The 134,934-nt window shown below is 44.1% G+C and overlaps 1 protein-coding gene and 1 pseudogene across 1 annotated transcript; both read right to left on the minus strand.

The window, feature by feature from the left end:
• Positions 1 to 1,123: 1,123 nt before the first annotated feature.
• Positions 1,124 to 3,920, minus strand: LOC143797405 (uncharacterized; annotated as a pseudogene).
• A 13,411-nt stretch (positions 3,921 to 17,331) lies between these two features.
• LOC143797421 (uncharacterized) lies at positions 17,332 to 99,071 on the minus strand. The gene is made up of 6 exons (XM_077281069.1): positions 98,854 to 99,071; positions 95,719 to 95,811; positions 88,417 to 88,540; positions 84,304 to 84,396; positions 26,866 to 27,810; positions 17,332 to 20,578 (listed from the first exon to the last, which is right to left on the minus strand). Exons 2-6 carry the CDS (start codon positions 95,785 to 95,787, stop codon positions 19,629 to 19,631), a joined length of 2,181 nt encoding a protein of 726 aa, XP_077137184.1. The 5' UTR covers positions 95,788 to 95,811; positions 98,854 to 99,071; the 3' UTR covers positions 17,332 to 19,628.
• Between the last annotated feature and the right edge of the window lie 35,863 nt (positions 99,072 to 134,934).

Here is a 134,934-nt window from a genome sequence, read left to right on the forward strand (position 1 = left end):
TATTGTGCTTTTGCCACTACCACCAGATGCACCACCACCACCACCATCAGTACCAGCTTGCAACCACCGCCCACGGGCTCTTCCACCAGACTTCCTCATTTTTGGGAAAATCTAACCAAAATAACAACCGTTATATGGTACTGTAAAACAAGGTAGAAGGTGTATATAAAATTGTTGAGAATTTAAATCTCCCTTTTTTTGTGGGAGACTGAACCAAAACTCAGGCCCAGTGTATAAAACAACGCAATGTAAATGGCAGAAAGTGGCTGGCTGATATACGACAAACTAACAGGACTGAAGTAGATCCACTTTGTGAAAATTTGAATCTCCTTTTTTTTTTTAAACTGAACCAAAACTCAGGCCCAGGGTATAAAACAACACAATGTAAGTGGCAGAAACTGGCTGGAAGATATATGAAAAAATACAAGGACTGTAGTACAATTTCAATCTCCCTACAATGATCTCAGGACAAGTATGGCAGCAATAAAAAGGACTGCTGCACACAAAAGTGTGGACAAATAAACAAGATAACTGTGCAGAAAGGAGCAACAGGATTTTTGCTTTTAAAAAAGCAGTTGGTTTGCACAGCAGCGTGCAAACAGCAATGCAGCTATCAGGGAGCCTTATAAGGCAGCCTAATAAGCTACAGAGTTGATGAACAAAAATATAGTCTCCACTGTCCCTGCAAAAAAAAGGTGGTGTTGGAGAGTGGAAATCGCTACAGCACAAGCAGTTTGGGGGTTAATCTTCCCACCCTAACTATATCCCTTCTTCTGATGAAGCTGCAGCAACCTCTCCCTATGCTAAGATCGGCAGAAGTAAGATGGCGTTCGGCGTGCACGCCCATTTATAGCCCCTGTGACGCCGCAGAAAGCAAGCCAATCACTGTCATGCCCTTCTCTAAGATGGTGGGGACCGAGACCTATGTCATCATGCTGCCCACACTCTGCATCCTCCTTCATTGGCTGAAAAATGGCGCTGAAAGTGTCATATGAAACACGACTTTGGCACGCAGATTGCCGACCTCATGGCCGGTCCCACATTAGGATCGGGTCGGGTTTCATGAAACCTGACTGCCGAAAGTCGGCGATTTTTTAATTTGGCCGATCCGTTTCGCTCAACCCTAATCACAAACATAAGGTTTCTCCCCAGTGTGTGTTCTCTGGTGAAAAATTAGGTAATTACTAATACTAATGGTTTTATCACATTCAGGACATTTATATGGTTTGTATCCAGTATGGAGTCTGTGATGCTTCTGCAGAGTTGAAGAATCGGTGAAGCACTTTTCGCAGTTAGGACAGGCAAATGGTTTATTCAGAGCATGGATTTTTTCATGTTTCCTCAAAAGACACTGTTGAGTGAAACACTTATCACATTTTAAATAGATGTAGCATGACATGTCTGTATGCAATTTCTGATGTTTGATCTGGTTACTTTCAGCTTATACTTTTTGCCACATTCACTACAAGGGTAAAGTCTGAAAATCCTTGGATCAGTCTCATCCCTGCTGAACTTGACTCGTACACTGTTCTTTCTCTTAAGTTCTCTTATTTCATCAGTGAAAAATTCTGAGTATTCTACTTTATCTCGATCTTGAAAGTTGTAGCGGCGATTGGTGGTTACATTGTCCTCTTTTAATGAAATGTGAAGATTCCCTACGTTATCCAGCAAATATATACATTCTACTGTCAATCCATCAGAGTTAAACAACGATATATTCAGCTCATCTGTTCGATTGTTAGAGGCATCTACAAAAGGTGCACACTGTGAGAACCCGATCAACCAAAAAATAAAAAGCTAAGACATACATTTGATGAAAATGGAGATTCCAAAAATCACAGTATATTTCAGCCAACAGTTAGGGAAGGCTGTTGCTGCCATCTGATATCAGCCCCCACAGCACTGTATTGTTTGCTAATATGCTAATTACATGTTGACCTAGCTTGTTGAAACAATGAGCCCGAGACCTTCCCCCTCCTGACCTGTGAATGAGGAGGGAAACTTAAATATCAGGGAGGTGAGACATAGATCAGTCCTGTGTGGAATGATAATGTGTTCACAGCATCTCCCAGAGAAAGAAGAGTATATGGACTATGCTTTCCTCTGTCTGCTGGATTGTTGGACATTTTATCCTGTTACTGAACTACATTCGTGTTCTTGTCTATTTTATCCTTTGTGTGGTGGATCGTATATGGACCTTTCGTATTTTTGCCTAAATAAAGGTCTTGGAATTGTTTACTACTCTAGCTCTGTTGATTATGTGATACTGGAGAAGGACCCCGTGACAACTGGTGGCAAGCAGTAGGATCAACAGAGTAACCTTAACCTAATGGAGAACCACACACAGATTGAGTACAGAAAGTGGACTGTATCCAGTTTACAGGAGAGAGCCAGAGACGTGAGCTTGAACTACCAGGAACTGACCAAAGAGGCCTTAATTGACCTACTGGTGGGTGCCAGCCCGGCCACCTCCTCCCATATGTCTGAAGGACGAGCACTGGAGACGAGGACAACCACCCCAAAAAGCCAGTGGGTGGTGTGGTACGAAGAAGAGATGGCGGTTCTGGGCCCAGGCATCTCTCAGGAGTTCAAGGAGGAGGCTGCCCACCGGGCACAGCGGAGACAAGAAACAATGGAGCTTAAAAGAGGGAGTAACACAATGTGGAATGTAAACCCAATGATCCGGGAGCCTGTACGGATCACCCGGACAGAGTTTAAGCCATTTGATGAGGTTTCCGGAGATGTGGAGGGGTTCTTCAAGGAGTTTGAGCAGCAGTGTGTTGTGATGGAGGCTGGATGCATTTGTTAGTGGGACTCCTGAACGGTAGCCTGGTGGAGGCTTACCGAACCATTGACTCACAGTGGAATCGGGATTATAACATTGTAAAGCAGACTATCTTGGATTACCATGCTCTCAACCCAGACTCATATAGGGCCAAGTTCTGATACCTCTCATGCACTACGAGTGGATCGTTTAGGATGTATGCACATAAGATGTCCCAGGCATGTCGGAGATGGCTGGAAGCAGAAAACGCCTTTACTGTGGAAGATGTTATACAGGCATTCCTTATAGAACAATTTCTTGCCAAGTGCCCTGCAGAGGTACGGGAATGGGTCTGGGAGTGCACACCATGGATAGAGCTGCAGCCCTGGCCAATGAAGCCCTTACTATCCAACTGCAATAGAGGAGGCTTCTGAACAATGAACCATGGCCTTCTCCTGCACCCTGTTCCCCTCCGATTATATCTGCCCTTCCACCTAGTTGCAAGCCAATGACAATCACGCCTCACAATCCTGGCCCCCAACAGTTCCGACCACGAACTGGGGGTATCAAAGAGAGATGTTATGGGTGTGGGCAACCTGGACATTTGCAGTCTGGCTGTCCCTCAAGGACTCGGAGGGAGCCCCACCTCCTCCAGTACATCTTGCGCACTCCATCCCGCCTGAGGAAGAGCTACCACCACCCCCACCAGAATGGACCACCGACCACGGCACCATAGATACCCCTCCTGGAGTGTACGGACTCCGGCCTTTGTCCATCAGAAATACAGAGCAACGGCATTGCCACCTGCAGGATGTCTAAATTAATGGATAAAAAAGTGTCTGGATTTAGAGACACGGGGGCATTCCTGACTATCGCTGACCCCCGTGTTGTTCGACTCGAGGCAATTCACCAGGGCCCGGGAATTCCCATTGTCCTGGTGGGGGGTGTCCGAAAATATATACAGCGAGCGTTGGTGCGTTTGGATTATGGTTTTGGAGAAAAACTATGTTGGATTGGAGGACTTCCTGCAGATATCCTCCTTGGAAATGACATTGGGGAGTTACACAGTCATTTAGTGGGAGCAGAAGTTCCGTGGGCCTCTCACTCTTCTGAAAGAACAATTGGAGGGAGATATCGCAGATACCGGAATGCCCATCATTCTGTGTTCTGGAATTCAGAGACTGTCTTGCCCAGCTAGCTACATTGGCTAATGAACATCAGAGAATGGCCTAGTCCAGTCAAAAATACTGGTATGACCATAAAGCCAGTACCCGGGAATTTATGGACAAGTGCTCATGATTATTGCAACCCCTGCCACTGTACAAGGAACTATAAACAGTGGAGCAAAGTGGTCTAAAGTGAGCAAGCCAGAGGTCTGTGTAGACCTCATAGCGTGCTCACTTATGAGGGGGGAGAGGTTATGATGGTGTGATATGCTATGTGGGTATCATTTTTGTGTATATTTCTATTTTACCTATTTTCATGGTGTTCTCTTGTAGGAGTTATTTGCTAATTGAGGAATGGCTGTTGCTGCCATCTGATATCAGCCCCCACAGCACTGTATTGTTTGCTAATATGCTAATGACATGTTGACCTAGCTTGTTGAAACAATGAGCCCGAGACCTTCCCCCTCCTGACCTGTGAATGAGGAGGGAGATTTAAATATCAGGAAGGTGAGACACAGATCAGTCCTGTGTGGAATGATGATGTGTTCACAGCATCTCCTACAGAAAGAAGAGTATATGGACTATGTTATCCTCTGCTGGATTGTTGGACATTTTATCCTGTTACTGAACTGCATTCGTGTTCTTAACTATTTTATCCTTTGTGTGGTGGATCGTATATGGACCTTTCGTATTTTTGCCTAAATAAAGGTTTTGGAATTGTTTACAAAACTCTAGTTCTGTTGATCTGTTGATTGTGTGATACCGGAGAAGGACCCCGTGACAGATGTGTTTAGAGAAAACTGGAACATTTACTTATATCCTGTGAAAATGGTGAAAATTGCAGGCAATTTAGAAAGCAATTAGTAGTTACAAGCAAATGTACTCAGCTACACAGTACTCATTACTCATCTCATTACTGAGAAGACAAGCAGAGCTGCTGCACATACACTACCGTTCCAAAGTTAAAGTCACTTAGGCCTCTTTCACACTTCCGTTTTTACAATCTGCACAGGATCCGTCAAAATGTTGAAATTATGGATCCTGTGCAGATTGTAAAAAACAGGGGCACTGGGCCCGTTTTTCTGACAGACTCGTCGAGGCTATGTGCACCTGTTGTGTATGCGTCTTTGCAGCGGTTTTCTGCTGCGAAAATGCATACACAACACAACCAATGTTAAAAATAAAAAACAAAATAAAAATCGCAATATTCTCACCTTTTGTCATCCCGCGCAGCGTTACCGATGCTCGCGATGCTCCCGGCAGCAATTTTTTTTTTTAAACATCTTTTCCCCCCGACACAAACGCCTCTCAGCCATCACTCAGGGCCTCCGTGCGCCACCTCTATTTCTCTATTTCCTTCCTGAACGTCCCCGGCGCCTGCGCTGTAAGTTCCCATCATGTGATGGGAGTCGAAGGGCATCGCAAACTGCACATGCCTGAAAAAAAACAAACTTAAGGGCTGGCGCCGGGGATGTTCAGGAAGGAAATGGAGGTGGTGCCCGGAGGCCCTCAGTGACGGCTGGGAGGCGTTTGTGTCAGGGGGAAAAGACATGCCCCCCTGAAAAACTGAATGTATGAGGGGCAGATTCTAAAAACGATTATTTCAGCGTTGGCAGTGACCCGAACTAAAAGAGCCACCTTGACAGAATGCAGCATTAGTGCTGCAAAAGGTGGCTCTTTTAGTTAAAAACGCCTGGGGGGGGGGTGACAGGCTCCCTTTAATGTGGTAAATGACTATTCTAGCTGCAAATATCTTGTTTGTAATGCAATATCTTCATAGGTGTATAGAGGCCTATTTCCAACAAAATCACTCCAGTGTTCTTATGGTACTTTGTGTTTGCTAACTGTGTAAGAAGGCTAATGGATGATTAGAATACCCTTGTGCAAGTATGTTAGCACAGCTGAAAACAGTTTGGCTAATTAGAGAACCTATCAACCTGATCTTCCTTTGAGCTAGTTGAAAATCTGAAGCATGACATTTGTTGGCTCCATTAAACTCTCAAAATGGAAAGTGTTATGATCCTTAGTGGTTGAGGATCACAAATTACTCCAGCTAAGTAACAAACATAGGACAAGCTCTAGGGAGGTGGCAAACTGTCCACCACATGGTTCCAAATCTGCTGCAACCTATCCACCACAGAATCCACCCCAGGACAGTCAGAAGACTCAACCTGACTCGAGGAAAAACGAGGATGGAAACCAGAATTGGAGAAAAAAGGTGAAACCAAAGTAGCAGAACTAGCCCGATTATTAAGGGCAAACTCGGCCAAAGGCAAAAAAGTCACCCAGTCATCCTGATCAGCAGAAACAAAACATCTCAAATAAGTTTCCAACGTCTGATTAGTTCGTTCGGTTTGGCCATTAGTCTGAGGATGGAAGGCCGACGAAAAAGACAAATCAATGCCCATCTTAGCACAAAAAGTCCGCCAAAACCTGGACACAAACTGGGATCCTCTATCAGACACAATATTTTCAGGAATGCCGTGCAAGCGAACCACATTCTGAAAAAATAGAGGAACCAAATCGGAGGAAGAAGGCAACTTAGGCAAGGGCACCAAATGGACCATCTTGGAAAAACGATCACACACCACCCAGAAGACAGACATTTTCTGAGATACTGGAAGATCCGAAATAAAATCCATGGAAATGTGTGTCCAAGGCCTTTTCGGAACAGGCAAAGGCAAAAGCAAACCGCTGGCACGAGAACAGCAAGACTTAGCCCGAGCACAAATCCCACAAGACTGCACAAAGGAACGCACATCCCGCGACAAGGAAGGCCACCATCCCAGGATGACCCGCCAACACCGAAGAATGAACCTCGGAAATAACTCTGCTGGTCCATCTATCCGGGACAAACAGTCTCTCTGGTGGACAACGGTCAGGTCTATCCGCCTGAAATTTCTGCAGCACTCGTCGCAAATCTGAGGAAATGGCAGACAAAATCACTCCCTCTCTGAGAATACCAGCCGGCTCAGAAACTCCCGGAGAGTCAGGCACAAAACTCCTAGAAAGTGCATCAGCTTTCACGTTCTTCGGACCAGGCAGGTATGAGACCACGAAGTTGAAACGGGAGAAAAACAATGACCAACGAGCCTGTCTAGGATTCAGGCGCTTGGCAGATTCAAGGTAAATCAGATTTTTGTGATCAGTCAAGACCACCACACGATGTTTAGCTCCTTCGAGCCAATGTCGCCACTCCTCAAATGCCCACTTCATAGCCAACAACTCCCGATTACCAACATCATAATTCCGCTCAGCAGGCGAAAACTTTCTTGAAAAGAAAGCACATGGCTTCATCACAGAGCCATCAGAGCTTCTCTGCGACAAAACAGCCCCTGCTCCAATCTCAGAAGCATCAACCTCGACCTGGAAGGGGAGAGAGACATCTGGCTGACATAAGACTGGAGCTGAAGAAAACCGGTGCTTCAGCTCCCGAAAGGCCTCCACGGCCGCAAGAGACCAATTAGTCACATCAGAACCCTTCTTGGTCAAATCCGTCAAAGGTTTAACCACGCTAGAAAAATTAGCGATGAAACGACGGTAAAAATTAGCAAACCCCAAGAACTTCTGAAGACTCTTAACAGACGTGGGCTGAGTCCAGTCATGAATAGCCTGGACCTTGACTGGGTCCATCTCCACAGTAGAAGGAGAAAAAATAAAACCCAAAAAGGAGACCTTCTGTACTCCGAAGAGGCATTTTGAGCCCTTCACAGATAAAGCATTAGCACGCAGGACATGAAACACCATCCTGACCAGCTTCACATGGGACTCCCAATCATCAGAAAAGACCAAAATGTCATCCAAATAAACAATCATAAATTTATCCAGATATTCTCGGAAGATGTCATGCATGAAGGACTGAAACACAGAAGGAGCATTAGAAAGTCCAAAAGGCATCACCAAGTACTCAAAATGGCCTTCGGGCGTTAAATGCTGTTTTCCATTCATCTCCCTGCTTAATGCGCACAAGGTTATACGCACCACGGAGATCTATCTTGGTAAACCAACTGGCACCCTTAATCCGAGCAAACAAATCAGACAATAGTGGCAAAGGATACTGAAATTTGACTGTAATTTTATTCAGAAGACGATAATCTATACAAGGTCTCAAAGAACCATCCTTCTTGGCCACAAAAAAAAATCCTGCACCAAGAGGGGAAGAGGATGGGCGAATATGTCCCTTCTCCAAAGACTCCTTTATATAACTCCGCATCGCGGCATGCTCAGGTATAGACAAATTAAAAAGTCGTCCCTTAGGGAATTTACTACCAGCAATTACATTTATAGCACAGTCACAATCCCTATGAGGGGGCAGGGCACTGGACCTGGGCTCATCAAATACATCCTGGTAGTCAGACAAAAACTCAGGGACCTGTCATGATTCTCAATGGCGAGAGAACATAGCCCAGCATATATGAGAACTAGCTCTTGGAAGATGGAAACTATACTGACCATGAACTAAACCTGCCGCACAACTAGAAGTGGCCGGGTAGCATGCCTACGTTTTTTTATCCCTAGATGCCCAGCGCCAGCCGGAGAACTACCTAATCCTAGCAGAGGAAAAGACAGTCCTGGCTCACCTCTAGAGAAATTTTCCCAAAAGGCAGACAGAGGCCCCCACATATATTGGCGGTGATTTTAGATGAAATGACAAACGTAGTATGAAAATAGGTTTAGCAAAATCGAGGTCCGCTTACTAGATAGCAGGAAGACAGAAAGGGCACTTTCATGGTCAGCAGAAAACCCTATCAAAACACCATCCAGAAATTACTTTAAGACTCTAGCATTAACTCATAACACCAGAGTGGCAATTTCTGCTCACAAGAGCTTTCCAGACACAGTAACGAAACAGCAGCTGTGAACAGGAACAAAATGCATAAACACACAAGGACAAAAGTCCAACTTAGCTGGGAGTTGTCTAGTAGCAGGAACATGCACAGAAAGGCTTCTGATTACATTGTTGACCGGCATGAAACTGACAGAGGAGCAAGGTTATATAGCGACTCCCACATCCTGATAGGAGCAGGTGAACAGAGAGGATGATGCACACAAGTTCAATTCCACAAGTGGCCACCGGGGGAGCCCAGAATCCAATTTCACAACAGTACCCCCCCCTCAAGGAGGGGGCACCGAACCCTCACCAGAACCACCAGGGCGATCAGGATGAGCCCTATGAAAGGCACGGACAAGATCGGAGGCATGAACATCAGAGGCAGTGACCCAAGAATTATCCTCCTGACCGTATCCCTTCCATTTGACCAGATACTGGAGTTTCCGTCTGGAAACACGAGAGTCTAAGATCTTTTCCACAACGTACTCCAACTCACCCTCAACCAACACCGGAGCAGGAGGCTCAACGGAAGGCACAGCCGGTACCTCATACCTGCGCAACAATGACCGATGAAAAACATTATGAATCGAAAAGGATGCAGGGAGGTCCAAACGGAAGGACACAGGGCTAAGAATCTCCAATATCTTGTACGGGCCGATGAACCGAGGCTTAAACTTAGGAGAAGAAACCCTCATAGGGACAAAACGAGAAGACAACCACACCAAGTCCCCAACACAAAGCCGAGGACCAACACGACGACGGCGGTTGGCAAAAAGCTGAGTCTTCTCCTGGGACAACTTCAAATTGTCCACCACCTGCCCCCAAATCCGATGCAACCTCTCCACCACAGCATCCACTCCAGGACAATCCGAAGATTCCACTTGACCGGAGGAAAATCGAGGATGAAACCCCGAATTACAGAAAAACAGGGACACCAAGGTGGCAGAGCTGGCCCGATTATTGAGGGCGAACTCCGCCAAAGGCAAAAAAGCAACCCAATCATCCTGATCCGCAGACACAAAACACCTCAAATATGTCTCCAAGGTCTGATTAGTCCGCTCGGTCTGGCCATTAGTCTGAGGATGGAAAGCAGACGAAAAAGACAAATCTATGCCCATCCTAGCACAGAATGCCCGCCAAAATCTAGACACGAATTGGGTCCCTCTGTCAGAAACGATATTCTCCGGAATACCATGCAAACGAACAACATTTTGAAAAAACAGAGGAACCAACTCGGAAGAAGAAGGCAACTTAGGCAAGGGAACCAGATGGACCATCTTAGAGAAACGGTCACACACCACCCAGATGACAGACATCTTCTGAGAAACAGGCAGATCCGAAATAAAATCCATCGAGATGTGCGTCCAAGGCCTCTTCGGGATAGGCAAGGGTAACAACAATCCACTAGCCCGAGAACAACAAGGCTTGGCCCGAGCACAAACGTCACAAGACTGCACAAAGCCTCGCACATCTCGTGACAGGGAAGGCCACCAGAAGGACCTTGCCACCAAATCCCTGGTACCAAAGATTCCAGGATGACCTGCCAACGCAGAAGAATGAACCTCAGAGATGACTCTACTGGTCCAATCATCAGGCACAAACAGTCTACCAGGTGGGCAACGATCAGGTCTATCCGCCTGAAACTCCTGCAAGGCCCGCCGCAGGTCTGGAGAAACGGCAGACAATATCACTCCATCTTTAAGGATACCTGTGGGCTCAGAATTACCAGGGGAGTCAGGCTCAAAACTCCTAGAAAGGGCATCCGCCTTAACATTCTTAGAACCCGGTAGGTAAGACACCACAAAATTAAACCGAGAGAAAAACAACGACCAGCGCGCCTGTCTAGGATTCAGGCGCCTGGCAGACTCAAGGTAAATTAAATTTTTGTGGTCAGTCAATACCACCACCTGATGTCTGGCCCCCTCAAGCCAGTGACGCCACTCCTCAAAAGCCCACTTCATGGCCAAAAGCTCCCGATTCCCAATATCATAATTCCGCTCGGCGGGCGAAAATTTACGGGAAAAAAAGGCACAAGGTCTCATCACGGAGCAGTCGGAACTTCTCTGCAACAACACCGCCCCAGCTCCGATTTCAGAAGCGTCGACCTCAACCTGAAAAGGAAGAGCAACATCAGGCTGACGCAACACTGGGGCGGAAGAAAAGCGGCGCTTGAGCTCCCGAAAGGCCTCCACAGCATCAGGGGACCAATCAGCAACATCAGCACCCTTCTTAGTCAAATCAGTCAATGGTTTTACAACATCAGAAAAACCAGCAATAAATCGACGATAAAAGTTAGCAAAGCCCAAAAATTTCTGAAGACTCTTAAGAGAAGAGGGTTGCGTCCAATCACCAATAGCCTGAACCTTGACAGGATCCATCTCGATGGAAGAGGGGGAAAAAATGTATCCCAAGAAGGAAATCTTTTGAACCCCCAAAACACACTTAGAACCCTTCACACACAAGGAATTAGACCGCAAAACCTGAAAAACCCTCCTGACCTGCTGGACATGAGAGTCCCAGTCATCCGAAAAAATCAGAATATCATCCAGATACACAATCATAAATTTATCCAAATAATCGCGGAAAATGTCATGCATAAAGGACTGGAAGACTGAAGGGGCATTTGAAAGACCAAAAGGCATCACCAAATACTCAAAATGGCCCTCGGGCGTATTAAATGCGGTTTTCCACTCATCCCCCTGCTTGATTCGCACCAAATTATACGCCCCACGGAGATCAATCTTAGAGAACCACTTGGCCCCCTTTATACGAGCAAACAAATCAGTAAGCAGTGGTAACGGATATTGATATTTAACCGTGATTTTATTCAAAAGTCGATAATCAATACACGGCCTCAAAGAGCGGTCCTTCTTAGACACAAAGAAAAAACCGGCTCCTAAGGGAGATGACGAAGGACGAATATGTCCCTTTTCCAAGGACTCCTTTATATATTCTCGCATAGCAGCGTGTTCAGGCACAGACAGATTAAATAAACGACCCTTAGGGTATTTACTACCCGGGATCAAGTCTATGGCACAATCGCACTCCCGGTGCGGAGGTAGTGAACCAACCTTGGGTTCTTCAAAAACGTCACGAAAGTCAGACAAGAATTCAGGAATCTCAGAGGGAATAGATGATGAAATGGAAACCAAAGGTACGTCCCCATGAGTTCCTTTACATCCCCAGCTTAACACAGACATAGCTCTCCAGTCGAGGACTGGGTTATGAGATTGCAGCCATGGCAATCCCAGCACCAAAACATCATGTAGATTATACAGCACCAGAAAGCGAATAACCTCCTGGTGATCCGGATTAACACGCATAGTCACTTGTGTCCAGTATTGTGGTTTATTACTAGCCAATGGGGTGGAGTCAATCCCTTTCAGAGGTATCGGAGCCTCCAATGGCTCCAAATCATACCCACAGCGTTTGGCAAAGGACCAATCCATAAGACTCAAAGCAGCGCCAGAGTCGACATAGGCGTCCGCGGTAATAGATGACAAAGAACAAATCAGGGTCACAGATAGAATAAACTTAGACTGTACATAGGCGTCCGCGGTAATAGATGACAAAGAACAAATCAGGGTCACAGATAGAATAAACTTAGACTGTAAAGTGCTAATTGAAACAGACTTGTCAGGCTTCTTAGTACGCTTAAAGCATGCTGATATAACATGAGTTGAATCACCACAATAGAAGCACAACCCATTTTTTCGTCTAAAATTCTGCCGCTCGCTTCTGGACAGAATTCTATCACATTGCATATTTTCTGGCGTTTTCTCAGTAGACACCGCCAAATGGTGCACAGGTTTGCGCTCCCGCAGACGCCTATCGATCTGAATAGCCATCGTCATAGACTCATTCAGACTCGCAGGCACAGGGAACCCCACCATAACATCCTTAATGGCATCAGAGAGACCTTCTCTGAAAATCGCCGCCAGGGCGCACTCATTCCACTGAGTAAGCACAGACCATTTGCGGAATTTTTGGCAGTATATTTCAGCTTCATCTTGCCCCTGAGACAAGGACATCAAGGCCTTTTCCGCCTGAAGCTCTAAATGAGGTTCCTCATAAAGCAACCCCAAGGCCAGAAAAAACACATCCACATTGAGCAACGCAGGATCCCCTGGTGCCAATGCAAAAGCCCAGTCTTGAGGGTCGCCCCGGAGCAAGGAAATTACAATCCTGACCTGCTGTGCAGGGTCTCCGGCAGAGCGAGACTTCAGGGACAAAAACAATTTGCAATTATTTTTAAAATTTTGAAATTGAGATCTATTCCCTGAGAAGAATTCAGGCAAAGGAATTCTAGGCTCAGACATAGGTGCATGAACAACAAAATCTTGCAAATTTTGTACCTTTGTGGCGAGATTATTCAAACCTGTAGCTACACTCTGAAGATCCATTTGAAACAGGTGAACACAGAGCCATTCAAGGATTAGAAGGAGAGAAAGAGAGGAAGGCTGCAGTATAGGCAGACTAGCAAGTGATTCAATTAAGAGCACACTCAGAACTAGAGGAAAAAAAAAAAAAAAAAAAAAAAAAATTGTAGCAGACTTCTTTTTTCTCTCCTTTCTCAGCCAGTAATTTAACCCTTTTTTTTGGCCGGTCAAACTGTCATGATTCTCAATGGCGAGAGAACATAGCCCAGCATATATGAGAACTAGCTCTTGGAAGATGGAAACTATACTGACCATGAACTAAACCTGCCGCACAACTAGAAGTGGCCGGGTAGCATGCCTACGTTTTTTTATCCCTAGATGCCCAGCGCCAGCCGGAGAACTACCTAATCCTAGCAGAGGAAAAGACAGTCCTGGCTCACCTCTAGAGAAATTTTCCCAAAAGGCAGACAGAGGCCCCCACATATATTGGCGGTGATTTTAGATGAAATGACAAACGTAGTATGAAAATAGGTTTAGCAAAATCGAGGTCCGCTTACTAGATAGCAGGAAGACAGAAAGGGCACTTTCATGGTCAGCAGAAAACCCTATCAAAACACCATCCAGAAATTACTTTAAGACTCTAGCATTAACTCATAACACCAGAGTGGCAATTTCTGCTCACAAGAGCTTTCCAGACACAGTAACGAAACAGCAGCTGTGAACAGGAACAAAATGCATAAACACACAAGGACAAAAGTCCAACTTAGCTGGGAGTTGTCTAGTAGCAGGAACATGCACAGAAAGGCTTCTGATTACATTGTTGACCGGCATGAAACTGACAGAGGAGCAAGGTTATATAGCGACTCCCACATCCTGATAGGAGCAGGTGAACAGAGAGGATGATGCACACAAGTTCAATTCCACAAGTGGCCACCGGGGGAGCCCAGAATCCAATTTCACAACAGGGACCTCAGAAGGAGTGGAAGAAGCAATAGACACCAACGGAGTATCGCCATGAATTCCCTGACAACCCCAACTTGACACAGACATAGCTTTCCAATCTAAAACTGGATTATGAGCTTGCAGCCATGGCAGACCCAAAACGACATCATGCAAATTATGCAGAACGAGAAAGCGAATCACCTCCTGATGTACGGGAGTCATGCACATGGTCATTTCCGTCCAATACTGAGGCTTATTCTCAGCCAATGGCGTAGCATCAATTCCCCTCAGAGGAATAGGAAATTCCAAAGGCTCCAGGACAAAACCACAGCGCCTGGCAAACGACAAATCCATCAGATTCAGGGCAGCACCCGAATCCACAAAAGCCATAACCGGGTAGGACGACAAAGAACAAATCAAAGTAACAGACAAAATAAATTTAGGCTGTATAGTACCAATGGTGACAGGTTTAGCGATTTTTTTTAAGCGTTTAGAGCATGCTGAGATAACATGAGTAGAATCACCACAGTAGAAGCACAACCCATTTTGACGTCTATGACTTTGACGCTCAATTTTGGTCAGAGTTCGGTCACATTGCATAGACTCAGGTATCTGTCCAGAAAACACCGCCAAAGGATGAGCAGATTTGCGCTCCCGCAAACGCCGATCGACCTGAATGGCTAAAGCCATAGAATCACTCAGACTTGTAGGGGTGGGAAACCCCACCATAACATTCTTAACGGCCTCAGAAAGACCTTCTCTGAAATTTGCAGCCAGGGCACACTCATTCCACTGAGTAAGCACCGACCATTTCCGAAATTTTTGACAATACACCTCTGCTTCATCCTGACCTTGAGAGATAGCCAGCAACGCTTTTTCTGCCTGATTCTCAAGATTAGGCTCCTCATAAAGCAGTCCAAGAGCCAGAAAAAATGCATCTACATTAAGCAAAGCAGGATCTCCTGGCACCAGAGAGAAAGCCCAATCTTGAGGTTCGCCACGCAACAAGGAGATAACAATTTTAACTTGCTGAGCGGAATCACCAGAGGAACGAGGTCTCAGAGATAGAAATAACTTACAATTATTCTTAAAATTTTGAAACCTAGATCTATCTCCAGAAAACAACTCAGGAATGGGTATCTTTGGTTCTGACATAGGGCTACGAATAACAAAATCCTGAATACTTTGCACCCGTGCAGTAAGATGATCCACACTAGAAGTCAGAGTCTGAACATTCATGTCTGCAGCTGAGCTCAAAACCACCCAGAGTTCAAGGGGATGAAAGAAGCTAAACAGACTGCAGCAAAGGAAAAGCGGGAGAAAAAAAAAAATGTACTCAGGTCTTCTTTTTATCCCACTTCTGCGATGCATTAAACACCTTTTGGGCCTGCTATACTGTTATGATCCTTAGTGGTTGAGGATCACAAATTACTCCAGCTAAGTAACAAACATAGGACAAGCTCTAGGGAGGTGGCAAACTGGACTGACCGCAAATCTGAACCTATCCAAACACACTAGAAGTAGCCGATGAACGTGCCTAAAAATCCTAGACGTCTCGAGCCAGCCTGAGGAACTAACTACCCCTAGAGAGAAAGAAAGACCTCTCTTGCCTCCAGAGAAATAATCCCCAAAGATATAGAAGCCCCCAACAGATAATAACGGTGAGGTAAGAGGAAGGCACATACACAGGGGTGAAAGCAGATTCAGCAAATGAGGCCCACTAATACTAGATAGCAGAAAATAGAAAAGGGAATCTATGCGGTCAGTAAAAAACCCTTACAAAATATCCACTCTGAGATTTCAAGAACCCCCACACCAACTAACGGTGTGGGGGGAGAAACTCAGTCCCCTAGAGCAACCAGCAAGCGAGGAAATCACATTTTAGCGAGCTGGACTAAAAACATAATGAACACTGATAATCAAAAAATGAACAAACAAAAACTTAGCTTGTCTTGGAGAGACTGGGAGCAAGGTAGCCACAAGGAAACTGAAGAGCACTGAATACATTGATAGCAGGCAAGGAACTGAGTCTCCAGGTGAGCTAAAAGGAAACCAACCAAGGATAACGAACCAGCTGATGCAGCCAACCTGCAGAAAGACAACACTACACAGTACCGCTTGTGACCACTAGAGGGAGCCCAAAAATAGAATTCACAACAGGAAAGACAAAAAGAACATTTATGTGAAACTCGCCAGTCTATTCTTGTTCTTAGAAATGAAGGCTATTCCATAAGAGAAATTGCCAAGAAACTTAAGATTTCCTGCAACGGTGTGTACTACTCCCTTCACAGAGCACAAACAGGCTTTAACCAGAGTAAAAAGAGAAGTGGAAGGCCCCGCTGCACAACTGAGCAACAAGACAAGTACATTAGAGTCTGTAGTTTGAGAAATCAACGCCTCACAGGTCCTCAACTGGTAGATTCATTAAATAGTACATGCAAAACACCAGTGTCAACGTCTACAGTGAAGAGGCAACTACGGGATGCTGGCTTTCAGGGAAGAGTGGCAAAGAAAAAGCCATATCTGAGACTGGTTAATAAAAGGAAAAGATTAATATGGGCAAAAGAACACAGACATTGGACAGAGGAAGATTGGAAAAAAGTGTTATGGACTGATGAATCCAAGTTTGAGGTGTTTGGATCACACAGAAGAACAATTTGTGAGACGCAGAACAACTGAAAAGATGATGGAAGCATGCTTGACACCATCTGTCAAGCATGGTGGAGGTAATGTGATGGTTTGGGGTTGCTTTGGTGCTGGTAAAGTGGGAGATTTGTACAAGGTAAAAGGGATTTTGAATAAGAAATTCTATCACTCCATTTTGCAGTGCCATACCCTATAGACAGCGCTTGATTGAAGACAATTTCATCCTACAACAGGACAATGACCCAAAGCACACCTCCAAATTATGTAAGAACTATTTAGGGAAGAAGCAGGCAGCTGGTATTCTATCTGTAATGGAGTGGCCAGTGCAGTCACCAGATCTCAGCACCATTGAGCTGTTGTGGGAGCAGCTTGACCGTATGGTACGCAAAAAGTGCCCATCAAGCCAAACCAACTTGTGGGAGGGGCTACTGGATGCATGGGGTGAAATTTCTCCAGATTACCTCAGTAAATTAACTGCTAGAATGACAAAGGTCTGCAATGCTGTAATTTCTGCAAAGGGAGCATTCTTTGACGAAAGCAAATTTCGAAGGAGAAATTTATTTCATATAAAATATTTTTTTCAAACTTTGTCAATGTCTGTACTAGATTTTCAATTCATTTGGCAACTCATTGGATTAATAAAAAGTATGAGTTTTCATAGAAAACAAAAATTGTCTGGGTGACCCTAAACTTTGGAACCGTAGTGTAAAACAGTGATTTTATCGAAGAACACAAGCCCAGTAATGAATGCCTAAGTGGAATCAAGGACCCTGTTTCCTTAAGATCACGCAGCATAAACCTGGCGAAAGAATCCCTTTAAGCCCCTCAAAAACGACTTTAAAATGCAAGCCCTTAAATTGTTATTTTGTGTGAAGTCTTCAATTTGAAATAGGATTACATACAGTAATTACATTAGCAATCAAAATTATTTTCACCCCATTGCAAATTCAGTTTTTCAAAATGTACACATTTTCCTCTGTTTGCAATACACTAATCAATAAGAACAAATTAACAATTGCTTCAATGTAGGCATTACCGAGCCACCAACCCCCTTGATTCACTGTAGACAGTGTTCTTTTCAGTGTATGCTTTATTACTTCCACCTCATACATAATCCTGATCCAATGGCCCAAATGTCCCAGTTTTCTTACATTTCTACACAGACCAGAATCCTAAAACTTATGTGGTTTACTTAAATGGTATTACATTGACTTCTTTCTTACACTTTTGGGTTAGTAGTAGTTTATGTCTTTGAATACCAGGAGTGGAGAACTTCAGAGCTTAGTATGAGACTACTGGGCAAACTGAAACCTCAGTGTCTGCTACCACCAAATCTTGCAGCAAGCCTACTGCAGTCACTGAAGCGTTTTTTGACAATTTCCACTGGGTGCCAATGTGGTGGCACCCAGTGAATGCTTCCTCTTTCTGCCACTTGTAGGAATAAACTATGAACTTGTGAACAATGTTTCCAAATGTATCTGTAGTAACATCATTAATGCCTTTGTTATCTTTTTGTATCATTTTCCAAGATAGTGCAAACCATTAGTCTATTCTAAACTTGAATTTTAGCAAACTGGAGGTCAGTACTCATGAAGATTGGGCTAATATTAATTATGTAAGACTGACAAATATTGATGTCTGGCTATAAATCATATTTGCAGCAGGTCATAACAGCTAGAGGTGTTCTACTATGTAGCAAATAAACTTCTTATGAAGGGGGTGATTATTTTCAAAACAGCAATAATCAGTCAAAGTGCCAATTTTTATTGAATTTGGAGAATTCACTCGCTACATTAGTTGTGTTGAGATATTTTTAAGGTTCTTGTTGGGTGATTTATTGCAACACGCAAAGTTTGCAAGTTTTGCTAGTAAACCTAATTTGCAGTGTGTAGTGGGGTGAAGGGGAATAACTGATTGCAACTGTACATGACAAATGTTCAACAAGCTCTACAGCAGACATAGTAGCTTCACTACAGCCCTTTCACAAAGCAATGTAACAGTGATTTAACTTTATTAATAAAGAGAGTAGCAAAGTTATATTTGTGACAGACTGAATAGCTCCTCTATCAAGATCTTCAATATTAACACCCACTCTACAAAGATATGGCAGGCAAGGATAAAAAGCAGAGGACAATGGCAGTAACATCAACAAACCTCTTGTTATTAGTAGCTTGCAGCAGTTAGTGTAATTACTGGTTATCTTGGCTCAGGCAGTGCGGTAAGTGTCATGCTGTTATACAAGAAATAACAATACCAGCTTCACTGTAAGCTGTTGAATGGGATGCATATACCAGTAAGGAGATCTTTCGAACCTCTAGTTTTAACATCTATTGGCCAATAATAAAGGTTTTGTATTTAAAAAAATGGCATGATAATGTAGAAACGTGCAAGGAAATGGAAGGACATGCCCATCCACATCATAGGAAGAATGGTAAGGTGAGCACTGAGTGTAAAACCCTTATTGACGATCATCTGTTGGGGCCTTTGCACAAATTAGACTTCTCTGAGATCAGTGGGTTCAGCCAACGTAAATGTAATGTGTATAGAGCGGCATTCACAACCGTGATAAACATGCCTCAAAATCAGTGTCTCATATGAAGATTTTGATGCAAATTTAACACAAAAGAATCTTGCTTTGAGTCATTCCTCAGTAAATCTGTATTCAAAAACCTAATGACAAACTTTGATTTTACTGTGGAATATCATAACCAATTAAAATTAAAAGGGTCCAATCCTACCTAACAGGCACCCAACTGTACTGTAGTAGGATTTATAAAGAAATAAATGGAATATTAAAAACTTGGTATATAAAACATTTTTGGAGATAAATACATTTTGGCTAAAAAGCAAATGGGCCAAAAAATTACAGGTGTAACAGATACTCAGACCTGACATGGACATCAATCATCTACATGACATTTCTTCTGATGATTATGAAAATGTGTTTTCTGGGAAAATTTCTTTGTGCATTTATCACAGCTGAATGGCTTTTCCCCGGTGTGTCTCCGTATATGTAAGACAAGATGGGTGCTGTGCTTAAAGGCAAACCCACATTCTTCACATTTGTAGGGTCTTTCCCCAGTATGGTTCCTTTGATGAGTGATAAGATGGGAACTTGTTGAAAAACCCTTTCCACATTCAATACAGGCATAAGGTTTTATGCCTGTGTGGGTTCTTTTATGTGTAGTGAGGTGGGAACTTTGTGTAAAACTTTTACCACATTTATTACAAACATATGGTTTCTCTCCAGTGTGTGTTCTCTGGTGGAGAATTAGGTAATTACTAATACTAAAGGTTTTATCACATTCAGGACATTTATATGGCTTGTATCCGGTATGCAGTCTCTGATGCTTCTGCAAAACTGAAGAATTGCTGAAGCATTTTTCACAGTCGGGACAGGAAAATGGTTTCTTTACAGCATGGATTTTTTCATGTTTCCTCAGAAGACACCGGAGTGTGAAACATTTGTCACATTTTAAACAGATGTAGCATGATACGTCCGTATGCAATTTCTGATGTTTGATCAGATTTGATTTCTGCTTATATTTTTTACCACATTCAGCACAACTGTAAAATCCACTAATCTTTGACTCAATCTCATCCCTACTGAACTTGACTCGTACACCTTTCCTCCTCTTAAGTTCTCTTATTTCATCGTCAAAAAATGCTGAGTATTCTACTCTATCTCTCTTTCGAAAGTTGTACTGGCGCTTGGTGGTCACACTGTTCTCTTTTAATGAAATGTGAAGATCTTCTTCCAAGTCATTCAGCAAATGTATACCTTCTACCGTCAATCCATTGGGGGTAAACAACGATGTATTCAGCTCATCTGTTCGATTGTTGGAGGCATCTATAAAAGGTATACACTGTGAGAACCCGATCAACCAAAAAGTAAACGAGTCAAATACATTTGATGAATATGTATAGTCCAAAATCTATAGTATATTTCAGACACAAATTAGGGATGTAAAGTCACCTTGTAAATCAAAGAATGTGAGCAGAGATAACTGGAACATTTAATTGCATCAGGGAAAAATGGTGAAAATTCCTTAGTACAGTTACAAGCAAATACATGCAGGCTAAAAAGCACTGGCTCATCACTGAGAAGATATGCAGAGCTGTGGCACATAAAACAGAGATTTTATCAAAATTACAGAAAGCAGAGTAAGGGTATTTTTCCACGTGGCGTATTCCAAGCGCTTTGGATGCAGCGGACACCCGCCCTGTACAAAGTACTGCCGGCTTTTGCATGTGCCGTGATTCCGCAAGTGTTCGTTCATTCAACACATGCAGAATCACTGCATGCTTTACATAGAACAGTGCTATTTATCTTGCGGAGACAGAGCATCTCCAGAAGATAAATAGATATGCTGCAGTTTATAAAGACGCGCCACATGTGCGTATATGCAGGCTTGCCACCGCCGTTTTTGTACGCATAGTGGATATAGGATTTCACAAAATCCCATCCACTATGCTGTAACATCTGGATGCTGCGGATTGGACGCTGCGGCTGTACACACCGTTCAATCCGCAGCAAACACGCCATTTGGAAACATATCCTAAGTGATCAAAAGGTAGAATCAAGGTCCTTTGCCCTTAGATCTTGATGCAAAAACCTAGTTAAAAACTTAAGACCCTAAATTGTATTTTTGTGAGAAGTCTTCAATTTCAAACAGCATTACATAATTACATTAGCAATCAACTATATTCACACCTCTTGGCAAATTCAGTTTATCAAAACATAATTTTTTTCTGTTCTTTACAATATACCAAATCAAATAAGGACAATGTTGGATAGTGTAACAAAACCTATGAAACAAGTGGTTTCTCCAAGTTCAACACAATATTTCACTTTCACTAATGCAATCTCAGAATTATTTTTCCATTTCAATAGAAGATTCTTTAGTAATTTGTAACGGTGCACCACGGGCCAGGCTTACCTCGGAGGTATTAATCGACTACCTGAAGAGCTTAGGCTTCACCAATGGTAGACGCCAGGTATCACTCTACACTGTGTTCTAAATTATTATGCACAAAGAGTTTAGGAGTGATAAGGTTAGAATTTTTTTGTTTGTCATTTAAACTCATTGGTGGGGATGTGTGTCAGGGCTCTTTATATCACTGAAAGCAATTGCAGATACCTGTGCAAATTAGTTTGGCAGGTGTGTCCAAATAAAGGCAAGACTACTTAAGAAGGCTGTTCCACATTATTAAGCAGCCTACATTTTTTGCCAAAATGGGAAAGAAAAAGGATGTGTCGGCTGCTGAGAAGCAACAAATTGTGGAGTATTTAGGTCAAGGCATGACTACAATCAACATTGCCAAGACACTTCATCGTGATCATCGCACAATCAAGAAGTATGTAGCTGATTCCCAGCACACACGTGTGCGTGCTGATAAGGAAAAATTGAGGACTCTTTCCAACAGGCAATTGCGTAAGGTTAAAAGAGCAGCTGCAAAAATGCCTTGTCATAGCAGCAGACAAGTTTTTGAAGCTGCTGGTGCCTCCAATGTCCCCAGAACAACAAGATGCAGGGTCCTTCAGAGACTTGCAGCTGTGCGTAAGCCATCCAGTCGACCACCTCTATCCACTGCACACAAGCAGAAACGGCTCCAGTGGGCCAAACGATACATTAAGACTGACTTCCAAACTGTTTTGTTAAAAGATGAGTGCTGTGCAACGCTCGATGGTCCAGATGGATGGAGTGGAGGATGGCTGGTTGATGGACACCCCATGAAAACACGGCTAAGGTGCCAACAAGGAGGAGGTGGAGTAATGTTTTGGGCTGGAATCATGGGGAGAGAGATTGTCGGCCCCTTTATGATCCCTGAAGGGTTAAAGATGAACTCCATAATCTATGTGGAGTTTCTAAAACAACACTTCCTGCCATGGTTCAAGAGGAAGAACCGTGCTTTCTGCAGCAAGATCATTTTCATGCATGATAATGCACCGTCTCATGCTACAAAAAACATATCTGCATCTCTGGCTGCTATGGGCATAAAAGAGGACAAACTTATGGTGTAGCCACCATCTTCCCCTGACCTCAACCCCATTGAGAACCTCTGGAGCATCATCAAAAGGAGTGTCTATGATGGCGGGAGGCAGTTCACATCTAAGCAACAGCTCTGGGAGGGTATTCTGTCCACATGCAAAACAATTGAAGCAGAAACCATCCAAAAACTGACAAATTCAATGGACGAGAGAGTTCAGAAGCTTTTTTCGAACAAGGGGTCCTATGTGCAAATGTAACATCATCTAGAATAAAGTTTTCACTTGAAAACTGTTTGATTTCATTTTGTAATAAGCTGATAATGCTTATAACTTTACAATTGACCATTTTTTGTTCAAAATAAAAAAAGGTTGAAAACTCTGCTGTGCATAATAATTTGGAACATGCATTTTGAGTGTTTATTTTGTTAAAAAAGATACTGTTTTCATAGGCAGTTTGTTCCAAAACATTGCAATTATACTAGAATAGTAGATGACAGGAAAATAACAATGACTGCAATTCAGATAGGTAATTTAGAGAAAATATGAGGAAATATTATTTGCATAATAATTTGGAACACAGTGTAGTACAGTCTAAGGGACTGCAGCAGCGGACTAGAAGGACAGAGGAACAGGTGTGTGGTAGAGGAACGAGACAAAGGGGAAGTCAGGCGGTTCAAGGTCGGGGCAGGGAGCACTGAATAAGAAAATGTAGCCGAGGTCAGGAGCGAAGATGTGGGACAGGATGAGTAAAAGGTTGGGTCGTTAACATATGGATCTACAGGGAAGGAAACACGTTCTAGCAAGGAGTGGTGGGTGGAACTGACAAAAATAGGACTTGCTGGCAAGAGATAAGCTGGGAAACCAAATCTTTGCCAGGCAGGGCACATCAAGGTTTAATTCCTGCAGAGACTGGCCATGCCTCCCAAAGGCTAGATGGATTCCATATTCAGCAGTAGCAGCAACACAAAGAGTACAGGAACAAAAAAATATCAGCGGCACAGCCTGCCACAAGAAGAAACCGCATGATGAGTGGGGCTGTGCTGAGGATACATGCTAGTTGCCACAGTGACAATCAGAGGGCAACTTATAATAATCTGCTAGAGGTCTATTGCAGTCTCTCAAGTGTTTTTGAGCAACTGACATCTCAGGAATCTGGTGGCAACCAATAACAGCTTCCTCTTTAAGTCATATCTAGGTATAAACTTTGAACTTGTTAACTATACTTCCAACTATATCTCTAGGAACATCAATGCTGTCTTTGCAATCCTTTTCCTAGTTAGTGCAAGACACTAAACTCCTCTCAACATTTTGACTACTCTGATAGCCCAAAAATATTAGCAAAATAAAAGCCAGTACTTGTGAGAATTGGGCGAATATTCCTAAGAATCACTGACAGGCTGTCTGGCTATGAATCTTGTTTGCAGCAGGTCATAACAGCCAGATGTTTTCTTCTAAGATACTTCTCATGAAGGGGGTGTATATTTCTTAAACTATACTGAAATAGTCAATAAAAGTGCCAATTTGCACTGAAGTTGGAAACTGTACTGTAATTATTTGTGTGGAGCTATTTTAATTGTTCTTGCCTCTGATTTATTTTTCAAATAAGCCTGACTTGCAGCATGTGTGTGTCTGGGGGAGGGAGGGGGTTAACGGAGAGGAATAGAGGAATAATGTTGACTGCAACTGTGCATGGCTGATAATGTTGAATAAAGTCAGATGTTCACTAAATTCAACAGCAGCTTCACTACAGCACTTTCCAGGCTTTTCACATAGTGATTTAACAGTGAGATAACTTTATTAATAAAGAGGGATTGAATAGCTCTGCCACTAAGATCATCAATATTAATACCCGCTTCACATAGCTACTACATGTGATGAGCAAGAAGCTGATCCACCAAGATCCTAAATATTACCAACTCCTTCACACAACTATCAAGAAGCTCATCCATCAAGATTGTCATTATTACCAACGCCTTTACTTAGATATTGGCACTCGAGAATCAAGAAGCAGAGGACATTGGCACTAACATCAACAACTCTATTGTAAGTCTAACATTTTCATTTTCTATGGTCAGTGTAAATACTGTTCATCTTGGCTCAGGCAATACAGTAAGTATGATGCTGTCAAACAAGTTATACCAAAAAGGAAATGACACTCAGTTTCACTGTAGCTTGTTGACTTGGATATTTTTACCAGTCAGATCTTTAGAACCTCTACTTTTATCATCTATTAACCAATGATGAAGCCAAAATGGCAAGGTCAAGTTGAAACTTGTAAGCAAGCTGAAAGTCTTGCCCATCCATATCATAGGGCGAATGATCAGATGATTATTGGCTCAATAGCCCTTAATACTTATAAGCATGCATAAATACAAGATCAGAAATAAAAAGCCAATCAAAGCCAACATTTTCTCAAATTATTAAAACGTGTTGGGAGATCAACTAGAACAGGGGTCTCAAACTGCATTCCTCGAGGGCCTCAAACCATGTGTGTTTTCAAGATTTCCCTAGCATTGCACAAGGTGCTGGAATTATTCTGTGCAGATGATTAAATTATCACCTGTGCAATACAAGGAAATCCTGAAAACAGCCCTCAAGGAATGCAGTTTGAACTAGAACTATAGCATGTCACATCCTCTGTAGCACTAAATATGGAGAAGTTACACCAGTTAAATCAGATACAAAAGGCCCAAATCATTACTTAATTTGTGCCTTTTAAAGCCTATTTTATGTATTTGCCTGTCTTCATTGTTTTTGTATTCGCTACTCCTGTAAAGGTACCTTCACACATAACGATTTCGTTAACGATATCGTTGCAACGTCACGCTTTTTTGTGACGTAGCAACGATCCCGCTAATGATCTCGTTATGTGTGACCGAGACTAACGATCAGGCCCCTGCTGGGAGATCGTTGGTCGTAGGGAATGATCAGGACCTTTATTTGGTCGCTGATCACCCGCTGTCATCGCTGGATCGGCGTGTGTGACGCCGATCCAGCGATGTGTTCACTTGTAACCAGGGTAAATATCGGGTTATTAAGCGCAGGGCCGCGCTTAGTAACCCGATATTTACCCTGGTTACCATTGTAAAAGTAAAAAAAAAAAAAACCACTACATACTCACATTCCGATGTCTGTCACGTCCCCCACCGTCAGCTTCCCGCACTGACTGTGTCAGAGCCGGCCGTAAAGCAGAGCACAGCGGTGACGTCACCGCTGTGCTCTTCTTTACGGCCGGCTCTGACACAGTCAGTGCGGGAAGCTGACGGTGGGGGACGTGACAGACATCGGAATGTGAGTATGTAGTGGTTTTTTTTTTTTAACTTTTACAATGGTAACCAGGGTAAATATCGGGTTACTAAGCGCGGTCCTGCACTTAGTAACCCGATGTTTACCCTGGTTACCCGGGTGCTGCAGGGGGACTTCGGCATCGTTGAAGACAGTTTCAACGATGCCGAAGTCGTTCCCCTGATCGTTGGTCACTGGAGAGAGTTGTCTGTGTGACAGCTCCCCAGCGACGACTTACCAACGATCACGGCCAGGTCGTATCGCTGGTCGTGATCGTTGGTAAGTCGTTTAGTGTAACGGTACCTTAAGAGCGGCTTATTCTGATAAGAATGCAAAAATTGGCAGTTCAAAAACGGACATATCAGCTGCTTATCTCCCCCTGACAATCATTTGTCAGGGGTCCCTAAACACTTTAAATTGTTGCCCGAGACCCCTAATATAATTTGGTGGGGCCAACAAAAGTCTAATGTGTATGGAATGGCACTTATACCCCTGACAAATTTACCTTAAAATTCAAGTCTTATGTGAAGATTTTGAAGCAAATTTGCCACAAAAAAGTTTTTCCCTTAGCTATTCCTCAGCAATTCTGTATCAGTATTTTGAGTCAAATTTGTTACCAGTGGAACTATAATGTATAATGTATAGCCCATTGAAATATTTTTTTTTTAAAGGGTCTAATCCTACTGTGCAATAGTGTTTATAAAATTGAATGGAAGAAAACATTAAATATTTGATATCTAAAGACATTTATTTTCAGAGATTTATACATTTTGACTAAAAATCAAACGGGCAAGAAATTACGGATGCAATTACAATAGAAATAAGAGATGTAACAGGTATTCAGACCTGACAATGACATCATTCGTCTACATGACATTTCTTCTGATGTTTAAGAAAATTTGGTCTCTGGGAATATTTCTTTTCGCATTTATCACAGCTGAATGGCTTTTCCCCAGTGTGTTTCCGTATATGTAAGACAAGGTGGGTGCTGTGCTTAAAGGCCACCCCACATTCTTCACATTTGTAGGGTCTTTCCCCAGTATGGGTCCTATGGTGAGTGATAAGATGGGAACTAGTTGAAAAGCCCTTTCCACATTCAATACAACCATAAGGTTTTATGCCTGTGTGGGTTCTTTTATGAGTAATGAGGGAAGAACTTTGTGCAAAACCTTTCCCACATTGATCACAAACATAAGGTTTCTCCCCAGTGTGAGTTCTCTGGTGGAGAATTAGGTAATTACTAATACTAAAGGTTTTATCACATTCAGGACATTTATATGGTTTGTATCCAGTATGGAGTCTCTGATGCTTCTGCAGAGTTGAAGAATCGGTGAAGCGCTTTTCGCAGTCAGGACAGGCAAATGGTTTATTCAGAACATGGATTTTTTCATGTTTCCTCAAAAGAGAACGTTGAGTGAAACACTTATCACATTTTAAACAGATGTAGCACGACACGTCTGTATGCAATTTCTGATGCTTGATCAGGTTTACTTTCAGCTTATACTTTTTGCCACATTCACTACAAGGGTAAAGTCCGCAAATCCTTGGCTCAGTCTCATCCCGGCTGAACTTGACTCTTACACTGTTCTTTCTCTTAAGTTCTCTTACTTCATCATCGAAAAATTCTGAATATTCTATTTTATCTCGGTCTCGAAAGTTGTATCGGCGATTGGTGGTCACACTGTCCTCTTTTAATGAAATGTGAAGATCTTCTAAGTTATCCAGCAAATGTACACCTTCTACTGTCAATCCATCAGAGGTAAACAACGATGTATTCAGCTCATCTGTTCGATTGTTGGAGGCATCTACAAAAGGTGCACACCGTGAGAACCCGATCAACCAAAAAATAAAGTCAAGACATACATTTGATGAAAATGGAGATTCCAAAAATAATAGCATATTTCAGCCAACAATTAGGGAAGTAGAGACATCAAATGAATCAATGGATGTGTTTAGAGAAAACTGGAGCATTTACTTACATCATGTGAAAATGATGAAAACTGCAGGCAACTTAGAAAGACATTAGTAGATAGAAGCAAATGTACTCAGCTACACAATACTATCTCATCATTGAGAAGACTAGCAGAGCTGCTGCACATAAAATAGTGATTTAACAAAGAACATAAGCCTAGTAACGGATGTATAGGTGGAATCAAGGTCCCTGTTGCCCACAGATCATGCAGCATAAACCTGGCGATATAATCCCTTTAAGCCCCTTAAAAAATACTTTAAAATGCAAGTTCCTAAATTGTTATTTTGTGTGAAGTTTTCAATTTGAAATAGGATTACATACAGTAATTACATTAGCAATCAAAATTTTTCTCACCCATTGCAAATTCAGTTTTTCAAAATGTACACATTTTCCACTGTTTGCAATACACTAATCAATAAGAACAAATTAACAAAACCTACATAATAACTGGTTTCTCCAAAATCAACACAAAAATTCACTTTTACTGATTTATGCAGACTTAGAATTATTCTTTCCTTTCAAAAGAAGCTTCTTTAGTATTTAGTAGAGCTCCTTTGGCTGTTATGACCTGCTGCATACATCATGGCAGCATCCCAGAGGAATCTTTGCACATTCTTCAAAAGTTTCAAGTTCACTAATATTCTTGGGTTTACATGCTGCAGTTGACATCTTCAAATACCATCATAAGTTTTTATGGAGTTCAAGTAACGCAACTCTGCTAGTCACTTCAGAAACTTCTAGGACTTTATCGGAAACAAAGCCATTGTGAATTTTGAGGTATGCTTGGCATCACTGGTCTTTTGAAATGTCCAATGACATAGAAGCTTCAGGTCCAACATAGAAGACATTTTATCTTCTGTAATTTCCTAATTTCCTTATTCTTGATTTAATCCATATTGTGCGCCACATGCTTTAGATTTCCAAATTCAGAAGTAAATCAGTCTTAGAGCAATTCCTGCTACCGCCATGCTTCACAGAAGGCATCACTGAGCCACCACTATGCTTCAATGCTGGCATGACTGAGCCACAATCATGCCTCAGTGTAGGCATTACTGAGCCAATTCAATGGTTCAATGTAGGCATTACCGACCCACCAGCACCATGCTTCACTGTAGGCAGTGTTCTTTTCAGTGTATGCTTAATTACTTCCACCCCATACATAATCCTGATCCAATGGCCCAAATGTCCCAGTTTTCTTACATTTCTACACCAGAATCCTAAAACTTATGTGGTTTCCTTACATGGTATTACGTTGACATCTTTCTTATACTTTTGGGTCAGTAGACGTTTATGTCTTTGAATACCAGGAGTGGAGAATTTCAGAGCTCAGTATGAGACTACGGAGCAAACTAAAACCTGAAAGTGTCTGCTACCAACAAATCTTGCTGCAAGTCTACTGCAGTCACTGAAGCGTTTTTGACTATATGCCATTTCAGGAATGTGCTGGCACTCAATGAATGCATCCTCTTTCTGCCACTTGTAGGTATAAACTATGAACTTGTGAACAGTTTCCAAATGTATCTGTAGTAACATCAATACTGTCTTTGTTATGTTTTTGTATCATTTTCCAAGATAGTGCAAACCACTAATTTCTTCTAAACTTGAAAGCCCAAGAATTTTAGCAAACTGGAGGTCAGTACTCATGAAGATTGGGCTAATATTCTTAAGTACTACTGACAGATGTTGATGTCTGGCTATAAATCATATTTGCAGCAGGTCATAACCGCTAGAGGTATTCTACTATGTAGCAAAGATTTCTTATGAAGGGGTGAATATTTCCAGAATGGCAATAATCAGTAAAAGTACCAATTTTTATTGAATTTGGAGAATTCACGTGCTACATTAGTTGTGTTGAGCAATTTTTAAGATCTTGTTGGGTGATTTAATGTAACAAAGTTTGCAAATTTTGCTAATAAACCCAATTCGCAATGTGTATTGGGGTGAAGGGGATAACTGATTGCAACTGTACAAGATAAATGTTCAACAAGCTCTACAGCAGACATAGTAGCTTCACTACGGCCCTTTCACAAAGCAATGTAACAGTGATTTAGCTTTATTAATAAAGATAGTAGCAAAGTCGTGTTTGTGACAGACTGAACAGCTCCTCTATCAAGATCTTCAATATTAACAATCACTCTACAAAGATATGGCTGGCAAGGATAAACAGCAGAGGAAAATAGCAGTAACATCAACAAACTTCTTGTTAGTAGCTTGCAGCAGTTAGTGTAATTACTGGTTATCTTGGCTCAGTTAGTGCGGTAAGTGTCATGCTGTTATACAAGAAATAACAATAACAGTTTCACTGTAGGCTGTTGAATGGGATGCATATACCAGTAAGGATATCTTTCGAACCTCTAGTTTCAACATCTATTGGCCAATAATAAAGATTTTGTATTTCAAAAAATAGCATGATAATGTAGAAACTTGCAAGGAAACTGAAAGACATGCCCATCCACATCATAGGAAGAATGGTAAGGTGAGCACTGAATGTAAACCCCTTATTGACGATCATCTGTTGGGGCCTTTGCACAAATTTGACTTCTCTGAGATTGGTGGGTTCAGCCAACATAACTCTAATGTGTATGGAGCGGCATTTACAACCTTGATAAACATGCCTCAAAATCAGTCTTATATGAAGATTTTGATGCAAATTTAACTCAAAAGAATTTTGCTTTGAGTTATTCCTCAACAAATCTATATTCAAAATCCTAATGACAAACTTTGATTTTACTGTGGAACATCATAACCAATTAAAATGGTCCATTTCTACCTGACAGGCACCCAACTGTACTGTAGTAGGGTTTATAAAGAAATACATGAAATATTAAAAACTTGGTATATAAAACATTTATTTTCAGAGATGAATATACTTTGGCTAAAAAGCAAATGGGCCAAAAAATTACAGGCGTAACAGGTTCTGAGACCTGACATGGACATTAATCATCTACATGACATTTCTTCTGATGATTATTAAAATGTGATTTCTGGGAAAATTTCTTTGTACATTTATCACAGCTGAAGGGCTTTTCCCCGGTGTGTCTCCGTATATGTAAGACAAGATGGGTGCTGTGCTTAAAGGCCAACCCACATTCTTCACATTTGTAGGGTCTTTCCCCAGTATGGGTCCTATGATGAGTGATAAGGTGGGAACTAGTTGAAAAGCCCTTTCCGCATTCAATACAACCATAAGGTTTTATGCCTGTGTGGATTCTTTTATGAGTAATGAGGGAAGAACTTTGTGCAAAACCTTTCCCACATTGATCACAAATATACGGTTTCTCCCCAGTGTGGGTTCTCTGGTGAAGAATTAGGTAATTACTAATACTAAAGGTTTTATCACATTCAGAACATTTATATGGTTTGTATCCAGTATGGAGTCTCTGATGCTTCTGCAAAGTTGAAGAGTCGGTGAAGCGTTTTTCACAGTCAGGACAGGCAAATGGTTTATTCAGGGCATGGATTTTTTCATGTTTCCTCAGAAGACACCGGTGTGTGAAACACTTATCACATTTTAAACAGATGTAGCATGACGCATCTGTATGCAATTTCTGATGTTTGATGAGGTTTAATTTCAGCTTATACTTTTTGCCACATTCACTACAATGGTAAAGTCTGCAAATACTTGGCTCGATCTCATCACTACTGAACTTGACTCGTACACCTTTCCTCCTCTTAAGTTCTCTTATTTCATCATCGAAAAATTCTGAGTATTCTACTCTAATTCTGTTTCGAAAGTTGTACTCGCGCTTGGTGGTCACACTGTTCCCCTTTAATGAAATGTGAAGATCTTCTTCTAAGTCATCCAGCAAATGTACACCTTCTACCGTCAATCCATCAGGGGTAAACAACGATGTATTCAGCTCATCTGTTTGATTGTTGGAGGTATCTATAAAAGGTGCACACTGTGAGAACCCGATCAACCAAAAAGTTAAAAAGTCAAGACATACATTTGATGAAAATGGAGATTCCCTAAATAATAATAACTTTCAGACAACAATTAGGGATGTAGAGACACCAAATGAATCAATAAATGTGTTTACAGAAAACTGGAACATTTACTTACATCATGTGAAAATGGGGTAAACTGCAGTCAACTTAGAAAGTTATTAGTACAGCTACAAGCAAATGTACTCAACTACACAGTACTCTCTCCTCACTGAGAAGACTAGCAGAGCTGTAGCACATAAAACAGTGATTTTTATCAAACTCCATATGACCAGTATCTGATGCATAGGTGGGGAATCAAGGTCTCTGTTGCCCTCAGATCACGCTGCATCAACATGACTATATAATCCCTCTTAGTCCCTCAAAAACTACTTTGAAATGCAAGTCACAAAATTTATATTTTGTGTGAAATCTTCAATTTGAAACATGATTGCATAATGACATGAGGAATCAAAATTATTCACACCCCATTGCAAATTCAGTTTTTGGATATTTGGAATACACTAATAAAATAAGAACAAATTAACTAGTTTAACAAAACCTATATAATAAGTGGTTTCTCCAAATCCAAGAAAAAAATTCACTTTACTGATTAATGTAGTCTCAGAATTATTGTTTCCTATCAAGAGAAGCTTCTTTAGTACTTCGGAAAGCACCTTTGGCTGTTACGACCAGCTGCATACATGATGGCAGCATTCCTGAGGAAACTTCACAAATATTCTTGGGTTTGTGTGCTGCAAATGACTTCAAATACCATCAAAGTTTTTTACTGAGTTCAAGTGAAGCAACTGACAGCCACTTCAGAAACTTCTAGGACTTTATCTGAAACCAAGCTATGGTGAATTTTGAGGTATGCTTGGGATCACTGATCTTTTGAAATGTCCAATGCCACAAAAGCATCAGCTTCAACGTAGAATACATTTTTTTCCTGTGCTTTCCTGATACTTGATTGAATCCATATTGTGCACCACATGCTTTAGATGTCCAGATGCAGAGGAAGTAAATCAGCCTTAGAGCATCTTCTTCTACCATCATGCTTCACTGCAGGCACTGAGCATCAACTATGCTTTAATGCTGGCATGATTAAGCCACCACCACGCCTCAGTATAGGCACTATTGAGCCAACTCAATGCTTCAATGTAGGCATTACCGAGCCACTGGCTCCATGATTCACTGTAGGCAGTGTTCTTTTTCAGTGTACGCTTTATGCCTTCCACCACATATACTTCTCATCCAAAGGCCCAAATGTTCCAGTTTTGTTTCACTGCTACACAGACCAGGATATTAAAACTTATGTGGTTTACTTACATGGATTTAAGTATATTAAGTCTTCTTTCTTATACTTTTGGGTCAGTAGATGTTTAGATCTTGAAGATCAGTAGTGGAGAACTTCAGAACTTAGTATGAGACTACTAGGCAAACAAACCTCAGTGCTTGCTACCACCAAATCTCGCTGGAATTCTATTGCACCTCGGAATATGGTGGCAACCAACGACTGCTTCCGCTTCCTGCTACTTGTAGGTATAAACTTTGAACTTGTGAACAATGCTTCCAAAAGTATCTCTAGTAACATCAATACTGCCTTTGTTATCTTTTGTATCCTTTTCCTAGTTAATGCAAAGCATTAATCTCTATTAAACTTGTTGGTCCACTCTCTTGATAGCCCAAGAATATTAGCAAAGTAGAGGTCAGTAGTCATAAGGATTATGCTAACATTCCTAAGGCTAGGTTCACATTGCGTTAATGTAGCCCGTTTAACACATGCGTTAAACGGGCTGCGTTAACGCAAGTGCCGACTTGCCATCGCGCTAACGCAGATAGAGCTAGCAGATGCTCTATCTGAACTAGCGGTGACGGACCCGGAAATACTGCAGCCCGCGTCCCAGGATCCGTCACTCAATGACGGCACATCGCTAGCACATGCCAATTATGGGCGTGCACTAGAGATGCGCCAGAAATAGAGCTCAATGGCAGCATTAACGGACTGCCAGAACGCAATGTGAGGGACCAATGGCAAAAGTTGGTGTCTGGCTATAAATCATATTTGCAGCAGGTCATAATAGCAAGAGATGTTCTACTAAGTATCAAAGATACTTCTTATGAAGGAGGTGAATATTTCCAAAACTACAATCATCAGTAAAAAGTACCAATTTGTATTTAATTTGGAGAATTCACTTGCTACATTAGTTGTGTTGAGCTATTTTCATGGTTCTTGTTTGGGTGATTTATTGTAAAATGCAGAAAGTTTGCAAATTTTGCTAATAAACCCAATTTGCAACTTGTGGTGGGGTGAGGGGGAATAACTTTGATTGCAACTGTACGTGACAGATGTTAATAAAGTTCTACGGCAGACATAGTAGCTTCACTACCCTACAGCCCTTTCAGAGTGCTGTAACAGTGATTTAAGTTTATTAATAAAAATGGTAGCAAAGTCCCATTTTTTGACAGAATGAAGATCAAGATCATCAATACTAACAACTCCTTTACGAGGGTATGGCAGGTAAGGATAAAAAAGCAGAGGACAATGACACTAACATCAACAAACCGCTTGTCAGTAGTACATTTTCTGCTTGCAGCAGTTAGTGTAATTACTACTTATCTTGGCTCAGGCAGTGCGGTAAAATTGCCATGTGGTTATACAAGAAATAACAAGAACAGTTTCACTGTAGGCTGTTCAATGGGATGCATTAAGGAGATCTTTCAAATCTCCAGTCTTAACATCTATTAGCCAACAATAAATCTTTTGTATTTCCTAAAATGGCATGATCATGTAGAAACCCATCCACATCAAATGATGAATGGTCAGGTGAGCACCAAGTTTAAAACCCTTCCTGTCGATTATCTTTTGGGGGCTTTTTCACACATTAGACTTCTCTGAGATCCAAAGTAACCCTAATATGTATGGAGCTGTATTTACAACCTTGATAAACATGCCTCAAAATCCATGTCTTATATGAAGATTTTGATTCAAACTTGCCACAAAAGAATATTGCTTTGAGTTTTTGCTCAGCAAATCCGTATGAAAATCATAACGACAAACTTTGATTTTACAATGGAACATCATAACCAATTAAAACTAAAAGGGTCCAATTCTACCTAGCAGGCACCCAACTGTGCTGTAGTAACGTTTATAACGAATAAATGGAAGATTAAAAACTTGGTATATAAAACATTTATTTTCAGAGATATATACATTTTGACTAAAAAGCAAATGGGGCAAGAAATTGCAGGAGTCACAGGTACTCAGACCTGACATCATTCATCTACATGACATTTTTTCTGATGTTTAGTAAAATGTGTTCTCCGGGAAAATTTATTTGTGCATTTATTACAGCTGAATGGCTTTTCCCCGGTGTGTTTCCGTCTATGTAAAACAAGATGAGTGCTGTGCATAAAGGCCACCCCACATTCTTCACATTTATAGGGTCTTTCCCCAGTATGGGTCCTTTGATGAGTGATAAGATGGGAACTAGTTGAAAAACCCTTTCCACATTCAATACAGGCATAAGGTTTTATGCCTGTGTGGGTTCTTTTATGTGTAGTGAGGTGGGAACTTTGTGTAAAACTTTTACCACATTTATAACAAACATACGGTTTCTCCCCAGTGTGGGTTCTCTGGTGAACAATTAGATAGTTACTAATACTAAAAGTTTTATCACATTCAGAACATTTATATGGTTTGTATCCAGTATGAAGTCTCTGATGCTTCAGTAAAGTTGAAGAATCGGTGAAGCGTTTTTCACAGTCAGGACAGGCAAATGGTTTCTTCACCATGTGAATTCTTTCATGTCTCCTCAGAATACACCGGTGTGTGAAACACTTATCACATTTCATACAGATGAAGTACGACATGCTGGTATGCAATTTTTGATGTTTAGCCAGGCTCGATTTCTGCTTATATGCTTTTCCGCAATCATTACAAGTGTAAAGTCCACCAATCCTTGGCTCTAGTTCATCACAGCTCAACTTGACTTGTAAACCTTTCTTCCTCTTCCTCTTAAGCTCTCTTATTTCATTGTCGAAAAATGCTGAGTATTCTATTCTAACTATATTTCGAAAGTTGTACCGGCGTTTGGTGGTCACACTGTTCTCTTCTACGTCATCCTGTAAATGTATACCTTCCACTGTCAATCCATCAGGGGTAAACAACGATGTATTCAGCTCACCCGTACGATTATTGGAGGAATCTACAAAAGGTATACACTGTAAGAGCCTGGTCAACCAAAAAGTAAACCAGTCAAAATATACAAGTAGGAACGAAGATCAGCCCTGTCTTTGCACATGGGCTGGTAGATTACTTTCATAAGCATTTATTCAAACCATTGAAATAAATTAAAAAAAAAAAAAAGTTAAAAAACAGTGTCCGCACAACGCGTTTCCTTCCTCAGGTGTATAATGCGCAGCCTTACATCCTTTACCATCTGAAAGGAGGAGGAACATAAGGTAGAGGGTGTGCATATTTAATTTAATTTAGAAGCTTATTCCTACTATGGCGATCTGACCATAATACTTTATTAACGTAACAGATTATTGCACTAGCATGATCACTCTATTTTGAGTCTCTATTCCTAAATCTTGTCCTGAATCAAAAATAATAAAAAAAGAATATAAATGTGTCTTATAATACTTAACTACCTAACATGTACAGATGCACGCATAATTATCAAACATATAAAACAGAAGTTTCTTAAAATATTGCATGCATTAAAAAAATTCTCTCTCTCTCTATATATACTAGATGGTGGCCCGATTCTAACGTATCGGGTATTCTAGAATATGCATGTCCATGTAGTATATTGCACAGCTCACATACTATATTGCCCAGCCCACGTAGTATATTGCCCAGCCCACGTAGTATATTGCCCAGCCACGTAGTATATTGCCCAGTTACGTAGTATATTGCCCAGTTACGTAGTAATTGCCCAGCCACGTAGTATATTGCCCAGTTACGTAGATGATTAAATACATAACAAACCACGGTATAGAACAAACCATTACATAAGGATAAGTCGCTGTAACATTGAAACGAAAAAGCTGTGAGTCAAAAGACCCAAAGAAAACGACCAAAAGAAATCCAAATAATGATAAAGTAAAAAAATATAAACTTTATTATGCACAAATATTATAATAGAACCATCACAATTAAGAAACAGGTGAGGCAAAGTGCCACAGGGTGTGCACAGACACCACTAGAGAAACATACACAGGACGCACGGAGCCGGGATCCCAACTACCACCCATAAGTGTGCATAGTGGACCAGAAAAAGGTCCATACTATAATGCTCCAAGATGGATTATGCATGCAGGCATATATATAAAGAAGGGAGACCAAAACACCAATATCAAAAATCAAAATATGCACATTACCTAAATGGAGACGAATTAGTGGGGTGGATCCAGGGTCCGTGCGCCCTCCCCGACGCACGTTTCGGTAGTAAAACCTTCCTCAGGGGGATATCTCTTGATCCCCCTGAGGAAGGTTTTACTACCGAAACGTGCGTCGGGGAGGGCGCACGGACCCTGGATCCACCCCACTAATTCGTCTCCATTTAGGTAATGTGCATATTTTGATTTTTGATATTGGTGTTTTGGTCTCCCTTCTTTATATATATGCCTGCATGCGTAATCCATCTTGGAGCATTATAGTATGGACCTTTTTCTGGTCCACTATGCACACTTATGGGTGGTAGTTGGGATCCCGGCTCCGTGCGTCCTGTGTATGTTTCTCTAGTGGTGTCTGTGCACACCCTGTGGCACTTTGCCTCACCTGTTTCTTAATTGTGATGGTTCTATTATAATATTTGTGCATAATAAAGTTTATATTTTTTTACTTTATCATTATTTGGATTTCTTTTGGTCGTTTGTTTTCTTTGGGTCTTTTGACTCACAGCTTTTTTGCCCAGTTACGTAGTATACAGCACAGAGCCACGTAGTATATTGCACAGCAACGTAGTATACAGCACAGAGCCACATAGTATATTGCCCAGCCACATAGCATATTGGCCAGTCACATAGTATATTGCCCAGCTACATAGTATATTGCCCAGCCACGTATGTCACAGGCTAAAAAATAAACATATACTCACCTTCTGAGGGCCCCTTGTAGTTCTGTCGCCTCTTTCTCGAGCAGGACCTTTGATGACGTCGCGGTCACATGACTGTGTCGTGGTCACATGACCGTGACGTCACGGCAGGTCCTTCTCGCGCAGGACTTGTGATGACGTGGTGGTCACATGACCGTGACGTCATGGCAGGTCCTTCTCGCAGACCATCCTTGCCACCGGAACCTGCCGCTTGTATGGACCAGTCACCGGAGCATCGCGAGGAGCGGGAAAGGCGAGTATATAATGATTTTTTTATGCTGCATAGGCAGCATCAATAGTAAAAACTTGGTCACACAGGGTTAATAGCGGCGGTAACGGAGTGATTTACCCGCGGCATAACGCAGTCCGTTACCGCTGGCATTAACCCTGTGTGAGCGGTGACTGCGGGGAGTATGGATCGGGCGCCGGGCACTGACTACAGGGGAGTAGGGTGGGACTAATCGGACTGTGGCCATCGCTGATTGGTTGCGGCAGCCATGACAGGCAGCTGGCAAGACCAATCAGCGACTTAAATTCCATGACAGAGGCCGCGACCAATGAATGTCCGTGACAGAAAGAAAGACAGAAGGACAGACAGAAAGACGGAAGTGACCCTTAGACAATTATATAGTATATATATATACACTGTGTTCCAAATTATTATGCACATAGAGTTTAGGAGTGATAAGGTTAGAATTTTTTTGTTTGTCATTTAAACTCATTGATGGTGATGTGTGTCAGGGCTCTTTATATCACTGAAAGCAATTGCAGATACCTGTGCAAATTAGTTTGGCAGGTGTGTCCAAATAAAGGCAAGACTACTTAAGAAGGCTGTTCCACATTATTAAGCAGCCTACATTTTTTGCCAAAATGGGAAAGAAAAAGGATGTGTCGGCTGCTGAGAAGCTACAAATTGTGGAGTATTTAGGTCAAGGCATGACTACAATCAACATTGCCAAGACACTTCATCGTGATCATCGCACAATCAAGAAGTATGTAGCTGATTCCCAGCACACACGTGTGCGTGCTGATAAGGAAAAATTGAGGACTCTTTCCAACAGGCAATTGCGTAAGGTTAAAAGAGCAGCTGCAAAAATGCCTTGTCATAGCAGCAGACAAGTTTTTGAAGCTGCTGGTGCCTCCAACGTCCCCAGAACAACAAGATGCAGGGTCCTTCAGAGGTTTGCAGCTGTGCGTAAGCCATCCTGTCGACCACCTCTATCCACTGCAACAAGCAGAACGGCTCCAGTGGGCCAAACGATATATGAAGACTGACTTCCAAACTGTTTTGTTCACCGATGAGTGCCGTGCAACGCTCGATAGTCCAGATGGATGGAGTGGAGGGTGGACACCCCATGAAAACACGGCTACGGCACCAACAAGGAGGAGGTGGAGTAATGTTTTGGGCTGGAATCATGGGGAGAGAGATTGTCGGCCCCTTTATGATCCCTGAAGGGGTAAAGATGAACTCCATAATCTATGTGGTTTCTAAAACAACACTTCCTGCCAAGGTTCAAGAGGAAGAACCGTGCTTTCCGCAGCAAGATCATTTTCATGCATGATAATGCACCGTCTCATGCTGCAAAAAACACATCTGCATCTCTGGCTGCTATGGGCATAAAAGAGGACAAACTTATGGTGTGGCCACCATCTTCCCCTGACCTCAACCCCATTGAGAACCTCTGGAGCATCATCAAAAGGAGTGTCTATGATGGCGGGAGGCAGTTCACATCTAAGCAACAGCTCTGGGAGGGTACTCTGTCCACATGCAAAACAATTGAAGCAGAAACCATCCGAAAACTGACAAATTCAATGGACGAGAGAGTTCAGAAGCTTCTTTCGAACAAGGGGTCCTATGTGCAAATGTAACATCACCTAGAATAAAGTTTTCAATTGAAAACTGTTTGATTTCATTTTGTAATTAGCTGATAATGCTTATAACTTCACAATTGACCATTTTTTTGTTCAAAATAAAAAAAAAGGTTGAAAACTCTGCTGTGCATAATAATTTGGAACATGCATTTTGAGTGTTTATTTTTTTTTTTAAATACTGTTTTCATAGGCTGTTTTTTCGAAAACATTGCAATTATACTAGAATAGTAGATGACTGGAAAATAACAATGACTGCAATTCAGATAGGTAATTTAGAGAAAATATGAGGAAATATTATTTGCATAATAATTTGGAACACAGTGTGTATATATATATATATATATATATATATATATATATACATACATACATACACATACATACACCATCAGACTATAAGAGAAAATTGGGGGGTGCGTCAGAGCAGCATTTCAAAGGAGGCTGTTCCTGGTATTATTGGACCCATCCTTTTTCTTTTATCATTGGCCCCATCCAGTTCCTGGTATCCATGGCCCCATCAGGAAAGATTTAAAAAAAAAATACACTCACCTACACGGCGCTCCCTCACAGTGCCCTGCTCCGGTGCCAGCAGCTGCTTAATGCTTGTAAGCAGCGCATGGCAGAGACATCATACGCTGCTTAGAAGCAGAGTACAGCTTCCGGAATACTCACCGGGACTGTTAATTGCAGAGAGCGGTGAGTATCCATTCTTCAGTAGCGCACACTGTCAGCCGGAGACTTCCTCCTTGGGCCGGTGGTCACGTGTGCCGATACTTAGGAAATTAATATTCTGAATATTCATTTCTCTTAAATATCAGCACATGTGACAGCCGGTCGCAGCAGGAAGTCTCCGACTGACAGTGCGAGCTACTGAAGAGGAATGGATACTCACTGCTCTCTGCGATGAACGGTCCCTGGTGAGTACCGTATTACGGCAGATGTGCTCTGCTTGTGGGAAGCGCATGATGTCCCAGTTATGTGCTGCTTACAAGCATTAAGCAGCTGCTGGCACCAGAGCAGGACGCTGCGAGGGAGCGCCATATAGATGAGTGTAATGTTTTTTCTAATCTTTCCTGATGGGGCCATGAATACCAGGAACAAGATGGGGCCAATTATAAAAGAAAAAGGATGGGACCAATCATACCAGGAACAGGATGGGACCAGTCATACCAGGATAAGGATGGGGCCATGCATACCAGGATAGGGATGATGGGGCCATGCATAGCAGGATAGGGATGAGGGGCCATGTGTATCAGAATGGGGATGAGGGGACCATATACGAGGATAGGGGATATTACAATACCGAATGGACCATTTTTTTGCTTCAATTCTTTTTCCTAATTCCCTCCTCTAAAACCTAGGTGCGTCTTATAGTCCAAAAAATAAGGGATAATATATATATATATATATATATATATATATATATATATATATATATATATATATATATATATATATATATTTATATTATATAGCCACTTATATGGATACACCAGGGTGGGCCATTTGTAAAGATGCAATTTAAAATGGCCGACTTCAAAATGGCTACCATGGTCAACACCCATCTTCAAAAGTTTTCCCCCCTCCCATATACTAATGTGTAACAAACACGAAGTTGATATCACCAACCATTCCCATTTTATTCAGGTTTATCCATATACATGGGCCCACCCAGGTGTATCCATATAAATGGCCCACCTTGTATATATCTTTCATATTATATATATATAGGATAGATAGATCTCTGCATGAAAGGGACTTTTGCATCAATATCAAAGTGTGTTTATTTAGTGGGATATTTCATTTTTCAGCTAACAATACTTAATTGGCGAAATAATCAAGAGTTTCCCTCAAGGGTTTCTACGAGCCCTGAAAATAGGTTACTGACATGCTTAGCAAAGGGTGTATTTTGTGGAAGGTCCATGTCCCGTGAAATTGCTGTACTTTCCATTCCAAGTTGTTACTCGATGCCGCATCGGAGCCAGCATTGCGAGATCCAAAGGGTATAATGACTAGCCTGGGAGAGGATTGTAGTGGATTGTGTTGGGTTACCGCATGTAAATATAAGTACTACTTTCAAGAAGATACGAGGGGCGTTCATTAAAGAGTTCCCCTGACCCAATGAAACTTGGTACAGTTATTAGTCTACATAGGTGTAACCTAGGGACACACACTTCTCCCATCTCTTTAAGCAACTGTAAAGACCTCACTTGTAGCGGTTGACAGGTTGCTCCAAAAGCCACGCTGTGACTTCAGAAATCAGAGTCTCATCATCTGAAAAATGCTTGCCTTTCAAAAATAACTTCATTGTTAGAAAGAGGTGGAAGTCCGATGGTGCGAATTCGGGTGATTAAGGGGGGATGCTGTAGGATTTCAAGGCCAGAGAAGCATACTTCCATTTGGCCAATATGTGAGTTATGAACTGGTGCACTGTTTTGATGCAGACACCTTTGGTGTGCATGCCACGTCTCTTGGTTTTGATGGCCTCCCTCAAATTCCGCAGCAGTGAAGCATAGTATGCCCCAGTGATCAAGGTACCCTTTGCTAGGAAATCCATCAATACTACTCAGTGCTGGTCCAAAAATACTGTGAGCATGACCTTGCCTGCCAAGGGATGGGCACGTGCCTTCTTTGGAGGTGGTGAGTTATGATGCTTCCATTGCATGGACTGGACTTTAGTCTCAGGTTCATAATGAAGGACCCACCTTTCATCCTGTGTGATCAGTCTCTGGAAAAAGTCCTCCTGGTTTACATGCCACATTGTCAATAGAGCCTGAGAGCATTCAACTCATTACCGCTTCTGGAAAGGTGTGAGCAGCGGGGGAACCCAGCAAGCGGATACTTTATGCATGTGAAGATGGTCTTGGATGATTTTTTTTCCACGGACCCCACACTAATCTTGACATTTTGGGCTAGGTGGCAAATGGTTACACGGCGATTATCCCAAATGGCGACCTCCACTTGCTGGATGGTGTGCTCATCAATAGCAGAGTGGGGTCGCCCTGGAATTGGAACTGTTTGCACCAAAGTCCAAACACATTTGAATTGACGATGTTAGCTCTTGACTAAATCATATGATGGGGAATCATCACCATAAACCTCTTTCATTTCATCGAACATCTTTGGTGTGTGGCCATTCAAATAAAAGAACTTGATGACTGCTCTGAATTCCACTGGTTCCGTTATCAAACCTCACACCACTTCAGTACCTGTAAAATCAAGACCGTTATCAGTTCTGAGTTGCACATTGGCAAGTAACCTATAGAGACTTATACCATTACACGTGCAGTTTCAGCGTCCTGTGGTAAATTGAAGTGGGTCAAGGGAAATCTTTAATGAAAGGGTCTTGAATTAGCAGTAATTTAGGATCATGCTTGGACAGGGAAAGGGAAAAAAAGGATAGAGGAAAGGAGAGGGGAGGGGAGAAAACAAAAGATAAAATGTCCAACTTTTACCCATTGCCTCATAGGGGGCATTATCTTGATACATTTCTTTCATATGTAGCAGAGGAATTTAAGGCAATTGAGACTTTACAGGGGGAAGGGGAAACAATTTAAACAAGTTGAGAAGGAAGCAGTGAAATCTCTACAAAATAATGAAAGGATGATGATCAGGCAAGCTGACAAAAGGTGTGGGAGTGGTCATACAGAATGTTGGGAATTACATCATGGAGACACATAATATTCTATCAGATGAGATATTACTCAGTAGTGGACATAGATCATCAACCAAATTTGAATCACAATACCAACAATTGATAGAGGAGACATATAAAATAAAGGTAATAAACATAAAAGGAAGATTTGTAATCAACCCTACACCAAGAGCTATATTTTACCACCTGACAAAAATTCATAAATACCCAGAGATACCCCGGGGACGTCCAATTATAACGGGTATTGAATTTCTTACATGTTCCCTGTCACACAACATAGATTTATATTTATAGGATTATGTAAAAAAAACTTCCCTCTTATTTGAGGGACTCTACACAACTGATATTATTAGGTGGGAGGATAACCATTTATTCCTAACACTGGACGTTACAGCCCTTTACTCCAATATCGATAAACTAGGGCTGGAATCAGTTGAATTTTATCTTGACACAGATCCGACAATGAAACTAGAGCGGAACCATTTTTAACGTGCAGGTCTGAGGTTCATATTATAAACATAATATTTTTTAATTTGAGGGTAAACTGCACCCTCAACAGCTCAGGACTGCAATGGGAACATGAGTCACTAAGTTTTCCAGATCTGCTATGGGGCGTTTTGAGTACCAGTCCTTGACAAATATAAGATGCACTATCAGAGATATATTGACGACCTAATGATAGTATGGAGTGGTACAGAACAAGAAATGCTTCACTTTGAGAACAGATTAAATCAAAATGACTGGGGACTTGTCTTGACGGCACATATATTGAAGGACTTTATTGTTTTTCTAGATTTCAAATTATTTCACACAAATCACATAGTTATGAGTAGGACACACTTCAAACTGTCTGGCATAAATGGTTATCTAGGCTTTGGAAGAAAAATATTCCAGCGAGTCAGTTAGAATAACATTGCACCTTGACCACTGATCGTATCAACCAATCACAAACCCTAGAAAAAAAGATTTAGTGAAAAGGGATAACCCAAAAATTTGGTCACATCGGCTTTTCAAATAAATCTGAAATGAACGCAATCAGACTTATTAAACAAAGGGAGGATGGCAGGTTAATAAAAAGGAAGGGAAATCCAACTTCATCACAGCGTACAATCGAGGGAACCAGTACATTCGGAATACTTTAAAAAGGACACTGGTATTTACTGATGTAAGATCTCATACTTAAAATGACATTACCCAAGAAATCACAGATCACGTTTAGAAGGGGCAAAACGTTCAAGAATATGATAGCCAAGAGTAAACTAAAAAAAGAAAAAAGGGGGGTGTTTAGGAGGTTACAATGGTATTAGCACACAAGTCATATGCAAGGGGGTTAGATCAATGTTAAGAAATGTTTTAGCTGCAAAATCATTACTCGGAATAAACTAAATTAAATCATTTAGTACAGGAGAGAAATTCAGTATTGCACAAAATTTGACATGTAATTTTGATATTTTGGTCTATGAAGTCACTTGTGGCCTTCAACATGTAGGTCAAATGACACAAACTCTAAGATCACTTATGAATGGCCAAAGGTACAACATTAAGAATGGGTTCCTTAAACAAAGTTTATCCTGTCACTTAGTTTTGGAACATAAAAAAACCTTTGAATTTAGTTGAAGTAACACTATTGGAGCAGATTAATAAAGACTCCATGAATAGAAAAAAAAACCTAAATTCCAATCTTTCTGGAGCTTTACACTACAAACCCTGTATTAAGTTGGTTTAAATTACAAATTAGAACAAGTATGACCAATGGAGCAGTAACTAAGAACATTGTATATATAAGTTGTTAAGCAATAAAAATGTTTTCTCCTTTTCCAAACTTCCCTGCTTTCCTCCCTCGTTCTCCCTACCCTGCTTAAGCATGATCCTAAATTACAGCACGTATCTTCTTGAAAGTGGTACTGATATTTATATGCAGTAACCTGACACAATCCACTGCAGTCCTCTCCCCAGCTAGTCATTATACCTTTGGACCTCACAATGCTGCCTGCAATGCGGCATCCAGTAGCATCTTGAAGAGTCACGAAAAGTACAGCAATCCCACAGCACAGGAACCTTCCACAAAATACACCCTTTTGCGGAGAATGTTGGTAATTTATTTTCAGCGTTCGGGGAACCTTAGGCCATGTTCACACGCTGCGGTTTTTACCGCGGAACCGCCGCGATTTTGATGCTGCGGGTCCGCAGCAGTTTCCATAGCGTTTACATTAACATGTAAACCCTATGAAAACCGCAAACCGCAGTGCACATGCTGCGGGAAAAACCGCGCAGAAACGCAGCGGTTTACAACCCGCAGCATGTCACTTCTTTGTGCAGAATCGCTGCGATTCTGCACCCATAGGAATGCATTGAACCGCTTACTTCCCGCATGGGGCTGTGCCCACGTTGCGGGAAGTAAGCGGATAATGTGCGGGTGGTACCCGGGGTGGAGGAGAGGAGACTCCTCCAGGCCCTGGGAACCATAAAATAGTGTAAAAAAAAGAATTAAAATAAAAAATGAAGCTATACTCACCTCTCAGCGCTGCCCGCGGCCGTCCGGTCTCAGTTGCTGTGCCGAACAGGACCTGTGGTGACGTCGCGGTCACATGACCGTGATGACGCCGCGGTCACATGACCGTGACGTCACGAAGGTCCTTGTCGGCACAGCCGCTTGCAGCGCCGGGGAGATCGCGACGTCAGAGGGTGAGTATAGCCAATTTTTATTATTTTTTACATTACTATTGATGCTGCATATTGCTGCATATGCAGCATCAATAGTACAGCAGTAATCCCGCAGCGGAAACCGCGGAACAAACCGCGATAAATCTGCAGGGATAACCACAGCGGTTTTGCCCTGCAGATTTTCAATTCCGCTGCGGGATTAACCCGCAGAGGAACCCGCAGCGTGTGAACATGGCCTTAGTTTATAGCTCCAAATTCAATTGAGGCACAATTACAATATTTCAATAAATAAATACACTTCAATGATAAATATTTTAAAATATTCTAACAACTAAAACTGATTCGTTTTTTTCATCTTTCTCATATGGTCAATGGTGGATTCAAATATTTTATTTTTATTCTCATTTATTTTATTAAAGACCATTTTTGTTCTAACCAGTGGCAATATAGACTGTCTAGGTATTTTTGAAAATGGAGTTATAAACACCCCATAAAAATACAAGGGGAGATTATACCGTCTTCCCACAGTGGGAATTGAACATATAAAAGGAAATACAGTTATATGAAAAAGTTTGGGCACCCCTATTAATCTTAAGCTTAATGTTTTATAAAAATTGTTTTTTTTGCAACAGCTATTTCAGTTTCATATATCTAATAACTGTTGGACACAGTAATGTTTCTGCCTTGAAATGAGGTTTATTGTACAGAAAATGTGCAATCTGCATTCAAACAAAATTTGACAGGTGCATAAGTATGGGCACCCTTATTTTCTTGTTTTAAATATTCCTACCTACTTTTTTTACTGACTTACTAAAGCACTTTTTTTTGTTTTGTAACCTCATTGAGCTTTGAACTTCATAGCCAGGTGTATGCAATCATGATAAAAGCTACTTAAAGTGTCCACTTGCAAGTTGTTCTGTTTGAATCTCCTCTGAAGAGTGGCATCATGGGCTCCTCAAAACAACTGTCAAATGATCTGAAAACAAAGATTATTCAACATAGTTGTTCAGGGGAAGGATACAAAAAGCTGTCTAAGAGATTTAACCTGTCAATTTCCACTGTGAGGAACATAGTAAGGAAATGGAAGAACACAGGTACAGTTCTTGTTAAGGCCAGAAGTGGCAGGCCAAGAAAAACATCAGAAAGGCAGAGAAGATGAACGGTGAGATCAGTCAAGGACAATCCTCAGACCACCTCCAGAGAGCTGCAGCATCAACTTGCTGCAGATGGTGTCACTGTGCATCGGTCAACTATACAACGCACTTTGCACAAGGAGAAGCTGTATGGGAGAGTGATGCAAAAGAAGCCATTTCTGCAAGCACGCCACAAACAGAGTCGGCTGAGGTATGCAAAAGCACATTTGGAGAAGCCAATTTCTTTTCTTGGAAGAAGGTCCTGTGGACTGATGGAACCGAGATTGAGTTGTTTGGTCATACAAAAAGGCGTTATGCATGGCGGCCAAAAAAACACAGCATTCCAAGAAAAACACTTGCTACCCACAGTAAAATTTGGTGGAGGTTTCATCATGCTTTGGGGCTGTGTGGCCAATACCGGCACTGGGAATTTTGTTAAAGTTGAGGGACGCATGGATTCCTCTCAGTATCAGCAGATTCTTGACAATAATGTTCATGAATCAGTGTCAAAGTTGAAGTTACGCAGGGGATGGATCCAAAACACCGCTCCAAATCTACTCAGGCATTCATGCAGAGGAACAATTACACTGTTCTGGAATGGCCATCCCAGTCCCCAGACCTGAATATCATTGAACATCTGTGGGATCATTTGAAGAGGGCTATCTATGCTCGGCGACCATCAAACTTAACTGAACTGGAATTGTTTTGTAAAGAGGAATGGTCAAAAATACCTTCATCCAGGATCCAGGAACTCATTAAAAGCTACAGGAAGCGACTAGAGGCTGTTATTTTTGCAAACGGAGGATCTACTAAATATTAATGTCACTTTTCTGGTGAGGTGCCCATACGTATGCACCTGTCAAAATTTGTTTGAATCCAGATTGCACATTTTCTGCTAGTACAATAAACCTCATTTCAAGGCAGAAACATTACTGTGTCCAACAGTTATTAGATATATGAAACTGAAATAGCTGTTGCAAAAAAAAAACAAATTTTTATAAAACATTAAGCTTAAGATTAATAGGGGTGCTCAAACTTTTTCATATAACTGTATATGACTAAAAAAAATTATTAAAAAAAAACCTCCATGAAAACGAAAGATAGAAAATAAGGATTTTTTACCAGATAAAGAAAATATAAAACATACAAAACAAATAAAAAGATTAAAAGGACAGGATCACTATGAAAATACAAAAAATACAAGCACAAAAGATTGTATTAATGCATAAGACCCACTTACACAGGGATCTATTCTTATATATATATATATGTAGCATGTGGAGAGGGGATCGCAGGAGGCAGGAATATGTCTCCCCAGCAGGATTCTGGTGCTGGGGACATCACTTGGTCCCGATACATAAAGTGAAGAGAAAATTCATTAGCCGCTTCCCCGCCCTCCTGTCAGCGCTGAGCAGTGAGCAGCAAAGGAATATTCCTTCACTTAAACAGCGGACCCCAGCGCTGGATTCCTGCAGCAGCTAGGGAGATCTGTGTGTCCGGTGGAGGAGGAGGCAGGGGGCCAGAGGAGATATCGCAGCATACCTGAAAGTGCTGATGCATTGCTGAATGCTCTGTAGAGGACCTGTGCTGAGGTCACGAAGAGGGCGGGCTGGAGCATCACATGACAGCACTAAGCCCTGCCTCTTCATTATGTCGCCACAGGTCCTGCAGTCCGCTCACTACAAACAGTGCAGCTTCCTCTTACATGATCTGTGGTGAGGTCATGGCTGGCTGCAGGACCTGCACTGAGCACAACCTGTACAAGAATTTATTAAAAGGTTAGTGATTACAGCACATAAAAAAGCACTCTGCCACTCCTGTGGTGAACTATAACTCCCAGCATGCCATAAGATCTGCAGAACATGCTGGGAGTTACAGTTCTCCCATGGGATTTTAAAGCAGCACTCCAGTGTTATTTTTCGGTGCTGGAGTGGTGCTTTAAATATAAGCCCTGTGCCCCCATTCTTATACTTACCCTTCAGCGTCTTCATATAGTACTTTACCGACACCACACTGGTCCCGCAGCACCAGCTTCTACCCGTAACTTCCAACATAATAACGTACTATTATACACTGCTCAAAAAAATAAAGGGAAAACTTAAACAACAGAATATGACTCCAAGTAAATCAAACTTCTGTGAAATCAAACTGTCCACTTAGGAAGCATCACTGTTTGACAATCAATTTCACATGCTGTTGTGCAACTGGAATAGACAACAGATGGAAATTATTGGAAATCATCAAGACACCCTCAATAACGGAGTGGTCCAGTAGGTGGGGACCACAGACTCATCTCAGTACCAATGCTTTCTGGCTGATGTTTTGGTCACTTTTGAATGTTGGTTGTGCTTTCACACTCGTGGTAGCATGAGGCAGACTACAACCCACACAAGTGGCTCAGGTAGTGCAGCTAATCCAGGATGGCACATCAATGCGAGCTGTGGCAAGAAGTTTGCTGTGTCTGTCAGTGTAGTGTCCAGAGGCTAGAGGCGCTACCAGGAGACAGGCCAGTACACCAGGAGATGTGGAGGTTGCCGTAGGAGGGCAACAACCCAGCAGCAGGACCGCTACCTCAGCCTTTATGCAAGGAGGAACAGGAGGAGCACTGCCAGAGCCCTGCAAAATGACCTCCAGCAGGCCAAAAATGTGCATGTGTCTGCACAAACGGTTAGAAACCGACTCCATGAGGATGGTCTGAGTGCCCGACGTCCACAGATGGGGGTTGTGCACACAGCCCAACACCATGCAGGACGCTTGGCATTTGCCACAGAACACCAGGATTGGCAAATTTGCAACTGGCGCCCAGTGCTCTTCACAGCGATCTGCTGCCTGCAACATCCTTTAGCATGACCGGTTTGGCAGTAGGTCAGTAATGGTGTGGGGTGGCATTTCTTTTGAGGGCCGCACAGCCCTCCATGTGCTTGCCAGAGGTAGACTGACAGCCATTAGGTCCCGAGATTAGATCCTCAGACTCCTTGTGAGACCATATGCTGGTGCGGTTCGCCCTGGGTTTTTCCTAACGCAGGACAATGCCAGACCTCATGTGGCTAGAGTGTCAGCAGTTACTGCAAGATGAAGGAATTGAAGCTATGGACTGGCCCTCCCGTTATCCAGACCTGAATCCGATTGAAAACATCTGGGACATCATGTCTCGCTCCATCCATCAACGTCACGCTGCATCACAGACTGTCCAGGAGTTGGCGGATGCTTTAGCCCAGGTCTGGGAGATCCCTCAGGAGACCATCTGCCGCCTCATCAGGAGCATGCCCAGGCATTGTATGGAGGTCATACAGGCACGTGGAGGCCACACACACTACTGAGCATCATTTCCTTGTCTTGAGTCATTTCTACTGAAGTTGAAACAGCCTGTAACTTCATTTTCCACTTTGATTTTGAGAATCATTACAACTCCAGACCTCTGTGGAATATTAGTTGTGATTTACGTTGATCATTTTTAGGATTTATTGTTCTCAAGATATTTCACTATGTTATGAATAAAAATTTGCAACTGGAATATTTCATTCAGTGATCTCTAGGATGAGCGATTTTAGTGTTCCCCTTATTTTTTTTGAGCAGTGTTTATTAATAACACCACATACAATAGTATATTATTTATGTTATTAAATATTTTACCACATATTTTGCTGCAAATAATTTTTAAAACCCAGGTGCGTCTTACAGTCCGGAAAATACGAGATTATAATAATGAATGAATAAATATATATATATATATATATATGTATATATGTGTGTGTATATATATATACAGTTATATGAAAAAGTTTGGCCACCCCTATTAATCTTAAGCTTAATGTTTTATAAAAATTGTTTTTTTTGCAACAGCTATTTCAGTTTCATATATCTAATAACTGTTGGACACAGTAATGTTTCTGCCTTGAAATGAGGTTTATTGTACTAACAGAAAATGTGCAATCTGCATTCAAACAAAATTTGACAGGTGCGTAAGTATGGGCACCCTTATCATTTTCTTGTTTTAAATACTCCTACCTACTTTTTACTGACTTACTAAAGCACTTTTTTGGGTTTTGTAACCTCATTGAGCTTTGAACTTCATAGCCAGGTGTATGCAATCATGAGAAAAGCTACTTAAAGTGGCCACTTGCAAGTTGTTCTCCTGTTAGAATCTCCTCTGAAGAGAGGCATCATGGGCTCCTCAAAACAACTGTCAAATGATCTGAAAACAAAGATTATTCAACATAGTTGTTCAGGGGAAGGATACAAAAAGCTGTCTCAGAGATTTAACCTCTCAATTTCCACTGTGAGGAACATAGTAAGGAAATGGAAGAACACAGGTACAGTTCTTGTTAAGGCCAGAAGTGGCAGGCCAAGAAAAACCATCAGAAAGGCAGAGAAGAAGAATGGTGAGATCAGTCAAGGACAATCCTCAGACCACCTCCAGAGAGCTGCAGCATCAACTTGCTGCAGATGGTGTCACTGTGCATCGGTCAACTATACAACGCACTTTGAACAAGGATAAGCTGTATGGGAGAGTGATGCGAAAGAAGCCGTTTCTGCAAGCACGCCACAAACAGAGTCGGCTGAGGTATGCAAAAGCACATTTGGAGAAGCCAATTTCTTTTTGGAAGAAGGTCCTGTGGACTGATGAAACCAAGATTGAGTTGTTTGGTCATACAAAAAGGCGTTATGCATGGTGGCAAAAAAACACAGTGCGTTGTATAGTTGACCGATGCACAGTGACACCATCTGCAGCAAGTTGATGCTGCAGCTCTCGGGAGGTGGTCTGAGGATTGTCCTTGACTGAATACTAAAATAGCACTGAATACATAGACAGCAGGCAAACACTGAAAGTCCAGGTGAGCTAAATAGGAAACCAGCTAACAGATAACGAGACAGCTGATCCTGCCTCAGACCTGCAGAATGACACAAAGAGCCACCAGAGGGAGCCCAAAGACAGCACTCACACAGTACCACTTGTGACCACAAGAGGGAGCCCAAAAACAGAGTTCACAACAGTACCCCCAACTTGAGGAGGGGTCACCGAACCCTCATCAAAACCCCCAGGGCGATCAGGATGAGCCACATGGAAGGCATGAACCAAATCGGCCGCATGAACATCAGAGGCGACAACCCAGGAATTATCCTCCTGACCATAGCCCTTCCACTTAACCAAATACTGAAGCCTCCGTCTAGAAATACGAGAATCCAAGATCTTCTCCACCACGTACTCCAATTCGCCCTCAACCAGCACCGGGGCAGGGGGCTCAACAGAAGGAACCACAGGCACCACATACCTCCGCAACAAAGACCTATGGAACACGAATGGCAAACGACGCTGGGAGGTCCAAACGAAATGACACCGGGTTAAGGATTTCCAAAATCTTATAAGGACCGATGAAGCGAGGCTTGAATTTAGGAGAGGAGACCTTCATAGGAACATACCGAGAAGACAGCCATACCAAATCCCCAACACGAAGTCGGGGACCCACACCGCGACGGCGGTTGGCAAAGCGCTGAGCCTTCTCCTGTGACAACTTCAAATTTTCCACCACATGGTTCCAAATGTGCTGCAACCTATCCACCACAGAATCCACCCCAGGACAGTCAGAAGGCTCAACCTGACCCGAGGAAAAACGAGGATGAAAACCAGAATTGCAGAAAAAAGGCGAAACCAAAGTAGCAGAACTAGCCCGATTATTAAGGGCAAACTCGGCCAATGGCAAAAAAGTCACCCAATCATCCTGATCAGCAGAAACAAAACATCTCAAATAAGTTTCCAAGGTCTGATTAGTTCGCTCGGTTTGGCCATTCGTCTGAGGATGGAAGGCCGACAAAAAAGACAAATCAATGCCCATCTTAGCACAAAAGATCCGCCAAAATCTGGACACAAACTGGGATTCTCTGTCAGACACAATATTTTCAGGGATGCCGTGCAAGCGAACCACATTCTGAAAAAATAGAGGAACCAAATCGGAGGAGGAAGGCAACTTAGGCAAGGGCACCAAATGGACCATTTTGGAAAAACGATCACACACCACCCAGATGACAGACATTCTCTGAGAGACCGAAATAAAATCCATGGAAATGTGCGTCCAAGGCCTCTTCGGGACAGGCAAAGGCAAAAGCAAACCGCTGGCACGAGAACAGCAAGGCTTGGCCCGAGCACAAATCCCACAGGACTGCACAAAGGAACGCACATCCCGCGACAAGGAAGGCCACCAGAAGGACCTAGCCACCAAATCTCTGGTACAAAAAATCCCAGGATGGCCTGCCAACACCGAAGAATGAACCTCGGAAATAACTCTGCTGGTCCATCTATCTGGGACAAACAGTCTCTCTGGTGGGCAACGGTCAGGTCTATCTGCCTGAAACTTCTGCAGCACTCGTCGCAAATCTGGGGAAATGGCAGACAAAATCACTCCCTCTCTGAGAATACCAGCCGGCTCTGAAACTCCCGGAGAGTCAGGCACAAAACTCCTAGAAAGAGCATCAGCCTTCACTGTTGTGAATTTGGATTCTGGGCTCCCCCGGTGGCTACTGGTGGAATTGAACTGGTGTCTTCATCTTCTCTGTTCACCTGTTCCCATCAAGATGTGGGAGTCGCTATATAACCTTGCTGCTCTGTTAGTTGCTTGCCGGTCAACAATGTTATCAGAAGCCTCTCTGTGCTTGTTCCTGCTCCTAGACAACTACTAGATAAGTTGGACTCTTGTCCATGTTTGTTTTTGCATTTTTGTTCCAGTTCACAGCTGTAGTTTCGTTACTGTGTCTGGAAAGCTCTTGTGAACAGGAATTGCCACTCTGGTGTTATGAGTTAATGCCAGAGTTTTAAAGTAATTTCTGGATGGTGTTTTGATAGGGTTTTTAGCTGACCATGAAAGTGTCCTTCCTGTCTTCTGCTATGTAGTAAGTGGACCTCAAATTTGCTAAACCTATTTTCATACTACGTTTGTTATTTCATCTTGATTCACCGCCAATACATGTGGGGGGCCTCTGTCTCCTTTCGGGGTATTTCTCTAGAGGTGAGCTAGGACTAATATTTTCCTCTGCTAGTTTTATTTAGTCCTCCGGCTGGTGCTGGGCATCTAGAATCAACGTAGGCATGCTACCCGGCCACTGCTAGTTGTGCGTTAGGTTTAGTTCATGGTCAGCTCAGTTTCCATCTTCCAAGAGCTAGTTCCTATATATGCTGATGCTATGATCTCTTGCCATTGAGATCATGACACTTCACGTTCTTCGAACCAGGCAGGTACGAGACCACGAAATCGAAATGGGAGAAAAACAACGACCAACGAGCCTGTCTAGGATACAGCCGCTTGGCAGAGTCGAGATAAATCAGATTTTTGTGATCAGTCAAGACCACCACACGATGCTTAGCTCCCTCGAGCCAATGTCGCCACTCCTCAAATGCCCACTTCATAGCCAACAACTCCCGATTACCAACATCATAATTCCGCTTGGCAGGCGAAAACTTTCTTGAAAAGAAAGCACAAGGTTTCATCAGAGCAATCAGAGCTTCTCTGCGACAAAACAGCCCATGCTCCAATCTCAGAAGCATCAACCTCGACCTGAAAAGGAAGAGAGACATCAGGGTGACACAAAACTGGAGCCGAAGAAAACCGGCGCTTCAGCTCCCGAAAGGCTTCCACGGCCGCAGGAGACCAATTAGTCACATCAGAACCCTTCTTGGTCAAATCCGTCAAGGGTTTAACCACGCCAGAAAAATTAGCAATGAAGCGACGGTAAAAATTAGCAAAACCCAAGAACTTCTGAAGACTCTTAACAGATGTAGGCTGAGTCCAGTCATGAATAGCCTGGACCTTGACTGGGTCCATCTCAATAGTAGAAGGAGAAAAAATAAAACCCAAAAAGGAAACCTTCTGTACTCCGAAGAGACATTTTGAGCCCTTCACAAATAAGGCATTAGCACGCAGGACCTGAAATACCATCCTGACCTGCTTCACATGGGACTCCCAGTCCTCAGAAAAGACCAAAATGTCATCCAGATACACAATCATAAATTTATCCAGATATTCTCGGAAGATGTCATGCATGAAGGACTGGAACACAGAAGGAGCATTAGAGAGTCCAAAAGGCATCACCAAGTACTCAAAATGGCCTTCGGGCGTATTAAATGCTGTTTTCCATTCATCCCCCTGCTTAATGCGCACAAGGTTATACGCACCACGGAGATCTATCTTGGTAAACCAACTGGACCCCTTAATCCGAGCAAACAGATCAGACAACAATGGCAAAGGATACTGAAATTTGACCGTGATTTTATTTAGAAGACGATAATCTATACAAGGTCTCAGAGAACCATCCTTCTTGGCCACAAAAAAGAATCCTGCACCAAGAGGGGAGGAGGACGGGCGAATATGTCCCTTCTCTAAAGACGCCTTTATATAACTCCGCATCGCGGCATGTTCTGGTACAGACAAATTAAAAAGTCGTCCCTTAGGGAACTTACTACCAGGAATCAAATTTATAGCACAATCACAATCCCTGTGAGGAGGCAGGGCACCGGATCTGGGCTCATCAAATACATCCTGGTAGTCCGACAAAAACTCAGGGACCTCAGAAGGAGTGGAAGAAGCAATTGACACCAAAGGAGCATCGCCATGAATCCCCTGGCAACCCCAACTTGAAACAGACATAGCTTTCCAATCCAGAACTGGATTATGGGCCTGCAGCCATTGCAGACCCAAAACGACAACATCATGCAAATTATGCAGCACAAGAAAGCGAATCACCTCCTGATGTACAGGAGTCATGCACATGGTCACTTGAGTCCAATACTGAGGCTTATTCTCAGCCAATGGTGTAGCATCAATTCCCCTCAGTGGAATAGGGAATTCTAAAGGCTCAAGAACAAAACCACAGCGCCTGGCAAACGACAAATCCATCAGGTTCAGGGCAGCACCTGAATCCACAAAAGCCATAACCGAGTAGGATGACAAAGAACAAATTAAAGTAACAGACAAAATGAATTTAGGCTGTATAGTACCAACGGTGACAGATTTAGCATTTTTTTTTACACGCTTAGAGCGTGCTGAGATAACATGAGTTGAATCACCACAGTAAAAGCACAACCCATTTTGACGTCTATGATTTTGCCGCTCAATTCTGGTCAGAATTCGGTCACATTGCATAGACTCAGGTCTCTGTTCAGAAAACACCGCCAGATGGTGCGCAGATTTGCGCTCCCGCAAACGCCGATCAATCTGAATGGCCAAAGCCATTGAGTCATTCAGACTTGCAGGCGTGGGGAACCCCACCATAACATTCTTAATGGCTTCCGAAAGACCTTCTCTGAAATTTGCAGCCAGGGCACACTCATTCCATTGAGTAAGCACCGACCATTTCCGAAATTTTTGACAATACACCTCAGCTTCATCCTGGCCCTGAGAGAGAGCCAGCAAGGCCTTTTCTGCCTGGTTCTCAAGATTAGGTTCCTCATAAAGCAAACCAAGCGCCAGAAAAAACGCATCCACATTCAGCAATGCAGGATCTCCTGGCGCCAGGGAGAAAGCCCAATCTTGAGGGTCGCCACTTAACAGGGAGATAACAATTCTAACTTGCTGAGCGGAATCACCAGAGGAATGAGGTCTCAAAGAAAGAAATAATTTACAATTATTCTTAAAATTCAGAAACCTAGATCTATCTCCAGAAAACAACTCAGGAATAGGTACTTTTGGCTCAGACATAGGACTGTGAACAACAAAATCCCGAATGCCCAGCCATGTAGTATATTGCCCAGCCACGTAGTATGTTGCCCAGCCACGTAGTATATTGCCCAGCCCATGTAGTATATTGCCCTGCATAGGCAGCATGAATAGTAAAAAGTAGGTCACACAGGGTTAATAGCTGCGGTAACGGAGTGCATTACACCGCGGCATAACGCGGTTTGTTACAGCTGCGATTAACCCTGTGTGAGGGCAGACTGGAGGGGAGTACGGAGCGAGCACTGACTGCGGGGAGGAAGGAGCAGCCAGTTTTCCGCCGGACTGTGCCCGTCGCTGATTGGTCGTGGCTGTTTTGCCACGACCAATCAGCGACTTGGATTCCATGACAGACAGAGGCCGCGACCAATGAATATCCGTGACAGAAAGAAAGACAGAAAGAAGGACAGACGGAAGTGACCCTTAGACAATTATATAGTAGATATATATATATATATATATATATACATATATACATACACACACACACATATATATATATATATATATATACATACATATATATATATGTATATATATATATATATATATATATACACTGTGTTCCAAATTATTATGCACAAAGAGTTTAGGAGTGATAAGGTTAGAATTTTTTTGTTTGTCATTTAAACTCATTGATGGTGATGTGTGTCAGAGCTCTTTATATCACTGAAAGCAATTGCAGATACCTGTGCAAATTAGTTTGGCAGGTGTGTCCAAATAAAGGCAAGACTACTTAAGAAGGCTGTTCCACATTATTAAGCAGCCTACATTTTTTGCCAAAACGGGAAAGAAAAAGGATGTGTCGGCTGCTGAGAAGCAACAAATTGTGGAGTATTTAGGTCAAGGCATGACTACAATCAACATTGCCAAGACACTTCATTGTGATCATCGCACAATCAAGAAGTATGTAGCTGATTCCCAGCACACACGTGTGCGTGCTGATAAGGAAAAATTGAGGACTCTTTCCAACAGGCAATTGCGTAAGGTTAAAAGAGCAGCTGCAAAAATGCCTTGTCATAGCAGCAGACAAGTTTTTGAAGCTGCTGGTGCCTCCAACGTCCCCAGAACAAGATGCGGGGTCCTTCAGAGGTTTGCAGCTGTGCATAAGCCATCCTGTCGACCACCTCTATCCACTGCACACAAGCAGAAACGGCTCCAGTGGGCCAAACGATACATGAAGACTGACTTCCAAACTGTTTTGTTCACAGATGAGTGCTGTGCAACGCTCAATGGTCCAGATGGATGGAGTGGAGGATGGCTGGTTGATGGACACCCCATGAAAACACAGCTAAGGCGCCAACAAGGAGGAGGTGGAGTAATGTTTTGGGCTGGAATCATGGGGAGAGATTGTCGGCCCCTTTATGATCCCTGAAGGGGTAAAGATGAACTCCATAATCTATGTGGAGATTCTAAAACATCACTTCCTGCCATGGTTCAAGAGGAAGAACCGTGCTTTCCGCAGCAACATCATTTTCATGCATGATAATGCACCGTCTCATGCTGCAAAAAACACATCTGCATCTGTGGCTGCTATGGGCATAAAAGAGGACAAACTTATGGTGTGGCCACCATCTTCCCCTGACCTCAACCCCATTGAGAACCTCTGGAGCATCATCAAAAGGAGTGTGTACAGCGTCGGCCTCCCAGTGGGCCCTCCCCCTCACCAGCAACAGACTCCTGCCTCCCTAGTGCCTGCTCTGCCCTGTATTAGGATTGCGGCGCCTGCACCCAGCGGTGAGTTCGTTATTCCACACCCTGTGTCGGCCATCTGCACTGCTCAGCAACAAGTGATGTGATGTGAGCGCTTTCTCATCATTTGCTGCTGTGGCTTTTACTGATCTTGTGGCACTCACCGCTCTATCAGCTGTTGCGTGCTGGATGAGATCAATAGAAGCCGCAGCAGCAGGTGATGAGAAAGCGCTCACCTCACATCACTTGTTGCTGAGCAGTGCAGACGGCCGGCACTGGGTGTGGAATAACATACCACGCACAAAACAGAGCCACAGGCTGTGAGACTGCACTGCACACAGCCTCTAGAGCGGAGTTGATTTTTTGAGGGCAATGGCATGATGTCACCGGAAGGGGCGGGGCCTCCATCAGACCAGTGATCTGAAAGCAGGAAGCAGCGTTGTTCTGAGGCTGCTGCCTGGAGAGGAATGAAATGAGAGGCTGCACCATGGAGCCCCGTGAGGAGAGGACCGAGAAGCTGCACAATGGACCCTTGCACCAATAGGAATGAAGACCCAGGATTCAGTGAGGAGAAGGAGGGATGATGAGGCTGTGTGGAGAAGGAGGGATGATGAGGCTGTGTGGAGAAGGAGGGATGATGAGGCTGTGTGGAGAAGGAGGGATGATGAGGAGCTGTGTGGAGAAGGGGGGATGATGAGGAGCTGTGTGGAGAAGGGGGGATGATGAGGAGCTGTGTGGAGAAGGGGGGATGATGAGGAGCTGTGTGGAGAAGGAGGGATGATGAGGCTGTGTGGAGGAGGGATGATGAGGCTGTGTGGAGGAGGGATGATGAGGCTGTGTGGAGGAGGGATGATGAGGAGCTGTATGGAGAAGGGGGGATGATGAGCTGTGTGGAGAAGGAGGGATGATGAGGCTGTGTGGAGAAGGAGGGATGATGAGGCTGTGTGGAGAAGGAGGGATGATGAGGGGCTGTGTGGAGAAGGGGGGATGATGAGGAGCTGTGTGGAGAAGGGGGATGATGAGGCTGTGTGGAGAAGGAGGGATGATGAGGGGCTGTGTGGAGAAGGGGGGATGATGAGGGGCTGTGTGGAGAAGGGGGGATGATGAGGAGCTGTGTGGAGAAGGGGGAATGATGAGGAGCTGTGTGGAGAAGGGGGGATGATGAGCTGTGTGGAAAAGGGGGGATGATGAGGCTGTGGAGAAGGGGGGATGATGAGGCTGTGTGGAAAAGGAGGGATGATGAGGCTGTGTGGAGAAGGGGGGATGATGAGGCTGTGTGGAAAAGGAGGGATGATGAGCCTGTGTGTAGAAGGAGGGATGATGATGAGCTGTGTGGAGGAGGGATGATGAGGAGCTGTGTGGAGAAGGGGGGATGATGAGGAGCTGTGTGGAGAAGGAGGGATGATGAGGCTGTGTGGAGAAGGGGGGATGATGAGGAGCTTTGTGGAGAAGGGGGGATGATGAGCTGTGTGGAGAAGGAGGGATGATGAGGCTGTGGAGAAGGGGGGGTTACATAGTTACATAGTTACATAGTTAGTAAGGCCGAAAAAAGACATTTGTCCATCCAGTTCAGCCTATATTCCATCATAATAAATCCCCAGATCTACGTCCTTCTACAGAACCTAATAATTGTATGATACAATATTGTTCTGCTCCAGGAAGACATCCAGGCCTCTCTTGAACCCCTCAACTGAGTTCGCCATCACCACCTCCTCAGGCAAGCAATTCCAGATTCTCACTGCCCTAACAGTAAAGAATCCTCTTCTATTTTGGTGGAAAAACCTTCTCTCCTCCAGACGCAAAGAATGCCCCCTTGTGCCCGTCACCTTCCTTGGTATAAACAGATCCTCAGCGAGATATCTGTATTGTCCCCTTATATACTTATACATGGTTATTAGATCGCCCCTCAGTCGTCACAGTACTCCATGTGCGGTCTAACTAGGGATTTGTACAGAGGCAGTATAATGCTCTCATCATGTGTATCCAGACCTCTTTTAATGCACCCCATGATCCTGTTTGCCTTGGCAGCTGCTGCGTGGCACTGGCTGCTCCAGGTAAGTTTATCATTAACTAGGATCCCCAAGTCCTTCTCCATGTCAGATTTACCCAGTGGTTTCCCATTCAGTGTGTAATGGTGACATTGATTCCTTCTTCCCATGTGTATAACCTTACATTTATCATTGTTAAACCTCATCTGCCACCTTTCAGCCCAAGTTTCCAACTTATCCAGATCCATCTGTAGCAGAATACTATCTTCTCTTGTATTAACTGCTTTACATAGTTTTGTATCATCTGCAAATATCAATATTTTACTGTGTAAACCTTCTACCAGATCATTAATGAATATGTTGAAGAGAACAGGTCCCAATACCGACCCCTGCGGTACCCCACTGGTCACAGCGACCCAGTTAGAGACTATACCATTTATAACCACCCTCTGCTTTCTATCACTAAGCCAGTTACTAACCCATTTACACACATTTTCCCCCAGACCAAGCATTCTCATTTTGTGTACCAACCTCTTGTGCGGCACGGTATCAAATGCTTTGGAAAAATCGAGATATACCACGTCCAATGACTCACCGTGGTCCAGCCTATAGCTTACCTCTTCATAAAAACTGATTAGATTGGTTTGACAGGAGCGATTTCTCATAAACCCATGCTGATATGGAGTTAAACAGTTATTCTCATTGAGATAATCCAGAATAACATCCTTCAGAAACCCTTCAAATATTTTACCAAAAGTAGAGGTTAGACTTACTGGCCTATAATTTCCAGGTTCACTTTTAGAGCCCTTTTTGAATATTGGCACCACATTTGCAGTGCGCCAGTCCTGCGGAACAGACCCCGTCGCTATAGAGTCCCTAAAAATAATAAATAATGGTTTATCTATTACATTACTTAGTTCTCTTAGTACTCGTGGGTGTATGCCATCCGGACCCAGAGATTTATCTATTTTAATCTTATTTAGCCGGTTTCGCACCTCTTCTTGGGTTAGATTGGTGACCCTTAATATAGGGTTTTCATTGTTTCTTGGGATTTCACCTAGCATTTCATTTTCCACCGTGAATACCGTGGAGAAGAAGGTGTTTAATATGTTAGCTTTTTCCTCGTCATCTACAACCATTCTTTCCTCACTATTTTTTAAGGGGCCTACATTTTCAGTTTTTATTCTTTTACTATTGATATAGTTGAAGAACAGTTTGGGATTAGTTTTACTCTCCTTAGCAATGTGCTTCTCTGTTTCCTGGGGTGATGAGGCTGTGTGGAAAAGGAGGGATGATGAGGCTGTGTGGAGAAGGGGGGATGATGAGGCTGTGTGGAGAAGGGGGGATGATGAGGCTGTGTGGAGAAGGGGGGATGATGAGGCTGTGTGGAAAAGGAGGGATGATGAGGCTGTATGTAGAAGGAGGGATGATGATCAGCTGTGTGGAGAAGGAGGGATGATGAGGCTGTGTGGAGAAGGAGGGATGATGAGGCTGTGTGGAGAAGGAGGGATGATGAGGCTGTGTGGAGGAGGGATGATGAGGCTGTGTGTCACGTGTATGTATCCTGTGTCTAGCGTGTGACTGGTGTGTGTCCCGTGTATGTATCCTGTGTCTAGTGTGTGACTGGTGTGTGTCACATGTATGTATCCTGTGTCTAGTGTGTGTCTGGTGTGTGTCACGTGTATGTATCCTGTGTCTAGTGTGTGACTGGTGTGTGTCACGTGTATGTATCCTGTGTCTAGCGTGTGACTGGTGTGTGTCATGTGTATGTATCCTGTGTCTAGTGTGTGACTGGTGTGTGTCACGTGTATGTATCCTTTGTCTAGCGTGTGACTGGTGTGTGTCACGTGTATGTATCCTGTGTCTAGCGTGTGACTGGTGTGTGTCACGTGTATGTATCCTGTGTCTAGCGTGTGACTGGTGTGTGTCACGTGTATGTATCCTGTGTCTAGCGTGTGACTGGTGTGTGTCACGTGTATGTATCCTGTGTCTAGCGTGTGACTGGTGTGTGTCACGTATTTGTATCCTGTGTCTAGCGTGTGACTGGTGTGTGTCACGTGTATGTATCCTGTGTCTAGCGTGTGACTGGTGTGTGTCACGTGTATGTATCCTGTGTCTAGCGTGTGACTGGTGTGTGTCACGTGTATGTATCCTGTGTCTAGCGTGTGACTGGTGTGTGTCACGTGTATGTATCCTGTGTCTAGCGTGTGACTGGTGTGTGTCACGTGTATGTATCATGTGTCTAGCGTGTGACTGGTGTGTGTCACGTGTATGTATCCTGTGTCTAGCGTGTGACTGGTGTGTGTCACGTGTATGTATCCTGTGTCTAGCGTGTGACTGGTGTGTGTCACGTGTATGTATCCTGTGTCTAGCGTGTGACTGGTGTGTGTCACGTATTTGTATCCTGTGTCTAGCGTGTGACTGGTGTGTGTCACGTGTATGTATCCTGTGTCTAGCGTGTGACTGGTGTGTGTCACGTGTATGTATCCAGTGTCTAGCGTGTGACTGGTGTGTGTCACGTGTATGTATCCTGTGTCTAGCGTGTGACTGGTGTGTGTCACGTGTATGTATCATGTGTCTAGCGTGTGACTGGTGTGTGTCACGTGTATGTATCCTGTGTCTAGCGTGTGACTGGTGTGTGTCACGTGTGTGTATCCTGTGTCTAGTGTGTGACTGGTGTGTGTCACGTGTATGTATCCTGTGTCTAGCGTGTGACTGGTGTGTGTCACGTGTATGTATCATGTGTCTAGCGTGTGACTGGTGTGTGTCACGTGTATGTATCCTGTGTCTAGCGTGTGACTGGTGTGTGTCACGTGTATGTATCCTGTGTCTAGCGTGTGACTGGTGTGTGTCACGTGTATGTATCCTGTGTCTAGCGTGTGACTGGTGTGTGTCACGTGTATGTATCATGTGTCTAGCGTGTGACTGGTGTGTGTCACGTGTATGTATCCTGTGTCTAGCGTGTGACTGGTGTGTGTCACGTGTATGTATCCTGTGTCTAGCGTGTGACTGGTGTGTGTCACGTGTATGTATCCTGTGTCTAGCGTGTGACTGGTGTGTGTCACGTATTTGTATCCTGTGTCTAGCGTGTGACTGGTGTGTGTCACGTGTATGTATCCTGTGTCTAGCGTGTGACTGGTGTGTGTCACGTGTATGTATCCAGTGTCTAGCGTGTGACTGGTGTGTGTCACGTGTATGTTTCCTGTGTCTAGCGTGTGACTGGTGTGTGTCACGTGTATGTATCATGTGTCTAGCGTGTGACTGGTGTGTGTCACGTGTATGTATCCTGTGTCTAGCGTGTGACTGGTGTGTGTCACGTGTATGTATCCTGTGTCTAGTGTGTGACTGGTGTGTGTCACGTGTATGTATCCTGTGTCTAGCGTGTGACTGGTGTGTGTCACGTGTATGTATCCTGTGTCTAGCGTGTGACTGGTGTGTGTCACGTATTTGTATCCTGTATCTAGTGTGTGACTGGTGTGTGTCACGTATTTGTATCCTGTGTCTAGTGTGTGACTGGTGTGTCATGTGTATGTATCCTGTGTCTAGCGTGTGACTGGTGTGTGTCACGTGTATGTATCATGTGTCTAGCGTGTGACTGGTGTGTGTCACGTGTATGTATCCTGTGTCTAGCGTGTGACTGGTGTGTGTCACGTATTTGTATCCTGTGTCTAGTGTGTGACTGGTGTGTGTCACGTGTATGTATCGTGTGTCTAGTGTGTGACTGGTGTGTGTGTCACGTGTATGTATCCTGTGTCTAGTGTGTGACTGGTGTGTGTCACGTGTATGTATCCTGTGTCTAGCGTGTGACTGGTGTGTGTCACGTGTATGTATCCTGTGTCTAGCGTGCTTGACAAGATGGAAGCTAAGGGAAGACTCTGCAGCTAGTACCCCTTAAGCATGGTGGGCTCTTAGAATGATTTTCTCTGGTGGGCCCAAGCTACTCCAGTCCGACGCTGAGTGTGTATGATGGTGGGAGGCAGTTCACATCTAAGCAACAGCTCTGGGAGGGTATTCTGTCCACATGCAAAACAATTGAAGCAGAAACCATCCAAAAACTGACAAATCCAATGGACGAGAGAGTTCAGGAGCTTCTTTCAAGCAAGGGGTCCTATGTGCAAATGTAACATCATCTAGAATAAAGTTTTCACTTGAAAACTGTTTGATTTCATTTTGTAATAAGCTGATAATGCTAATAATTGACCATTTTTTTGTTCAAAATAAAAAAGGGTTGAAAACTCTGCTGTGCATAATAATTTGGAACATGCATTTTGAGTGTTTATTTTTTTTTAAAAAGATACTGTTTTCATAGGCAGTTTGTTCCAAAACATTGCAATTATACTAGAATAGTAGATGACTGGAAAATATCAATGACTGCAATTCAGATAGGTAATTTAGAGAAAATATGAGGAAATATTATTTGCATAATAATTTGGAAAACAGTGTGTATATATATATATATATATATATATATATATATATATATATATATATATATATATATATATATATGTACCGTATATACTCGAGTATAAGCCGACCCGAGTATAAGCCGACCCCCCTAATTTTGCCACAAAAAACTGGGAAAACTTATTGACTCGAGTGTAAGCCTAGGGTGGAAAATGCAGCAGCTACCGGTGAATTTCAAAAATAAAAATAGATGCTCCATACCGTTCATTATGGCCCCATAGCTGTGCCATATAGTGCTCTGCACCATTATTGCCCCATAGCTGTGCCATACAGTGCTCTGCACCATTATTGCCCCATAGCTGTGCCATATAGTGCTCTGCACCGTCCATTATTGCCCCATAGCTGTGCCATACAGTGCTCTGCACCATTATTGCCCCATAGCTGTGCCATATAGTGCTCTGCACCATTATTGCCCCATAGCTGTGCCATACAGTGCTCTGCACCATTATTGCCCCATAGCTGTGCCATACAGTGCTCTGCACCATTATTGCCCCATAGCTGTGCCATACAGTGCTCTGCACCATTATTGCCCCATAGCTGTGCCATACAGTGCTCTGCACCATTATTGCCCCATAGCTGTGCCATACAGTGCTCTGCACCATTATTGCCCCATAGCTGTGCCATATAGTGCTCTGCACCATTATTGCCCCATAGCTGTGCCATATAGTGCTCTGCACCATTATTGCCCCATAGCTGTGCCATACAGTGCTCTGCACCATTATTGCCCCATAGCTGTGCCATACAGTGCTCTGCACCATTATTGCCCCATAGCTGTGCCATACAGTGCTCTGCACCATTATTGCCCCATAGCTGTGCCATATAGTGTTCTGCACCATTATTGCCCCATAGCTGTGCCATATAGTGCTCTGCACCATTATTGCCCCATAGCTGTGCCATACAGTGCTCTGCACCATTATTGCCCCATAGCTGTGCCATATAGTGCTCTGCACCATTATTGCCCCATAGCTGTGCCATACAGTGCTCTGCACCATTATTGCCCCATAGCTGTGCCATATAGTGCTCTGCACCATTATTGCCCCATAGCTGTGCTGCTGCTGCAATAAAATAATAAAACAAACACTCACCTGTCTTGCTTGCAGCTCCTCGGCGCCATCTTCCCGGCGTCTCTCCGCACTGACTGATCAGGCAGAGGGCGGCGCGCACACTATATGCGTCATCGCGCCCTCTGACCTGCACAGTCAGTGAGGAGAGAGAGAGACGCCGGGAAGATGGAGACAGCGCCCGGCGTGTGGAACGAGGACAGGTGAATATGCGATACTTACCTGCTCCTGGCGTCCCTGGCTCCTTCTCCCGGACAGCTGGTCTCCGGGTGCAGCAGCTCTTCCTCTGTCAGCGGTCACCGGCACCGCTGATTAGAGAAATGAATTATGCGGCTCCGCCCCTATGGGAGGTGGAGCAGCCTATTCATTTCTCTAATGAGCGGTCCCACGTGACCGCTCAGGGGAAGAGGCTGCGGCACCCGGAGACCGTGGGACGGGCAGGGGGAGCGACAGGATCGCCGGGACTAGGTAAGTATATGACAGTCCTCACCCGCCGACCCCACCACCGATCATGACTCGAGTATAAGCCGAGAGGGGCACTTTCAGCCCAAAAATTTGGGCTGAAAATCTCGGCTTATACTCGAGTATATACGGTATATAGATATATATATATATAGTGCCTACAAGTAGTATTCAACCCCCTGCAGATTTAGCAGGTTTACACATTTGGAATTAACTTGGCATTGTGACATTTGGACTGTAGATCAGCCTGGAAGTGTGAAATGCACTGCAGCAAAAAAGAATGTTATTTCTTTGTTTATTTTTTTTTTTTAATTGTGAAAAGTCTTTTCAGAGGGTCATTTATTATTCAACCCCTCAACCCACCAGAATTCTGTTTGGTTCCCCTAAAGTATTAAGAAGTAGTTCAGGCACAAAGAACAATAAGCTTCACATGTTTGGATTAATTATCTCTTTTTCCAGCCTTTTTGTGACTATTTAAGACCCTCCCCAAACTTGTGAACAGCAGTCAAACATGGTCAACATGGGAAAGACAAAGGAGCATTCCAAGGCCTTTAGAGACAAGATCGTGGAGGGTCACAAGGCTGGCAAGGGGTACAAAACCCTTTCCAAGGAGTTGGGCCTACCTGTCTCCACTGTTGGGAGCATCATCCGGAAGTGGAAGGCTTATGGAACTACTGTTAGCCTTCCACGGCCTGGACAGCCTTTGAAAGTATCCTCCCGTGCCGAGGCCAGGCTTGTCCGAAGAGTCAAGGCTAACCCAAGGACAACAAGGAAGGAGCTCCGGGAAGATCTCATGGCAGTGGGGACATTGGTTTCAGTCAATACCATAAGTAACGTACTCCACCGCAATGGTCTCCGTTCCAGACGAGCCCGTAAGGTACCTTTACTTTCAAAGCGTCATGTCAAGGCTCGTTTACAGTTTGCTCATGATCACTTGGAGGACTCTGAGACTGACTGGTTCAAGGTTCTCTGGTCTGATGAGACCAAGATCGAGATCTTTGGTGCCAACCACACACGTGACGTTTGGAGACTGGATGGCACTGCATACGACCCCAAGAATACCATCCCTACAGTCAAGCATGGTGGTGGCAGCATCATGCTGTGGGGCTGTTTCTCAGCCAAGGGGCCTGGCCATCTGGTCCGCATCCATGGGAAGATGGATAGCACGGCCTACCTGGAGATTTTGGCCAAGAACCTCCGCTCCTCCATCAAGGATCTTAAGATGGGTCGTCATTTCATCTTCCAACAAGACAACGACCCAAAGCACACAGCCAAGAAAACCAAGGCCTGGTTCAAGAGGCAAAAAATCAAGGTGTTGCAGTGGCCTAGTCAGTCTCCTGACCTTAACACAATTGAAAACTTGTGGAAGGAGCTCAAGATTAAAGTCCACATGAGACACCCAAAGAACCTTAGATAACTTGGAGAAGATCTGCATGGAGGCAGGGCCGGCGTTAGGGGCAGGCAGACCAGGCAGCTGCCTGGGGCCCCCACTCCCCCAGGGGCCCCCCACTCCCCCAGGGGCCCCCAGCTAGCGGCAAATCACGCAGCCGCTATGGGGCCCCTGTGAGGCAGGGGGCCCGCCTGCCGCCAGCGCTGACTCCCCCGCCGCATTGAACTGTACCGGCGTCTGCCGGTACAGTTCAAAGCAATGATGGAGGAGAGAACGTCAGCTGACGCCCCCTCTCCCATCATTCCCCGCTCTGCCTCTGACACAGCGGGTGCGCGCGCACTCACTGTGTCCCAGGCAGAGCAGCTGCAGCCGCCGACACAGGAGCAGCGCGGGCACGTGTGGAGAGGTGAGGAGCTTGTGTTTTGTTTTTTTTTTTTCTTTTTACTGGACGGGGAGAGGAGAGGGGAGGAGAGGAGAGGGGGGGATGTGAGCTGTGGTGTACACCACTGGGGGCTGTGCTGTATACTACTGGGGGCTCTGCTGTATACCCCTGGGGGCACTGCTGTACACCACTGGGGGCTGTGCTGTATACTACTGGGGGCTCTGCTGTATATCCCTGGGGGCTCTGCTGTACACCACTGGGGGCTGTGCTGTATACTACTGGGGGCTCTGCTGTATACCCCTGGGGGCTCTGCTGTACACCACTGGGGGCTGTGCTGTATACTACTGGGGGCTCTGCTGTATACCCCTGGGGGCTCTGCTGTATACCCCTGGGGGCTCTGCTGTATACCCCTGGGGGCTCTGCTGTATACCCCTGGGGGCTCTGCTGTATACCACTGGGGGCTGTGCTGTATACCCCTGGGGGCTGTGCTGTATACCCCTGGGGGCTCTGCTGTATACCCCTGGGGGCTGTGCTGTATACCACTGGGGGCTGTGCTGTATACCCCTGGGGGCTCTGCTGTATATTACTGGGGGCTGTGCTGTATATTACTGGGGGCTGTGCTGTATACTACTGGGGGCTCTGCTGTATACCCCTGGGGGCTCTGCTGTATACCCCTGGGGGCTCTGCTGTATACCCCTGGGGGCTCTGCTGTATACCACTGGGGGCTGTGCTGTATACTGCTGGGGGCTCTGCTGTATACCCCTGTGGGCTCTGCTGTATACCCCTGTGGGCTCTGCTGTATACCACTGTGGGCTCTGCTGTATACCACTGTGGGCTCTGCTGTATACTACTGGGGGCTCTGCTGTATATTACTGGGGGCTCTGCTGTATACCCCTGGGGGCTCTGCTGTATACCCCTGGGGGCTCTGCTGTATACCCCTGGGGGCTCTGCTGTATACCCCTGGGGGCTCTGCTGTATACCCCTGTGGGCTCTGCTGTATACCACTGGGGGCTCTGCTGTATACCACTGGGGACTCTGCTGTATACCACTGTGGGCTCTGCTGTATACTACTGTGGGCTCTGCTGTATACTATATGGAGGACTATGGCGTGTGCATTTTACAATATGGAGGACTGTGGTGCACATTATAATATATGGAGGACTATGGGGTGTATTATAGTAAACAAGCAAAATGCTGCATATTCATTGGGTGATTGGATTGTTTATGCCGGAATAAAAATCATTGTTCTCAGCAGCACATCGCCGATGTAAACTGTAGATGTGCTGCTGATAACATGATCCTGTATGGTGATCTGTTAGTGATCTATTAGTGATGGTTCTGTCCCATCATTCTTTCTCAGATGGTGTAAAGAGGCCGGGAAACAAGCATCCAACGACTTCAGTATTGTCGATCACACTCGTTTAGCGGCCTGAGATCAGCGCATGTAAATACAACCGAAATGCTTCTGTGTGACGTGCAATATGTTAGCATTTGGGGCCCCATTTTAAACTTTGCCTAGGGCCCCACTTTGCCTAAAACCGGCCCTGCATGGAGGAGTGGGCCAAGATAACTCCAGAGACCTGTGCCGGCCTGATCAGGTCTTAAAAGACGATTATTAGCTGTAATTGCAAACAAAGGTTATTCCACAAAATATTAAACCTAGGGGTTGAATAATAATTGACCCACACTTTTATGTTTAAAATTTATAAAAATTTAACTGAGCAACAAAACTTTTTGGTTTGTAAGATTTATGCATCTGTTAATAAATCCTGCTCTTGTTTGAAGTTTGAAGGCTCTAACCTATTTGCATCTTATTAAACCTGCTAAATCTGCAGGGGGTTGAATACTACTTTTAGGCACTGTATATATAAATATATATATATGTATATATACATATGTATATATATATACACACAGTACAGACCAGGGTGGATAAAAATCAATGTTTTTTTAAAAAAATCAAAAAAATCGGATTTTTTTGATTTAAATCGGATTTTTTTGATTTAAATCGGATTTTTTTCAATAAACTGCTTTTTGAGGAAAATATTTTACCATCCAAAGGTTCTTCCATCATGAGATAAAGCTGAGTTGTTTAACTCAGTAGAATAAAGGCTGTATATGTGTAACATTCACAATGCCATGCTCTTCCAGAGGTTTCTGTAGGATGCTGACTATCCAACAAGTTTGGGCATGTCAACTGAATGGAAAAAGAAACTAAACCAAAAGTGAAACCAAGCTAGAAGTGTGGAATTAAAGGGGCAGTATGAACAAAATGTGGAGGCTATTAATAGTTTATACAATTAAGACATGCTGCTTTTAAACACCTACCTATTGCCATATAGTAAAACAAAAAAGATTTTTACTTACTTTGGGGTCCCCCCCTCACCCTGGCGTTAGATCGTTGCCCCTAGTTTCGTCCGTGTAACTATGGGCGCACATGCGCACTGCTCTCACTTCTCATTTTAATCGTGATTTATATTAAAAAAAACCTTTTGATTTAAATCAGTGATTTAAATCATGATTAAAATCATGATTTAAATCGATCCGATTTAAATAGAAAAAAATCTTTTGATTTAAATCGTGATTTAAATCATGATTTAAATCGGCGTGATTTAAATCAATCCACCCTGGTACAGACCAAACGTTAGGACACACCTTATTTAAAGATTTTTCTGTATTTTCATGACTATGAAAATTGTAAATTCACACTGAAGGCATCACAACTATGAATTAACACATGTGGAATTATATACTTAACAAAAAAGTGTGAAACAACTGAAATTATGTCTTCTATTCTAGGTTCTTCAAAGTAGCCACCTTTTGCTTTGATGACTGCTTTGCACACTCTTGATGAGCTTAAAGAGGTAGTCACCGGGAATGGTTTTCACATCACAGGTGTGCACTGTCAGGTTTAATAAGTGGGATTTCTTGCCTTATAAATGGGGTTGGGACCATCAGTGGTGTTGAGCAGAAGTCTGGTGGATACACAGCTGATAGTCCTACTGAATAGACTGTTAGAATTTGTATTATGGCAAGAAAAAAGCAGCTAAGTAAAGAAAAACGAGTGGCCATCATTACTTTAAGAAATGAAGGTCAGTCAGTCCAAAAAATTGGGAAAACGTTGAAAGTGTCCCCACGTGCAGTTGCAAAAACCATCAAGCGCTACAAAGAAACTGGCTCACATGAGGACCGCCCCAGGAAAGGAAGACCAAGAGTCACCTCTGCTTCTGAGGATAAGTTTATCCAAGTCACCAGCCTCAGAAATAGCAGGTTAATGCAGCTCAGATTAGAGACCAGGTCAATGCCACACAGAGTTCTAGCAGCAGACACATCTCTACAACAACTGTTAAGAGGAGACTTTGTGCAGCAGGCCTTCATGGTAAAATAGCTGCTAGGAAACCACTGCTAAGGACAGGCAACAAGCAAAAGAGACTTGTTTGGGCTAAAGAACACAAGGAATGGACATAAGACCAGTGGAAATCTGTGCTTTGGTCTGAGGAGTCCAAATTTGAGATCTTTGGTTCCAACCACCGTGTCTTTGCGCGATGCAGAAAAGGTGAACGGATGGACTCTACATGCCTGGTTCCCACCGTGAAGCATGGAGGAGGTGTGATGGTGTGGGGGTGCTTTGCTGGGGACACTGTTGGGCAATTATTCAAAATTGGAGGTATACTGAACCAGCATGGCTACCACAGCATCTTGCAGCGGCATGCTATTCCATTCGGTTTGCGTTTAGTTGGACCAGCATTTATTTTTCAACAGGACAATGACCCCAAACACACCTCCAGGCTGTGTAAGGGCTATTTGACCAAGAAGGAGAGTGATGGGGTGCTATGCCAGATGATCTGGCCTCCACAGTCACCAGACCTGAACCCAATCGAGATGGTTTGGGGTGAGCTGGACCGCAGAGTGAAGGCAAAAGGGCCAACAAGTGCTAAGCATCTCTGGAAACTCCTTCAAGATTGTTGGAAGACCATTTCTGGTGACAACCTCTTGAAGCTCATCAAGAGAATGCCAAGAGTGTGCAAAGCAGTCATCAAAGCAAAAGGTGGCTACTTTGAAGAACCTACAATATAAAACATATTTTCAGTTGTTTCACACTTTTTTGTTAAGTATATAATACCACATGTGTTAAATTCATAGTTTTGATGCCTTCAGTGTGAATGTACAATTTTCATAATCATGAAAATACAGAAAAATCTTTAAATGAGAAGGTATGTCCAAACTTTTGGTCTGTACTGTATATATACACATACATACATACATACATGCACACACTATCGTTCAAAAGTTTAGGGTCACCCAGACAATTTTGTGTTTTCCATGAAAACTCATACTTTTATTAATCAAATGGGTTGCCAAGTGAATTGAACATCTAGTCCAGACATTGACAAGGTTCGAAAAAAATATTTTTATTTGAAATAACTTTCTCCTTCAAATTTTGCTGTTGTCAAAGAATGCTCCCTTTGCAGCAATTACAGCATAGCAGACCTTTGGCGTTCTAGCAGTTAATTTGCTGAGGTAATCTGGAGAAATTTCACCCCATGCATCCAGTAGCCCCTCCCACAAGTTGGTTTGGCTTGATGGGCACTTTTTGCGTACCATACGGTCAAGCTGCTCCCACAACAGCTCAATGGTGCTGAGATCTGGTGACTGCACTGGCCACTCCATTACAGATAGAATACCAGCTGCCTGCTTCTTCCCTAAATAGTTCTTGCATAATTTGGAGGTGTGCTTTGGGTCATTGTCCTGTTGTAGGATGAAATTGGCTCCAATCAAGTGTTGTCCACAGGGTATGGCATTGCAAAATGGAGTGATAGCATTTTTTATTCAAAATCCCTTTTACCTTGTACAAATCTCCCACTTTACCAGCACCAAAGCAACCCCAGACCATCACATTACCTCCAATATGCTTGACAGATGGTGTCAAGCACGCTTCCAGCATCTTTTCAATTGTGCTGCGTTTCACAAATATTCTTCTGTGTGATCCAAACACCTCAAACTTGGATTCGTCTGTTCATAACATTTTTTTCCAATCTTCCTCTGTCCAATGTCTGTGTTCTTTTGCCCATATTAATCTTTTCCTTTTATTAACCAGTCTCAGATACGGCTTTTTCTTTGCCACTCTGCCCTGAAGGCCAGCATCCCATAGTCGCCTCTTCGCTGTAGACGTTGACACTGGCGTTTTGCATGTACTATTTAATGAAGCTGTCAGTTGAGGACCCGCGAGGCGTCGATTACTCAAACTACAGACTTATGTACGTGTCTTGTTGCTCAGTTGTGAAGCGGGGCCTTCCACTTCTCTTTCTACTCTGGTTAAAGCATGTTTGTGCTCTCCTCCGAAGGGACTAGCACACACCGTTGTAGGAAATCTTCAGTTTCTTGGCAATTTCTCTCTTGGAATAGCCTTCATTTCTAAGAACAAGAATAGACTGTCGAGTTTCATGTAAAAGTTATTTTTTCTGGCCATTTTGAGAGTTTCATGGAACCAACAAATGTAATGCTTCACATTCTCAACTAGCTCAAAGGAAGGTCAGGTTTATAGGTTCTCCAATCAGCCAAACTTTTTTCAGTTGTGCTAACATACTTGCACAAGGGTTTTCAAGGGTATTCTAATCATCCATTAGCCTTCTTACACAAAGTACCTTAAGAACACTGGAGTGATGGTTGTTGGAAATAGGCCTCTATACACCTATGAAGATATTGCATAACAAACCAGACGCTTGCAGCTAGAATAGTCATTTACCACATTAACAATGTATATACAGTGTATTTCTGAATCATTTAAGGTTAGCTTCATTGGAAAAAACTGTGCTTTTCTTTCAAAAATAAGGAAATTTCAAAGTGACCCTAAACTTTGGAACGGTAGTGTATATATATATTTCTATAGCACCACTGATTCCATAATGCTGTACATGAGAAGGGGTTACATACAAATTACGGATATCACTTACAGTAAACAAACTAACAATCATAATCTGATACAGAGGGGTGAGGGCCCTGCCCTTGCGGGCTTACATTCTACAGGATAGTGGGGAAGTTGACAGTAGGTTGGGGGGTTGCAGCAGCTCTGGTGTTGGTGAGGCAATAGCTCGGGAAGACGTGAGGAGGCAGCAGGGTCAGTGCAGGCTTGTAAGCTTTCCCGAAGAGGTGGGTTTTCAGGTTCCGTCTTAAGGATCCGAATGTGGTTGACAGTTAGACGTGTTTAGGCAAAGAATTCCAGAGGATGGGGGATATTCCGGAGAAGTCTTGGAGGTGATTGGATGAGGAGCGAATAAGTGTGGAGGAGAGAAGGAGGTCTTGGGAGGACTGAAGATTACGTGAGGGAAGATATCAGGAGATTAGTTCAGAGATAGTTAGGTCCATATATATTTGGACAGAGACAACATTTTTCTAATTTTGGTTCTAGACATTACCACAATGAATTTTAAACAAAACAATTCAGATGCAGTTGAAGTTCAGACTTTCAGCTTTCATTTGAGGGTATCCACATTAAAATTGGATGAAGGGTTTAGGAGTTTCATCTCCTTAACACGTGCCACCCTGTTTTTAAAGGGACCAAAAGTAATTGGACAATTGACTCCAAAGCTATTTCATGGACAGGTGTGGGCAATCCCTTCGTTATGTCATTCTCAATTAAGCAGATAAAAGGCCTGGAGTTGATTTGAGGTGTGGTGCTTGCATTTGGAAGGTTTTGCTGTGAAGTAAACATGTGGTCAAAGTAGCTCTCCATGCAGGTGAAACAAGCCATCCTTAAGCTGCGAAAACAGAAAAAAATCATCCGAGAAATTGCTACAATATTAGGAGTGGCAAAATTTACAGTGTGGTACATCCTGAGAAAGAAAGAAAGCACTGGTGAACTCATCAATGCAAAAAGACCTGGGCGCCCACGGAAGACAACAGTGGTGGATGATCGGAGAATAATCTCCATGGTGAAGAGAAACCCCTTCACAACAGCCAACCAAGTGAATAACACTCTCCAGGAGGTAGGCGTATCAATATCCAAATCTACTATAAAGAGAAGACTGCATGAAAGTAAATACAGAGGGTTCACTGCACGGTGCAAGCCACTCATAAGCATCAAGAATAAAAAGGCTAGACTGGACTTTGCTAAAAAACATCTAAAAAAGCCAGCACAGTTCTGGAAGAACACTCTTTGGACAGATGAAACCAAGATCAACCTCTACCAGAATGATGGAAAGAGAAAAGTATGGCAAAGGCATGGTACAGCTCATGATCCAAAGCATACCACATCATCTGTAAAACACGGCGGAGGCTGTGTGATGGCTTGGGCGTGCATGGCTGCCAGTGGCACTGGGTCACTAGTGTTTATTGATGATGTGACACAGGACAGAAGCAGCCTAATGAATTCTGAGGTATTCAGAGCCATACTGTGTGCTCAGATCCAGCCAAATGCAGCCAAACTGATTGGTCGTCGTTTCCTACTACAGATGGACAATGACCCAAAACATAAAGCCAAAGCAACCCAGGAGTTTATTAAAGCAAAGTAGTGAAATATTCTTGAATGGCCAAGTCAGTCACCTTATCTCAACCCAATTGAGCATGCATTTCACTTGTTAAAGACTAAACTTTAGACAGAAAGGCCCACAAACAAACAGCAACTGAAAACCACCACAGTGAAGGCCTGGCAGAGCATCAAAAAGGAGGAAACACGGCGTCTGGTGATGTCCATGAGTTCACGACTTCAGGCAGTCATTGCCAGCAAAGGGTTTTCAACCAAGTACTAAAAATGAACATTTTATTTAAAATTATTGAATCTGTCCAATTACTTTTGGTCCCTTTAAAAACAGGGTGGCACATGTTAAGGAGCTGAAACTCCTAAACCCTTCATCCAATTTTAATGTGGATACTCTCAAATGAAAGCTGAAAGTCTGAACTTCAACTGCATCTGAATTGTTTTGTTTAAAATTCATTGTGGTAATGTCTAGAACCAAAATTAGAAAAATGTTATCTCTGTCCAAATATATATGGACCTAACTGTATAAGGAGGAGACAGGTTATGGATTTCTTTGTAGCTCAGTATTAGTAATTTGAATTGGATACGCGGAGGGAATGGTAGCCATGAAGAGATTTGCAGAGGGGAGAAGCGGAGGAGTAGCGAGGAGAGAGATGAATTAGTCGGGCAGCAGAGTTAAGGATGGACTGGAGAGGTGCAAGGGTATTAGCAGGGAGGCCACAGAAAAAATTTTGCAGTAGTCGAGATGCGAGATTATGAGGGCATGCACAAGCATTTTAGTAGATTGAGGGTTGTGGAAAAGACGGATTCTGGAGATATTTTTGAGCTGGAGGCGACAGGAGGTGGAAAGAGCTTGGATGTGCGGTTTGAAGGACAGGGCAGAGTCAAGGGTTACTCCGAGGCAGCAGACTTCCGGTATGGGGAAAGCGTGATGTTGTTAATTGCGATGGATAGGTCAGGTAAGGAAGATCTGTGAGAAGGAGGAAAGATGATGAGTTCAGTTAAAAATTTTGAATAACTGTTTGGGGTTGTAGGATAGGGAAGATACGAGGGTTGTGAAGTAGGTCTGTTTAGCAGAGGTGAGGGCAGATTTGAAAGCGAGTGTTGCCTGTTTGAATGCAGTTAAGTCCTCTTGCGAATTTGTTTTCTTCCAATGGGACTGCAACTCGGGATATTTTTAATGAATGCATACAATATTTTAAATTAAATAAATTTCTGCTCTATATGTTCGATATTTATACGTGTATCACTACATGTTATGCAGTTACACTGTTACATTGTTTTTTATTATTTTTAGTTTATAACAAGATTTAGGCATAGAGAATCAAAAAGGTATCAAACTAGTGCAATAATCTGTTAGATAGGATTATGGTCATATCGACGTTCTAAATTAAATATGTACACCCTCTAACTTGTGTTTCCCCCCCCATTCAGACGATAAAGGACATAAGGATGGACAAGTATACATGTTCTTTCCATACACCTGATGAAGGCTGCAGTGTGGACATTTTATGTTTAACAATTTTTTTAAAATAATTTTCTTTCAGTGATTTGAATAAAAGTTTATGGAAGCAATCTACCAGACACTCCCATGGCTCTCCAAAGACCAAGCTGATCCTGGTTCCTACCTCTGAGTTTTCCACCCCTGGAAACAGTTTTCCCTGTTCGTCCAGGAACGGCTGCGTCCATTACCTTTGAACTGAAATGGGAGTAGTGCCTCTATCAGCAGAACTACACCAGATGAGTAACACTCTCCTACCACCCGCTTTACATTGGGTAACAAATTCACTACGCTTAGATTGCACCGTGGATTCTTTTTTCCTCTCCTAGGATATTCCATACAAGCAGTCAAAATACAGGGTGGGCCATGTATACGGAAAAACCTAAATAAAATGGGAATGGTTGGTGATATCAACTTCCTCTTTGTGGCACATTAGTATATGGGAGGAGGAAATCTTTTCAAGATGGGTGGTGACCATTTTAAGTCGGCCATTTTGGATTGCATCTTTATAAATGGCCCACCCCGGTGCATCCATATAAATGGCTCACCATTTCAGGATATTGTGGACACCAATAATAAAGCCATATTTCAATCAATCAATACCACCAAAAAAAATACCCCGCAAGTCAATGGACACCATGAATCTTCAACAGCGGAGAGTTCAGAGTACTCTAGTTAAAGGGAACCTGACAGCAGAATTGTGCATAGTAACCTACAGTGGCAGGTCGGTGCCGTTATACTGATTACAATGATACCTGGTGACGAAATCCGTCTTTGGTTGTTGTGTAATCTTTATTTTCAGTTTTGAGTTAACTTTATGCTTGTGCCCCGAGGCGGCCTGTGAGGGTCTTCATGTGGTGCTGATTAGGAATTAATAATGCAGACTGCTGACAGGTCACTGCTCCCTCGGTCTCCTGCCCCCTAGTTTACATAATGAATATATGTACAAACTGAAGAAAAAATGGCTCCTGAACTGCAGCATAATCGCATGTTTACTGTCCCGATAATAACTGTGCTTGAGGTTATCCAGATAGCACAAAGAAAAATCAATTTCAAAATGGCACCCGCTACGCCTGCGCAGTACAAGCTATCAGTGTATTTAGAAGTGATCCAAAGCTGCTATTGCGTAAACGCCGGTGACGCAGTCTAGCTGGAGAAGAAAAAAAAATAAAAATTCCTCCTCCAAGATAGCACCGCCCGCACACTAGCAGCTCTCAGCGGTGGGTCAGGATACCAAGCAGTTGGTGGTGCCGGAGAAACACAGAAGGGAAATCATCAATCCCATGAAGGTCCATAACTGGGAGTGAGAAAGACCCAACGCAGGGTTCTGAAAAGGTTCATCTGGCCCGGGGTGACCCTTGAAATAAAAACATTTGTAAGTTCTTGTGACACCCACAAGCTTTTCCATGGCTAGGGGTAGATTTGATAGGTCCCTTGCCACAATTCAGTCACTCAGAGAAGAAATACATACTAATGTTTGTGGATTTTGCCACTAGATACCCGGATGCGATAGCTCTCTGAGGAATAGAGGCAAAGATGGTGTCTCACACTTTAGTCAAGATATTTATCAGGGTGGGTTTCCCCAATGAAGTTGTAACGGATCAAGGAACGCAATTCACGGGGAAGATATTGCGTGCCCTGTGGAGACAGTCTGGGGTCCAACCAGTGTTTACCGCAGTACACCACCCACAGATCAACGGACTATGCGAGCGGTTCAATGGTACCCTGAAACTGTTGATCTGTGCCTACTTCGATGCGGGGCAGGGAAGAAGCTCAGCCACATCTCCTGTTTCTACTTGTTTTTCCCCAATCAAACTCTTATACTGCAGGGAGCCTTGGGACTCGCTAGACTTGGTACAAGAACACCGGTCTGATTTTCTTTTTTTTTCTTGGAGGGGTGGAGTACAAGTGCTCCGCTATGTGAATAGAATGAGATAAACTCCGACACACTAAGTATGAATAAGTTTTATTATATCATGATCAAAATAATCTAAACGGTGGGCTTTCAATTGCAAAGATGCAGTTCTAATGAAAGTACATACAGGCACATATATTTCAAACAACGATTCGGCTGTCTAGCCTTTTTCAAGAAATGTCTGTCCTTATTAATAATTCCTCATAAAAAAAGGAAGTAGATATGGATCCCACTGTGGATGTCCTGGAAGGGAATACCGTATGTGCGTCCACTAAGGAGGGGTACATGGGCAGCAAAAAACCTACTGTGGTAGGGTACACAGCCCCAAGAGTTCAAGGTGGGCCAGCAACTGATGGTACCAATTCCCAAGCGCATGTTGCAAGCCAACTGCAAGAATCCCCACACCATGGTCAACAAAATGGGGGCAGTCACCTATCCGGTAGCATTCAACCCCCACTACACCAAAACTAAGAGGATTCATGTTAACCAATTAAAAGCATACCAGGCCAAGATCCCTGTGCAGTAGCTATATGCTGTTCTTCACATGAACCCGATCCCCTCCTGGACTTCTTACAACACGCTAAAAAAAGGAAGGGGTGGAGCAAGTCACCTTAGGGGATCACCTCACTCCAGCCCAATCCAGTCAACTATAGGGGTTCTGACTGAGCATCTAGTGGACACTGGGACAGCAAGGCCAATTCGACAGCCTGTGTACTCAATGGCACCCAAGGTTCAGCAGATGATTTGGAAGGAAGTGGATGAAATGTTAAGAGTTGGGAGTGGTGGTTTCATTGTGCAGTTCATAGGACGCCAGCACAGTCCTTGTCGCAAAAAAGGACCAGAGCACAAGGTTCTGCAGGGACTACTGGTGGATAAACATAATAATCATCACCGATGCATGTCCTATGCCGCGAATAGATGATCTGATAGACCAGATCAGGGATTGACATTAAAGGCTACTGGCAGATCCCTTTGACACTGGGCATCCAATAGCGGGGGGAAATGAGCTATTGTTACGATGAAGCCTGGAATTGAAACCGTTCAATTTTACCAGTTTTCACAAAAAGAAAAACCACGGCAATGCTGATGGTCTAGCAAAACAAACTGAAGAAGCCCCCAACTCCAGTAATTTCTGTCAGAAGAGCCCAGGGCTGGCCATGCTGAAAAAGTGCGGGAGGAGTGTGAGGAGCAGGCCACAGAATAAAGACTATTGGACCAATGAACATAAAGCGGAGTCCACGGCTCTAAGGGATGCAGACTTTTCTCAGAACGGAGCACCAGTTACATCGTTCTTGCTGTGTTTTAATAGATCTTTGCTTACTTGACGTATAAAGTGCACAAATCTCTCCTGGAAAGTGTTCAGTCTCAGGAATTGAGGTTTCCATTCAGTGAAAGTAAGCAGAGGAAGAAGTGCAGGATGGATCTTATGTATACATAAGGCCAAACACAAGATTGGTAATCAGGTAAAGCAATCATCCCATAAGGGTACTGTCACACATTGAAATTTCCATCGCTACGACGTTACGATTCGTGACGTTCTAGCGATATCGTTACGATATCGCTGTGTCTGACACGCTACTGCGATCAGACACCCTGCTGAGAATCGTACGTCGTAGCAGATCGTTTGGAACTTTCTTTCGTCGCTTGATCACCCGCTGACATCGCTGGATCGTTGTGTGTGACAGCGATCCAGCGATGTCTTTGCTTGTAACCAGGGTAAACATCGGGTAACTAAGCGCAGGGCCGCGCTTAGTAACCCGATGTTTACCCTGGTTACAAGTGTAAACGTAAAAAAACAAACAGTACATGCTCACCCGTCGGTGTCCTTCAGGTCCCTTGCCGTCTGCTTCCTGCTCTGAGTGCCGGCCGGAAAGTGAGAGCAGATCACAGCGGTGCTGCTCTCTGCTCTCACTGTACGGCTGCACTCAGAGCAGGAAGCAGACGGCAAGGGACCTGAAGGACACCGACGGGTGAGTATGTACGGTTTGTTTTTTTACATTTACGCTGGTAACCAGGGTAAACATCGGGTTACTAAGCGCGGCCCTGCGCTTAGTTACCCGATGTTTACCCTGGTTACCCGGGGACTTCGGCATCGCTCCAGCGCCGTGATTGCAACGTGTGACCGCAGTCTACGACGCTGGAGCGATGATTATACGACGCTGCGACGTCACGAATCGTGCCGTCGCAGCGATGAAAATTTCAATGTGTGACGGTACCCTTACTCTTGTTGGTGTCTCAGGGGCTTCAATTAAACCATTGTTCTCCCAGTCACTAGTCCCATTATGTGGATGGGGATAGTAGACCCAGTGAAGCAGTCACTGGAGGGAAGCTCACATGCAGACCCAGGAAAATACCTCCACCAATGCACAGTTATATTTGGGATGTGTGAGGGAGGTTTCCAGGGGTTGCTGCAAGATCTTGGGTGGAAGAAATAAAACTAAGTGCATCGTTAACCTGCCTGGGTGATTAATACAACACACAACCTCAGATGCTTTATTCCAAGAGGTGGTGCAAATATTTTGAACACTTACTGTCAAGTTTACTCAAGAAATGACAGCTGATTTCTAGATTCTCAGCAAGGGCAAGGTTTGTGTTCTGTGTATTTTTAAAGCGAACCTGTCAGCAGTTTTGGCCAATATAAGAGGCGGCCACCGCCTTTCAGGGCTTATCTGCAGGATTCTATAATGCTGTAGATAAGCCCCCGGTCCGACCTGCAAGTAAAGAAAAATTAGTTTTATTATACTCACCTTTTGGGCGGTCCGGTCCGATGGGTGTCGCAGGTCCGGGACCTCCCATCTTCTTGCGATGCCGCCCTCCTGCTTGTTTCATCGCTCCCCGGCATCACGCTACTGCACAGGTGTACTTTGTCTGTCCTGTTGAGGGCAGAGCCAAGAACTGCAGTGCGCAGGTTCCGGGCCTCTCTGACCTTTCCCGGCCCCTGCGCACTGCAGTACTTTACTCTGCCCTCAACAGGATAGACAAAGTACACCTGCGCAGGAGCGCTGATGCCGGGGAGCGAAGAAGAAGCAGGAGGGCGGCATCGCAAGAAGATGGGAGGTCCCGGACCCGGACTTGTGACACCCATCAGACCGGAACGCCCCCCCCCCCCCCGGGTGAGTATAATAAAACATATTTTTCTTCTCTTTCATGTCGGACCGGGGGCTTATCTACAGCATAAAGGATGCTGTAGATAGGCGGTGGCCACATCTTATACCGGCAAAATCTGCTGACAGGTTCCTTTAAAGACAATTTGTCACCAGGGTTATCCTGCATACAGTGAAATCATCTATGTGTCGCTATCCGCCTCTTGCTATAATTTTGATAAAACACTTTTCTGTTGCAGTTCTCCTAGCCCTCCCAAACTCCTGACATGTAGTCCTCAATTATTTATATACCTACCACCAATAAGCAGCTTTCTTTCAATAAATCAGTGGTCCTGAAGGGATTAGACAGACTCAACCAGCAGTTTAAACACTTAGGCTATGTTCACGTTTGTGTTTTTTTTCTGCAGGCAAAAACTGCATTCTTGGTAGTAAAGAAGCTGCTTATAAAAAGAAGGTTTTGCTGCGCTTTTAATGTCTCTTGTGCATGCTGATAAAGTATAGTGGTCCCCAAAAAACATAATGCTAATTTTTTAGGTTTCTGCACCAAAATCTGTAGCTGAGCTTTTTTGCTGCGTTTTTGCACTTCATTGCTTTCTATGGATAAAAACAAATGCTGCAAAAATGCTCAAAGAAGTGACATGCTGCAGTTTGTAAAACTGAAATCTCATAGCTTTTAGTTAGCTTAGGAGCTTAAAATTTGCATAAAAACGCAGAAGAAACGCAACATGTGAAAATAGCCTTACACTGCTAAAAATACAGCAAATAAGACAAATGGCGGAATCAGCCTTTTTCCCTCAGATTGATAACCATAGAACTGATGACAGATTCCCTTTAACAAGTAGTAATTTCTAAAAGTGGAGAATCACTTTAAAAGGAATCTGCCAGTAGCTTTTTTCATGTAATCTGAAAGCAGCATAATGGTGGGGCAGAGACCCCGGTTCCAGTTATGAGTCACTTACTGGACTGTTTTGCCGTTTCAATAAAATCAGTATTTTATCAGCAGGAGATAATCAGTACAGGACTAGGTGTCTGGTACCTCCTGGTCCAAACACGTTCCCAGCAGTGAATAGCAACTTTCTGTCATTATACAGTGGGCAAGGTAACAAAGAGCTCGACAGTCTGAGCTCAACTCTAGATCTGCAGCAAAGAAAATGGGAATTCTCTGAAACTGCTGCAACCAGTAAACTAAGTAATACATCGCTGGAATTAGGATCTCTATCCCTACACTGCTCTGCTGTCAGATTACATAGCACAATCCTGCTAACAGTTTCTCTTTAAAGAGGTTGTCCACTACTTGGACAACTACCTTTCAATAAGTATGTATCCCCCAAATAAAATAATAATACCTATACTCACCTCCAGTGCTGTCGCCGTTCCAGAAGTGTCGGCATTGGCTCTCCCAGGGCTTGTGTATCATAATGTCATGCGATCCCTGTGGCCAATCAGCAGCCACTTCACTGTCCCACCTTTGGAACATACATCTGACATGAGGAGCAAGTGAGCGCTAAAACTGCTCTCGTTTCCTCAGGATATCCAATTTAGATGACGGAGGGGGACAGAAGAGGCCGGAGATTGGATGCCGGGATGACCCTGGGAGAGCTAGGGCTGACAGCAATGGAACAGTATAGGTGTTATTATTTTACTTAAAGGATTGAGAAGGGGTGTGGAAACCCCCTTTAAGGTAATAGAAGTCTTGGAGACTCAATGGGTCCTCTCCTCTCCCTCACTTACATAAGAGAACAAGTGAAAACTGAACAAACATTTATGCAGATGATCGTGCTCTTTTCTTTTTTTAACTAATGGTGCAACAAGTAATGCGTGAAATAAAACGTACCAGATGGTTTTACAGGCCTCCCCCGGCTAGTTACTGATGGGTCTTTTCCTCGTTCAAGACATGCTATTAATTTTGGCTTTTTCTTACGCTGACCTGAAAACAAATAGTGCAATTATGTTATTAACCACAAAGGTTTTATAGTATCTTATCCAAAATAGGAAAAGAACACCATTCAGCCTGATGTACCAACTATAGGTAAATACAGTGCAGCATCTAACAGAAGTTGTACAGGTCCTTCTCAAAAAATTAGCATATAGTGTTAAATTTCATTATTTACCATAATGTAATGATTACAATTAAACTTTCATATATTATAGATTCATTATCCACCAACTGAAATTTGTCAGGTCTTTTATTGTTTTAATACTGATGATTTTGGCCTACAACTCCTGATAACCCAAAAAACCTGTCTCAATAAATTAGCATATTTCACCCGTCCAATCAAATAAAAGTGTTTTTTAATAACAAACAAAAAAACCATCAAATAATAATGTTCAGTTATGCACTCAATACTTGGTCGGGAATCCTTTGGCAGAAATGACTGCTTCAATGCGGCGTGGCATGGAGGCAATCAGCCTGTGACACTGCTGAGATGTTATGGAGGCCCAGGATGCTTCAATAGCGGCCTTAAGCTCATCCAGAGTGTTGGGTCTTGTGTCTCTCAACTTTCTCTTCACAATATCCCACAGATTCTCTATGGGGTTCAGGTCAGGAGAGTTGGCAGGCCAATTGAGCACAGTAATACCATGGTCAGTAAACCATTTACCAGTGGTTTTGGCACTGTGAGCAGGTGCCAGGTCGTGCTGAAAAATGAAATCTTCATCTCCATAAAGCATTTCAGCCGATGGAAGCATGAAGTGCTCCAAAATCTCCTGATAGCTAGCTGCATTGACCCTTCCCTTGATGAAACACAGTGGACCAACACCAGCAGCTGACATGGCACCCCACACCATCACTGACTGTGGGTACTTGACACTGGACTTCAGGCATTTTGGCATTTCCTTCTCCCCAGTCTTCCTCCAGACTCTGGCACCTTGATTTCCGAATGACATGCAAAATTTGCTTTCATCAGAAAAAAGTACCAGGTCAGGCGCTTCTGCCGCTGTTTATGGTTCAAAAGTGGCTTTACCTGGGGAATGCGGCACCTGTAGCCCATTTCCTGCACACGCCTGTGCACGGTGGCTCTGGATGTTTCCACACCAGACTCAGTCCACTGCTTCCTCAGGTTCCCCAAGGTCTGGAATCGGTCCTTCTCCACAATCTTCCTCAGGGTCCGGTCACCTCTTCTCGTTGTACAGCGTTTTCTGCCACATTGTTTCCTTCCAACAGACTTACCATTGAGGTGCCTTGATACAGCACTCTGGGAACAGCCTATTTGTTGAGAAATTTCTTTCTGGGTCTTACCCTCTTGCTTGAGGGTGTCAATGATGGCCTTCTTGACATCTGTCAGGTCGCTAGTCTTACCCATGATGGGGGTTTTGAGTAATGAACCAGGCAGGGAGTTTTTAAAAGCCTCAGGTATCTTTTGCATGTGTTTAGAGTTAATTAGTTGATTCAGAAGATTAGGGTAATAGGTCGTTTAGAGAACCTTTTCTTGATATGCTAATTTATTGAGACAGGTTTTTTGGGTTATCAGGAGTTGTAGGCCAAAATCATCAGTATTAAAACAATAAAAGACCTGACAAATTTCAGTTGGTGGATAATGAATCTATAATATATGAAAGTTTAATTGTAATCATTACATTATGGTAAATAATGAAATTTAACACTATATGCTAATTTTTTGAGAAGGACCTGTATATGAGAGTCTTAGGCTGCGGCAACTCTTTCAGCGCTTTCACAAGTTCCTAAAATGGATGGAGCTGGGACAGGACAAGGGTGTGACGACACAGCTTGCCAAATTTATGAACAACTGTGGCGTTCCCCACTCCAGAAATCTCAATGGCGTAGAGCAAGGAGGTGCGTGCTATTCTTCAGACATTCAAGATTCTTAAGGAAGCATGCCCCTCTTCAGGAATCAGGAAGATCTGACTACACCATGCTGGTCTTAATTTGGGCCATGAAACGCACATCCTAAATTTATACACTGACTTACTGCAGATCAGAAAAAATATGTACAAAACTGAACAAGAGGTTCTTCATTAACATTCGGATCGGAATGCATAAGACCTCTACCAAGTCATGGCACACATTTTAGTGGGTCCTTGACACTTAAGAAAAAAAAAATTAAGTCATCCTTAACAAGGAGGATGTCCCTAAAATGCCCAAGGACTGAATGGCCAGAGCCAGCTTAGTCTTCTCTTTCCTGGGAATGGCCAAAGGACGATCGTTCAGGAGGATCTGAAGGAATCCTAGGTCTCTAAAAGGGGCTTCTACTGTACACTTGTGGTCAGAATAGGCTGGGAACCCACTAAAAGCCAATCTGAGCAAGTGACACCACTGATACGGAAGGCTGGTCATAACACTTAATGTCCTGACCCAATCTAGGGGCACTCAGTTACTGAAAAAGTTCTGCCAATACAGGGCTCAGGCAACGAGCTCAAAGGGAACCTGGCTGGCAGTATGGTAAGAGCTTGTTGCAGAATGAACAGATAAGGCTTCTTTCACACTAGCGTCGGGCTCGGCCCGTCGCTGTGCGTCGGGCCGACGTTCCCGACGCTAGCGTTGTCTCCGCCACACAACGGGGGCAGCGGATGCATTTTTCCAGCGCATCCGCTGCCCCATTGTGAGGTGCGGGGAAGTGCGGGGAGGTGGGGGCGGAGTTGCGGCTGCGCATGCGCAGTCGGAAAAAGCGGACCGTCGTGAGCAAAAAACGTTACATGTAGCGTTTTTTGCTCCCGACGGTCCGCCACTGCACGACGCATCCGTCACACGACGGGTGCGACGTGTGGCAATCCGTCACAATGCGTTGCTTAATGTTAATCAATGGTGAAAAAACGCATCCTGCAAACACTTTTGCAGGATGCGTTTTTTCGGCAAAACGACGCATTGTGACGGAATGCAGTTAAAGCTAGTGTGAAAGTAGCCTAAAATAAGTCTTGGCTAAAACAGGAGGCTGCTTAGGACATTCTTTCTGGGAGTAGAATATCATGCCTGGAAAAGCAAAGAATGCTCAGATAGGCGCCAGCTTGTAGCAAGTAGTGAGTTCAAAGAAGGTGGGTGCAGGCGAGAGAATGAGGGAGAACACCCTAAGAGGAATTTTAAGTGGATAGAAGCTCTCGTCTCCATGGAGCAAAAGGTAGAATGCCCCAGGGTTGGAGGGGATAGCAGTGAGGACACAGTCACTCCACTGAGGAAGCAGCCTTAGCACGGTGGAAGCAGACTTGGTGACAGATGATAGGATAATGCAGCTACGGAGGTATTACTAATGTGGTCCCCCTTGGCAATAGAACAAAGGCAGTGGATATCCATGCCACCAAGTGAAAGAACAGTAACAAAAATAAATTATTGAGAAGGAAAAAGAAAAACAATGCAACAGAGCAGCCTTCCACAGACACAGGAGTTCGTCATTTATTCAGCGCTTAAGATTCATGAATTCAAGAAAATCAGGAGCATCTGACTCCTGCTGTTCTCATCACTGCAGCTGAGGTCAACTCTGGTCTTGATGTTTTTGGACTTTTTTTTGCAAGTTTTGAGATTGGGGAGCTTCTGCTCCAAAAATTCCTTGAAAAAAAAAATCAGGGTGTACAGAAAAAAAACAACAAAACATACAGCTTCTTCCAAACTATTTTTTAGCTTTCTTGAGATTAAAAAAAGGAGAAAGCTATTCTGACTGAGCAGAAATAAAATGTTAGTTTTCTTCTAGCGTGCATCGTGATACAAAGTGCGTTTGCATTATATTCCTGGCTACATAATTTATATTTCATGTCCCTTTAGTGGACTTCACCATGCAACTGTCTGTTGGCGATGCTAGTGCAAAGATGGCAAAACTGGAAATTAATCAGTGCAGTGGTGGCGATGGGCCAAAGAGCGAGGCTCCTTCAAAAACTTAGATCCTGTAAATAGTGACCCCAGCACCAAAGAAGTTGATCATCCAGAATAAGAGTTATCTCTGATCTCACAGCAGTCAGCAGTAGTAAGATTATATTTCTAGAAACCAATCACTGAGCTTACCTGATGTGTAGGTTTGGTAATTATCCATCATGACCTGTCGATAGAGCTCCTTCTGTGATTCTTCTAAAGACCCCCATTCCTCACTTGAGAAATACACGGCAATGTCGTCAAACTCAGAGAGATTCTTAAACATAAATCAAAACGTTATTTAGAACAGAAAACGGTAGAGATTGTGGAGTTGACAATCCCACAAAACCATCAATTTCTAGATGTAAAATCATTTGCATTTTTAATATAAAAAAAGGAAGATGCCCAAAACGTCAACTCACTGGCCACAAACCTACTTCTGAAAGACATAATAAAAATCATAGAAAAATAAAAAGGTCCTACCTCTAACAACGTCACAAAACTCACATTCTCACCATCTCAGCAAGAAGCCTGTCATCATATGCAAGTTAGGTGGCTTTAGTGCACCCTTGGCATGAGCAGGAGTTTGGTGTCTCCTCATTTGCATAGTGGCACTCTTATCCGGCTTAAGATTAACAGTGTTCACTTCCCAGAGCAAGCTCTGTCTGTATTCTGCAGGTGTGCGTGGCCACCCGTGTACTCAATAGTCTTGGTTAAGAACAAAGGGGAGAGAATCACTGCAAGCCAGGGCACCGGCCCGTGCAAGTGCGTGGTCACAGCAAGCCATGGTGAGTGGCAACTGCAAGTGCGTGGTCACCGCAAGCCAGGGTGCACAGCCACTGCAAGTGCGTAGTCACAGCAAGCCAGGGTGAGTGGCAACTGCAAGTGCGTGGTCACCGCAAGCCAGGGTGCACAGCCACTGCAAGTGCGTAGTCACAGCAAGCCAGGGTGAGTGGCAACTGCAAGTGCGTGGTCACGGGAAGCCAGGGTGAGAGGCAACTGCAAGTGCGTGGTCACTGCAAGCCAGGGTGAGTAGCAACTACAAATGCGTGGTCACTGCAAGCCAGGGTGCACAGCCACTGCGAGTGCGTGGTCACAGCAAGCCAGGGTGAGTGGCAACTGCAAGTGCGTGGTCACAGCAAGCCAGGGTGACCGGCAACTGCAAGTGCGTGGTCACTGCAAGCCAGGGTGAGTGGCAACTGCAAGTGTGTGGTCACAGCAAGCCAGGGTGGCCGGCAACTGCAAGTGCGTGGTCACAGCAAGCCAGGGTGCGCTGCCACTACAAGTGCGTGGTCACTGCAAGCCAGGGCATGTGGCCACAGCAAGTGAAATGTAACTGCAAGGATGCACGAGTGCACACATGCAGGCAGCATTCACGGTTTTCGCTCTGAGAAGTGAACATTGTGGATCAGAAACAGGGGAAATAATAATAATAATAATAATTTTATTTATATAGCGCCAACATATTCCGCAGCGCTTTACAACTTATAGAGGGGACTTGTACAGACAATAGACATTACAGCGTAACAGAAATCACAGTTCAAAATAGATACCAGGAGGAATGAGGGCCCTGCTCGCAAGCTTACAAACTATAGGAAAAAGGGAGACACGAGAGGTGGATAGTAACAATTGCTTTAGTTATTCGGACCAGCCATAGTGTAAGGCTCGGGTGTTCATGTAAAGCTGCATGAACCAGGTAACTGCCTAAGTATGTAGCAGTACAGGCACAGAGGGCTATTAACTGCATAAAGTGTATGAGAACATGATGAGAGGAACCTGATTATGTTTTTTTGTTTTTTTTTTAATAGGCCACACAGGGATAGTTAGGTTAATGCGTTGAGGTGGTAGGCCAATCTGAACAAATGAGTTTTTAGGGCACGCTCAAAACTGTGGGGATTGGGGATTAATCGTATTAACCTAGGTAGTGCATTCCAAAGAATCGGCGCAGCATGTGTAAAGTGTAAAGGGAAAGTCTCAATATGTAAATGAGGTGTGCACCAATCTATTAGGCCGGGGTCAGACTTGCGTGTCCAATGCGAGAAACTCGAATCAATACCGGGCACTGCCGCCGGCACTTGAGACTGGAGTGTGCGGCTGCGTGTATTTCTATGCAGCTGCACACTCCGGCCCCGAGCGCTGGCAGCAGTGCTGGGTATTGATGCGAGTTTCTCGCATTGCATACGCAAGTCTGACCTCGGCCTTAGCCATGCCATGGGTGCAGCGAAGCAACCTTATCTGCATACAAATTAGAAGTGTTTTTTTTTTAGGTACTGAACTACCAACAGGTACAGTGATAGTATGATTGTTACACAGGCCATGACTAGTGTTGAGCGATACCGTCCGATACTTGAAAGTATCGGTATCGGAAAGTATCGGCCGATACCGGCAAAGTATCAGATCTGATCCGATACCGATACCCGATACCAATACAAGTCAATGGGACTCAAGTATTGGAAGGTATCCCTGATGGTTCCCAGGGTCTGAAGGAGAGGAAACTCTCCTTCAGGCCCTGGGATCCATATTAATGTGTAAAATAAAGAATTAAAATAAAAAATATTGATATACTCACCTCTCCGGAGGCCCCTGGACATCACCGCTGGTAACCGGCAGCCTTCTTTGCTTAAAATGAGCGCGTTCAGCACCTTCCATGACGTCACGGCTTCTGATTGGTCGCGTGCCGCTCATGTGACCGCCACGCGACCAATCACAAGCCGTGACGTAATTCTCAGGTCCTAAATTCCTAATTCTAGGAATTTAGGACCTGAGAATTACGTCACGGCTTGTGATTGGTCGCGTGGCGGTCACATGAGCGGCACGCGACCAATCAGAAGCCGTGACGTCATGGAAGGTGCTGAACGCGCTCATTTTAAGCAAAGAAGGCTGCCGGTTACCAGCGGTGATGTCCAGGGGCCTCCGGAGAGGTGAGTATATCAATATTTTTTATTTTAATTCTTTATTTTACACATTAATATGGATCCCAGGTCTTGAAGGAGAGTTTCCTCTCCTTCAGACCCTGGGAACCATACACTGGGAACTTGCGATTCCGATTCCCGATACCACAAAAGTATCGGATCTCGGTATCGGAATTCCGATACAGCAAATATCGGCCGATACCCGATACTTGCGGTATCGGAATGCTCAACACTAGCCATGACCCCTACAACACTGTATTGTCCATTTAATATGCATTTTGGGTGTGACTGACTCCTAAAAGGGGGTGTGTGAGAATAGATAAAAGTAGCATTTATGAAGCTGTGCCCCACTTGTCAGTGGGCCATGCTTGGTACTGCAACTCAGACCTATAGACTTGAATCATAGAATGTTAGAGTTGGAAGGGACCTCCGGGGTCATCATTTCCAACCCCCTGCTCAATGCAGGAGTCACTAAACCATCTCAGAGAGATCTCTGTCCAGTCTCTGTTTGAAGACTTCCATTGAAGGAGAACTCACCGCCTCTCTTTGATCGCCCTCACTGTCAAAAAGTTTTTTCTAATATCTAATCTGTATCTTCTCACTTTCAGTTTAATTCCATTGCTTCTCGTGTTTCCATGTGCAAATGAGAATGCCGATGATCCCTCTACACTGTGACATCCCTACAGATATTTGTAGACAGCTATTAAAGGGAACCTGTCACCAGATTTGGCAGATACTAGTTACGGCCACCGCCTTTCAGGACTTATATACACCATTCTATAATGCTATAGATAAGCCCCAAACCTGACCTGTAAGAGAAGAAAAATAACTTTTAAAATACTCACCTGTGGGGCGGTCTGGCACCTCCCATCCTCCTTGTTTGTGTGGATGATGTGTCCCTGGATCATCCGCACAGTCTGCTCGGCACCACACTCCTGCGCAGGCACACTTGTCTTCCCTGTTGAAGGCAGAGCAAAGTCCTGTAGTGCGCTGGTGCTGGAAAATGTCAGAGGGGCCCAGCACCTGCGCACTACAGGACTTTGCTCTGCCCTCAACAGGGAAGACAAGTGTGCCTGCGGAGGAGTGTGGTGCCGAGCAGACTGTGCGGATGATCCAGGGACACATCATCCACACAAACAAGGAGGATGGGAGGTGCCAGACAGCCCCGCAGGTGAGTATTATAAAAGTTATTCTTCTTCTCTTACAGGTCAGGTTTGGGGCTTATCTATAGCATTATAGAATGCTGTATATAAGTCCTGAAAGGCAGTGGCCGTAACTAGTATCTGCCAAATCTGGTGACAGGTTCCCGTTAAGTCTCCTCTTAGCTTTCTCTTTTGCTAGTTAAAGGGAACCTGACAGCAAGATTGTGCACAGTAACCTACAGACCGTGTCAGGTCGGCGCCGTTATACTGATTACAATGATACCTGGGTGATGAAATCCGTCTTGTGGTTGTTGTTTAATCTGTTTGCAGTTTTCAGTTAATGAGATTTTCGTAATCCGGTGTGGCCTGTGGTGGGGTCTATGGGTGGCCTGGCCTGTGGTGGGGTCTATGGGTGGCCTAGCCTGTGATGGGCTCCATGGGTGGCCTGGGGGAGGGTGTGGGCGGTTTTTTTTTTCATGATCTGCACTCATCTTAATCCTTGTGGGTTTAAGTGACAGGTCAGTGACCTGCCTCCTATTTTAAATACTGTGCTTGTGTATTTAATATCGGGGTCTTTACGAAAAAAAAAAATAAGTTAACTGCAGCAAAATGGCACCTATTGCTTGCCTACAGATGCTATTGCGCATGCGCCACCATTTTGCTGGAGCCCAACTTTTTATTGGTACAAAAATATGGCTCCAGCAGTGGTGTCTGCACAGTAGAATCCATAGGCAAGCAGTTCTCTCAATCTGCGCAAGCACCACCCACCATCGCTTGCCTATAGATTCTACTGCGCATGGACATTTTGTTGGGGTAAAAAAAAAATAGACTCCAGCAAAATGTAATAGGGGGTGGCTGACAGCACAACAGACCTGTAGATGCAAGTCCTAGTTCCACTGGACCACATGGAAAATGTACATACCAAAATCCACAATGAAGGACAGCATCCAATCCAGGTGAAGTCTTAAAAAACGTTTCCTTTATTTGCCAAATGCAACGTTTCGACCACAGAGGTCTTTTTCAGGTCTTTTGAAAAAGACCTCTGTGGTCGAAACGTTGCATTTGGCAAATAAAGGAAACGTTTTTTAAGACTTCACCTGGATTGGATGCTGTCCTTCATTGTGGATTCCAGCAAAATGGTGTCGGCCATGTGTAGAAGCATTTACAGGCAAGTGATAGATGCTACTGCTCCAGTGCCATTTTGCTGTAGTTAACAAATTTTTTTTTATAAAGACCACAACACTAGCTGCTCAAGCGCAGTATTTAAAATAGGAGGCAGGTCAGTGAAGGTCCAGTGACCTGTCGTCCACAAGGATGACGATGAGGCCAGAGCACCAATAAAGCCTCGCCCACAGGCCGATCTGAAGCACGAACATCTCATTAACTCAAAACTTCAAATAAAGATTAAACAATAACAACATGACAGATTTCTTCAACCCAGGCATCATTTTAATCAGTGTAACAGCGCCAACCTGACAATTCATGTAGTTACTTAGCAATATCCTGATGACAGGTTTGCTATAAACATTACCAGATCCTTTAACCGTTCCTCGTAGGACATATTTTGCAGTCTGCTCACTATCCTGTTAGCTCTTCACTGAACTTGCTCCAGATTTTCAATGTCTTTTTAAAATGTGGTGACCAGAACTGGACACAGTATTCCAGATGAGGACTGATCATGAGAGGGAACTAATTACTTCACGTGATCTAGACTGCATGCTTCTCTTAATACATCCCAGAACTGTGTTTGACTTTTTTGCTGCAGCATCACACTGTTGACTCATGTGCAGTCTGTGATCTATTAGTAAACCCAAGTCTTTTTCACACATGCTGTTGCTTAGTTCTATTCCTTCCATTCTGTAGAGGTAATTTTTGCTTTTCTTGCCTAGATGTAATCTTGCATTTCTGTTAAATACCATTCTATTAGTCACTAACCATTGTTCAAGCTTATCTAGATCCTTCTGAATCCTGTTTTCTCTAGTGTTAAGGTACCGTCACACTCAGCGACACTGCAGCGATATAGACAACGAGCCGACCTAAACTAGATCGCTGGAGCGTCGCTGTTTAGGTCGCTGTAGAGACGTCAAACACAGCAACTCCAGAACGATGCAGGAGCGATCCAGTGACGTAACGGCGACTCACTTCTCGTTCTCGCTGGTTGTTAGCTCCATGTCAAAAACAGCCGGAGTCGTTGCTTTTGATGTCAAACACGACGATACACGCCCACCTGGCGACGAAATAAAGTTCTGGACTTCTAGCTCCGACCAGCGATGGCACAGCGGGATCCAGATCGCTGCTGCGTGTCAAACACAACGAGATCGCTATCCAGGACGCTGCAAAGTCACGGATTGTTGTCGTTATCTTTGCAAAGTTGCTGAGTGTGACGGTACCTTAGGGTACCGTCTCACAGTGGCACTTTGGTCGCTACGACGGCACAATCCGTGACGTTCCAGCGATATACTTACGATCTCGCTGTGTCTGACACGCTACTGCGATCAGGGACCCCGCTGAGAATCGTACGTCGTAGCAGATCGTTTGAAACTTTCTTTCGTCGTCAAGTGTCCCGCTGTGGCGGCATGATCGCATCGTGTAACAAAGGTGTGCACGATATTGTATACGATGTAATGGGTGGAAGTCGTACTGTCCCGTACGACTTCTACATCGCAAATACGTCATGAAATTATCGCTCCAGCGCCGTGCATTGCGAAGTGTGACCGCAGTCTACGACGTTGGAGCGATAATGGAGCGACGCTGGAGCGTCACGGATCGTGCCGTCGTAGCGACCAAAGTGCCACTGTGAGACGGTACCTTTAAGCTATCCTTCTTATCTTTGCATTGTCTGCAAATTTGATTAGTTTACCTTCAGTTCCCTTATCTAGATCATTTATAAAAATGCTTAACAACACTGGAGCCAGGACAGAGCCTTGTGGTACCCCACTTGAAACAATCTTCCAATTGGAGGTGCAACCATTTATCACCACCATTTATCATCACTCTGAGCCAGTGATGAATCCCCCTAACAGTAGCCTTGTCACTCCCAGTCGAGATATACGATATCTACCGCATTTCCCTGATCCACCCAGTCAGTGATTCCATCAGAGAACGAAATTAGATGAGTCTGGCTTTACTTGTTTGATACAAACCTATGCTGGCTCTGGTTAATTACTCTATTCTTATCCAAGTACTTACATGCATGCTGTTTAATAAAGATATTTCCTGGTACAGAAGTAAGGCTTTTTCCCAGGAATGAATCCTTTAGACACAGCCAGTGGTGAGATCACTTTATTTCAAAGATTTCATGGAGACGCTGTAAGTTGGTAGAAGGACTAAATTGATTTTTTTTGTTTTTGTGCTACTGCGTTTTCCTTGTTGTCACATGAATGAAACAAAATGGACATTACCTGCAGAGATTTTTTCTTTTTCTCTTTCAGGGCCTTCCTTAATGGAAGTCTCTTCTTTAACTTTCTCATTGTTGCGTTCTTTATCTGGACATTCTGTAAAATGCCAACAAATACATGAAAAATGATAAAAACATACAAAAAGAAGAAAAAATAGATAATAAGCCCAATATGTCATAAATCAAGAAATAAAACAGTATTCAAGAGAATTTCCATGATAGAACTTGGCAAAAAAAACCAAAAATGACAGTATTCCAATTAAAGGGATTGAGCAGGGATAATTTCTCAATCATGGGGGTGTGACTGATGGGACCTGCACCAATCAACATTTATCACAGACATAGGATGGTGCAGCCTGGCCCGCCGCTCCATGTATTCCGTATGGGGCTGCTGAGTGCAGCGCTCCGTTCTCTGGCAGCCCCATAGACAATGAATAGGGCTGGCGGTTGGGCATCCAACCTGTCGCTCAATTTCATAACTAGGAAACAAATTCTCCGTTCTGCCAATCGGTGAGAGTGCCAGCAATCACAGATCAGCAAGCTTGTATGTTCTCACTGTGTTTGCAGGGGTTTCTCTGGTTTCACAATTTGCAATTGGTTGCTGAAATACACACACAAAAAAAAAAAAAAAAAACTGTAAAAAGTAGTCAAAATGTCACACCTATCCCAAAATATAAAAAAGTATCAATAAAAAACATTGTTGTGGCCTGCAAACTATAAGCCATAACAGTTCCATCAACTGAAAAATCTAAACTTTGCGGCCTTGGAAAACAGCGACAATTTCTATTTCACAAATATCTGATTTTTTTCATGACTAAAGTTTAAAAAAACTTAATGTCTGGTGTTGCCGAAAGGGTATGTTTCCACATGGCGTATCTGCTGCGGATTGGACGCTGTGTACAGACGCAGCGGCCAGATGTTACAGTATAGTGGATGGGATTTTATGAAATCCCATATCCACTATGCGTACAAAATCTCTGGTGGGAAACCTGCGTATACACACATGCGGCGCGTCTTTATAGACCGCAGCATGTCTATTGATCTTGTGGAGACGCACAGTGTCTGCAAGATAAATAGTACTGTTCTATGTATAGGATGCGGTGATTCCACATGTGTTCAATGAACAGATGCGGAATCACCGCGCGGACAACAGGGGCCTGCACTGTGGGTGGAGCTGGGTTCAAAGCGCTGCCTTTATGGGAACGTGGAAACACAGCCTAATCGTTCTGATCAGTGTGTGCATATTATATAGTGAGTATTTATAAACATACATATATAGTGTGCGCATAGTGTGTGTGTGTGTGTGTGTGTGTGTGTGTGTGTGTGTGTGTGTATATTGTGTATTTATAAATACACTAGCTGTACTACCCGGCTTCGCCCAGGTTCATAACTGCTGTTAGCAAAATAGAATGTGTTAAAAATTTATTCTGCACACAAAAACCACAAAACAGATAGATAGAAATGTAATTATTAAAAGGCAAAAAACTAAGCTAATAGAAGAATTTCACAACATATATTAGCTTTGTTATACTGAGAATGTCTTTGTTGCCTATATTAACCAATCAGAGCTCAGATTAATTAACTGTAGCAAAATAGAAGCTGAGCTGTGATTGGTTGCTATTGGCAGCCTGATAAATCCCCAGCCAACAGGAAGCCCTCCCCCCTGGCAGTATATATTAGCTCACACATACACATAATAGACAGGTCATGTGACTGACAGCTGCCGGATTCCTATATGGTACATTTGTTACTCCTGTAGTTTGTCTGCTTATTAATCAGATTTTTATTTTTGAAGGACAATACCAGACTTGTGTGTGTTTTAGGGCGAGTTTCATGTGTCAAGTTGTGTGTGTTGAGTTGCGTGTGGCGACATGCATGTAGCGACTTTTGTGAGATGAGTTTTGTGTGGCGACATGCGTGTAGCAACATTTTGTGTGTCGAGTTGCATGTGACAGGTTAGTGTAGCAAGTTGTGTGCAGCAAGTTTTGCGCGTGGCGAGTTTTATGTGTGGTGCCTTTTGAGTATGTGCAAGTTTTGTGTGAGGCAACTTTTGCTTGTGTTGCAACTTTTGTGCATGTGGCAATTTTTCCGCGTGTGCGAGTTTTCCATGAGGTGAGTTTTGCACGTGTGGCAAGTTTTGCGTGAGCCTAGTTTTGCACGTGGCGAGTTTTGCGCGGCGACTTTTGTGTTTCGACTTTTATGTGGCGAGGTTGGTGTGTGTGTGGTGAAATGTGCGCTGAGGGTGGTATATGTGTTCAAGCACGTGGTAGTGTGTGGCGCATTTTGTATGTGTGTTCATATCCCCGTGGTGGTGTGGTGAGTATCCCATGTCGGGGCCCCACCTTAGCAACTGTACAGTATATACTCTTTGGCGCCATCGCTCTCATTCTTTAAGTCCCCCTTGTTCACATCTGGCAGCTGTCAATTTGCCTCCAACACTTTTCCTTTCACTTTTTCCCCATTATGTAGATAGGGGCAAAATTGGTGACGTGCAGGGTTGAAATTTCACCTCACAACATAGCCTATGACGCTCTCAGGGTCCAGACGTGTGACTGTGCAAAATTTTGTGGCTGTAGCTGCGACGGTGCAGATGCCAATCCCGGACATACACACATACATACATACATACACACATATTCAGCTTTATATATTAGCGATATAGTGTGCGCTTACATATAGTGTGCATATACAGTGTGTGCGTATTGATAAATAGTGTGCGTGTATATATATATATATATATATATATATATATATATATATATATATATATAGTGTGTGCGTATATACGGTATTATATATAGTGTGCGGATAGTGTGTACAGTGTATGTAGAAATCCCTGCGTGCACACATAGCTATATATATATATACACAGTATATACACACTATACAGGCCGTGGGTGTGTGCAGCCTGTCATCACCCCACTATTGTTCTCCTGCAGGAGACACATGTGTTGTCCTTTGTGTGGCTGTCCGTCAGCTGGATCAGTGGCCACAGCCCGCCCCCGCCCCCGCCCCGTACAGCGGCCCTGTGCAGTGATGGGCGGGGGGAGAGGTGACTGGTTCCCCTGCACACACAGTGCACGGAGGGGCCGCACTCCGCACCGCACCGGGGTCACTGCCGCCGCCGTTCTCTCCTCACCTCCTACCGTACCTGCCGTCCTCTACCTCCGGTGACGGTAAACAGGACGTGACGTCACACGGCCACGAGCAGCGCCCACTCCTCCAGCCAATGAGAGGGGAGACGTGATCGGCTGTTACCAGGACACCGGCACGCTGCGGTCCCCCTCGCCAGTCAGGGCAGGAGAGACGTACTGTGCAGCGGTGCCAGAAAGCAGCGCGGTTACTATGGCGACCAGTGCTGTGGTCCCCCGGGCCGGCGCCCGCCTCCCCCGTTTCTTCTTATGTTCCCACTATGTGACTATACATTAACCCCTTCACCCCCTGGCCGTTTTCCGGTTTTCAGGTTCCATTTTCTTCTCCCCAGCGCTGTATCGCTTTCCTTTCTCCGCCATTATGGCCGTGTGACGAGTTGTACTTTTGTATGACGCCATTTTACTGCATAGTGCGCTGGAAAATGAGAAAAAATGCCAAGTGCAGGGGAATTGCAAAAATAAAAAGCACACTTCCTCAATTGCTTTTTTTTTCTGTTGTCCCCTTAGGAGACTGGAAACCGCGATCGTCCGATCTCTTGTGTCTACTTCAGTGCTGCTAGGTATAAAGACAATGAGGAGCAGCCCACCGGCCACAAGCCGTCATCAGCAGACCTCCGGCTGTCAGGTCCACCCATCTTTGCCCCACGGTTCGCTGGGAGCGTGGAGTTACGCACACCCCTGCCATCACATGTCGAGTCCTACTGTCAGTGATTGACAGCGGGAGTTAACAGCCACAGGCCAAGCTCCTCTCCACCCGCGGCTGTTAAAGGCACATGATGGCTGACCGAGTCATCTGTCATGTGCGGGCTCGGCTTGTGAGCCTGCATCTGAGGCAGGGACACAACATATGACGTAAATCCATGTCATTTCGAGAAGGGGTTAAACATTTATTATTATTTTTCCCTTTATTTTTTAGTCCCCCCCTAGGTGATATAAACATGTGACAGTGACAACCTAGGGGTATCCAAAATTGCCGTCACAAGGGGCAATCGTTGCTGGAAAGGACACCCCAAACGGATAAGTGCTGATAATATCCTTGATTAACATCGGCATTTAATTAATGGTTAGAGCTTGCCCCGATGAGTGCTGGCTGTCTCACAACCTGAACTCACTTGAGTCATAACTGCCTATGAGACTGTCGGTTTCAAGGTAGGAGACCTGTGGACAGTCTGTGCATTGTGCGACCTGTGCCCAGACCAAGTTCCAAGCATGTCTGCATGAGCGCTAAGGAGCTGGCCAAGTTCCTGAGCCCACTCTATGATCTGCATCTTCTACATGACGTCCTATTTTACATCATGGAGGAAAAGGATAAAAGTGTCCTAATATAGTCTTAAACGGAACCTGTCACCCCCAAAATGGAAGTTGAGCTAAGCCCACGGGCATCAGGGGATTATCTACAGTATTCTGGAATGCTGTAGATAAGCCCCCGATGTATCCTGAAAGACGAGAAAAAGAGGTTAGATTATACTGACCTGGGCGGGCGATCCGATCCCATGGGCGTCGCGGTCCGGGGCCTCCTATCTTCTTACGATGACGTCCTCTTGTCTTCACGCTGCGGCTCCAGCGCAGGCGTACTTTGTCTGCCCTGTTGAGGGCGCCCACCGCAGCGGGACCACCCCTGGGTGAGTATAATCTAACCTCTTTTTCTCATCTTTCAGGTAACATCGGGGGCTTATCTATAGCATTACAGAATGCTGTAGATAAGCCCCTGATGCCGGTGGGCTTAGCTCAACTTCCATTTTGGGGATGACAGGTTCTCTTTAATTTTTAAAAAAGCATACAAGGTGCCGATCCTCCACCAGGTTACTTGCTTCTCTTTCAGACGTGGACAAGATGTTACTACGATTGTCAGTGGCTACTGCAGAGATCAATGTTGAGGCAAGTGACTGGCTGCAGCGGTACAAGGCCGTACAACCGCAACAGGATGTACAGATGTAGTTCTGCTTGTACAGACATGAAGCCTTTCCACTAGAAAACAAAACTAGTAGGGGGCCTGGGCACCACTAGGAGAAGAATGGAGGGGTATTGCTCTATTTTGTCTATTTTAAATAATACAATGCATTTAAAGCGGACCTGTCGCCAGGTAAAAAGTGGCCTCTTCTTGCTCTTATTTTGTTCCCTCTGCTCTTCTGATTTTTTTCCACTTTTTCTCTCTTTCAAAATCTGCCATGCGGTTCCAGAGATATGGGTCTTTTACTGTATTGCTGTTTTCTATGGTGTTTACAAGGGAGCATGGTTCACAGCTGAAGACACTCTCAGGAAGAACCTGAGTAGAGATGGATGAACCCAAACCCTACTGTTTGGGCACGGTCCCCGAGCACAGACTTCACCAGTATTGTTCCAGTTCTGCTCCCTGAACACCGAGTGTTTCTTGCGCTGTTATGCAGAAACACCGGCGGCTCTTATCAGCAGTAAGATCATTACCGAGGGTCAGAGTGCTGCGGCTCCTACTCTGTCCGATGACATTGTGAGCTCACAGCTCTGACCAGAGGTAAAAAAGTTTACCTACAGTCACAGGTGTCGGCTGATGACACTACTACTCCCATCAGCCTGCTGTCGCTAATAACAGCGAGAGCAGGTGGCGGCTGATAGGAGTACTTATCAGCCTGCGCTATCAATAAATAATAACTTTAAAAAAACCAGCATGAGTTCCCCTGTATTTGTGATAATCAACCAAGCAAAACTCACAGCTGGAGACTGCAACCCTCAGCTGTCAGCTTCAGCAAGGCTGGTTATCAAGAATAGAGGGGTTCCCCCCTCCCCCCCCCTAATTTCAATAAAAAAATGGCGACAACCAGCCAAGCTAAAGCAGACTTCTGGGGCTGGTATTCTCAGGCTGGTAAGGGGCCATGGATATTCCCCTTCCCCCAGCCTAAAAATAGCAGCTCGCAGCCACTCCAGAAAAGGTGAATCTATTAGATGCTCCAATTCTGGTGCTTTGCCCCCCTCGTCCCACTTGCCCTATGGCGGTGGCAAGTGGGGTTTATCTCACCTTTGTGTTGTCTGGTGACATCAAGTTCGCGCCTTAGTAATGCAGAGATGTAACTTTTAATTCATATCAATAAAATATTAAAAACCTGCATAACGTGAAACCAAACACCATCATCCAGAAACTGCAATTGATAAGATACAAATACCAGAGGAAGGTGCTTACTCCTGTACAGTGCTGAACCACTCTGCCTACCAGCAGAGGTTGGCCCCCTATATACCTGCGCAATGGCGCCCCGCTCGTCAATGGCTCACCTGGTCCTCATGTAAGCCAGTTTCTTTGTAGCGCTTGATGGTTTTTGCCACTGCACTTGGGGACACTTTCAAAGTTTTCCCAATTTTTCGGACTGACTGACCTTCATTTCTTAAAGTAATGATGGCCACTCGTTTTTCTTTACTTAGCTGCTTTTTTCTTGCCACAATACAAATTCTAACAGTCTATTCAGTAGGACTATCAGCTGTGTATCCACCAGACTTCTGCTCAACACAACTGATGGTCCCAACCCCAATTATAAGGCAAGAAATCCCACTTATTAAACCTGACAGGGCACACTGGTGAAGTGAAAACCATTTCCCGGTGACTACCTCTTGAAGCTCATCAAGAGAATGCCAAGTGTGCAAAGCAGTCATCAAAGCAAAAGGTGGCTACTTTGAAGAACCTAGAATATAAGACATAATTTCAGTTGTTTCACACTTTTTTGTTAAGTATATAATTCCACATGTGTTAATTCATAGTTTTGATGCCTTCAGTGTGAATGTACAATTTTCATAGTCATGAAAATACAGAAAAATCTTTAAATGAGAAGGTGTGTCCAAACTTTTGGTCTGTACTGTATATATACCAGATATAGTGATTAATAACCTCACTTTGTATGATAGGGCCTATATTAGAGCATCCGGCACAGTTACAAATAATTTGATGGCTATATTGCCTGTTAGCACCTATGGTCACACTCTCAGACTGAATATACATCAAATGAGACAGGGAGTCTACATGTCATAGGGGCAGAAGCAGTTAGCCCATACAATTGTGCTGCGCAATAAGGGCACAGATGGAAATCCTGCAAGAAAGGCTCTGTTGCCTCTTAGTGCCCTGAATAAGCTCAGGCTCATATAATAGTTGACCAAGGAGTCTATATACCATGGGCGCAGAGCAGACAGCACATATGATAATATGTAATGAGGGTGTCAATGTCTATCCTATAAGCGCTACTCAATAGCCTTTCAATACTTACAGATCATAAGACCAAAGCAGATAACCCATATATTAATATTATACAATGCGGGTATTGATAACGACCATACAAAAATACTCTATGATCTCATACTGCTTATAGATATTAGCCCCTTGGTATTCATTGATTTACACTCCATGCGAGCAAAAACAGCTCATATCATGAAGTTATACGACAAGGATACATACAAAGTATTGCAAAATACTCTTGACCTTCTGGTACTCATAAACTCTGAGACCCAAACTCGACGCGCTTCCCCTCTTCCGAGGTTCATCAGGAGTGTGATGTTAGTAAAAGAGTACTTAGCTAGTAGTTGTCAATGTTCTGATACGGCACATTGGCCAAGCGTTATTGTAAGGGGTGCACAAGGACTAGCTGTGCCCGCACCCTGGCCCGTGTTTTACGTCCCGGAGAAACTGGTGTGTTTAACATGCACTGCTGCCATATTGTATATAACTGTTAAATGTTATGTGTATTATAAGATAGCTAATGCCATGTGCATATGATATTGTCTAGGGAAAGTGTAGTATTCAGGATAGTCCACTAGAGGGGGGCACAATAGTATAAGACAGCAATAAGATAGGATGATAGAAACAAGTAAAATTAGGAGGACCAACTGGGGTAAGCTAGAAGGATTTTGTGTATTCAATCAGATTAAGAAGGGCCTCAGAGCCTGTACAGGGCAGTTGAGCCACGTAATGTTTCTCAAGTCAAAAGGCCCAGCTCATCCAGGGCCTAAGAGTAACAATTGCCGGTAAAGCAGAGGAATGCAAGGCAGCTTTGTCATGATGGTGGTCAGTTATTTAGGAAGACGCCTGCGTGTCTGGTGCGAAACGGACTGGGAACTCCTACAGTTAACTAGACTGGTCAGACCAAGTGCTGTGGTACCGGGAACAATGGTGCGACCCGATGGTATTCTTCACCCCTTACTGCTATTGGACGGGATAGTATGTCCGATGGCAGTATCCCCCACTTTGATGTGGAATCGCGATCCACCTGCGGCTATTAACTATTGATATAGAAGGGTTAATAGGTTGCCTTTAAGTGCCTCTTGCCTTTAATTGCTAGAATTACTAGAATCTGTTAGCACAGTAATCTGATGGTCTCCCCTTCAAGGAGACTACACTTCTTATCATGTATGTTCTCAATAGTCAGTCACAACATGTTTTTGGTACGTTGTGAGGAATAAAGGTCAGTATGACCCTGGGTGATGGTGGGGGCTACATGAATTACATTGTGTGTTACATTTGTTGTAAATGGTATAAAATACTGCCTTTTGCTGCATTACATCAGATAAAAGTGACTTGCTCACAGGATATGTGTGAGGTGTCTTTTTGTCTCCAAGTGCGCTTGTAAAATGACGGGCGTAACTACCTGATTTGGCTCTCACTGGTGATCTGGCGTACTGACATTGGGTCAGAATGAAAACAGCTACGACAGTTTTGGTGCCCAACGTGGGCCGTGTAACCAGCCTATTCGGAATCCGTATGTGGGAGCTTCCTGAGAGACTAGACATGCAAAACACCAGCTACAGCAAGGTGAGAAATGTTATTCTTACAATTTGTTTTGCACTTGCAATCTCTCTTCTGGATCTGTCCATACCTCTGGGTAAAAGGCTGCCAACAGGGTTCAAAGAATCCACATCACCAGTGAGTTTTGTGTTTTGTTTGTTTATGTCCGTATGAGAGTTGAATAATAGAGTAATAAGATGATAATTGTGATAATTGTTATCTGTATTATTTGTCAATATCCTAATTGCTTGTGTATTTGTTTAGTGCGTGTAATACAGAGCTGGGATAGGCTCTGTGCAGTGTTGTTATTTTGGTCATTTTGGATTGGCAGTACATTATATGAAGCTGTTTTTTGTATAAGGCCGTGGTTTTTGTTGTTTGGCCTTAAAGTGCTTTCATGCTTTCAGAGTGTCAGTGGACACTGCTGCAGTTTTATTTATATAGAGTTGTGTTAATTCCAAAGTGCAAAATAGGCAGGCTGTGTGAGCCTTGTATGTATGTCTATGAGAACCTCTGAATGAGATGAGAGGTGAGTAAATGAGTATAAGGGATAAATAGATAAATCCCTGATTGATGAGGGGTTCCGTTAGGTGTGGTCCTCTGTATGTGACAGAAGACATTATTCAACTCAATATGAGCTGAATTAGGTGGAGTGATTGAGATAAGGGATTTTCTTCTTGTAAAATCAACTGAAAAGTGAAAGGAAAAAAGGAAAAAAAAACAATCCCTGAATGAGCACGTATGAATGAGTTATCACATAAGTATCATTACTTATCTAACTGTTGTTGAGGGTCCAGGATGAATGAGTTGTGGATATTTTTAATGTACATTTAATTACATCTGAGATTCAGTGAAACCTGTGTTATGTATGGTTTGATACTGGATAGGTTTCTATATGTGTCTATATGTGTTTTGGCCGGACGCGGTCAGAATCAGCTTATTCAAGTTGTGCAGTGATTTGCCTGTATAGAGAAACTTTTTAATTCCAAGAGGATGAATGTTTTGTAGAGATTAAGTCTGAAAACTGCTGTATTCTGTTTCTGTGTGTGTAAAGGTACCTTCACACTGAACAACTTAACAGCGATAACGATAGCGATCTGAGACGTTGCAGCGTCCTGGATAGCGATATCATTGTGTTTGACACGCAGCAGCGATCAGGATCCTGCTGTGACATCGTTGGTCGGAGCTAGAAGGCCAGCACCTTATTTCGTCGCTGGATCACCCGCTGACATCGCTGAATCGTCGTGTGTGATGATGCGGATTCAGCGATGTCTTCACTGGTAACCAGGGTAAACATCGGGTTACTAAGCGCAGGGCCGTGCTTAGTAACCTGATATTTACCCTGGTTACCATTGTAAATGTAAAAAAAAAAAACCACTACATACTTACATTCCGGTGTCTGTCGTGTCCCCCGGCGTCTGCTTCCCTGCACTGTGTCAGCGCTGGCCGGCCGTAAAGCAGAGCACAGCGGTGACGTCACCGCTCTGCTTTAGGGCCGGCGCTTACACAGTGCAGGGAAGCGGACGCCGGGGGATGCGACAGACACCGGAATGTAAGTATGTAGTGTTTGTTTTTTTTACATTTACACTGGTAAACAGGGTAAACATCGGGTTACTAAGCGCGGCCCTAACCCGATGTTTACCCTGGTTACCCGGGGACTTCGGCATCGTTGGTCGCTGGAGAGCTGTCTGTGTGACAGCTCTCAAGCGACCACACAACGACGAAACAGCGATGCTGCAGCGATCGGCATCGTTGTCTATATTGCTGCAGTGTCGCTTAATGTGACTGTACCTTAAGACACTGAACTCTTATCTCTACTGAATACCTGATGGGAGGGGTGAGTCGAGCCCCTGCGCTAATTGCTTGTAATTTCTCCTCTCTGTGCTGTGGGCCAGAGGAAGGGGGGCACGTAGCTGCATTCTAAGTTTCTCTGTCCTTGGTATTGTACAGTGTAAGATTTGAGTTTAAAGGAATACTGTAAGTTGAAGTTGGTAGTCAAAAAGTAAAGAAACTGCCTATTTTAGAGGAAACTTGTAAGTGATTGAAAGATTGGTAAAAAGATTCACCTGCTCCAAGTTGAGTGATTGATATAGCAAATTGAGAATCAACAAGGGGGTAGCCAACTGCACAGCTGATGTAGTAGGTGAGAGGCCTAACAACTGGGCCTTCCTTCTACAGTCAACTTACGGGTCAGAGGTGGCATAGCCTTCCCGTCCATGGAACTGAGCTAGTGGGTCAGAGGCCTAACACAGCTGGGCCTTTTCTAGCCAGTTGATCTAACGGGTCAGAGGTGGCATAGCCTTCCCGTTACATCCTTTAGGTTTCCCGGGTTAGAGGTGGTATAGCCTTCCCTCTAAATCTTGACACTCACTCTGCAGGTGAGTTGTCTGAGCGAATAAGTTGAAGCCATGGGCAACTTGTTCTGTGTGCAGTCAGGGCCCTGTCATGGTTCTCAATGGCAAGAGAACATAGTAAAGCATACAAAAAGGACTAGCTCTTGGAAGATGGGAACTCGAGCTGACTGTGAGCTAAACCTACCGCACAACTAACAGTGGCCGGGTAGCGTGCCTACGTTTTATCCCTAGACGCCCAGCGCCAGCCGGAGAACTGACTGACCCCAGCAGAGGAAAATACAGACCTGGCTTACCTCTAGAGAAATTTTCCCCAAAAGGCAGACAGTAGCCCCCACATATATTGTCGGTGATTTCAGAGGAAATTGACATACGAAGTATGAAGATAGGTTTAGCAAATTGAGGTCCGCTTACTAGATAGTAGGATGACAGAAAAGGGAACTTCACAGTCAGCTGAAAACCCTTTCAAAACCATCCTGAAATTACTTTAAGACTCTAATATCAACTCATGACACCAGAGTGGCAATTTCAGCTCACAAGAGCTTCCAGCCTCAGAAATAATCAATCGCAGAGAACTGGAACAAAAATGCAAAACAAACTTAGGACTACAAGTCCAACTTAGCTGATAGTAGTCTAGGAGCAGGAACATGCAACAGAAAGGCTTCTGGTAACATTGTTGGCCGGCATAGAAATGACTGAGGAGCAAGGTTAAATAGAAAACTCCCACATCCTGATGGAAACAGGTGAACAGAGGAGATGAAGCACGCAAGTGCAGTACCACCAGAAACCACCGGGGGAGCCCAGAAACCAAATTCACAACAGTACCCCCCCCCTCAAGGAGGGGGCACCGAACCCTCACCAGAACCACCAGGGCGATCAGGATGAGCCCTATGAAAGGCACGGACCAAATCGGAGGCATGAACATCAGAGGCTGTCACCCAAGAGTTATCCTCCTGACCGTAGCCCTTCCACTTGACCAGATACTGAAGTCTCCGTCTGGAAACACGGGAGTCCAAGATCTTCTCGACAACGTACTCCAACTCACCCTCAACCAACACCGGAGCAGGAGGCTCAACGGAAGGCACAACCGGTACCTCATACCTGCGCAACAATGACCGATGGAAGACATTATGAATAGAAAAAGATGCAGGGAGGTCCAAACGAAAGGACACAGGGTTAAGAATCTCCAATATCTTGTACGGGCCGATGAACCGAGGCTTAAACTTAGGAGAAGAAACCTTCATAGGGACAAAACGAGAAGATAACCACACCAAGTCCCCAACACAAAGACGAGGACCAACACGACGACGGGGGTTGGCAAAATGCTGAGTCTTCTCCTGGGACAACTTCAAATTGTCCACCACATGCCCCCAAATCTGATGCAACCTCTCCACCACAGCATCCACTCCAGGACAATCCGAAGACTCCACCTGACCGGAAGAGAAACGAGGATGAAACCCCGAATTACAGAAGAAAGGAGAAACCAAGGTGGCAGAACTAGCCCGATTATTGAGGGCAAACTCCGCCAAGGGCAAAAAGGCAACCCAATCATCCTGATCCGCAGACACAAAACACCTCAAATAAGTCTCCAAGGTCTGATTAGTTCTCTCGGTCTGGCCATTAGTCTGAGGGTGGAAAGCAGACGAAAAAGACAAATCAATGCCCATCCTAGCACAGAACGCTCGCCAAAATCTAGACACAAATTGGGTTCCCCTGTCAGAAACGATATTCTCCGGAATACCATGCAAGCGCACCACATTTTGAAAAAACAGAGGAACCAGCTCGGATGAAGAAGGCAATTTAGGCAAGGGAACCAAATGGACCATCTTAGAGAAACGGTCACACACCACCCAGATGACAGACATCTTCTGAGAAACAGGGAGATCAGAAATAAAATCCATGGAGATGTGAGTCCAAGGCCTCTTCGGAATAGGCAAGGATAACAACAATCCACTAGCCCGAGAACAACAAGGCTTGGCCCGAGCACAAACATCACAAGACTGCACAAAACCTCGCACATCTCGCGACAAGGAAGGCCACCAGAAGGACCTAGCCACCAAATCCCTGGTACCAAAGATTCCAGGATGACCCGCTAACGCAGAAGAATGGACCTCCGAGATGACTCTACTGGTCCAATCATCAGGAACAAACAATCTACCAGGCGGGCAACGATCAGGTCTATCCGCCTGAAACTCCTGCAAGACCCGTCGCAAATCTGGGGAAACAGCAAATAATATCACTCCATCCTTAAGGATACCTGTAGGTTCAGAATTACCAGGGGAATCAGGCTCAAAACTCCTAGAAAGGGCATCCGCCTTCACATTTTTAGAACCCGGTAGGTAAGAAACCACAAAATTAAACCGAGAGAAAAATAACGACCAGCGCGCCTGTCTAGGATTCAGGCGCCTGGCGGACTCAAGATAAATCAAATTCTTGTGGTCGGTCAATACCACCACCTGATGTCTAGCCCCCTCAAGCCAATGACGCCACTCCTCAAAAGCCCACTTCATAGCCAAGAGCTCCCGATTACCAATATCATAATTTCGCTCAGCGGGCGAAAACTTACGAGAAAAGAACGCTCAAGGTCTCATCACGGAGCAGTCGGAACTTTTCTGCGACAAAACCGCCCCAGCTCCGATTTCTGAAGCGTCGACCTCAACCTGAAAAGGAAGAGTAACATCAGGCTGACGCAATACAGGGGCGGAAGAAAAGCGGCGCTTAAGCTCCCGAAAGGCCTCCACAGCAGCAGGGGACCACTCAGCAACATCAGCACCCTTCTTAGTCAAATCAGTCAACGGTTTAGCGACATCAGAAAAACCAGTTATAAATCGACGATAAAAATTAGCAAAGCCCAAAAACTTCTGAAGGCTCTTAAGAGAAGAGGGTTGCGTCCAATCACAAATAGCCTGAACCTTGACAGGGTCCATCTCAATGGAAGAGGGGGAAAAAATGTACCCCAAAAACGAAATCTTTTGAACCCCAAAAACGCACTTAGAACCCTTTACACACAAGGAATTAGAGCGCAAAACCTGAAAAACTCTCCTGACCTGTTGGACATGAGAGTCCCAGTCCTCCGAAAAAATCAAAATATCATCCAGATACACAATCAAAAATTTATCCAAATATTCACGGAAAATGTCATGCATAAAGGACTGAAAGACTGAAGGGGCATTTGAAAGACCAAAAGGCATTACTAAATACTCAAAATGGCCCTCAGGCGTATTAAATGCAGTTTTCCACTCATCCCCCTGCTTAATTCGCACTAAATTATACGCCCCACGAAGATCAATCTTAGAGAACCACTTGGCCCCCTTTATTCGAGCAAACAAATCAGTAAGCAGTGGCAAAGGATACTGATATTTAACCGTGATTTTATTCAAAAGCCGATAATCAATACACGGCCTCAAAGAGCCATCTTTTTTAGATACAAAGAAAAAACCGGCTCCTAAGGGAGATGACGAAGGACGAATATGTCCCTTTTCCAAGGACTCCTTAATATATTCCCGCATAGCAGCATGTTCAGGCACAGATAGATTAAATAAACGACCCTTTGGAAACTTACTGCCCGGAATCAGATCTATAGTACAATCGCACTCTCTGTGCGGAGGTAGTGAACCAATTTTAGGCTCCTCAAAAACGTCACGATAATCAGATAAAAATTCCGGAATCTCAGAGGGAATAGATGACGAATTGGAAACCAAAGGTACGTCCCCATGAGTCCCCTGACATCCCCAGCTTAACACAGACATTGCTTTCCAGTCGAGGACTGGGTTATGAGATTGCAGCCATGGCAATCCAAGCACCAACACATCATGTAGATTATACAACACAAGGAAGCGAATAATCTCCTGGTGATCCGGATTAATACGCATATTTACTTGTGTCCAGTATTGTGGTTTATTACTAGCCAATGGCGTGGAGTCAATACCCTTCAAAGGTATAGGAACTTCCAGAGGCTCTAAATCAAACCCACAGCGTTTGGCAAAGGACCAATCCATAAGACTCAAAGCGGCGCCAGAGTCGACATAGGCGTCCGCGGTAATAGACGATAAAGAGCAAATCAGGGTCACAGATAGAATAAACTTAGACTGTAAAGTGCCAATTGAAACAGACTTATCAACCTTCTTAGTACGTTTAGAGCATGCTGATATAACATGAGTTGAATCACCACAATAGAAGCATAACCCATTTTTTCGCCTAAAATTCTGTCGTTCGCTTCTGGACAGAATTCTATCACATTGCATAATCTCTGGCGCCTTCTCAGTAGACACCGCCAAATGGTGCACAGGTTTGCGCTCCCGCAAACGCCGATCAATCTGAATAGCCATTGTCATGGACTCATTCAGACCTGTAGGCACAGGGAACCCCACCATAACATCCTTAATGGCATCAGAGAGACCCTCTCTGAAATTCGCCGCCAGGGCGCACTCATTCCACTGAGTAAGCACAGACCACTTACGAAATTTTTGGCAGTATATTTCAGCCTCATCTTGCCCTTGAGACAGGGCCATTAAGGCTTTTTCAGCCTGAATCTCTAAATGAGGTTCCTCATAAAGCAACCCCAAAGCCAGGAAAAACGCATCCACATTGAGCAACGCAGGATCCCCTGGTGCCAAAGCAAATGCCCAGTCCTGAGGGTCGCCCCGGAGCAAGGAAATTACAATCCTGACCTGCTGTGCAGGATCTCCAGCGGAGCGAGATCTCAGAGACAAAAATAATTTACAATTATGTTTGAAATTCTGGAAGCGAGATCTATCCCCGGAGAAAAATTCAGGTAAAGGAATTCTAGGTTCAGATATAGGAGCATGAATAACAAAATCCTGTAAACTTTGAACCTTCACAGCGAGATTATCCAAACCGGTAGCTAAACTCTGAGGATCCATATTAATCAGGTGAAATCAGAACCATTCAAGGATTAGAAGGAGAGAGAGACGAAGGCTGCAGTAAGCAGAGATGCAAGTGAATCAACTAATGAGCAAACTCAGGAAAAAAAAAAAAAAAAAAAAATTATCTGCAGAGTTCTTTTCTCTCCTTTCTTCTGCCAATTATTTTAACCCTTCTAGGCCGGCCAAACTGTCATGGTTCTCAATGGCAAGAGAACATAGTAAAGCATACAAAAAGGACTAGCTCTTGGAAGATGGGAACTCGAGCTGACTGTGAGCTAAACCTACCGCACAACTAACAGTGGCCGGGTAGCGTGCCTACGTTTTATCCCTAGATGCCCAGCGCCAGCCGGAGAACTGACTGACCCCAGCAGAGGAAAATACAGACCTGGCTTACCTCTAGAGAAATTTTCCCCAAAAGGCAGACAGTAGCCCCCACATATATTGTCGGTGATTTCAGAGGAAATTGACATACGAAGTATGAAGATAGGTTTAGCAAATTGAGGTCCGCTTACTAGATAGTAGGAAGACAGAAAAGGGAACTTCACAGTCAGCTGAAAACCCTTTCAAAACCATCCTGAAATTACTTTAAGACTCTAATATCAACTCATGACACCAGAGTGGCAATTTCAGCTCACAAGAGCTTCCAGCCTCAGAAATAATCAATCGCAGAGAACTGGAACAAAAATGCAAAACAAACTTAGGACTACAAGTCCAACTTAGCTGATAGTAGTCTAGGAGCAGGAACATGCAACAGAAAGGCTTCTGGTAACATTGTTGGCCGGCATAGAAATGACTGAGGAGCAAGGTTAAATAGAAAACTCCCACATCCTGATGGAAACAGGTGAACAGAGGAGATGAAGCACGCAAGTGCAGTACCACCAGAAACCACCAGGGGAGCCCAGAAACCAAATTCACAACAGGGCCCCCAATGGGATCCAGAACCGCTATACAGATTGTAAAAGACAGAGAAGAAAAGGAAGCAGTGAAAGACGTGAGACCAATATTGAAAAAAGGCAAAAATGCCAGTGAGTGGATGTTTGGATGTTCAAAAAGGCACAGACAAAGGAGGAAAATAGCAAGTGAATAAATGGCGTCTGAGAGAGTGCAGCAGGACGAAAGTAAGGTGTATTATGAATGTTTTGATGCTTAAAAGTCCGACTATGACTGACACATTACTGCTACGGTTATGCCTTTGTATAACCAGAGACCCAGACAAGACAGATGGATTTCTAAACACTATGGTCAGACAAACCCAGACTGGAGAAATACTTGTATGATCTGTGCTGCAACCCGACCTAAGAGAATTGCACTGGATCCTGTCCAGACAAGATCACATGTAGTGACTTAAGAAGCTGACACAGGATCGTGGTTGGTGGATAGTGGGGACATTAACTTTTGGGAATAGGCTGACAGTAATCCTTTTGGGAAGGAGCTGTAGACCAGCATGTCATGTCACCCCCAACCGGTCATCTAGTAGCCCCCACCACCAGAGAACCAACCACATTAGGTAGGGTAAAACAGATACAGGAGTATTATCCCTGGAGGCCCTCTGACTAGCTAGCTACGCTAAAACAATTGGCTGACCCTGAGAACCAACCTTTTCCATTTTACAGACAAAGACAATATGATAGATGTATAAGTACACCTGAGCAGACCTAGAGAGTTAGTGAACACAAAAGCAGGTGACGTACTAGGACACATAATTAAGACTTTTACAGATGTGACAAAAGGAGAGAGTGTAGAGATGTACTTTGGACAGTTACAGCTGAAATGGGCAGACATGGGGTACAGTCCCATAAACCCACTTGATGTTAAAATATTGGTAAATACATTCATTGACGGTATGACCAAAGGCTTACGAGACGCAGTACAGAGAGCCAGACCTGAATGGAGAAATGTAGATCCAAAAGACCTGAAGGTTCCAAAAGGAGTTGAACAAACTAGGACAATAAGACGACGTGTCATGTATGCTGGAGTACAAGGAAAACAGTAGAGACGTAGTAAGGGACCTAAGGACTTAGAAACAGTAAAGTGCTGGAATTGTGGAGAAAATGGACACTCAGACCAATCTTCCACCTTCTTCACCTCCAGACTAGGAAACTGACAACCCAGTAACAAATGTGTGCCCTGTTCTTGTTCCCTCCGGACCTGGTCCTGCCTTGATGGCCACCATAACAATGCCGGGAGGGAAGGAGACAGAATTCTTGACTGACACTGGGGCAGCCGGAACTGTGGTACACAAAGACTTGATAACGCCAGACATGATTACTGACGAGACTGTGGAATGCGTGAGTGTAGAGGGCCAAGCGACTGAAGCCCCTATGACTAAACAAATAAGACTAGAATCACGAGACAGCCAAAAGGTGCTTACAAACTTATTGTTAGTGACAATACCCCTATGAATTTGCTGGGAGCAGAGTTGAGTGCTGTCTAGGCCGCTGTACAGTACTCTCCTGTTGTGAAATTGGATTTTGGGCTCCCCCGGTGGCCACTGGTGGAATTGAACTTGTGTGCATCATCCCCTCTGTTCACCTGTTCCCATCAGGATGTGGGAGTCGCTATTTAACCTTGCTCCTCTGTCACTTCCATGCCGGTCAACATTGTAATCAGAAGCCTTTCTGTGCATGTTCCTGCTTCTAGACAACTCCCAGCTAAGTCGGACTTTTGTCCTTGTTTGTTTTTTGCATTTTGTTCCAGTTCACAGCTGCAGTTTCGTTTCTGTGTCTGGAAAGCTCTTGTGATCTGAAATTGCCACTCTGATGTTATGAGTTAATACTAGAGTCTTAAAGTAATTTCAGGATGGTATTTTGATAGGGTTTTCAGCTGACCATGAAAGTGCCCTTTCTGTCTTCCTGCTATCTAGTAAGCGGACCTCGATTTTGCTAAACCTATTTTCATACTACGTTTGTCATTTTCATCTAAAATCACCGCCAATATATGTGGGGGCCTCTGTCTGCCTTTCGGGGAAATTTCTCTAGAGGTGAGCCAGGACTGTATTTTCCTCTGCCAGGATTAGTTAGTCCTCCGGCTGGCGCTGAGCGTCTAGGGATAAAACGCAGGCTACGCTACCCGGCTACTGTTAGTTGTGCGGCAGGTTTAGTTCATGGTCAGTTTAAGTTTCCATCCTTCCAAGAGCTAGTTCATATGTATGCTGGGCTATGTTCTCTTGCCATTGAGAACCATAACAGTTTGACCGGCCTACAAAGGGTTAAATTAATTGGCAGAGAAAGGAGAGAAAAAAGAAGTCTGCTGAAAATTTTTTTTTTTTTTTTTTTTCCTTCAGTTCTGAGTGTGCTTTCAATTGAATCACTTGCAAGTCTGCCTATATTGCAGCCTTCCTCTCTCTCTCTCCTTCTAATCCTGGAATGGCTCTGTGTTCACCTGTTTAAAATGGATATTCAGAGTTTAGCTGCAGGTTTGAATAATCTCACCACGAAGGTTCAAAATTTACAAGATTTTGTTGTTCATGTTCCTATATCTGAACCTAGAATTCCTTTGCCTGAATTTTTCTCGGGGAATAGATCTTGCTTTCAAAATTTCAAAAATAATTGCAAGTTGTTTTTGTCCCTGAAATCTCGCTCTGCTGGAGATCCTGCACAGCAGGTCAGGATTGTGATTTCCTTGCTCCGGGGCGACCCTCAAGATTGGGCTTTTGCATTGGCTCCAGGGGATCCTGCGTTGCTCAATGTGGATGCGTTTTTTCTGGCCTTGGGGTTGCTTTATGAGGAACCTCATTTAGAGCTTCAGGCGGAAAAAGCCTTGATGTCCCTATCTCAGGGGCAAGATGAAGTTGAAATATACTGCCAAAAATTCCGTAAATGGTCTGTGCTTACTCAGTGGAATGAGTGCGCCCTGGCGGCGAATTTCAGAGAGGGTCTCTCTGATGCCATTAAGGATGTTATGGTGGGGTTCCCTGTGCCTGCGGGTCTGAATGAGTCCATGACAATGGCTATCCAGATCGATAGACGTCTGCGGGAGCGCAAACCTGTGCACCATTTGGCGGTGTCTACTGAGAAGACGCCAGAGAATATGCAATGTGATAGAATTCTGTCCAGAAGCGAACGGCAGAATTTTAGACGAAAAAATGGGTTGTGCTTTTATTGTGGTGATTCAACTCATGTTATATCAGCATGCTCTAAGCGCACTAAGAAGCTTGATAAGTCAGTTTCAATTGGCACTTTTCAGTCTAAGTTTATTCTATCTGTGACCCTGATTTGTTCTTTATCATCTATTACCGCGGACGCCTATGTCGACTCTGGCGCCGCTTTGAGTCTTATGGATTGGTCCTTTGCCAAACGCTGTGGGTATGATTTAGAGCCTCTTGAAACTCCTATACCTCTGAAGGGGATTGACTCCACCCCATTGGCTAGTAATAAACCACAATACTGGACACAAGTAACTATGCGAATTAATCCGGATCATCAGGAGATTATTCGCTTTCTTGTGCTGTATAATCTACATGATGTGTTGGTGCTTGGATTGCCATGGCTGCAATCTCATAACCCAGTCCTCGACTGGAAAGCTATGTCTGTGTTAAGCTGGGGATGTAAGGGGATGCATGGGGACGTACCTTTGGTGTTGTGAATTTGGATTCTGGGCTCCCCCGGTGGCTACTGGTGGAATTGAACTGGTGTTTTCATCTTCTCTGTTCACCTGTTCCCATCAAGATGTGGGAGTCGCTATATAACCTTGCTGCTCTGTTAGTTGCTTGCCGGTCAACAATGTTATCAGAAGCCTCTCTGTGCTTGTTCCTGCTCCTAGACAACTACTAGATAAGTTGGACTCTTGTCCATGTTTGTTTTTGCATTTTTGTTCCAGTTCACAGCTGTAGTTTCGTTACTGTGTCTGGAAAGCTCTTGTGAACAGGAATTGCCACTCTGGTGTTATGAGTTAATGCCAGAGTTTTAAAGTAATTTCTGGATGGTGTTTTGATAGGGTTTTCAGCTGACCATGAAAGTGCCCTTTCTGTCTTCTGCTATGTAGTAAGTGGACCTCAAATTTGCTAAACCTATTTTCATACTACGTTTGTTATTTCATCTTGATTCACCGCCAATACATGTGGGGGGCCTCTGTCTCCTTTCGGGGTATTTCTCTAGAGGTGAGCTAGGACTCATATTTCCCTCTGCTAGCATTATTTAGTCCTCCGGCTGGTGCTGGGCATCTAGAATCAACGTAGGCATGCTACCCGGCCACTGCTAGTTGTGTGTTAGGTTTAGTTCATGGTCAGCTCAGTTCCCATCTTCCAAGAGCTAGTTCCTATATATGCTGATGCTATGTTCTCTTGCCATTGAGAACATGACAGTTTGACCGGCCCACTAAAGGGTTAAAATCCTTGGCTGAGAAAGGAGAGAAATAAGAAGTCTGCTGAGAATTTTTTTTTTTTTTTCTCCTTCTAATCTTTGAATGGCTCTGTGTCCACCTGTTTGTAATGGATCTTCAGAGTGTAACTGCAGGTTTGAATAATCTCGCCACGAAGGTACAAAATTTGCAAGACTTTGTTTGTCATGCACCTATATCTGAGCCGAGAATTCCTTTGCCGGAATTTTTCTCGGGGAATAGATCTGGGTTTCAGAATTTTCGAAATAATTGCAAATTATTTTTGTCCCTGAAATTTCGCTCTGCCGGAGACCCTGCACAGCAGGTCAGGATTGTGATTTCCTTGCTCCGGGGCGACCCTCAAGACTGGGCTTTTTCATTGACACCAGGGGATCCTGCGTTGCTCAATGTGGATGCGTTTTTTCTGGCCTTGGGGTTGCTTTATGACGAACCTCATTTGGAGCTTCAGGCAGAAAAAACTTTGATGTCCCTATCTCAGGGGCAAGATGAAGCGGAAATTTACTGTCAAAGATTCCGTAAATGGTCTGTGCTTACTCAGTGGAATGAGTGCGCCCTGGCGGCGACTTTCAGAGAGGGTCTCTCTGATGCCATTAAGGATGTTATGGTGGGGTTCCCTGTGCCTGCGGGTCTGAATGAGTCCATGACAATGGCTATTCAGATCGATAGGCGTTTGCGGGAGCGCAAACCAGTGCACCATCTGGCGGTGTCCACTGAGAAGTCGCCAGAGAGTATGCAGTGTGATAGAATTCTGTCCCGAAGCGAGCGGCAGAATTTTAGACGGAAAAATGGGTTGTGTTTCTATTGTGGTGATTCTACTCATGTTATATCAGCATGCTCTAAGCGCACTAAAAAGCTTGATAAATCTGTTTCCATTTGCACCTTACCGTCTAAGTTTATTCTATCTGTGACCCTGATTTGCTCTTTGTCATCTATTACCACGGACGCCTATGTCGACTCTGGCGCCGCTTTGAGTCTTATGGATTGGTCCTTTGCCAAACGCTGTGGGTATGATTTAGAGCCTTTGGAGACTCTTATTCCTCTGAAGGGGATTGACTCCACCCCATTGGCTAATAATAAACCACAATACTGGACACAAGTATCTATGCGTATTAATCCGGATCACCAGGAGATTATTCGCTTTCTGGTGCTGTATAATCTACATGATGATTTGGTGCTAGGATTGCCTTGGCTGCAATCTCACAACCCAGTCCTTGACTGGAGAGCTATGTCTGTGTTGAGCTGGGGATGTAAGGGGGCTCATGGGGATGTACCTGTGGTTTCCATTTCATCATCTATTCCCTCTGAAATTCCTGAGTTCCTGTCTGACTATCGTGACGTCTTTGAAGAATCCAAGCTTGGTTCATTACCTCCGCACCGAGAGTGCGATTGTGCCATAGATTTAATCCCGGGTAGTAAATACCCAAAGGGTCGTTTATTTAATCTGTCTGTGCCTGAACATGCTGCTATGCGAGAATATATAAAGGAGTCCTTGGAAAAGGGACATATTCGTCCATCGTCATCTCCCTTAGGAGCCGGTTTTTTCTTTGTGTCAAAAAAAGACGGCTCTTTGAGACCATGTATTGATTATCGGCTTTTGAATAAAATCACTGTAAAATATCAATACCCATTGCCGTTGCTGACTGATTTGTTTGCTCGCATAAAGGGGGCCAAGTGGTTCTCTAAGATTGACCTTCGTGGGGCGTATAATTTGGTGCGAATCAGGCAGGGGGATGAGTGGAAAACCGCATTTAATACGCCCGAGGGCCACTTTGAGTAAATGCTCCGTCAGTTTTCCAGTCCTTTATGCATGATATTTTTCGCGATTATTTGGATAAATTTATGATTGTGTATCTGGATGATATTCTGATTTTTTCGGATGACTGGGACTCTCATGTCCAGCAAGTCAGGAGGGTTTTCCAGGTTTTGCGGTCTAATTCTTTGTGTGTGAAGGGTTCTAAGTGTGTTTTTGGGGTACAGAGGATTTCCTTTTTGGGATATATTTTTTCTCCCTCTTCCATTGAAATGGATCCTGTCAAGGTTCAAGCTATTTGTGATTGGACACAGCCCTCTTCTCTTAGGGGTCTTCAGAAGTTTTTGGGCTTTGCTAACTTTTATCGTCGATTTATTGCTGGTTTTTCGGATATTGCTAAACCATTGACCGATTTGACTAAGAAGGGTGCTGGTGTTGCTGATTGGTCCCCTGACGCTGTGGAGGCCTTTCGGGAGCTTAAGCGCCGTTTTTCCTCTGCCCCTGTGTTGCGTCAGCCTGATGTTGCTCTACCTTTTCAGGTTGAGGTCGACGCTTCTGAGATCGGAGCTGGGGCAGTGTTGTCGCAGAAAAGTTCTGACTGCTCCGTGATGAGGCCTTGTGCCTTCTTTTCCCGTAAATTTTCGCCCGCTGAGCGGAATTATGATGTTGGGAATCGGGAGCTTTTGGCCATGAAGTGGGCTTTTGAGGAGTGGCGCCATTGGCTTGAGGGGGCCAGACATCAGGTGGTGGTATTGACTGACCACAAAAACTTGATTTATCTTGAGACCGCCAGGCGCCTGAATCCTAGACAGGCGCGCTGGTCATTATTTTTCTCTCGGTTTAATTTTGTGGTGTCATACCTACCGGGTTCTAAGAATGTTAAGGCGGATGCCCTTTCTAGGAGTTTTGAGCCTGACTCGCCTGGTAACTCTGAGCCCACAGGTATCCTTAAGGATGGAGTGATATTGTCAGCCGTTTCTCCAGACCTGCGGCGGGCCTTGCAGGAGTTTCAGGCGGATAGACCGGATCGTTGCCCACCTGATAAACTGTTTGTTCCTGATGATTGGACCAGTAGAGTCATCTCTGAGGTTCATTCTTCTGCGTTGGCAGGTCATCCTGGCATTTTTGGTACCAGGGATTTGGTGGCAAGGTCCTTCTGGTGGCCTTCCCTGTCACGAGATGTGCGAGGCTTTGTGCAGTCTTGTGACGTTTGTGCTCGGGCCAAGCCTTGTTGCTCTCGGGCTAGTGGATTATTGTTGCCCTTGCCTATTCCTAAGAGGCCTTGGACGCACATCTCGATGGATTTTATTTCAGATCTGCCTGTTTCTCAGAAGATGTCTGTCATCTGGGTGGTGTGTGACCGTTTCTCTAAGATGGTCCATTTGGTTCCTCTGCCCAAGTTGCCTTCTTCTTCCGAGTTGGTTCCTCTGTTTTTTCAAAATGTTGTTCGTTTGCATGGTATTCCTGAGAATATCATTTCTGACAGAGGGACCCAATTCGTGTCTAGATTTTGGCGGGCATTCTGTGCTAGGATGGGCATAGATTTGTCTTTTTCGTCCGCTTTCCATCCTCAGACGAATGGCCAGACCGAGCGGACTAATCAGACCCTGGAGACATATCTGAGGTGTTTTGTGTCTGCTGACCAGGATGATTGGGTTGCTTTTTTGCCATTGGCAGAGTTCGCTCTCAATAATCGGGCCAGCTCTGCCACTTTGGTGTCCCCGTTTTTCTGTAATTCGGGGTTTCATCCTCGATTTTCCTCTGGTCAGGTGGAATCTTCGGATTGTCCTGGAGTGGATGCTGTGGTGGAGAGATTGCATCAGATCTGGGGGCAGGTGGTGGACAATTTGAGGTTGTCCCAGGAGAAGACTCAGCTTTTTGCCAACCGCCACCGTCGTGTTGGTCCTCGGCTTTGTGTTGGGGATTTGGTGTGGTTGTCTTCTCGTTTTGTCCCTATGAGGGTCTCTTCTCCTAAGTTTAAGCCTCGGTTCATCGGCCCGTATAAGATATTGGAGATTCTTAACCCTGTTTCCTTTCGTTTGGACCTCCCTGCATCCTTTTCTATTCATAACGTTTTTCATCGGTCATTATTGCGCAGGTATGAGGTACCGGTTGTGCCTTCCGTTGAGCCTCCTGCTCCGGTGTTGGTTGAGGGTGAGTTGGAGTACGTTGTGGAGAAAATCTTGGACTCTCGTGTTTCCAGACGGAGACTCCAGTATCTGGTCAAGTGGAAGGGATACGGCCAGGAGGATAATTCTTGGGTGAATGCATCTGATGTTCATGCCTCTGATCTGGTTCGTGCCTTTCATAGGGCCCATCCTGATCGCCCTGGTGGTTCTGGTGAGGGTTCGGTGCCCCCTCCTTGAGGGGGGGGTATTGTTGTGAATTTGGATTCTGGGCTCCCCCGGTGGCTACTGGTGGAATTGAACTGGTGTTTTCATCTTCTCTGTTCACCTGTTCCCATCAAGATGTGGGAGTCGCTATATAACCTTGCTGCTCTGTTAGTTGCTTGCCGGTCAACAATGTTATCAGAAGCCTCTCTGTGCTTGTTCCTGCTCCTAGACAACTACTAGATAAGTTGGACTCTTGTCCATGTTTGTTTTTGCATTTTTGTTCCAGTTCACAGCTGTAGTTTCGTTACTGTGTCTGGAAAGCTCTTGTGAACAGGAATTGCCACTCTGGTGTTATGAGTTAATGCCAGAGTTTTAAAGTAATTTCTGGATGGTGTTTTGATAGGGTTTTCAGCTGACCATGAAAGTGCCCTTTCTGTCTTCTGCTATGTAGTAAGTGGACCTCAAATTTGCTAAACCTATTTTCATACTACGTTTGTTATTTCATCTTGATTCACCGCCAATACATGTGGGGGGCCTCTGTCTCCTTTCGGGGTATTTCTCTAGAGGTGAGCTAGGACTCATATTTCCCTCTGCTAGCATTATTTAGTCCTCCGGCTGGTGCTGGGCATCTAGAATCAACGTAGGCATGCTACCCGGCCACTGCTAGTTGTGTGTTAGGTTTAGTTCATGGTCAGCTCAGTTCCCATCTTCCAAGAGCTAGTTCCTATATATGCTGATGCTATGTTCTCTTGCCATTGAGAACATGACACTTTGGTTTCCATTTCATCATCTATTCCCTCTGAGATTCCTGAATTCTTGTCTGACTATCGTGACGTTTTTGAAGAACCTAAGCTTGGTTCATTACCTCCGCACCGGGAGTGCGATTGTGCCATAGATTTGATTCCGGGTAGTAAATACCCTAAGGGTCGTTTATTTAATCTTTCTGTGCCTGAACATGCTGCTATGCGAGAATATATAAAGGAGTCCTTGGAAAAGGGACATATTCGTCCTTCGTCATCTCCCTTAGGAGCCGGTTTTTTCTTTGTGTCTAAGAAAGATGGCTCTTTGAGGCCGTGTATTGATTATCGGCTTTTGAATAAAATCACGGTTAAATATCAATATCCGTTGCCACTGCTGACTGATTTGTTTGCTCGCATAAAGGGGGCCAAGTGGTTCTCTAAGATAGATCTCCGTGGGGCGTATAATTTGGTGCGAATTAAGCAGGGGGATGAGTGGAAAACCGCATTTAATACGCCCGAGGGCCACTTTGAGTATTTGGTGATGCCTTTTGGCCTTTCAAATGCCCCTTCAGTCTTTCAGTCCTTTATGCATGACATTTTCCGTGATTATTTGGATAAATTTATGATTGTGTATCTGGATGATATTCTGATTTTTTCGGATGACTGGGACTTTCATGTCCAGCAGGTCAGGAGGGTTTTTCAGGTTTTGCGGTCTAATTCCTTGTGTGTGAAGGGTTCTAAGTGCGTTTTTGGGGTTCAAAAGATTTCCTTCTTGGGATACATTTTTTCCCCCTCTTCCATCGAGATGGATCCTGTCAAGGTTCAGGCTATTTGTGATTGGACGCAACCCTCTTCTCTTAAGAGTCTTCAGAAATTTTTGGGCTTTGCTAACTTTTATCGTCGATTTATTGCTGGTTTTTCTGATGTTGTTAAACCATTGACTGATTTGACTAAGAAGGGTGCTGATGTTGCTGATTGGTCCCCTGCTGCTGTGGAGGCCTTTCGGGAGCTTAAGCGCCGCTTTTCTTCCGCCCCTGTGTTGCGTCAGCCTGATGTTGCTCTTCCTTTTCAGGTTGAGGTCGACGCTTCTGAAATCGGAGCTGGGGCGGTTTTGTCGCAGAGAAGTTCCGACTGCTCCGTGATGAAACCTTGTGCTTTTTTTTCTCGTAAATTTTCGCCCGCCGAGCGGAATTATGATATTGGGAATCGGGAGCTTTTGGCCATGAAGTGGGCTTTTGAGGAGTGGCGTCATTGGCTTGAGGGGGCTAGACATCAGGTGGTGGTATTGACCGACCACAAAAATTTAATTTATCTTGAGTCCGCCAGACGCCTGAATCCTAGACAGGCGCGCTGGTCGTTGTTTTTCTCTCGGTTTAATTTTGTGGTGTCATGCCTACTGGGTTCTAAGAATGTTAAGGCGGATGCCCTTTCTAGGAGTTTTGAGCCTGACTCCCCTGGTAATTCTGAACCTACAGGTATCCTTAAGGATGGAGTGATATTGTCTGCCGTTTCTCCAGACCTGCGGCGGGCCTTGCAGGAGTTTCAGGCGGATAGACCTGATCGTTGCCCACCTGGTAGACTGTTTGTTCCTGATGATTGGACCAGTAAAGTCATTTCTGAGGTTCATTCTTCTGCGTTGGCAGGTCATCCTGGAATCTTTGGTACCAGGGATTTGGTGGCAAGGTCCTTCTGGTGGCCTTCCCTGTCACGAGATGTACGAGGCTTTGTGCAGTCTTGTGGCGTTTGTGCTCGGGCCAAGCCTTGTTGTTCTCGGGCTAGTGGATTGTTGTTGCCCTTGCCTATCCCGAAGAGGCCCTGGACGCACATCTCGATGGATTTTATTTCGGATCTTCCTGTTTTTCAGAAGATGTCTGTCATCTGGGTGGTGTGTGACCGTTTCTCTAAGATGGTCCATTTGGTTCCCCTGCCTAAGTTGCCTTCTTCTTCCGAGTTGGTTCCTCTGTTTTTTCAAAATGTGGTTCGTTTGCATGGTATTCCGGAGAATATCGTTTCTGACAGAGGAACCCAATTCGTGTCTAGATTTTGGCGGGCATTCTGTGCTAGGATGGGCATAGATTTGTCTTTCTCGTCTGCTTTCCATCCTCAGACTAATGGCCAGACCGAGCGGACGAATCAGACTTTGGAGACATATTTGAGGTGTTTTGTGTCTGCAGATCAGGATGATTGGGTTGCTTTTTTGCCTTTAGCGGAGTTTGCCCTCAATAATCGGGCCAGCTCTGCCACCTTGGTGTCTCCTTTTTTCTGTAATTCGGGGTTTCATCCTCGATTTTCCTCCGGTCAGGTGGAATCTTCGGATTGTCCTGGAGTGGATGCTGTGGTGGAGAGGTTGCATCAGATTTGGGGGCAGGTAGTGGACAATTTGAAGTTGTCCCAGGAGAAGACTCAGCTTTTTGCCAACCGCCGGCGTCGGGTTGGTCCTCGGCTTTGTGTCGGGGACTTGGTGTGGTTGTCTTCTCGTTTTGTCCCTATGAGGGTTTCTTCTCCTAAGTTTAAGCCTCGGTTCATCGGCCCGTACAAGATATTGGAGATTCTTAACCCTGTGTCCTTCCGTTTGGACCTCCCTGCATCTTTTTCTATTCATAATGTTTTTCATCGGTCATTATTGCGCAGGTATGAGGTACCGGTTGTGCCTTCCGTTGAGCCTCCTGCTCCGGTGTTGGTTGAGGGCGAGTTGGAGTACGTTGTGGAAAAAATCTTGGACTCTCGTATTTCCAGGCGGAAACTCCAGTATCTGGTCAAATGGAAGGGATACGGTCAGGAGGATAATTCTTGGGTGACTGCCTCTGATGTTCATGCCTCCGATCTGGTCCGTGCCTTTCATAGGGCTCATCCTGATCGCCCTGGTGGTTCTGGTGAGGGTTCGGTGCCCCCTCCTTGAGGGGGGGGTACTGTTGTGAAATTGGATTTTGGGCTCCCCCGGTGGCCACTGGTGGAATTGAACTTGTGTGCATCATCCCCTCTGTTCACCTGTTCCCATCAGGATGTGGGAGTCGCTATTTAACCTTGCTCCTCTGTCACTTCCATGCCGGTCAACATTGTAATCAGAAGCCTTTCTGTGCATGTTCCTGCTTCTAGACAACTCCCAGCTAAGTCGGACTTTTGTCCTTGTTTGTTTTTTGCATTTTGTTCCAGTTCACAGCTGCAGTTTCGTTTCTGTGTCTGGAAAGCTCTTGTGATCTGAAATTGCCACTCTGATGTTATGAGTTAATACTAGAGTCTTAAAGTAATTTCAGGATGGTATTTTGATAGGGTTTTCAGCTGACCATGAAAGTGCCCTTTCTGTCTTCCTGCTATCTAGTAAGCGGACCTCGATTTTGCTAAACCTATTTTCATACTACGTTTGTCATTTTCATCTAAAATCACCGCCAATATATGTGGGGGCCTCTGTCTGCCTTTCGGGGAAATTTCTCTAGAGGTGAGCCAGGACTGTATTTTCCTCTGCCAGGATTAGTTAGTCCTCCGGCTGGCGCTGAGCGTCTAGGGATAAAACGCAGGCTACGCTACCCGGCTACTGTTAGTTGTGCGGCAGGTTTAGTTCATGGTCAGTTTAAGTTTCCATCCTTCCAAGAGCTAGTTCATATGTATGCTGGGCTATGTTCTCTTGCCATTGAGAACCATAACACTCTCCTAAGGGTATTACAGTCACAAGTCCCCTTTCATATAAACACTTGTGTAATATTGCAGAAATGGTGTATATGGCAAGAGTAGTGAAAGTAACACCTGACACCAGAATGTCTGAGGACAGGGAAAAGAGTCAGGTACCAGACACCGTTTGGGCAAGGGGAAAATCTGATGTGGGTCAGCTGCCCATTCCCCCTGTCATGATAAATTAAAAGAAGGAACCACTCCTCTTTGGTTAAAGCAATACCCCTTTGACCCTAGTCAAATCAATGGCCCTGAGCAGGGATATTAAAGAGTACATTAAGGCAGGGGTTCTGGTGCAAAGATCTTCCCCCTGCAACACCCCATTAAGAAGAAAAAGGACCCAAGGGTTCCACTGACACAGAATAGTTCATGACTTACAGGCTATTAATGATGTTGCAGTGAGTGTGATCTCAATTGTCCCTAATACACACACCGTACGGTTACAAAATGTTTCACAGTCATTAATTTGGCAAATGCATTCTTCTCTGTACCCCTGCACTCTGACTGTCAGTATCTTTTCTCTTTTACTCACGAAGGTAAACAATACTGTTGGACGGTCCTCCCACAAGGGGGAAAGAACTCCCCAACCATCTATTCAACAGCGATGGCAGGGATTCTTAAGCAGTGGCAACCACCTCATCCACAGACTGTACTATTGCAGTACGTGGATGACCTCTTGCTCTGCTGCCCAGACCAGACGTCCTGTAAGGAAGCTACAGTTTCCTTGCTGTGTTTTTTGGCAGAAAAGGCTTGCAAGGTCTCACGTGACAAATTACAGTATTGCAAACAAAAGGTGACATTTTTAGGACATTGTATTGCTGAAGGTACAAGACACCTGACTGAAGTCAGCAAACAGGCAATACAAAATCTCCCTTTACCCAGGTCACACCAGCATCTATGCATTTTCCTAGGTTTGGTGACCTACTGTAGGCCTTGGATAAGGTCTGCTTCACAAATGATGCAACCACTCTATGACAGGTTGTCATCAGACCCCTACAATCTCACTCAAGAAGCAATTGATTCCTTTAATTCTCTGAAGCTGCTCATTGTGTCAACCCTGGCCTTAGGCATTCCAAACTATGATCAGCCATTTTTATTTTGCACAGAGCAGGGAGGACATGCTACCGCAGTACTGACACAACAACATGGAGAGAAACAGAGACCAATAGCTTACTACTCAGCACAATTAGACCCAGTGATTAGAGGGTCTCCTACGTGTGTCCGTGTTGTAAAAGCTGCTGTATTACTGCTAGGCATGTGAGCTCACACTGACTTTTTCTTTTGACAATTTGTTCCCCACATGACATTAATGCCATACTCATACAAGTTCAACCAAAACACCTGTCTATGGATAGACAGATCAGACTCGAATGTGCTCTAATACTAATTCCTGAATACGTCACCCTCAAAAGACATAATGTTCTGAATCCAGCCACTCATCTGCCTATGGATTCAGAAAAGGGGGAATTGGTGACAGCGTTAGAAAAAAAAAAAAAAGAAGTACTCTGGTACGTTGACATGACGCACAAACATGACTGCATAGGAACTGATGAGTCAGGAGACAGTATGTTTTACATATGTTCATGAAAAACCTGTTCCTAATGCATATTTTGAGGTTTTTATTTTTGTAGATGGCTCCAGATACCACCAGGATGGGCGATTCTACACTGGACATGCAGTAGTATCCTCACATGAGGTAATCCGAGTTGAACCACTCCCTCCTCACATGTCGGTGCAGGAGGCAGAGTTGAAGGCACTCACTGAGGCGTGTAGAGCTGCTGCAGGTAAAGTCGCTAATATTTACACAGATTCGAATTATGCATGGGGAATATCCCATGATTATTGCCCTATCTGGAGAAGCAGAACGTTTCTTACATCAGTCGGTAAGCCCATTAAAAATGCAGAGCTGGTGAAACAATTAGTGGAGGCATTGACGTTACCAGTCCAGGTTGGCATCGTCAAGGTAACAGCACACACGAATGGTGACTCTGTGGAGGTAGAAGGCAACAGAATGGCGGATGAGGCTGCTAAAGTAGCAGCAAGGCGGCCTAGGGAGCAGTGGACGGTGGCGGAGAGTCAGCGTATTCCAGCCACACTGAGCCTAGATGTCCTGAATTCCTTCCAGCTGCCCAAACAGAGAAGGAACATGTGGAATAATGGGAGCTGAACTCAGAAGGAGTTTTGGGAGAATAAGGATAAATTGTATATACCAAGGTCCCTGTTCCTAATTATGGCACAAGCAACACCTGGCCCCACTCACACCTCAAAATGTCACATGTGTCCATGGTAGATGCCTTCTGGATCGCTCCTGGTTTCAGTTACGCAGCAGCAAAGCTCGTACGGTCATGCCTCATCTGTGCACAGCACAACCCAGGAAAAACAGTACAAAAATCCCTAAGAAAGCGACACCCAGGCCTCTCTATCCGTTTCAGAGACTGCAGACTGGCTACATACAGCTACCCAAGGTAGGAGTGTGTGGAAAAGAAAAAAATAAATGTCCTAGTATGTGTGGATCTCTTCTCTGGTTGGCTGGAAGCCTATCTGGTAAAATGTGCAAATGCTAAAGTGACTGCAGACAAACTGATGAAAGAACTGATCTGCAGGTATGGTGTCCCAGAAACCATAGAGAGCGATAGGGGTACACACTTCACGGGAGAAATAATGAGGGAAGTCATGCAGGCCCTGGGAGTATAGCAAGCATATCATGCACCATATAGACAACAAAGTAGTGGGAAAGTGGAAAGACTAAATGGGACACAAACTGAAAATTCAAAGGCCATGGCAGACACAGGAAAGAGCGGGGTAGAGTGCTTGTCTCTTGCACTCTTTTCAGTCAGACACACTCCAAATAGAAAGACAGGCTTGCCTCCTTTTGAAGTCCTGTTTAATAGTTTCCAGAGACTGGTCTGTACTTCCCACAGGTGCTACAAATGCAACACGGTGCTATGACAGCCCATGTCCAGGCCTTGCAGAAAAGACTTAATGTGGTGCATAAACATGTGTTTTCATCCATTCCAGATCCTAATGCCAGTGCAGACGTGCATCAGCTGAATCCAGGTGATTGGGTGGTCATACACAGACACACGAGAAGGAGCCTAGACCCACGGTTTGACGGCCCATTTTAAAGTCCAGCTGACCACATTCACCTCAGTGAAACTTGAGGGAAAGCCCACCTGGATCCATGCCAGTCACTGCAAAAAGATCTTTTCACTAGCAGAAAGACTGTTGTTCTAATCACCTTGCTGGCAGTAGTAGGATGTCTGCACCTTAGAGAGACACTGGATACACTTTTAAATGTTGACAAGGACAGCAACTTATTCAACATCTTGCTTTTCTTATAAAAGACATGGAAGGACAAAAACTGCTGGACTGTTGGATCTGTACACACAGCCCAGTATCTGCAAGGACTATGCTGTACTTAGCCTTACCCCAGGAGCCAAGGAAGGTATTAACACCACACTGCATACACAATGAGACTTGGACTCAGATTTTCTTGGTTCCTTAAGGTTCTTAATAAGACTAATACAATATAGAGACTTCTTTTTAAATCCAGCCAATTGGCTTAGCGGCCTAGCGGGATGGATTATTTTTTACTTGACTTGACAGACTTGTATGCAAATTTTATTGCTTTGCTTATTGTTTTATGTAGCCGTAAAAGCGCTAATATATGTATTACCTAAGGCTGAACCTTCTGTAGTGTATCATAGGCCCCGTATGGCCACTGCTGACGGGGAAGGTGAGTGTCCACACTGAGGGTGGATGGGCGAAGCAGGTAGAAAGCCCCCTTGTGGGTACTAGACCCATGAGACAGTAGCTCCTTTGTGGACATCAGCTGACCCCGTAGCAAAGGTTATACCATTTACAAAAGGGGGAAATTGATATAGAAGGGTTAATAGGTTGCCTTTAAGTGCCTCTTGCCTTTAATTGCTAGAATTACTAGAATCTGTTAACGCAGTAGTCTGATGGTCTCCCCTTCAAGGAGACTACACTTCTTATCATGTATGTTCTCAATAGTCAGTCACAACATGTTTTTGGTACGTTGTGAGGAATAAAGGTCAGTATGACCCTGGGTGATGGTGGGGGCTACATGAATTACATTGTGTGTTACATTTGTTGTAAATGGTATAAAATACTGCCTTTTGCTGCATTACATCAGATAAAAGTGACTTGCTCACAGGATGTGTGTGAGGTGTCTTTTTGTCTCCAAGCGCGCTTGTAAAATGACGGGCGTAACTACCTGATTTGGCTCTCACTGGTGATCGGGCGTACTGACATTGGGTCAGAATGAAAACAGCTACGACACTAGTTAAATGCTGCTGTCAAACTCTGACAGCGGCATTTAACAAGCGCTTCAGGCCATCTGGCCGGAAATGCGCTCACTGGTGACCCCGTCACATGATCGGGGGTCATTGGTGCATCGGCATGACAACCAGAGGTCTCCTTGAGACCTCTCTGGTTGTTGAGGCCGGATTGCTGTGAGCGCCACCCTGTGGTTGGCGCTCATAGCAAGTCTGCAATTCAGCTACATAGAGGCAATCTGACCATCGCCTCTATGCAGCAGAGCCAGTCAAGTTGTGGCAGCTTCTAGCCTCCCATGGAGGCTACTGAAGCATGTAAAAAAAAAAATGTTTTTAAAAGTATGAAAAAATAAAAAAAAAGCGTAAAGTTCAAATCGTCCCCCCTTTCGCCCCATTTAAAATAAAGCAATAAAAATAAAATCAAACATAGACATATTGGGTATCGCCGAGTTTAGAATCGCCCGATCTATCAATAAAAAAAAAGGTTTAACCTGATCGCTAAACGGCGTAGCGAGAAAAAAAATCAAAAAGCCAGAATTACGTTTTTTTGGTCGCCGCGACATTGCATTAAAATGCAAAAAGGGGCGATCAAAAAATCATATCTGCACCAAAATAGTGTAATTAAAAAATCAGCTTGGTACGCAAAAAATAAGCCCTCACCTAACCCTAGATCACTAAAAATGGAGATGTTACTTGTTTCGGAAAATGGCACAATTGTTGGGGTTTTTTAGCAACTTTTGGATTTTTTTTTCACCACTTAGATAAAAAAGAACCTAGACATGGTGTCTCTGAACTCGCAATGACCTGGAGAATCACAATGGCAGGTTAGTTTTAGCATTTAGTGAACCTAGCAAAAAAGCCAAACAAAACACAAGTGTTGGATTGCACTTTTTTTGCAATTCCACTGCACTTGGATTTTTTTTCTCGTTTTCTGTTACATGATATGGTAAAACCAATGGTGTCGTTCAAAAGTACAACTCGTCCCGCAAAAAATAATCTCTCATATGGCCACATTGACTGAAAAATAAAAAGTTATGGCTCTGGGAAGGAGGGGAGCGAAAAAGGAAAACGCAAAACCGAAAAAAGCTACAGTCATGAAGGGGTTAAAGAAGAAAGGCATAGCGCTGAGAAAGGAACTGAGTTACATCGTTTGTTTTAAGTGGAACTTGACGTTGTCTCTCTATATATGGAATCTCAAGAAAGAAACCCTCAGTGAATCAGAGAGGACCCAGATGGACGGGAATGCGAACAAAAAGGTACGCTACTGCTGGGACATTGTGTGCATGTGATGGAGGGCCAGGGTGCGCTAAAGCAGCGACCATTGAAAGCCACGACTACTGCCCTGGCCCCTCTTACACTATAGTGACCAAGGACATCTAGGGTTAGTTCCCTCTGATGAGATGTTTGACGTTAAAATGGCAACCCCAACAATTTATGGAGGAAGGAACTTACAGGTGTTGTAGACAATGAGTGTCCCTGGTCGGTATGCATGTCAATGTAGCATTCCAAGGTTAGGAACTGGATGTGATGTAACATGAGATGCATGACGCATGTCTGGAACTATTCCGATATCATTCACCTTCAGAGCGCTTGTGCCTAGGACTGGAAGTGAGTTTGTTCCACCGCGTTCCAACAATCGGTCCAGGGGAGGTAATAAGAATGGCTAATTTTGCATATGTGAAAAAATGGATCGTGGATCAGATATCCATACATCATGTACAGAGAGATCATGCGTTCCAGTGCATTTCAATATGGCTCCTATATCGGGCATATAATAAAAAAAATCATGCATTACTAAATTTTGGGCCCACAAAACGATTGAATAAACACCTGTCAAGAAACATCATGGTGCAAAGCGCAGCATACCATTGAATAGGGCCAATAGAGTGGTATAAATAATAGTGTATATGTTAGGGTAATGTTACATAAAGTATATCACTGACAGATCACATAAAACAATCAATAGATAATCCACATTGCTTAACACCAACAATATCTAAAATGAGTTGCCAATGGTATGATTATTTCCAATACGGTTCTCCTTAAATAAGGAGAATACGATAGAACCACCCAGAACCATTAGGGCCAAGAGAGGTAGTCAAGGAGTGTGGGAACAATTTCTTTTGATTCTATGGTATTGCCCCTTAGGAATACCCTTACGGAGACTGAGGGGGTGGTGGCTGCCCCATCCAAGAAAACTGTAGAGGTTGGCTTTCTGTACACAGTCGTTCGTAAATGGCCATCACTATCTTTTTGAATAGTGATGTCCAAAAAATTTATAGAACTAAAGTCGATCTCTGAGGTAAAGTTTATGCCTATAACATTATTATTTAACTCTCGGACAAACCTCTTGAAGGAGAGGACCTCCCCCGTCTAGAATATCAAAATGTCAATGTAGCAACACCAGAAGATGGCCGATCTGTTGATCCCCAAAATAATAGTGTCCTCCCATCACCACAGGAGCAAGATGGCATAGGTGGGAGCACATGGGCTGCCAATGGCTGTGCCCCTCAGCTGGTGGTAGTAACATAGTAACATAGTTATTAAGGTTGAAGGAAGACTTTAAGTCCTTCTAGTTCAACGCATAGTCTAACCTAACATGCCCTAACACGTTGATCCAGAGGAAGGCAAAAAAAAACCATGTGGCAAAGAGTAATCTCCACATCGGGGAAAAAAATTCCTTCCCGACTCCACATGCGGCAATCAGACTAGTTCCCTGGATCAACGCCCTATCAAGGAATCTAGTATATATAACCTGTAACATTATACTTTTCAAGAAAGGCATCCAGTCCCCTCTTAAATTTAAGTAATGAATCACTCATTACAACATCATATGGCAGAGAGTTCCATAGTCTCACTGCTCTTGCAGTAAATAATCCGCGTCTGTTATTATGCTTAAACCTTCTTTCCTCCAGACGTAGACGGTGCCCCCTTGTCCCTGTCTCAGGTCTATGATTAAAAAGATCATCAGAAAGGTCTTTGTACTGTCCCCTCATATATTTATACATTAAAATAAGATCACCCCTTAGCCTTTGTTTTGCCAAACTAAATAGCCCCAAGTGTAATAACCTATCTTGGTATTGCAGACCCCCCAGTCGTCTAATAACCTTGGTCGCTCTTCTCTGCACCCGCTCTAGTTCAGCTATGTCTTTCTTACACACCGGAGACCAGAACTGTACACAGTATTCTAAGTGTGGTCGCACTAGTGACTTGTATGGAGGTAAAATTATGTTCTCCTCATGAGGATCTATGCATCTTTTAATGCATCCCATTATTTTATTTGCCTTTGTAGCAGCTGCGTGACACTGGCCACTAAATGTGAGTTTGTCATCCACCCATACACCCAGGTCTTTTTCATTGACGGTTTTAACCAGAGTTTTAGAACTAAGCAAATAGTTATACATCTTATTACTTCTACCCAAGTGCATGACCTTACATTTATCCCCATTAAAGCTCATTTGCCATTTATCAGCCCAAGCTTCTAGTTTACATAAATGATCCTGTAATATAAAATTGTCCTCCTCTGTATTGATTACCCTGCAAATATTGAAATTCTGCTCTGTATGCCCCATACAAGGTCATTAATAAATATGTTAAAAAGAAGAGGGCCCAATACTGACCCCTGTGGTACCCCCACTGCTAACCGCGACCCAATCCAAGTTTTCTCCATTAATAACCACCCTTTGTTTCCTATCCCTGAGCCTGCTCTTAACCCACTTGCACATATTTTCCCCTATCCCCATTATTTTCATTTTATTTATCAACCTTTTGTGTGGCACCGTATCAAAAGCTTTTGAAAAGTCCATATACACTACGTCCACTGGGTTCCCTTGGTCCAGTCCAGAACTTTCCTCTTCATAGTGCAGTTATCATGTGCGTGGAGGGTGTGGGGATAGATGAATAGTAGGATTCACATGCAGATAATATTTGGAAGGAGGGAACAGGACAAAGTTAGTTTACTGAGTAGTTGATGTGGTAGGCTTGTTTGAAGAGATGGGTTTTTAAAGCGTGCTTGAATAGGTCGGGGCTAGGTATTAGTCTGATCGTCTGGGGAAGTGCATTCCAGAGAGCTGGCGCAGCACGAGAGAAGTCTTGGAGACCGAGGTGCGAGGTTCAGATTACGGGGGATGTTAGTCTTAGGTCATTTGTAGAACGGAGGGCACGTGTAGGGCGATAGATGGAGATGAGAGAGGAGATATAAGGCGGTGCAGAACTGTGGAGAGCTTTGTGGGTGAGAGAGATGAGTTTATACTGGACCCTGTAGCGAATTGGTAGCCAGTGTAAGGACTGGCACAAGATGGAGGCGTCGGTGAAGCGGCTGGACAGAAATATGACCCTGGCTGCCGCATTCAAGATGGATTGGAGAGGAGAAAGTTTGGAAAGAGGGAGACCGATCAGAAGAGAGTTGCAGTTGTCCAGACGAGAATGAATAAGAGCGACAGTAAGAGTCTAAGCAGTTTCAAAGGTGAGAAAAGGTCAGATTCTGGAGATGTTTTTAAGATGCAGGTGACAAGAGCGAGTGAGTGATCAGATATAGGGAGTAAAGGAAAGTTTGGAGTCGAATATGACCCCAAGACAGCGGGCATGCTGCTTGGGAGTTATGGTTGAATCCTCCAGGGTAATTTCGATGTTGGGTAGAGTGAGTTTAGTAGAAGGGAGAAACACAAGTAGTTCAGTTTTGGAGAGATTTAGTTTCAGATAGAGGGAGGACATGATGTTAGAGACAGCAGACAAACAATCCTTGGTATTTTGAATTAGAGTGGGGGTGATGTCAGGGGAAGAAGTGTATAATTGGGTGTCATCAGCATAGACATGATACTGGAACCCAAGTCTGCTGATTGTTTGTCCAATAGGGGCCGTGTAAAGAGAGAAGAGGGGGGGGGCTAGGACTGAGCCTTGCGGAACCCCGATAGTAAGGGATGAGGAGAGGAAGAGGAGCCGGCAAAAGATACAGTGAAGGAGCGGTCAGAGAG

The sequence above is a fragment of the Ranitomeya variabilis genome, chromosome 1 (assembly GCF_051348905.1).
Source record: "Ranitomeya variabilis isolate aRanVar5 chromosome 1, aRanVar5.hap1, whole genome shotgun sequence".
NCBI classification, from domain to species: domain Eukaryota; kingdom Metazoa; phylum Chordata; class Amphibia; order Anura; family Dendrobatidae; genus Ranitomeya; species Ranitomeya variabilis.

What these genes read in the sequence shown, in the direction of transcription:
- LOC143797421 (XM_077281069.1), bottom strand. Translation starts at nt 95,787, where the DNA reads ATGAGAAAGTTAAAGAAGAGACTTCCATTAAGGAAGGCCCTGAAAGAG. An exon ending in AAAAGAAAAAATCTCTGCAG is followed by an intron (nt 88,541 to 95,718) that starts GTAATGTCCATT and finishes TTTATGTTTAAG; the next exon opens with AATCTCTCTGAGTTTGACGA. An exon ending in GAAATGTCATGTAGACGAAT is followed by an intron (nt 20,579 to 26,865) that starts GATGTCATTGTC and finishes TACCTTTTATAG; the next exon opens with ATGCCTCCAACAATCGAACA.